Genomic DNA, 144,179 nt, shown 5'->3' with positions numbered 1-144,179 from the left:
ATATATTTTTTATATGTCACTAAGTTTCCCAAATCAATAAACTCAATACATATTATATGTCAGGGAGCAAAAGGACTTCTGTGTCATCATGATAGTGATTCTATTCATACACATTTTTCAATCTCCAGAATTTTTTCAGGGCAAGTTTGACATCCTTGTTACGCAGACTGTAAATCAGAGGATTCAGCATAGGTACAATGCAGGTATAAAACACAGAGGACACTTTTCCTTGATCCATGGAGCTCACAGATGATGGCTGTAGGTATGTAAATGTCGCAGATCCAGAAAAAACAGCAACAGCTGAAATGTGAGAGCTACATGTGCTGAAGGCTTTGGACCTGCCCTCAATGGAGTGGATTTGGAGGATGCTGGAGAGAATGAAGATGTAGGAAGCAAGGATGGTTAAGGAAGGTATCACAATGTTAAATGCACTCAAGACTAGAACCAATAATTTGTTGATGTAAGTGCTAGAACAAGATAGCTCCAAGAGTGGAAAAAGATCACAGAAATAATGGTTAACCATCTTGTTCTTGCAGAAAAAGACTCTCAACATAAAGCCTGTATGGATTGTAGACCCGATGAAGCCCAAAATATAAACTCCCACTGTGAGGCGGAAGCAGATGTGGTAAGACATGATGACATTATAAAGCAAGGGGTTACAGATGGCAACATAGCGGTCAAATGCCATTACAGCCAACATGTAACCCTCTGCAATGATAAAAATGATGAAGAAATAGAGCTGAGTCATGCATTCAGTGTAGGAGATAATATTCTTCTCTGTCACAAAACTCACCAGCATTTTGGGGGTTATGACAGTGGAATGACAGAAGTCGATAAAGGACAAGTTGATGAGGAAGTAATACATTGGGGTGTGCAGGTGAGAACTGAGCCCAATCAGTGTGATCATGCCCAAGTTCCCCACCACCGTGACCACATAGATTCCTAGGAAGAGGAAGAAAAAGAGCAGCTGGAGGTGTGGCTGTTCTGTGAGACCAGCAAGGATGAACTCAGTCACTAAGGAGTGATTTCCAGGGTCCATTATCTTCTCAGTCCGTTCTAAGTCTATAAAAGAAAATCACCATACTTTAGTGTGGGTATGTTCATGCATGTGTATGCACATGTGTATGTGTTATAGGGGAGAGTAATTCTATGGAGATCACTATTTGATCCCTTCTCAGAAGAGATTCACAATCTCTTCTGGGATTTCTCAAGTCTCTCTTGTTTCTCTGGGACAAAAATAAAATGATCCTGGTTGAATCAGAGAAGGAAATATAAACTCTACAAACTTTATAATTCAAGCACTTCATAACTGTATCAGAGGCAACCCCAATTTCTGAATTTTGAAAATCATCAGAATGGGCTTCTGTGGTAGCTCAAGTGAGTCTGCCTGCAATGCATGAGATGTGTGTTCAATTCCTGGGTTGGGATGATCTCCTGGAGAAGGGAATGGCAACCACTCCAGTATTCTGGTCTGTAGAATCCCATGGACTGAGGAGCCTGGAAGCTACAGCTCATGGGATCACAAAGAGTCGGACACAACTGAGTGACTAAGCACTAAGCACACACTTCCATTTCTGAGTACTTTTCTTTCCTTCCATATTCTATATGTGTATATTAACATATGCATGTCAAATGGCATAATATTCATTTCACTCACAGTAAGTGATAGGAGTACATGTCTTCTGTAGTTAATACAGAAGATTCATAAATCTTTGAAAAGTAACTTTATTACTTTTAATTGTATTAGTCTCAGCTGCTTTCCTTACTAGAATCCCACTTCAAAATATCTGAAGCACTGGAAGACTACCACCTGAGGGTTGCTGTTTAATATGGCAGCTTCCTTCTCCCCAGACCATGACTCCAGAGAGCAGAAACATAATTTATTGGCAGACATCATGCTTATATCTCAATAGCTTTTCAAACTCCAGAAGTCATCTTCTCTTGTTCTAATTTAGATAATCTTTTGCATGTGTGTGTGCAAGCTAAGTTGCTTCAATCGTGTCTTTGCAACCCTATGGACCATAGCCCACCAGGCTCCTCTGTCCATGGGATTCTACAGGCAAGAATACTGGAGTGGGTTGTCTGCCTTCCTGCAGGGGATCTTCCCAACCCAGGGATCAAACCCTCTACTCTCTTATGTCTACCTGCATTAGCAAGCTGGTTATTTACCACTAGCAATATCTGGGAAGCCCTAGATAATCTCAGGAACCAGGACAGGTTCCTAAAAGTAGGGCAGGTATTCCATCACTGTGACCAGGGTGGCAGTATAGTCAGATTGATCAATGCAATTTGAACTTCATGGCAATGGTAGAGGTGAGAAAAATATTCATATTCCAAAAATATAAGAAAGGTTTTTAAAGGCAAACAGAAGATTCTATGCTGGTCTTTGTGTGTGTGTGTGTGTGTGTGCAATCATGTATTTTGCGTGTGCTCTGTATAGAATTCAAAGATGGTAGAGATGTAGGTAAGTAGAGTGCATGCAAAATACAATTAAGAATTTTAGTTTAAATGCAATTTTGGGTAATATTGGTCAATTGTGTGATTTTTTTTTTAAGAGACCAATATATGTTTAGTTTACATTTGCAAAGAAGATGAGCAGATTCTAGGAAATGGAAATTTATATTCTTACTTAAAACTGAAACAGTAGTTGGATTACTATGTTCAGTCTGACGTACAATACTTAATGTAACAGAAAAACTAGACAGTTTCAGAAAAATGATCTAGAAATCTGTCATTTTAGAATGTCTGAAAAAAACTGAAGATAGTTTTGGAGTGAAGCAAAAATTCATGTAGCATAGGACAGTTAACTCATGGCCCAAAATATTGCTTTACTTAAGACATATTGGTGTCATTGTATATACCATCAAGAGACTGAAGTAAAACTAACTGCTTGAAATTACAGGTGAAATATTTGGGTTCAGACTGAAATGAGTATTCCAACTCTCAGACATAACTAAGTCTTAGTCAAAGTTTTGCTTTCAGCCTGAATAACTAGTTACTTAGCAGATATATTGTTAATGACATAAGGACTTGATGGCTGGTAGGATTAAATAGTCTATTATATCTCTTCCAATTTCAATGTTTAATGAATTTATAATTATTATAGGTTCTGATACTAAGATAGTAATGGATTAAAACTTCATATCAATTCCATACTTGCCCTATGACCTTGGGTTAATTACATCTACTGTCCAGTTCTCTGAAAAAACAAAAATACTAATATCTCTTTCATGTGAAAATTAAATGGATCTTAGTAAGAAAATATTGTTATTTTACTTTTGATATATTGTTTCTTTCCAATATATCTTTTGTTTAACCAACATTTTCATTCCTGAATGATGGCCAATGTTTTAAATTTTCTTCTCCTTAGCACACCTTCTTCTTGCCTCTTTTACATTAACACATATGGTAATACATATTTGAAGATTTTTACTGAATATTAGCTTCCTAAACTATCAATAATTTCCATAGTGACTAAATAAGTTCACATCAATTTCTTTGTCATTCAAAGATTTATATTGTCTGACAGCTAAAGAAATATTTTCTTATTAATGTTGGAACAGCTATCATAATTTATTTCACAAAAAAGCATAGTAGGCTCTCATTTTTAATTCATCAAATTCCTTTAGCTTTTCTCAGTCTACCCCCTTATCCTGTGAAACCTATTTAATAGTAAAGGCACTGTAATCAAGGTCCTTAAAAAGTGCAAGACACAGTTAATAAGAACATTTTCTATGTGTCCAAGAATACATTTCTTATGTCACATTTAGCATGTACTTTAATCTCTATTAATTTAGTTATTTACTAGTTTTTCTTCTGTACCTGATGAGTAACTCAAAACAGTGCCTTCCATACAGAAAGTACTGATAAATATGATATTTTAATAAAATGATTGAAAATTTTGTGAAAAGTTAACATAGACTCCACAAAAGTGAATGAAGCTCTCAGACGTGCCAGAGTTGAAGTGAGTAAACAAAGTGTGTTGAATTTCTTCAACAGGGGAAAGGTAGGTGGTAAAATATTACTTGTTTGGGAGTTGACTATTCGAGTGAGGACAGGAAGAGATAGAAAAAATAGCTACCTGTATCTGTTAGTGCACAAGGAGGGTGCTAGAGATCTAACATTTAAAAAGTTAGGACTGGGTTTAAGACACTTCCTCCTTAAAAATTCTGAATTGCAATTTTCTCCTATACTTATCTGAAGGCAAAAATGATTCTGATGATGCCAGCGGATAGTTATGAGTACCAACCTTGCAGGACTCTTTGGTGTTGAGGGTCATGCCTAAAAGCGTCTGTGATAATAATTTTGTGTCATTAATCGATCTCTGATGAAGCTGATGGCCCTCTGCAAAAGTTAGTTGATAGATGAGGATTTTATACTCTGGGTATCAGTGCTAAGTGTCTGATGATGAGGAACAAACAATGATTGATTATCTCCCACTAGAATCTTACCCCACAACTGTGGCTCCTGGGAAAACAAATAATTAGAATTTCCCTCTTTCCCTATTGGCTCTCAAGTGTTGAACAGTGTCACATAGCTTTGGTTATTTTTTCTTGTTAGGTTATTTATCGTAAACAAGGAAGTAATAGATCTTGTTAGAGCCCACTAAATTTCATGTCAAACTAATTAAAAGTTCAAAATTTCATGAAATTATAAAGACATACACTAAAGTAATGTCTTAAAGTGGTTTTTCACAAGGGGAAAATAGAAAATTGAGGGAAACAAACTTTATATGTAAGATTTGAAATTTCTGTTTTCATATATAATACTAACTGTATTTATATATGATGCTGCTGCTGCTGCTAAGTCGCTTCAATCGTGTCCGACTCTGTGCGACCCCATAGACGGCAGCCCACGAGGCTCCGCCATCCCTGGGATTCTCCAGGCAAGAACACTGGAGTGGGCTGCCATTTCCTTCTCCAATGCATGAAAGTGAAAAGTGAAAGTGAAGTCACTCAGTCATGTCAGACTGGTAGCAACCCCATGGACTGCAGCCCACCAGTCTCCTCCATCCATGGGATTTTCCAGGCAAGAGTAGTGGAGTGGGGTGCCAATATATGATGATACATTACTAAAACAAAAGTACTTGGATATTTTAACTTGGGACTAACTAAAAGCATCTTATAGCTATTGCCATAACCCTGTGAGAAATTCCTAACAGATCTAAAATCGAAGGATGATGACTAATAATTTTATAATTTCCCCAATAATTGTAAAAGATATGTTGAAGAACAAGATACAGATACATGTGTTCTAAAGACTATTTTAGTTTTATAATATTAAATAGTTTTATTTATTAGAAAATAAAAATTATATTTAATATCTTTATTCAAAAGACTCATGCAAATGTGGTACCTGAATTGACACACTATTCACCATTTTGGAGATATTTTGCTTGAGGGACTAGGTATAAATGATGCTTCCGTGAATATGCTTAAAGTCCAAGTGCTTTTGTACATCTCCTGATCCACCATTTACTGCTGGTAAACTTGGACCAGCAACCTCATTATCTATTTAGCAGAGATATAGCACCTGAAGGGTTTCTCTGATGGCTCAGATGGTAAAGAATCTGCCTGCAATGTGGGAGACCCAGGTTTGATCCCAGGTCAGGAAGATCCCCTGGAGGAGGGCATGGCAATCCACTCCAGTATTCTTGCCTGGAGAATCCCTGTGGACAGAGGATCCTGGAAAGCTACAGGCCATAGGGTTGCAAAGAGTGAGATATGACTAAGCAATTAAGCACAGTATACAGCACCCTGAAAAATAGTAGTAACAATAATAATAATTGTTTAGTTATAGTTGTTACAATATGCTATTAATTAGAAAGTAAGTGGTAATTACACACCTCAAAATACAAACATCAATTATAATGTTTAAAATATTCATCTCTTTTGTTTTTCTTTAAGTAAGAGGCTATAAAAAGTCATCAAATTAAGGGATATAGAATCATATATGCAGTCTCCTATTCTGATAGTATATAGATTATTTTATGATTACATGCCTCAAAGTAAAATTTAAAAAGAATTTCACTTGATTAAAAATAAGAAAAGAAGAAACAGAAAATCTGAAATGTCTACTTAATGGCTAAATAAAGATGAACTTAGGGGGAAAAAAAAGGTGAACTTGAAATGAATTTTACAAATAAACATGAAGGCTAAACTATTCAACTTCTGGAGAAAAGTTACTAAAGAAAATAAAAAATATTGGAGTAGCTTGATAATTCTTAGAACACAGATTAACCATATAACTTTGACAAACTCTGTTTTGTCCAACTTAAAAACTATTCTTTAAAAGACTCTAATTAAAATAAATAAATTTAAATTCAAAAAAAAGAAAAAGACAAAAGAAAATGTTCTAAACTATTAGCAATATAAAGACAGTAAAAAAAGAAAATTCAATCAACATTGCTGGAAGAAAAACAGAATTATATTTTTATTCTCTCTACAGAAAATGATTACACATTGTCCTATGAAGAGATACTTCAAAATTTGTACTTCCTTGTGATTTCTTTTCTTTATGGACATTAAAAATTAATTTTACTTAGTAAAAAAAAGAAAAAATAAAAAAATAAAAGACATCATTAGAAAATTAAAACAAGCCACCATGGAATGTTATTGAAAATGTGTAAACAATATAGATAAGACAATAACATGAAGATTATCAAGCCAATGAAAAATAGAAAAACTGTCTGAACAGATATATTATAGAAGACGATAAAGGAATAGTTAATAAGTTCATAAAAAACAATAAAATAAGTACTCATTAGGATATGAAAGCTAAAGGTAAACCATAGGGACAAACCACCATATGCCTATACTGAATTAGCATTAAATACATAAGTAAATAACAGACAAACAAAAACCTACAATTGCAAAACTTTGAGGCAATATGAACCTTCTAGAGAGGATATAGAGCTACCACTTTGGAAAACTGTACAGCAATTTTAGAAAGTCAGGTATACACTTATGTTATAACCTAGCACCTCTACTCCTTGGTAATTTACCCAAGAGAAATGTACACATATGTATACACTAAAACTTGTACAAAAATGAGCATAGAAGATTTGGTTCTAACAACCCAATGGAAACAGCCCAAATATTTAACTAATGAATAGGTAAATGAATTGTGATATGTACTTGTATGCACAGGGTGGAATACATTTATTAATAAAAGTAGTAAATCACAAATGCGAGCAGAAATATGGACTAATCTTAAAAATGGCAAGTTGTCTAAAATGAGCCAAACATAAAAGAGTACCTACTGTATAATTCCATTTATATGGGAGTCTAGAAATCTAGAAAAGTAGAACTAATAATCTACAGAGTAGAAATGAGGTCATTTCCAGACTGCAGTGGAGTGTGGGAGAATATCTGGTAAAGGCCTTGAGAGAACCTTTTAGAATGATAAAAATATTTCATATCATTACTGAGGTGTTTGTTTCACCAGTGCACAGCATATGCAATTTTCAAAACTTTTGATAGGAGGACTTTATTTTTAGAATGAGTATATACGTTCTTGATGTAATCTTGACAAAACTGTATTTTGATATAGTCTTGATAAAATCTCAATATAGTAAAAATAGAATGAAATGAATTAATAATGTTAATTATAAGACAAAAAAATCTAATAAAAAATCAGCAAGGATAAGGACGATCTCATCAAGATTTATAAATTTGAATAGACTTCCCTGGTGGCTCAGACAGTAAAGTGTCTGCCTACAATGTGGGAGACCCGGTTTCAATCCCTGGGGGGGAAGATGCCCTGGAGAAGGAAATGGCAACCCACTCCAGTATTCTTGCCTGGAAAATCCCATGGACGGGGGAGCCTGGTAGGCTACAGTCCATGGGGTCGAAAAGAGTGAGCAACTTCACACGACTGAGCAACTTCACTTTCACTTTCTATTATTTTAATAGCTTGCAGGAACATTAAATGAAACACATTCTTTTTAAAGGCAGATTTGGGGCTTCCCAGGTGTCACATGAAAAGAGGGCAACATATGATTAGATGGCTGGATGGCATGAATTTGAGCAAATTCTGGGAGATAGTAAAGGACAGGGAAGTCTGTTATACTGCACAAAGAGTCTTCTGACGACTTAGCAACTGAGCAACAACAATGCTGCTAAGTCACTTCAAAGTCATGTCGACTCTGTGCGACCCCATAGATGGCAGCCCACGAGGCTCCCCCGTCCCTGGGATTCTCCAGGCAAGAACACTGGAGTGGGTTGCCATTTCCTTCTCCAACGCGTGAAAGGGAAAAGTGAAAGTGAAGTCGCTCAGTCATGTCCGACTCTTAGCAACCCCATGGACTGCAGCCCACCAGGCTCCTCCACCCATGGATTTTCCAGGCAACAGTACCTGAGTTGCCTGTTGTTCCAGGCAACAGTACCTGAGTTGCCTGTTGTTCCAGGCAACAACAGTAAGGTGGCTCTAATGGTAAAGAATCTACCTGCCAATGCAGGAGACATAAGAGACATGGGTTTGATCCCTGTGTCTGGAATATTCCTGAAGGAAGGCATAGCAACCCATTCCAGTATTCTTGCTTGTAGAATTCCATGAACAGAGAAGCCTGGCAGGCTACAGTTGAAAGGGTGTCAGAGTCCAACATGACAGAAGCAAGTGAGCACGCACCCATGAAGAATCTTTATAACATTATTTGTATGGTGGTTCATAATGTAAACTATAGTACATTTTCAAATGCTTTCATTGATCTTTACATTTAAGAAATAACAACACAATTCTTAAAGGTTTTCTCACAAAATATTTAAAAAAGAGGCAAAATACATGCCATGTAGTGGCATGTTTCAGGGAAAGAAATTTGAAATTTCTTTTTTTTTTTTCTTTTATCTTCTCATTTCTTTTCTTTCCTTACAATCAGCCACTCAATTTGGTTGTTCTCTTGTTCTCTGTACATCCCCTGCCTGACCACACCTACTCCTTACTCACATGACTGACCTTCTGGTGTCCTCGCCCCAGGCCCAAGCTATTAGTTGTTTCTTTTTGCCTAGGAGCAGTGAGAGATGTGTCCCTCTGCTGGTTTCTGTGGTAACTAATGAGGCTATCTGAGGTCAATTCCCCTATAACCTGTAATCTCCCCCACTCCAGCCCTCTCTCCTCAGAGTGAAGACAGTCACCATGCCCTGCCCATCCATTAGCTGCACATGGTGGGGTGTCCCTTCAGGATCTTGCTTCAGAAGTGTAAAATCCATTGAACCATTGATGTCTTTAATACTGACTTTGAGCTCTTTCTTTGATCTTCAAGCTGGGAAAGAACAGGCCTGTAGGCCTGTGGGGTTGCAGCCCAACACCTCCATTCTTCTCTTTCTTCATTTTCAACCTCTTTTCCATCCTTCCTCCTTCTTTCTCTAAGCCATTATTTAGAAAAATTACTTATAAGGCATTTTTACCACTTAATGAGGTCTGTTGTTGTTCAGTCCCTAAGTCAAAGTAAAGTGAAAATCTCTCAGTGAAAGTCCGACTCTTCACAACCCCATGGACTATACACTCCATGAAATTCTCCAGGCCAGAATACTGGAGCAAGTAGCCTTTCCCTTCTCCAGGGGATCTTCCCAATCCAGGGGTCAAACCTAGGTCTCCCGCATTTCAGGCAGATTCTTTACCAGCTGAGCCACCAGGGAAGCCCAAGAATACTGTAGTATGTAGCCTATCCCTTCTCCAGAGGATCTTCCAGACCCAGAATCAAACCAGGGTCTCTTGCACTGTAGGCAAATTGTTTACCACCTGAGTTAACAGAGAAAAACCTGTTCAGTCCCTAAGTGGTGTCCATTTCTTTGTGACCCCATGGACTATAGCATGATAGGCTTCTCTGTCCTACACTATCTCCTGGAGTTTGCTCACTCATGTTCCTTGAGTTAGTAGTATTATGTAACCATTTAATCCTCTGCCACCCCCTTTTCCTCTTACCCTCAATCTTTCCCAGCATCTGGATCTTTTCCAGTGAGTCAGATCTTCACAACAGGAGACCAAAGTATTGGAGCTTCAGCTTCAGCACCAGTCCTTCCAATGAATATTCAGGACTGATTTCTTTTAGGATTGACTGGTTTGATCTCCTTGCTGTCCAAGAGACTCTCAAAAGTCTGCTCCAGCACCACAATTTGAAAGCATCAATTCTTCAGTGCTCAGCCTTCTTGATGGTCCAACTCTCACATTGAAACATGACCACTGGAAAAACTAGTTTGGCTATATGGACCTCTGTCAGCAAAGTGATGTCTTTGCTTTTTAATATGCTGTCTAGGTTGGTCATAGCTTTTCTTCCAAGGAGCAAGCATCTATTAATTTTGTGGCTAAAGTCACTGTGGGATTTTGGTGCCCAAGAAATAAAATCTGTCACTGTTTCCACTTGTTCCCCATCTAATTGCCATGAAGTAATGGCACCAGATGCCAAGATCTTAGTTTTTTGAATGTTGAGTTTAGAAAACATTATACCACTCAATGAAATTTAAACTAGAACATAAAAATTACAAAACCCATCCAATTAAAATAAATAAATTTAAATTTAAAAAAAAGTAAACAAAAAATATTACAAAATCACAGTTATAGACCTTGTGAAATTTTAAACTTCATACTAAGGTGGTCTAATATTTAATGTAATGAAACATAATATGAAAATAAAACAGGAGTAAACTCAGGGAGACATATTTTGGCCACATGAGGCAAATAGCCAACTCATTGGAAAAGACCCTGATGCTGGGAAAGATTGAAGTAAGGAGGAAAAGGGGACGACAGAGGACGAGATGGTCAACAGTCGGATGGCATCGCTGACTCTATGGACATGAGTTTGAACTAACTCCAGGAGTTGGTGAAGGACAGGTGAGCTTGGTGTGCTGCGGTCCTTGGGGTTACAAAGAGTCAGACATGACTGAGTGACTGAACAACAACAGAGACATACAAATTTGAATGGGTCTCCTAATGGATTCATAGCTGGGGAACATTAGCTGCAACATCTTAGAATTTTTATTAATTTAAAATACTCTCCTCTATTACTTATTAGTTCTGACCTGATCTCCAAAGTATTTACCTCTCAGAGTCCAAATAACATATTAACTGGAAAACAAGTTACTAATACCTATTACAAAAGGATAAATTAAGGACAGAGGTTTCTCTATTAAATATATTCTATATAATTAAGAATTGGTATTCCTCAGCAGTCTACATGACTGATATGGATCATGATATTGGCTCTGTTCCTACATGTTTTGCACAGTCTAGAATTTTTTTCAGCGCAAATTTGACATCCCTATTCCGTAGGCTATAGATCAGGGGGTTTAGCATGGGCACAATGATGGTATAAAACACAGAGGACACTTTCCCTTGGTCCATGGAGCTGACTGATGATGGCTGCAGGTACATGAATGCAGTAGATCCATAGAAAATAGCAACAGCTGAGATGTGAGAGCTGCAGGTGCTGAAGGCTTTGGACCTGCCCTCCTTGGAGTGGATTTGGAGGATGCTGGAGAGGATGAAGATGTAGGAAGAAAGAATAACTAAGGCAGGAATCAAAATGTTAAATGCACTTAAGAATATAACCAATAATTCATTGACATAGATGCTGGAACAGGATAGCTCCAAGAGTGGAAAGAGATCACAGAAATAATGGTTAATAATATTGGTGTTGCAGAAAAAGAGTCTCAACATAAATCCTGTATGGACTGTGGATCCAGTGATGCCCAAAATATAAACTCCCACTGTGAGGCAGAAGCAGATGTAATAAGACATGGTGATGTTGTAAAGCAAGGGGTTGCAGATGGCAACATAGCGGTCATATGCCATCACAGCCAGCATGTGACTTTCTGAAATAGCAAAAATGATGAAGAAATAAAGTTGAGTCATGCATTCAGGATAGGAGATAATATTCTTCTCTGTCACGAAGCTCACCAGCATTTTGGGGGTAATGACAGTCGACTGACAGAGATCAATAAAGGACAAGTTGGTGAGGAAATAGTACATGGGGGTGTGCAGGTGAGAACTGAGCCCAGTCAGTGTGATCATGCCCAGGTTCCCCACCATCGTGACCACATAGATTCCTAGGAAGAGGAGGAAAAGGGGCAGCTGGAGTTGTGGCTGTTCTGTGAGTCCAGCGAGGATGAACTCAGTCACTGAGGAATGATTTCCAGGGTCCATTATGTTCTCAATCAGTTCTAAGTTGAAAGAGAAAATGAGATTTTATGCCCATGTGTGCATGTGTGTGAGTGTCTGTGTGTACATGTGAGTGGGTGCTGGGGAGAGTAATTTGGGAAGGTCATTATTGGATGTCTCATCAAAAGAGACTCATGATGCAGAGGTCTTCTAATTCTCTCCTGCTTCTCTGAGACAATGATCCTAGTTGAACCAGAAAAAAAAAAAATCAAACTTCTTCATGAAATTTATAATTAAGATACTTCATAAGATTTTAAGAGAAAATACTGATTGTAGATTGTTAAAATCAGGGTGAACATTACTACTGAGACCTCTGAAGACTTTTTCTTTATTCCCATAATCTTTACATATGTCTTAATGATATTCATGTAAAATGGCATGGTATTTTTATTTCACTCAGAATATGTAAGAATAGTGTGTGCTTTCTCTAATAAATTAACAGGATTCATAAATCTATGAAAAACAATTGTATTAATTTCAGCTATTTTCCTTACTAGAGTCATAACCCAAAATATTTGAAGGAATGGGAAACTATCATTTCACCTGATGTCTACAGCTTTAATGTCCCAACTTCCTTCTCCCTGGATTTTGATCCCAGAGGGCAGATACATAACTGTGTGGCAGACATCATCCTTATACCTCAGCAGCTTTTCCAGACTCAGGAACCTTCCTCCTTTATTCTAATTTTGATAATCTTGGGGGTCAGAATATAATGACCTCAGTATAGGTTATGTATTCCACCACTGTGACCAGGGGATCAGTGTGCAAAGTTTATTGCATGCAATTTGCACTTCAAGGTTGATGGAAGAGGTGATAAAACTATTTATATTCCCCCTAAATATGAGATCCATTTTTGAGGACAAATACTATGTCTCATTTATTTTGGTCTTTTTTATTAATATTATCCTGTATTTTGCAGATGTTCTTTATGGAATTCAAAGATGATAGAGATGTGGATTAGTAGAACACAAACAAAATACAAATAGAAACTTTAATTTAAATTTAGTATTGGTTAACTTTGGGATGTGTTTTTTGTTTAAAGATCAACTCACTTTCAGTTTACATTTGTACAGATAATGATTAGATTCTATAAAATGGAAAATCATAATCTTAGTTAAAACTCAATTGTTGGATTAATCTGTTCAGTTCAAGATGCAATACTTTATGTGAGAGAAAAAAATTGGAAAATTTCAGAACTATGATAAAAATTTTTCCATATTAGAATGGATGAAATAACTGAGGATATTTTTCTAGAAAAATAAAAACTCATATGACACCTGACAGGTATCTCATAGTTCAACATATTGCTTTATTTAAGAGTTATTGGGCTTGTTTTATATGTCATCAATAGAGTGGAGAAAAATAACTGCTTGAAACTGTTGGAGAAATATTTCATTTCACAATAAAACACTCCAACCATCAAAATATTCAGATCTTACAATCAAAATGTTGATTTCATTCTGAATAACTACTTACTTAGCAGGCATTGTTAATAACAAGAAATGCTTGATGCTTGACGTTTAATCTTTAACATCTCAGTTTCACTGTTTCATGGTTTTATAATTTTTATAAGAATCTGCTTGTGATACAGGACACACAGGAGACTTGGGTTTGATCCCTGTGTTGGGAAGATCCCCTAAAGTAGGAAATGACAACCCACTCCAATATTCTTGCCTGGAGAATCCCATGGACAGAGGAGTCTGGCGGGCTATTGTCTATGAAGTCGCAAAGAGTTGGACATGACTTAGTGACTAAACACACACACATAATCCCTGATACTAAGTTAGAATTAGTGCATTGAAACCTCCCTGAACCCCATACTTGCCACATGATCTTGAGAGAATCAGGTGTGCTCTCCAACTCTGAAAAAGCAAAAATCTGTTTTATGTGAAAATTAAGTAAAATGATTCTTACAAGGAGCTTAGCCCTGTCCCTGGCTCTTGTTAAGAAAATGTCAATGTTATTTTATTGTTAATCTATTCAGCTTCTCTCTATAAGATGCTTTATTTGACCAACATTTTTATTCTTTAATCATGGCCAGAGTTTTAAGTTTTCTTTTCTTTAGCACATCTTCTTGTTGCTCCTTTCTGCATTAACACATATGGTAATATAGAGCTTGAAATTTTTTTACTGAATATTAACTTCTTAAATTATGAATATTTTCCATGGTTTTCAAATAAAGTCAAGACAAATTCTTTGCCATTCCAAGATTCACATCATCTGACAAGAAAAGTTTTCTTTTTAATGCTTCAACAGGTATGACATGATTTAATTATTTCACAAAAGAGCATAATAGGCTCTCATTTTTGACTCAACAAATTTCTTTAGCTCTTCTCACTCTATTCCCTTTATCTTATAGAATGTACTTGATTTTAAAGACCCTTTAGTTAAGAACTTTAACCATGGAAGACCCAGTTGATGAGAAAATTTTCTATGTGCCCATGAATATATTTCTTATGTTATATTTAGTGCATAAATAAACCTGTATCAATTATTATGGATTATTTACTGATTTTTCTTCTGCACTACAGTGTTTACTCAATACAATGTTTGGCATGGTGCCTTACATACAGCAAGTATCAATAAGCATGAGTTTTTAATAAAATCATTTGAAAGATGCTCAGCAATACATTAACATAGACTCCCCATAAATGAACAAAATTCTCACACTACCTCCATTGAAGTGAGTAGAGAAGGAAGTATTGGTCATAATTTTATTCAGTCAGGTACAGCTAAGTATCCTTTCTCATAAAGTAGTCCTTGCTCATTTGGTGTTGTTCAGTTGCTCAGTTGTGTCTGATTCTATGCGGCCCCGTGGACTGCAGCAAGCCAGGCTTCCCTGTCCTTCACCATATCCCAGAGCTTGCTCAAACTCATGTCCATTGAGTCAGTGATGCCATCCAACCACCTCTCCTTGCTCATAATGTAGTGTGAATATTACAGTGAGGACAGATAGTGATTAAAAACAAAAAAAAAGCTAGCTGCATTTGTAATTGCACTTGGGGGCAGCCACAGAGGGCTTCCAGGTGGTGCTAGTAGTAAAGAACCTGCCTGCCAATGCAAGTAGATGTAAGAGATGCAGGTTCTATCCCTGGGTTAGGAAGGTCCCCTGGAGAAGGGCATAGACATCCACTGCAGTATTCTTGTCTGGAGAATCACCATGGGCAGAGGAGCCTGGCGGGCTACAGTCCATGAGGTCACAAAGAGCTGGACACAACTGAAGTGACTTAGCACTTAGCGCAGAGCCACAGCAGATGATTTGAAATCATAAAAGTCAGGACTGGGATTCAGACACACACTCCTTGTTCCCCGAAATTTCAGACCTATGTATTTCTCCCCAATTTCTCTGAAGGGAAATAGAAAATCTGATGATGCTGGTGGATAGTTCTGAATACTAACCTTGCAGGGCTGTTAGGTATTGAGGTGTCATAGCCTAATAGCCTCCATGGTAATGATATGTCCTGACCTCTGATGAAAGTAATGGCTCTTAGTAAAGGGTGGTCGATATGAATGGCAATTTTATACTCTGGGTATTGATTCAGAGTCTAATTAGGAAAAATGAGAGTGAACTCCCACTAGGTTCATATCTCACAAGTATCAACTCTTGGGAAAAGAAGCAATTAGAATTTTGCTTTCTCCTCTTTGGCTCTCATGTGTTTAATAGCATCACATAGGTGTGTCAGTGCTCTTGTTGGATTCTGTATTGTAAAGAAGGATGTGACACATTTTGTTAAAGCGTCAGTGAATTTCATGTCAAACTATCAATAAAGTGATTTCCTACTAGGTGAAAAGTAGAAAACTGAGGGAAATAAACTTTAAATGTAAGACATGAACTTTTTTTTTTTTTCATGTATAATACTAATTGTGGTTAGATATTGTGATATACTCAGGAAACAACAACAAAAAAAATATTTGGATTATTTTAGTATCTGTGAGGAACTGGAAGTGTGCCTGAAAATAGAGTGATCAGAAATGCATGGAGAATTAAATACTGGTATTTGGTTTTGAAAGATGTGTAGAATTGAAAGGTGTATAAATCTGAAAAAGAAGAATGGAGTCAAGAAGTTATTTCAGGATGGAAAAGCAGCTTGCCGAGGTTATAGGGATGAATCCAGCAATGTTGAAATCTTACAGAAACTACCTGGAACAACTTAAGAGCTTTGTATCAGCTACTAACAGTTATGAAAATAGTAGTATGTTTTATTTATGCCCTAAACATTTTGTTTTCATCAATTTCATATTGCCATTCTCCTCAGATGAACCGGTAAATTCAAATGTTGACTCTAGATGAAACAACATACAGATGTCTAAGACTAAATGTAAATATTGAAAGAGTGGAGGAGATTGTTAGTTATTCCTAATTTTCATTCTCCCATTTTTCCTCAATAATAAATGCCCTGAATCTTAGTTGGACATGTGGCTATCTAGACACCTTGGTATTTTCTTAACCTCTCTTCCAGCCGAGTTTGATTGCCTGGCCAAATTGCACCAAAGGGAAATAGGAGGAGGTAAAGTCTGTCTCTTCAAGAGGTGGTCTTCAAGTTAGGGGACGTTTCCTCTCCTTCCACATCTTTTCTTCTGATGGCTGAGGGATGAAGATGCAAGATCGATCTGGAGCTACTGTCTGCGACCAAGAGATGGATGGAAACTAGATGTTGTAGCAGATCACAATTTAAAAGAAGTTTATATGCCGCAGTGAGCCACTGAACCAGTCCTGAAGATCTTTAAGGCACCATGGTGCATGTGTGTGTGTGTAGGGGTGTGTGTGATACACACTGAAACCTAATTGCAACTAAGCCTAATTGCAATTAAATTTGAAAATAAAGAAGAATTGTCTAAAACCCACTCCTGTGAAATGCAAACTAAAGATGCTAGAGCATGCTAATTGTACACCAGGAACAGTTTATTTTTTCTTTTTTAAAATTTTTTAAAGAAATTAATATAAGGTTGAATCTGAGTTAATGAGAGCAAATTCTGCATGGGAATATTATCCAAGTCCATCAGAGTGCCTACTTTAGAATGCATTTACCTAGTCATGCTGTTTCCAATTACTAAAACATCTGAAAACATCTCCCTCCAAAATAATGTTTAACAAATCCTAGTATTCATTAAATTTTTTCTCATTTGTAGTAAGTCTCCTTCTACAAGTCCTTGATTTCTATTTTTTGTGTTTTGGAAACTCTGACATCTATTCTAATATTTTAATACCACATCTTCCACTAGTTCTCAGATAGAGATCCATAGAAAATCCCTAAAGTGAAAAGTGAAGTCGCTCAGTCATGTCCGACTCTCAGCGACCCCATGGACTGCAGCCTACCAGGCTCCTCCATCCATAGGATTTTCCAGGCAAGAGTACTGGAGTGGGGTGCCATTGCCTTCTTCGAGAAAATTCCTAAGGAGGCTTTAAATTTTTATCTTTCTTAGTACTTTTAAAATTTGTATATGTGTGTTAGGCCTTCCCTGGTGACTCAGACAGTAAAGAATCTCCTGCAAAGCAGGAAACCCAGGTTCAATCCCTGGGTCAGGAACATCCCCTGGAGAAGGAAATGGCAACCCACTCCAGTATTCTTGCCTGGAGAATTATATGGACAGAAGAGCCTAGTGGGCTACAGTCCATGGGTTCACAAAGAGTTGGACATGACTGAGCAACTAACACACACACATTCACATTTTTACCTTTCGTAACACTTTTTAAGCTTTAAATATGCATAAATGCTTGAAAACACAAAAAATGTCCATATATCAAACCTCAGTGTAAAAAAATTACTAGCTGTTGTTTGATTAATGAGTAGTGTACTAAAAGAAAAACGCACATGGGTGATCTGTTTCAAAGTAGTAACATACAGAACTCACCTTCACCCATGGATACAGTGAATCTACAGCTATATATAAAGTTATTTCTTGTGTGGTGCTTTTTAGGGGAAGGAGAACTAGCTGATTAATTCTTATCCATTGGGGAAACAAGAAAAGGCCACACTGAAGTGGATATGAGAGGCTGAGACACAATCTTGTCATAAACCACAGCTTGCTGCAGCAACCCACAGTCAGCATACCTCAGAGCCTTGAGTTTCTGCTTAAGGAGCTAACAGCTTGAACCCCATCTGGCACCCCAAATGGTAAGACCTGAACCCAAGAGAGAAACCCACAAAACAGTTATCTGTAAAGTCAGCATGGTTTGTGATCATGAGACCCACAATGCTATAATGAATCGAGAGCCAGTTCTTTAAAAAACATCTTTTTTTTTTTTTGACTGCTGAATCTTCATTGTGGCATGCAAGTTCAGCAGTTTTGGTGCACAGGTCTGTCTAGTTGCAACATGTGGGCTTTGTTGCCCCATGGCATGTGGGACTCTTAGTTCCCAGAGGAAAGATTCAACCCATGTCCCCTGCATTGGAAGACAGATCGTGAACCATTGGGCCACCAGGGAAGTCCCTGAGACACAGTTCTTAAAACTTATAAACAGATAGGCTAACCAACCCCAGAGCTCAGCTTAAGGCACATGACTTTTAGAAAAGCACCTGGGCTTCTTGTGAAAGAGTTTCTTTTGCTTATTTTTAAGCATAGGCAAGAGGAATAGGCATCTAAGGAGACACACATTGAGGGCTTATTGAAATACTCTTTGGGATATAGGTAACAGGGCAGCAGGTCTGCACTCTCCCTGTCCCTAACTCCAGCTTCCAAGTATTTCCTGGAAGGGAGATCATACTTTTGTCTGGAACCCTGACTTTTGTGGCTGCTGCTGAGAGAACTGCTCATTGGAAGGACTAATGCTGAAGCTGAAGCTCTAATACTCTGGCCACCTGCTGTGAAGAACCTACTCATTGGAAAAGACCCTGATGCTGGGAAAGATTGAAGGTGGGAGAAGAAGGGGACGATAGAGGATGAGATGGTTGGATGGCATTACCGACTCAATGGACATGAATTTGAGCAAATTCAGGGAGATAATGAAGGACAGGGAAGCCTGGCATGCTGCAGTCCATGGGGTCACAAAGAGTCAGACATGACTTAGCTCTGAACAACAACAATTCACAGGACGCTGCTAGATCATATGGCTGTGATCATCAGCTAGGCTTGTACAGTTGAATCTCAGAGAAAGAGTTCAGAAATGGGAAGTATTTAACCAGGTCTTTAATAAATGATTTTACAATTATAAAAAAATTATTAAGACGTCATAGCCATTGTTTTAATTCTGTCATTGCATCTGTACTTGTTATATCAGATAAGATGGCACACTAGGCAAAGAACATCCATCTGGCAAATAATAAGATGATTTGAAGGAAAGAGACAGAAAACAACTGAGTACTTAGAATATCATGCAAATTGATAGATATAAGATGTTAGATGCTTAGAAGCAGAAATACAATAAAACAGGATAGGAGAAAAGATATTTCAAAGATACAATTGACATTAAGTGGTGATTATTTGTAAGCTATGGGAGGAAAGAGCATGAACCATATGACAGTAATACAGCTTAGCTGGAATGTTGGCTTTCATGAGCATCTGCTTTCATAAATAGCTATTCCACGTCTAAAGATAAGACAATAATGTTAAGGATGTTTTATAAAAATTGTTGCTATGTATTGCTTTATTATATCAAGTATAACAATTAGGTCTCTAACGTGTGCTCAGTTGCTCAGTCATGTCCAGCTCTTTGGGGACCCATGACTGTATCCTGTCAGGCTCCTCTCTCCATGGAATTTTCCAAGCAAGAATATTGGAGTGGGTTACCATTACCTACTCCAGGGGATCTTTCCAACCCAGGGATTGAACCTGCATCTCTTGTGTCTCCTGCATTTAAAGGCAGATTCTTTACCACTAGTGTCACCTGGGAAGCCCCAGGTCTCTGAGACTGTAATGAATCTTTTGCTTTGATGAAGTCAAGTTTGAATGTTTTTTATTATTTTAATGATATCAGAAGAAATAAAGAGGAAAAAGCATGGAAGAGATCTGGAGGAAAGAAACTCAGTCTTATAGGGAACTGAGTTTACTTGATGTGTAGATCAGGTTTGGGACCATGGCATTTACTCAAACTAAATGCCATTCAATTTCATCCTCCTCCTAACAAAAATAATATGATCACTTGCTTATATAATACAGTGAATATCAAATAAAGTTATCCATTTAAATGCTGGACTTTGTGTTTTATCATTCATAAAATTAACTATATAGATTACTATGATTAACTTCAAAATCTTCATCTTCTTCCTGTATGGATTATCATTAAAAATAAAAAACTAAGACTCCTTTATCTTCAGGAGCTTTTTAACTTTATTCATAATCACAGCTTATGATTTTATATATAAATATTGCAATATAGGTTCAAGAAGTGCCCTGGATAAAATCTTGGAAGTGTGTTATATAGGCAAGTATGATTGATTTTTCATAAAAAATAATCATAATACATAACATATCTTAGGAAAACCAAGTAACTGATATGTTATCATTATGTTGTTTCTACTCATCTACACTTTCTACTGTCTGTTTTTTTCAGGGCAAATTTGATATCCCTATTTTGCAGACTATAGATCAGAGGGTTTAGCATGGGAACAATGATGGAATAAAACACAGAGGACACTTTCCCTTGGTCCATGGAGCTCACAGATGAAGGCTGCAGGTACATGAATGCTGCAGATCCATAGAAAACAGCAACAGCTGAGATGTGGGAACTGCAGGTGCTGAAGGCTTTGGTCCTGCCCTCAGTGGAACAAATGTGCAGGATGCTGGAGAGTATGAAGATATATGAGGCAAGAATAGCTAAGGCAGGAGTCAAGATGTTAAATAAACTGAAGAATGTAACCGATAATTCATTGACATAGATGCTGGAACAGGAGAGCTCCAAGAGTGGGAAGAGATCACAGAAATAATGGTTAAACACATGGTTCTTGCAGAAAAGGAGTCTCAACAAAAATCCTGTGTGGATTGTGGATTCAATTATTCTTAAATATAAACTCCCGTTGTAAGGCAGAAGCAGAAGTGATAAGACAATGTGACATTCTAAAGCAAGGGTTTGCAGATGGCACCATAGCAGTCATATGCCATTACAGCCAACACATGACCCTCTGCAAAAGCAAAAATCAGGAAGAAATAGAGCTGAGCCACGCATTCAGGGTAAAAGATGATATTCTTCTCTATCACAAGGTTCCTCAGCATTTTGGGGGTAATGATAGTGGAATGAGAGAGATAAATAAAGACAAGTTGATAAAGAAATAGTACATGGGGGTGTGCAGGTGAGAACTGAGCCCAAAGAATGTGATCTTCCTCAGGTTCCCCACCACTATGACCCTTAGATTCCTAAGAAGAGGAGGAAAAGTCAGCTGGAGTTGTGACTGTTCTGTGAACCCAGCAAGGAGGAAATCAGTCACTTAGGAGTGATTTCCAGGGTCCGTTATCCTCTCCAAGGTTTTAAGTTTAAAATGAGAAAATGAGTGTACATGTGTGAGCAGACATGGTCATGTGAGTGTATGTTATGAGGGGGAGGGACAGATTCTGTTCAGTTCACTTCAGTTCAGTTGCTCAGTCGTGTCCAACTCTTTGTGACCCCATGAACCACAGCACGGCAGGCATCCCTGTCCATCACCAACTCCTGGGTATCACCCAAAATCATATCCATTGAGTCAATGATGCCATCCAACCATCTCATCCTATAGTTTTCCCTTCTCCTCCTGCCCTCAATCTTTCCCAGCATCAGGGTCTTTTCCAACGAGTCAGCTTTTCATATCAGGTGTTCAAAGTATTGGAGTTTCATCTTCAACATCAGAACTTCCAATGAACACGAAGGACTGATCTCTTTTAGGATGGACTGGTTAGATCTCCTTGCAGTCCAAGGGAATCTCAAGAGTCTTCTCCAAAAACACAGTTCAAAAGCATCAACTCTTTAGTGCTCAGCTTTCTTTGTAGTCCAACTCTCACATCCATATATGACTACTGGAAAAACCACAGCCTTGACTAGATGGACCTTTGTGGACAAAGTAATATCTCTGTTTTTTAATAAGCTATCTAGGTTTGCCATAACTTTGCTTCCAAGGAGTAAGCTTCTTTTAATTTCATGGCTGCAGTCACCATCTGCAGTGATTTTGGAGCCCAGAAAAAATAAAGTCAGCCACTGTTTCCATTGTTTCCCCATTTATTTGCCATGAAGTGATGGGACCAGATGCCGTGATCTTAGTTTTCTGAATATTGAGCTTTAAGACCACTTTTTCACTTTCCTCTTTGACTTTCATCAAGAGACTCTTTAGTTCTTCCTCACTTTCTGCCAGAAGGGTGGTGTCATCTGCATATCTGAGGTTATTGATATTTCTCCTGGCAATCTTGATTCCAGCTTGTGCTTCCTCCAGCCCAGCGTTTCTCATGATGTACTCTGCATATAAGATAAATAAGCAGGGTAACAATATACAGCCTTGATGTACTACTTTTCCTATTTGGAACCAGTCTGCTGTTCCATGTCCACTTCTAACTGTTGCTTCCTGACCTGCATATAAGTTTCTCAAGAGGCAGGTCAGGTGGTCTGGTATTCCCATCTCTTTCAGAATTATCCAAGTTTATTGTGATCCACACAGTCAAAGGTTTTGGCATAGTCAATAAAGCAGAAATAGATGTTTTTCTGGAACTCTCTTGCTTTTTGGGTGCTCCAACAGATGTTGGCAATTTGATCTCTGGCTCCTCTGCCTTTTCTAACACCAACTTGAACATCTGGAAGTTCACGGTTCACGTATTGCTGGAGCCTGGCTTGGAGACTTTTGAGCACTACTGTACTAGAGTGTGAGATGAGTGCAATTGTGCAGTAGTTTGAGCATTCTTTGGCATTGCCTTTCTTTGGGATGGAATGAAAACTGACCTTTTCCAGTCCTGTGGCCACTGCTGAGTTTTCCAAATTCGCTGACATACTGAGTGCAGCACTTTCACAGAATCATCTTTTAGGATTTGAAATAGCTCAACTGTAATTCCATCACCTCCATTAGCTTTCTTCGTAGTGATGCTTCCTACGGCCCACTTGACTTCATATTCCAGGATGCCTGGCTCTAGATGAGTGATCACACCATCATGATTATCTGGGTCATGAAGATTTTCTTTATACAGTTCTTCTATGTATTCTTGCCACCTCTTCTTAATATCTTCTGCTTCTGTTAGGTCCATACAACTTCTGTCCTTTATTGAGCCCATCTTTGCATGAAATGTTCCCTTGGTATCTCCAATTTTCTTGAAGAGATCTCTAGTCTTTCCCATTCTATCGTTTTCCTCTATTTCTTTGCATTAATTACTGAGGAAAGCTTTCTCATCTCTTCTTGCTATTCTTTCGAACTCTGCATTCAGATGCTTATATCTTTCCTTTTCTCCTTTGCTTTTCACTTCTCTTCTTTTCACAGCTATTTTACCATCCTCCTCAGGCAGCCACTTTGCCTTTTTGCATTTCTTCTTCTTGGGATGGTCTTGATCCCTGTCTCCTGTACAATGTCACAAACCTCTGTCCATAGTTCATTTGGCACTCTGTCTATCAGATCTAGTCCATTAAATCTATTTCTCACTTCTACTGTATAATCATAAGGGATTTGATTTAGGTCATACTTGGAACGAAAGTTATGAGCAACCTAGACAGCATATTAAAAATCAGATATATTACTTTGCCAACAAAAGTCCATCTAGTCAAGGCTATGGTTTTTCCAGTGGTCATATATGGATGTGAGAGTTGGACTGTGAAGAAAGCTGAGTGCCAAAGAATTGATGCTTTTGAACTGTGGTGTTGGAGAAGACTCCTGAGAGTCCCTTGAACTGCAAGGAGATCCAACCAGTCCATCCTAAAGGCGACCAGTTCTGGGTGTTCATTGGAAGGACTGATCCTAAAGCTGAAACTCCAGTACTTTGGCCACCTCATGCGAAGAGTTGACTCATTGAAAAAGACTCTGATGCTGGGAGGGATTGGGGGCAGGAGGAGAAGGGGACGACAGAGGATGAGATGGTTGAATGGCATCACCGACTTGATGCATATGAGTTTGGGTGAACTCCAGGAGTTGGTGATGGACAGGGAGGCCTGGCATACTGCGATTCATGGGGTCACAAAGAGTTGGACATGACTGAGCAACTGAACTGAACTGAACTGAATGGTCTAGTAGTTTTCTCCACTTTTTTCAATTTAAGTCTGAATTTGGCAATGAGGAGTTCATGATCTGAGCCACAGTCAGCTCCCGGTCTTGTTTTTGCTGACTGTGTGGAGTTTCTCCATCTTGGTTGCAAAGAATATAATCAATCTGATTTCTGTGTTGACCATCTGGTGATGTCCATGTGTAGAGTCTTCTCTTGTGTTGCTGGAAGAGGGTGTTTGGTATGACCAGTGCATGCTTTTGGCAAAACTCTATTAGCCTTTGCCCTGCTTCATTCTGTACTCCAAGGCCAAATTTGCCTGCTACTCCAGGTGTTTCCTGACTTCCTACTTTTGCATTCCAGTCCCCTATAATGAAAAGAACATTTTTTGGGGGTGTTAGTTCTAGAAGGTCTTGTAGGTCTTCATAGAATCGTTCAGCTTCCTCAGCATTACTGGTCGGAACATAGACTTTGGATTACCATGATATTGAGTGGTTTGCCTTGGAAAGGAACAGAAATCATTCTTTTGTTTTTGCTATGCATCCAAGTACTGCATTTCAGACTCTTTTGTTGACTATGATGGCTACTCCATTTCTTCTAAGGGATTCCTGCCCACAGTAGTAGATATAATGGTGGAGATCATTATTTGATCACTCATCAGACAACATACATAAAGCAGAAATCTCTTGAGTCTCTCCTGCTTCTTGGAGACAAATGATGATTCTGGTTGAACCAGAGATGGACATACAAACTTCACAATACTTAGAATTCAAAGACTTCCTCACTTTTTAAGAGAAAACATCCATTTATGCGTTTTTAAAATCAGTCAGAATGAACATTGTTATTTTTATTTCTGAGGACCTTTTCTTTCCTCCCATATTCTAGATGTGTATGTTATTCATAGTCATATAAATTTGCAAAAGATTTAAGTAATAATGGTGTAAACTTTCTATAATTAATTAACAGAAGTTTCACTCCCCATGTGATATTGTGTTAATTACATGTACTCTCCAACACTCTAAAAAACCAAAAACACTAATGTGCATTTCATGTGAAAATTAAGTTAAATGATTCCCACAGGGAGCTTAGTGCAGTCACTGGATCTTTGTAAGAAATATTAATGTTTTTTCCACCTATTGAGTTTGTCTCTGTTATATCTTTCATTTGACCAATATTTTCATTTCTAAATCATGACCAGAATTTAAAATTATTGCTCCTTTCTACATACATTAGCACATATGGTAAAAATGGAAATTTTAATTATTTTATTTGCTATTAGCTTTCTAAATTATTAATATTATTTATCAATTGACAGTATTTTCCATGGTCTCTAAATAAAGTCAAGTCAATTTCTTTGTTATTTACAGATGTATGTCATCTGACAATAAGCTTTTTTTTAATGTCCCAATAGCTGTCACATGATTTAATTATTTCACAAAAAAGCATGGTGCACTGTCATTCTTGACTCATCAGATTCCTTTAGATTTTTTCTCTCTATCCCCTTTATCTTGTGAACTAACAGTCAATAAACTTCAATTAAGGACTTAAAGAATGGAAGCTCCAGTTAATAAGACCATTTTCTATGTGTCCAGAAATGCACTTTTTATCTGGTAAAAATTTTGCCTGCCAATGCCAGAACACGGGTTCAATTTCTGGTTGGGAAGACTCCCAGGAGATGGAAATGCCAACCCACTTCAGTATTCTTGCCTGGGAAATCCCAAGGACAGAAGAGCCTGGCAGGCTACAGTCCATGGAATTACAAAGAGTCGGACACAACTGAGCAACTAGACAACAACCACATGTTACATATAATGCATACCTAAATCTGTATTAATTATTGTTTTTTATGGTTATTCTTCTGTACTAGGTAGTGTTTGGGATCATGCTTCACATACAGAAATTATCAATAAATATGATATTTTAATAAAATTATTGAAAGAAGTTTAGTGAGGAGTTAACATAGACTCCCTGGAGAAGGAAGTGGCAACCCACTCCAGTATTCTTGCCTGGAGAATCCCATGGACAGAGGAGTCTGGCAGGCTACAGTCCATGGGGTCACAAGAGTCAGACATGACCAAGTGACTAAACCACCACCATACCACACAAGTGAACAAGGCTCTCACAATGCCTGAGCTGAAGTGACTAAATAAAGACATGTTGGCCATAATTTTATCCAGTGGAGACAGGTATGATAAGGGAAACTTTATTGCTCAGGGAGTGTGACTATTAGACTGAAGACAGATAGAGACAGAAAAATAACTACCCACATCTGTCAGTGAACCTGGGGGCTGGGGGACAGGGGTTGCTGTTGTAGAAGACCTAAAATTTTTAAATTCAAGACTGGGATAAATCCTCCTCCCCACACTTTCTCTGGTGGCTCAGTTGATAAAGAATCGACCTGCAATGCAGGAGACTCAGTTTCAGTCCCTGGGTGAGGAAGATCCCCTGGATAAGGAAATGGAAACCCACTCCAGTATTCTTGCCTAGGAAATCCCATGGACAGAGGAATCTGGCATGCTGCAGCCCATGGGTCACAAAGAGTTGGACATGACTTAGTGACTAACCACTACCACCACCACCTCCTCCCCAAAACTTCAAAGGTAAGTGTGTCTCCCTCAAACTCTGAAGGTAAAAATTATTCTGATGGTGGTGGTGGGTAGTTCTGAGTACTAACCTTGCAGGATTTCTTGGTGCTGAGGGTCATAGTCTAAAAGTCTCTGTTTTTGTGATTTTGAATCACTGGTCCTGACCTCTGTTGGAGCTGATGATCCTTAGCAAAGATGGTTGATATTAATGGTGATTTTATACTCTAGGTGTTGATGCCAAGAATCTCATGTGGAACAATTAATGATTCTTACTTCCCTTTGGAAACATCCCACAAGTATCAACTATTGGGAAAATAAACAATTAGAATTTCTCTCTTTTCTCCATTGGATCTCAAGTGATTAATATGGTCCCATGGATGTGGTTCATTGCTCTTGTTAGATTATACATTGCAAGCAAGGATGTGATAGATTTTTCACAGCTCCAGTGAATTTCATGTCAAATCAATTGAAAGTTCAACATTTCAGGAAATTACAAAGACATACATTAAAAGAGTTTTCTAATGTGATTTTCCACAATGAGAATAATAGATAATCAGAGAACAATGTTCACATGTGAGCTTTAAAAGCTTCTGTTTTCATTTCCTCTGCTAACTGTATTTAGCTGTCATGATACACCCATAAAAAAATATATTTTTAATATTTTAACTTGTGGACTGAATGAAAGCATCTGTTGGATTAGTGCCATAATCGAGTCCTAACAAATCTATCAAGGAAAAATAATGACCTAATTTCCTCTAATATTATAAGAAGTATGTTGAGAAACAATACAGAGATACATGTGTTATTGAGATTATTTTAATTCTATATAAATTCTGAATTGTATTTGCTAGGAAATAAAAATTGTATTTAATGTTTTTAAATGTTATATCATTTTGAGGAAAAAATACTATGAAATTTGTTAATAAAATTTACTTTTTTCAGCTTTGAGATATAATTGACATATAACATTGTACAAGCTTCAGTTCAGTTCAGTTCAGTTGCTCAGTCACGTCCGACTCTGCAATTCCATGAATAGCAGCATGCCAGGCCTCCCTGTCCATCACCAACTCCCGGAGTTTACTCACTATATACAATTGATTTAATACAGTTTAATATTGCAAATTGGTTTCCACTATGGCTTTAGCTAACACCTCCATCATGTCACACAGTTACCATTTCCTTTTTATGGTAAAAACATTTAAGATTTACTTTCTTAGAAACATATGAAATAGACTTCCCTGGCAGTCCAGTGGTTAAGACTCTGCACTTCCACTTCAGGGGTCTCAGGTTCAATCCCTAGTTAGGGTACTAAGATCCACATGGCATGTGGTAAAAAAAAAAAAAAGAAAGAATTGAATTAAAAAAAAGAAACATCTAATACAATATTATTAACCTCAGTCATTATTCTGTATATTAGATCCCCAGAGCTATTTATCTTACAACTGGAAATGTGTACTCTTTGACTTGCATCTCCTTATGTCCTACTTGACCATCTGGTAGAAACCATTCTACTTTCAGTTTCTATGAGTTCATATTTGTCAGATTCACATATAACTGATACTATACAGTATTTGTCTTTGTTTAACTTATTTCACTTAACCTAATGTCTCTGGGTCATTCCATGTTGTCCAAAATGACAGGATTGATTTCTTTCTCATGGCTCAAAAATATTCCATTGTGTATATATCCCACATGCCTTAGGCTGTTTCTGTATATTGGCTAATCAAATTTTGAAAGGCTTTAAGTTATTGTTGGGTATCAGATTTTAATCTGATTTTTAAGGTTTTTTGTGTTTTTTTTTTGCAAATTGCTACAAAAAAAGAGTAAAATCTAGAATAGAATAATCCATAAACACATAGAAAACTGTTGCTCATCAATAATTACCAGATCTAAGGACAATAAATATGGTACAATGTAACACAAAGCAAGTGTTCTCAACATTCTGATAACTTTGATAGAATATCCACAAGCATTCTTTAATGATAAGGAGTACCATAAAAGACATCATTATATAATATGTATGATGAGCCAGAAATGTGTTTGATAATCGTGTGGAGTGGTCAGAAATGAATGGAGAATTAAAAACTTGCATTTGTTCTTCAAAGGTGTTTATAACTGAAAGGTGTGCAAAACTGGAAAGGGAGAATGGAATCAAGAAGCTATGTCAGGACCAAAAAGCAGCAAGAATGAAGTGACAGGAATAAACCACATTGTTGAGATGTTGCAGAAAATATCCCACTCAGTGGGACAAATAGCTTTCGGGAAAACACTAATAGTTATGAAACATTAATATATTTTACATGTTATGTATATCATTTTAATCACATTTCACATTATTATTATTTTGGATACAGAGCCAAATTCAAATATTAACTCTAGAGAGAACAATACACAGCTGTTTAGGGCTAAATTCAAATACTGAAAAGAGTGGAAGACACTGTTAGTTATTCCCAATTCTCCCTTTCTTCCTCAATAATAAATGCCCTGATTCATAGTTGGGTAGGTAGCTATATAGATACCATGGTTTTTCTTAGCCCCACTTATTGCCACCTTGGACCATATGACTGGGTCGCAAAAAGGGAAATAGGAGGAGGTGATGTCTGTCACTTCCAGGCAGTTGTCTTCAAGTTAGGGGACATTCTCTCTCCTTCCCTATCTTTAGTTCTGATGGCTGAGGGGTAGAGATGAAGGATGAATCTGGAACTACTCTCTGAGACCAAAAAGTGGGTGGAAGCTAGATGTTGTAGCAGAGTCACAATTGAAAAGCAGCTTATGTCCCCAGTAAGCCACTGAACCTGTCCTGATTCACATTCAGACTTACAGACCACGGTATGCGTGTACTTCTGTATGTGTGATGCACAGTCACACCTAATTGTGACTAAAACAGAATATAAGTAATTTTCTGATATCCACTCCTGTGACATATTGAAAATTCTAATTGTATATGAGGAACTGTGTATTTTTTAGAAATTAATATATATTTATATGAGAATTAATGAAAGACAAACTCTGTATGAGATTGTTCCAAGCTGATCATCAGTTCAGTTCAGTCGCTCAGTCGTGTCTGACTCTTTGCGACCCCATGAATCACAGCACGTCAGGCCTCCCTGTCCATCACCAACTCCAGGAGTTCACTCAAGCTCATGTCCATAGAGTCAGTGATGCCATCCAGCAATTTCTTCCTCTGTTGTCCCCTTCTCCTCCTGCCCCCAATCCCTCCCAGCATCAGAGTCTTTTCCAATTCTTTGCATGAGGTGGCCAAAGTATTGAGTTTGAGCTTCAGCATCAGTCCTTCCAAAGAACACCAAGGACTAATCTCCTTTAGAATGGACTGGTTGGATCTCCTTGCAGTCCAAGGGACTCTCAAGAGTTATCCAACACCATAATTAAAAAGCATCAATTCTTCGGCACTCAGCTTTCTTCACATTCCAACTCACACATCCATACATGACCACTGGAAAAATCATAGCCTTGACTAGATGGACCTTTGTTGGCAAAGTAATGTCTCTGTTTTTTAATATGTTATCTAGGTTGGTCATAGCTTTCCTTCCAAGGAGTAATAAGTGAAAGTCGCTCAGTTATGTCTGACTCTTTGAGACCCCATGAACTTTACAGTCCATGGCATTTTCCAGGCCAGAATACTGGAGTGAGTAGCCTTTCCCTTCTCCAAAGGGTCTTCCCAACCCAGGGATTGAACCCAGGTCTCCCACATTGCAGGCGGATTCTTTACCAGCTGAGCTACAAGGGAAGCCCTCCAAGGAGTAAGTGTCTTTTAATTTCATGGCTGCAATCACCATCTGCAGTGATTTTGGAGCCCCCCAAAATAAAGTCTATCACTGCTTCCACTGTTTCCCCATCTACTTCCCATGAAGTGATGGGATCAGATGCCATGATCTTCATTTTCTGAATGTTGAGCTTTAAGCCAACTTTTTCACTATCCTCTTTGACTTTCATCAAGAGGCTCTTTAGCCCCTCTTCACTTTCTGCCATAAGGGTGGTGTCATCTGCATAACTGAGGTTATTTATATTTCTCCTAGCGATCTTGATTCCAGCTTATGCTTCCTCCAGCCCAGCGTTTCTCATAATGTACTCTGCATAGAAGTTAAATGAGCAGGGTGACAATATACAGCCTTGACGTATTCCTTTTCCTGTTTGGAACCAGTCTGTTGTCCCATGTCCAGTTCTAACTGTTGTTTCCTGACCTGCATATAGGTTTCTCAAGAAGCAGGTCAAGTGGTCTAGTATTCCCATCGCTTTCAGAATTTTCCACAATTTATTGTAATCCATACAATCAAAGGCTTTGCCATAGTCAATAAAGCAGAAATAGATGTTTTTCTGGAACTCTCTTGCTTTTCCCACAATCCAGCAGATGTTGGCAATTTGATCTCTGGTTCCTCTCCCTTTTCTAAAACCAGACTGAATATCTGGAAGTTCACAATTTACGTATTGCTGAAGCCTGGCTTGGAGAATTTTGAGTATTACTTTACTAGCATGTGAGATGATTGCAATTGTGTGGTAGTTTGAGCATTCTTTGGCATTGCCTTTCTTTGGGATTGGAATGAAAACTGACCTTTTCGAGTCCTGTGGCTACTGCTGAGTTTTCCAAATTTTGGCGATTAATCAGAAAATATTTTTTCAATTTTAAACTTTGTGAGTGAACTATCTATATGGTTGTAATAATAAAAGAATGTCACTTCTAAATCTAAGATTCTATAATATGAATGGCAAAAAAAATAAGATTTTTTTAGAGACAAGAGAAAATGGGTACAGGATTGTCAGGGAAATGGAGATGGTAGAATTATCTCAGAACAGTGGAGTAAGGAATCCTGCATAAAGATATAAGTCAAAATACACATAATTCTTATCATTCATCTGCTGATGGACATCTAGGTTGCTTCCATGTCCTGGCTATTATAAACAGTGCTGTGATGAACATTGGGGTACACGTCTCTTTCAGTTCTGGTTTCCTCAGTGTGTATTATATATGGAATTTAGAAAAATGGTAATGACAACCCTGTATGTGAGACAGCAAAAGAGACACAAATGTATAGAACAGTCTTTTGGACTCTGTGGGAGAGGTAGGGGGGGATGATTTGGGAGAATGGCATTAAAACATGAATAATATCATATAAGAAATGAGTCGCCAGTGCAGGTTCGATGCAGGATACAGGAAGCTTGGGGCTGGTGCACTGGGATGACCCAGAGGGATGGTATGGGGAGGGAGGTGGGCAGGGGGTTCAGGATGGGGAACACGTGTATACCCGTGGTGGATGCATGTTGATGTATGGCAAAACCAATACAATATTGTAAAGTAAAAAAAAAAAAAAAAAAAAAATAAAATAAAATAAAAAATGCACATAATTCTTCAGGGCTGTTTATTACTGTCAATCTCTTCCACAATAGTGTGGAACATATGTGTGTCCCATGACATAAGAATTATGTCTTATCACCCATCATATGCTTTTGTACCTCCTAATACATTTATGTGTACAAACTAAGAATTAAAGATTGAATTTTATATATTGCAAATGGTTAAACATTGTTTACTTTAAAGACCATATTTTGGAGATATTTGTCTTATTAGTAAATAGCACCAGGGACACAAGATATTGAGAAGGTCAAAGGATACAGATAAAATGGACTTATTCCTTGAATTAAGATAAATAAATCTTGGGATTTCCCTGGCAGTCCAGTGTTTAGGAGTCAGCAGTTTCACTGCAGTAGACCCAGGTTTAGTTCTTCGTTGGGGGAACTAAGATCTTGCAAGTCACACAGTGCAGCCAAAAAATAAAAAATTTAATCTTAAAACAATAATTTTAAAAGATGAATAAGTCTTGACTAAAAGAGTTCCATGTTCCATACATGAAATAATCCACATGAAGGTCTTTGGATATTGTTTAATGTTTAGATCCAATACAGAACTTTATGGACATGTCGACCCTGGCACATCCTCAAACAGCACTGCTCTCCATATCATACCACTATGAGTCCAGTCCTCTCCCTGCCACTTTCATCCCACATAATCAAGTATTAATAGAAGCAATGATCTCATTATTTGTGGACATACATTCCTGGGTCTGGACTGTTTCCTTACCAAACTTTCTCAAGAAATTATAAATTTTTGCCAAGGCAAAATATTCATTTTCGCAGTAAACTTTTTTTTTCAAGGATTTTATTGAAGGCAATTTTGACATCTTTATTCCTCAGGCTGTAGATTAGGGCATTCAGCATGGGCACAATAATGGTGTAAAACACAGAGGACACTTTCCCGTGATCCATGGAGCTGACTGATGATGGCTGCAGGTACATGAATGCTGCAGATCCATAGAAAATAGCAACAGCTGAGATGTGGGAACTGCATGTGCTGAAGGCTTTGGGCCTGCCCTCCTTGGAGTGGATTTGGAGGATGCTGGAGATGATGAAGATGTAGGAGCTGAGGATGGTCAGCATTGGGATGGAGATATTAAATGCACTGAAACACAAAACAACCACCTCATTGATGTAAGTACTGGAACAGGAGAGCTCCAGTAGAGGAAAAAGATCACAGAGGTAATGGTTGATCACATTAGCCTTGCAGAAAAGCACTCTTAGCATGCAGCCTGTGTGAGCTGTGGCACCAGTTAAGCCCATGATATAAACCCCGACTACCATGCAAGAACAGAGCTGATAAGACATGGTGACATTGTAAAGCAAGGGGTTACAGATGGCAACATAGCGATCATATGCCATTACAGCCAACATATGACATTCTGATATAACAAAAACAAGGAAGAAGAAGAGTTGAGTCACACATGCTGGGTAGGAGATAGCATTCCTCTCTGTCACAAAGCTCACCAGCATTTGGGGTAATGACAGTGGACTGACAGAGGTCAATGAAGGACAAGCTGCTGAGGAAATAGTACATGGGGGTGTGCAGGCGAGAACTGAGCCCAGTCAGTGTGATCATGACCAGGTTTCCCACCACCGTGACCACATAGATTCCTAGGAAGAGGAGGAAAAGGGGCAGCTGGAGTCCTGGATGCTCTGTTAGCCCAGCAAGGATGAACTCAGTCACTGAGGAGTTATTTCCTGCTGCCATTTTCCTCTGGGAATTTTATGGAAGAAACGAAGAATTGAAGTGGATATTTATTGTCTTATAACACAATGATGTGTAATATAAAAACCAAGACTTTTCAAGTAGATAGCTCCAGTTCTCTGTCTGTTCCTGATCTACATTAGTGGTCAAAGTGCATCTCAGTAACATATGATGTGTAAATAATGAATATAAGATAGAATGTTCCTTTGTTTGTTCTATACTATCAAAGCAAAGCACTCTCCCATTAGGTATCCATATTGTCCAGTCCCTAGACAGCCAAAGAAATTTTCTGTTAACTTTATTATAAGAACTTTCCATGATTTGCTTTTATTACTCTCAGCTCTTCTACAGAGAAAATATTATGCCTATTTTACATGTTGGATAACTAATATAGTGGTTGGATATTTTCCCACAGTTAGGCATATAATAAGTATGTGATCAAGAATACAAAATAAGGCCTTTCTGTCTCACTTTCCATCTCTTCTTTTAGCTACTCATATCTGCCCTTGTATCTCTATCTCTTTGTCATATCAGAGCAACCATTCACAGTAATTAATGTAAGTAGAAAAATTAATATAAAGTACTGACAGTAGTATATTAATAACTGATCCTCTGCAGTGAATACCTTCACTACAGTCACCTTTTCAAAAAGTCATATGAAGAGCTCAAGAAAGCAACTGGATGGCTAACAATAAGTCTGTCATTCAACTTGAACTCCACATCCAGGAAAGACATGAGTTTCTTAATGAGGAGAATGCAGAAGTGTGAAATACTAAAGCCTAAATTCATTCATCCTAAATCTCTTATGGAATACTCACCGTGTGCTAAGTACTTTGTATGACCTGTTATTATCCTGGGCTCAGGTTCTGGGAAACCAGGGCTACAGCATGTTGATCTTGCATGATCCTGGGGCTATAACAACAGCATGGGTGTGGTCTCAGTGTGTACTCACCTTCAAACTCCCCTTCAAACCAAAGCACTCTCCCATAGGCACAAGAGATAAAAGCAGAAAGAATATTTGCATCTTTCTATCTCTGGGATATGGGTTTGGAAGAAAGCTGATGATTCCACGCACAGCACAGCGTGATGACTTCAAAAGAAAGAGACCCAAGAAGTATCATCAGAGATTATCAGTGTGTCAAAAATGGTTATTATTTATTCAGTGCATACCATGTGCTGTCCAAGGGCTTTATAAATGGTGTTCCAACAACCTTGCTGCTGCTGCTGCTAAGTCGCTTCAGTCATGTCCTACTCTGTGCAACCCCATAGATGGCAGCCCACCAGGCTCCCCCGTCCCTGGGATTCTCCAGGCAAGAACACTGGAGTGGATTGCCATTTCCTTCTCCAATGCATAAAAGTGAAAAGTGAAAGTGAAGCCGCTCAGTCGTGTCTGACTCCTAGCGACCCCATGGACTGCAACCTACCAGGCTCCTCTGTCCATGGGATTCTCCAGGCAAGAGTACTGGAGTGGAGTGCCATTGCCTTCTCCGCCCAACAACCTTATGAGTGTATTATTCCCATTATATAGATGAAAACGCTATTAATAAATTCAGAGACTTAAGTGACTTGTTAGCCATGACTGGTTTTTCAGTATAAATATGGATAATGATTTCCTAATAGTACAGATAAAAACAATTGACATATCCACAAGAAATAAAAGCGGTAATTAAGGACTTGAGCTAACACTGATGTCTTCTGGAAATACTATCTCAAAATCAAAACATGCATAAAACATATGCTACATGCAATGAGCATAAGAGCTGGAAAAATTTATAATTATGATACCAACATTTATTTCCTGCCACCCTCTTGTTATTGACACTTTTCATCCATAGGCATAAATTTCAGTTGTGATTATGAATATTATCATTTCAAAGTAAGGTCCTCTTAGTCTTTAGCTGTCAGGACATTGCAAAATTGTGAATTTTAAAAAAGTTATTTTTGTAGAGTTTAGTGATAACAGCAGGTAAAACTGTTCACCTTTTTAAATACAAATTTACTTTTAAAAAAATTTGAACTTGCACTTTGAGATATTATTTTGAGAATTATTCCATGGTACTATATACTTAATCTTGTACTAAAAATATGCTAATAACTCTGATGATATCATAAAAGAAATCATTATGAAATTTGTAGATGATGTTAATGTAGAGAAGAGTAACAGACACTTTTATAATGATAATGATTCTAGAAGATACTATTAACCTGTGGATCTGATAGCCTTTGATATTATAAAGAATTTAACAGTCTGTAAAAGACTCTGATGCCTGGAGGGATTGGGGGCAGGAGGAGAAGGGGACAACAGAGGATGAGATGGCTGGATGGCATCACTGACTCAATGGATGTGGGTCTGAGTGAACTCTGGGAGTTGGTGATGGACAGGGAGGCCTGGCGTGCTACGATTCACGGGGTCGCGAAGAGTGGACACAACTGAGCGACCGAACTGAACTGAACTGAACTGAAGTACAGTTTGCTGTGGACACTTAGGATAGAGAGATGAATAAGATAGAATCCCTACTCTTCGGAATTTTACAGTCTAGAGAGAGTGGAGGGGGCAGATTAGACAATGTGATAAATGATTGAACAGATCCTCCAGAACATGGTGACTATGGTGCTAACCCAGAGTAGGGGTCAATGAAAGCTTCCAAAAGAAACCTGAATCTGGAAGGATATAAGTAGGAATAAGCCTGGTCTGCAAAAAACATTCAAAATTGGGACGCACTGGCCTAACGAATCTGTGTTCAACACATGTGGATCAAGAGAAAACACATCAAACTCCCAATGATTTCATTAAAAAGAACATAATATCCAAAATTAAGGGAGTGATAATCACACAAGAAAAAAATACATCTGGTGAATTGTGCTTAGTTCTGGTGGCTATAATTTATGATGGAGAATTTCAAATCATAATTATCCAAGGCAACAATATTTGGATCAAAATAATTTCCTCCAAATACCTACACAACTAATAACATGAATTAAAATTAGATTTATTATATGTTACCTCAAAGGACAGAGCTACAGCCTGTAAAATACCTGTTTCAATAGCAAGGCTGTCTAACCATTAAATAGGTCTGAATATAATATGGGCTGAATTATGAAAAAGATAGTTTTCTGACTTCAGAGGTGTTACATTAAGAAGTGAATAACCATTTTTAGATAGCAACCATTTTTAGGAAATCTCTGTAATGGTGTTTGCAGAGGTTGCTGCTGCTGCTGCTAAGTCGCTTCAGTCGTGTATAACTCTGTGTGACCCCATAGATGGCAACCCACCAGGCTCTCCCTTCCCTGAGATTCTCCAGGCAAGAACACTTGAGTGGGTTGCCATTTCCTTCTCCAAGGCATGCAAGTGAAAAGTGAAAGTGATGTCACTCGGTCATGTCCAATTCTTCCCGGCCCCATGGACTGTAGCCTCCCAGGTTCCTCTGTCCATGGGATTTTCCAGGCAAGAACACTGGAGTGGGTTTCCATTTCTTTCTCCTTGCAGAGGTTAGACTCCCTTAATATACTGAGATTAAAAAATTCTGGAACAGATGGACTTCAGATACTCACCCTTTACTTGGAAACCTTAGACTGGGTTGTATGTCTGCTTTAGAGCAAATACTCTCTAAAGAAAATCCTGATGGTGATATTCAAGATAGAAATTCCTATGCTCTCTTTTACTTGGTGTTTAAATTCAGATCTTGATTCAAGTTGTTCATAGAAATACTATGAATCAAGAGTCATGACTCCTTATTGTAGTTTCCTCATAATTCTACCAGAGTCACTTGCCAAAGTGACATGATTTTATCTAAGGTTTCAATATATAAGAGGTATCAATAATATAAAAACCATGTTGGAAGCTATTGGAAACTCCCTCAAGATTTCCTTTAACAAGGAATGAGCTATGGGAGTATAGGAGCGATTAAAATTTTCTTTTCTCATACTTTGTTGATAATATCATTAGCTCTCTTGTGTACAATATTCTCAGTACTGAGACAGTAGACAGTCATTAATTTAAGGGCTAGAAATTAAAGCCTGTGAACATCACTCTAGACAGTCTTTGAAAAAAACTTCCTATATGAATATACCTTCTGAAATATTTGAAGCCATAATTTCAATCTTTTTCTCTTTCTTGAGGTTTGGGGAAATACTTAATTGTATATAATTATTAGTAGTAAATGTCTTGTTAGCACAGTAAGTAATATGTCAGTCTTATTAGTTGTAGCTGCTTTATATAGTTTTCAAATATTTTATTTTTATGTACATAAGTCCATTTTTTATAGCCAGGATTTACTGAGAACTTACTATGCACTACATTTAATATTAATCCTGTTTTACTTGCTAACTCATTCAATTGTCACTATAGCTCAGTGTGGAAGATAATATTAGGTTGAAAAGTGAAGTGTTAGTTGTTCAGTCATGTCCAACTCTTTGCGACCCCATGGACTGTAGCCTGACAGACTCTTCTGACCATGGGATTCTCCAGGTAAGAATACTGGAGTGGGCAGCCATTACCTTCTGCAAGGGATCTTCCTGACCCAGGGATTGAACCTGAGTCTCCTGCATCGCAGGCAGATTCTTTACCATATGAGCCACCAGGGAAACCTTGAATATTAGGTTGAATCAGGCTATAATTTGATATAATTAAACCTAAAAAATGTGAAATACTTAAAAAATAAAGAAGCTGAGGCACTGAAAGATTAGTTAATTTTCCCAAGTTTATCTGGATAGTAACTTGTAGGTGAGTTCATTCATAAAAAAAATTACATTTGATGTATTACATATATTTTAAAGCAGCTGGTAATTTATTCATTCAGCTGACATACAACACACGATAGTAGGTGTTGGGACAAACACTCAAAAATGCAAACTGTATGCTTTTAAATGTGTCTACAATAGATCTTCATGTATATATATAGCAATTATATAGCGCTTGTGCTGTGCTTAGTCACTTAGTCCTGTCCAACTCTTTGCTAACCAATGAACCGTAGCCCACCAGGCTTCTCTGTCCATCGGGATTCTCCATGCAAGAATACTGGACTGTCTTTTCACCTTGCTTATAGTTTCTTTTGTTGTGCAGAAGCTTTTAATTTTAATTAGATCCCATTTATTTTTGCTTCTATTTCCAATATTCTGGGGGGTGGGTCATAGAGGATCCTGCTGTGATTTATGTCGGAGAGTGTTTTGCCTATGTTCTCCTCTAAGAGTTTTATAGTTTCTGGTCTTATGTTTAGATCTTTAATCCATTTTGAGTTTATTTTTGTGTATGGTATTAGAAAGTGTTCTAGTTTCATTCTTTTACAAGTGGTTGACCAGTTTTCCCAGCACCACTTGTTAAAGAGATTGTCTTTTCTCCATTGTATATTCTTGCCTCCTTTGTCAAAGATAAGGTGTCCATAGGTGCGTGGATTTATCTCTGGGCTTTCGATTTTGTTCCATTGATCTATATTTCTGTCTTTGTGCCAGTACCATACTGTCTTGATGACTGTGGCTTTGTGGTAGAGCCTGAAGTCAGGCAGATTGATTCCTCCAGTTCCATTCTTTTTTCTCAAGATTGCTTTGGCTATTTGAGGTTTTTTTGTATTTCCATACAAATTGTGAAATTATTTGTTCTAGCTTTGTAAAAAATACCATTGGTAGCTTGATAGGGATTGCATTGAATCTATAGATTGCTTTGGGTAGTATACTCATTTTCACTATATTGATTCTTCCAATCCATGAACATGGTATATTTCTCCATCTATTAGTGTCCTCTTTGATTTCCCTGTGGTAAATATACACAAGGGAGTATTACTCAGCCATTAAAAAGAATACATTTGAATCAGTTCTAATGAGGTGGGTGAAACTGGAGCTGATTATACAGAGTGAAGTAAGCCAGAAAGAAAAACACCAATACAGTATACTAATGCATATATATGGAATTTAGAAAGATGGTAATGATAACCCTGTATACAAGACAGCAAAAGAGACACAGATGTATAGAACAGTCTTTTGGACTCGGGGCGGTGGTGGGGGGGCAGGGAATGATTTGGGAGAATGGCATTGAAACATGTATAATATCATATAAGAAACGAATCTCCAGTCCAGGTTCAATGCAGGATACAGGATGCTTGGGGCTGGTGCACTGGGATGACCCAGAGGGATGGTATGGGGAAGGAAGTGGGAGGGGGGTTCAGGATTGGGAACATGTGTACACCCATGGCAGATGCATGTTGATGTATAGCAAAACCAATACAATATTGTAAAGTAATTAGCCTCTAATTAAAATAAATAAATTAAAAAAAAAAGAATACTGGAGTGGGTTGCCTTGCTCACCTCTACAGTATCTTCCCAAACCAGGGATCAAACCCAGGTCTCCCACATTGAAGATGGATTCTTTACCATCTGAGCCACAAGGGAAGCTCAAGAATACTGGAGTGGGTAGCTATCTGTTTTACAGAGGACTCCCTGACTAAGGAATCAAACTGGGGTCTCCTACATTGCAGGCATATTCTTCACCAGCTGAGCTAACTGGGAAGCCCATATCACTTACTTTGCGTATCATATGTGAAACGAATCACCAGTCCAGGTTTGATGTATGATACAGGATGCTTGGGACTGGTACACTGGGATGACCCAGAGGGATGGTATGGGGAGGTAGGTGGGAGGGGTGCTCAGGATGGGGAACACGTGTACACCTGTGGTGGATTCATGTTGATGTATGGCAAAACCAATACAATATTGTAAAGTAATTAGCCTCCAATTAAAATAAATAAATTTATATAAAAAACTGAAAAAATAGCATTTTAAGTACTCTTCTGCTTTATCCTCATTTGTTTTATATATACTGGAATTATTCTCATTTTATCAATGGGGAAACTGAATAAAAAGTTTTATGAAGACATTATAAATAACTTGGGGTCAGGATTATAATGGTGAGCAAATTAAATATATAAGGATTGCTGTCGAGTGCTCTTCTGAGCTCCCCAATGTGGTAGCCACTATTCTTGTGAGCCATTCAAAATGTAACTAAAGTACATCAAATTTAAAATCCATTTGTTTTCTGTTATACTGACACATTTTAAGTACTCAATAGTCACATGTAGCCAATGCTTACTGTGTTGGAAAAGGCAAATATTGTACATCAGATTATTCCCAAAAATTCTATTGGATAGTGCTGGTTCAGTAAAAGAGGGAGAAATTGACAAAATGATTTATCAAATGTAAAACCATAAAAACAACAGGAAGATAAGTCCACGGTGCTATGAGTCTGTCATTGACAGCCTCAAGCATCTAAGCATTTGCCTTCATATAAGTGACCACTCAGATGATAGTCTTGGACTGAGAAGATCAGTTCCAAGGGCAAGTTATATTCATCTTGACAGTGAAGTGGGAAAAATGTGGAGGAGTTCTGATACAACATATGAAACTAAAATGTCTTCTTGACTAGATGCAATGGACTGACTGATGGTTTCTGTTTTGTGCTTCTAAGGGATTTTGTTACATTTGTACATTGGGAACTTTCCAGCCTTCCTGCTCTACAGTCTTTGCCACATGGATTCAACATTCCACTTGACCCTTGCACAATGGCAAAGGTTAGGAATACTGACTCACAAGCAGTTGAAAATCCAGGTGTGACTTTACAATCAGTCTTCCATTCTCATAAACCAGCCTCGGGTTGTAGAGTACCTTAGTAAGTGATTCAGTTCAGTTCAGTTCAGTCACTCAGTCATGTCCAACTCTTTGCAACCCCATGGTCTGCAGCATGCCAGGCCTCCCTGCCAATCACCAACTCTTGGAGTTTACTCAAACTCGTGTCCATCGAATCGGTGATGCCATTCAACCATCTCATCCTCTGTCTTCCCATTCTCCTTCTGCCTTCAATCTTTCCCAGCATCAGGGTCTTTTCAAATGAGTCAAGTCTTCACAACAGGTGGCCAAGATATTGGAGTTTCAACTTTAACATCAGTCCTTCCAATGAACACTTAGGACTGATCTCCTTTAGGATGGACTGGTTGGATCTCCTTGCAGTTCAAGGGACCATCAAGAGTCTTCTCCAACACCACAGTTCAAAGGCATCAATTCTTCGGCACTCAGCTTTTTACGGTCCAACTCTCACATCCATTCATGACTACTGGAAAAACCATAGCCTTGACTAGACAGACCTTTGTTGGCAAAGTAATGTCTCTGCTTTTTAATATGCTGTCTAGGTTGTCATAACTTTCCTTCCAAGGAGTAAGCATCTTTTAATTTCATGGCTGCAGTCACCATCTGCAGTGATTTTGGAGCCCCCCCAAAATTAAGCCTTTCACTCTTTCCACTGTTTCCCCATCTATTGGAAGGGAAAACACACACACACACACACATATAAGTGGACATAGGCTGTTTGAACTTGTGTTTTTTAAGAGCCAACTATAAAGGAACATATTTTTCTTGATTTGTATAATAAAATTGCATTTCCAGGGGATGCAAAAATGTCTTAAGCCAATATGTTTAGTCCTTGAATAAATCGAGCTGCTATATCTACACCTCTGTGCTTTTCCTAATTCTACTCTCTTAATCCCTTAACAATTTTGGTTTCAGAGCTAATTCTTATTTCTCTGCTTAACATTTCATTTAATGCTGCTTTCTGAAATGGAAATTTATCCTGACATATTCTCCATTTTGCAACAAATATTCCTCTTCAGTTCAGTTCAGTCAGTTCAGTTGCTCAGTCATATCTGACTCTTTGTGACCCCACGGACTACAGCAGGCCAGGCTTCCCTGTCCATTACCAACTCCCAGAGCTTGCTCAAACTCATGCCCATTGAGTCAGTTATGCATTCCAACCATCTCATCCTCTGTCGTCCCCTTCTCCTCCCACCTTCAATTCTTCCCATCATCGGGGTCTTTTCCAATGAGTCAGTTCTTTGCATCAGGTGGCCGAAGTATTGGAGTTCCAGCTTTAGAATATTCAAGATTGATTCCTTTAGGATTGACTGGTTGGATCTCCTTCCAGTCCAAGGGACTCTCAAGAGTCTTCTCTAACACAGTTCAAAAGCATCAATTCTTTGGCACTCAACTTTCTTTATAGTCCAACTCTCACATCCATACATGACTATTGGAAAAATCATAGCTTTGGCTAGACAGGCCTTTGTTGGCTTTGGTACTTTCTTAAAATCCTGTGTATTTGTGTGTCATTGCAATAAACTTCTTTGGGGCAGGATCAATGTCTTATCTGACTCATAAGCCTGGCTCCTGTCACTATGAAGAATATAGAATTGATACTCAAAAAAGCATGTAATGAATGAATCAATAAAGTCTACCTGTATATGAACTGATAAACATTACTTACCAAAAGCAGTAGAGTTAATATGTAGCTTGTTAATATGTAGTTTAATTATTTAATATTATTTTGTTAATTGACAAATGTAAATTTGTTAATTGATAGATGTAAAATCTATCAATTTGTTAATTGACAAATGTAAATTTTGTTAATTGATAGATGTAAAACAGTATCATAAAGCTGCCACATTGCTAGATTAAAAATGAATAGGTTAACCATCTATGTTTATTAATTTGGTTTGTTCTTGTGTGAACTTTAAGGTATTTCATTATATATTTGACATGATCACGTTTGTGTGGTATTTAGTATTCTACTCAGTTTTACCCTGTCTGTAATCTTTAATTTAACCATGTGAAAAATTTGAAATACACTGATTCATGTCAATGTCTATAGTATTTGATCACGTGGGTGCAATTCTTCTCCCTTCAAATGCTGAATTCCTTTTGTGAATCCAGCACATATGAAATATACACAGAAGTCAGAAACATAGCCACAGAGCCCAAGGAGCTTAGAGGACACAATATAATGTAACCTGTGTAACATTAGGGCATTTATGATCTAAAGTTAGAGAACAAAGGAAGCATAATTTAAGTCGTCTTGTGGGAATCAGGTCAGACTTTTGCAGAGGGATTTTAGCAGGTGAAATAGAAATTAATTGCATTTCAAAGACTTGGAATAGTATCTCCAAAGACACCAAATTTTGACAGCATTTTTTTCGGGGAGGGGGAAAGGGACAAATATCTTGGTAATTTTGGACTGAAGTTGAAAATAGAGACTGGACATTTAGATATAGCTGGGAGAAGACTCTTGAGAGTCCCTTGGACTGCAAGGAGATCCAATCAGTCCATTCTAAAGGAGATCAGTTCTGGGTGTTCTTTGGAAGGAATGATGCTAAAGCTGAAACTCCAGTACTTTGGCCACCTCATGCGAAGAGTTGACTCATTGGAAAAGACTCTGATGCTGGGAGGGATTGGGGGCAAGAGGAGAAGGGGACAACAGAGGATGAGATGTTTGGATGGCATCACTGACTCCATGGACATGAGTTTGAATGAACTCCGGGAGTTGGTGATGGACAGGGAGGCCTGGCATGCTGCCGTTCATGGGGTCGCAAAGAGTCGAACATGACTGAGCGACTGAACTGAACTGAATGCAAATTATTATACATGTATTAAAAATTTTGTTGTATTCTAAAGTTAATGGATAGACACAAAAAAATTTTAAAGCATGAGAGTAATGTTATCAGAGGTAATTCCACATTGTTAAACTTAAATATAAAATGGAGAATGGACTTGAGAATTTTCTGAAAAGCCAAAACTATTTAATCCATGTAAGTAAGTAAAACTAATTCTAGCTTATTTCATGAACTTAAGCGAGACTAAATTTAAGCTATATCTTGTAAATTCCTCTGATAATCATGAAAGAAGGCTTCTAGGTGGTGTGGTAGTAAAGAATCTGCCTGCCAGTACAGGAGATGCAAAAGACTTGGGTTGGATCCCTGGTTTAGGACAATCCCCTGGAGGAGGAAATGGCAACCCACTCCAGTATCCTTGCCTGAAAAATCCATGGGCAGAGGAGCCTGGTGGACTATAGTCCATGGGGTAGCAAAGAGTCAGACATGACTGAGGGACACACAAAACCATGAGAACAGCTTAAGTCATCTTCTTAAAAATGAAATGAGTGCTAATGACTGTTAATGACTGTTTGTGTGCACAGTGAGGCTAAGTCAACTGAAATGTTAGGAGTTCGTAGCAGATAAAGTTTTATTGTAGTATCATGCAAGAAGATAGTTGATTCATGACCTTAAAAGCCCCTAACTCCCCCAAAAGAGCTCAGCAAAGCACTCTTAAAAAGCAGATGGGGGAGATGGGTCACAGGGTATGTGATCAGCTCCTGCACAGTTCTCTGGCTGAAAGTGAAGGAACAGCATGGTGTCACAGAGGTTAATTTAAATCAGTCTTTAGTCTGCAAGAGATCTAGGGCTGTGTGCTCTTGGTAATCAAGTAGTAAACATCTTCCACTTCTAATTTATCTTGATTCATGGACCTAATATTCCAAGTTGCTATGCAATATTGTTCTTTACAGCATGGGACTTTACTTCCATCACCAGTCACATCCACAACTGGGTGGCATTTTTGCTTTGACTCCATCTCTTCATGCGTTCTGGAGAAACATATTATTCTCCAGTAGCATACTGGACACCTACAAACCTCAGAAGTTCATCTTTCAGTGTCCTATCTCTTTGCCTTTTCAAACTGTTCATAGGATTCTCAAGGAAAAAATAGTGAAGTGGTTTGCTATTACCTTCTCCAGTGGACCATGTTTTGTCAAAATTACCCACCATGACCTGTGCATCTTGGGTGGCCCGACGTGGCATAGCTCATAGTTTCATTGAGTTAGAAAAGCTGTGGTCCATGGATCAGTTTGATTAGTTTTCTGTGATTGTGGTTTTCATTCTCTATGCCCTCTGATGGATAAGGATAAGAGGCTTATGGAAGCTTCCTGATGGGAGAAACTGACTGAGGGGGAAACTGGGTCTTATTCTGATGGGTGGGGTCATGCTCAGTTCAGTTTAGTTCAGTCTCTCAGTCGTGTCCAACTCTCTGCGACCCATGAACTGCAGCACGCCAGGCCTCCCTGTCAATCACCAACTCCCGGAGTTCACTCAAACGCATGTCCATGGAGTCGGTGATGCCATCCAGCCATCTCATCCTCTGTTGTCCCTTTCTCCTTCTGCCCCCAATCCCTCCCAGCATCAGAGTCTTTTCCAATGAGTCAACTCTTCGCATGAGGTGGCCAAAGTACTGGAGTTTCAGCTTTAGCATCATTCCTTCTAAAGAACACCCAGGACTGATCTCCTTTAGAATGGACTGATTGGATCTCCTTGCAGTCCAAGGGACTCTCAAGAGTCTTCTCCAACACCACAATTCCAAAGCATCAATTTTTCAGTGCTCAGTTTTCTTCACAGTCCAACTCTCACATCCATACATGACCACTGGGAAAACCATAGCCTTGACTAGATGAACCTTTGTTGGCAAAGTAATGTCTCTGTTTTTGAATATGCTATCTAGGTTGGTCATAACTTTTCTTCCAAGGAGTAAGCAACTTGTAATTTCATGGCTGCAATCACCATGTGCAGTGATTTCAGAGCCCCGCAAAAATAAAGTCTGACACTGTTTCCACTGTTTCCCCATTTATTTGCCATGAAGTGATGGGACCAGATGCCATGATCTTAGTTTTCTGAATGTTGAGCTTTAAGCCAACTTTTTCACTCTCCCCTTTCACTATCATCAAGAGGATATTTAGTTCCTCTTCACTTTCTGTCATAAGGGTGGTGTCATCTGCATATCTGAGGTTATTGAAATTTCTCTCAGCAATCTTGATTCCAGCTTATGCTTCCTCCAGCCCAGCATTTCTCATGATGTACTCTGCCTATAAGCTAAATAAGCAGGGTGACAATATACAGCCTTGACATACTCCTTTTCCTATTTGGAACCAGTCTGTTGTTCCATGTCCAGTTCTAACTGTTGTTTCTTGACCTGCATATAGGTTTCTTAAGAGGCAGGTCAGGTGGTCTGGTATTACCATCTTTTCCCCAATTTCCCACAGTTTATTGTGATCCACACAGTCAAAGGCTTTGGCATAGTCAATAAAGCAGAAGTAGATGTTTTTATGGAACTCCTTTGCTTTTCCCACGATTCAGCAGATGGTGGAAATTTGATCTCTGGTTCCTCTGCCTTTTCTAAAACCAGCTTGAACATCAGGAAGTTCACGGTTCACATATAGCTGAAGCCTGGCTTGGAGAATTTTGAGCATTACTTTACTAGTTTGTGAGATGAGTGCAATTGTGCTGTAGTTTGAGCATTCTTTGGCATTGCCTTTCTTTGGGATTGGAATGAAACTGACCTTTTCCAGTCCTGTGGCCACTGCTGAGTTTTCCAAATTTACTGGCATATCGAGTGCAGCATTTTCACAGCATTATCTTCCAGGATTTGAAATAGCTCAACTGGAATTCCATCACCTCCACTAGCTTTGTTCTTAGTGATGCTTTCTAAGGCCCACTTGACTTCACATTCCAGGATGTCTGGCTCTAGGTCAGTGATCACAACATCGTGATTATCTGGGTCATGAAGATCTTTTTTGTACAGTTCTCTTGTGTATTCTTGCCACCTCTTCTTGATATCTTCTGCTTCTGTTAGGTCCATACCATTTCTGTCCTTTATCGAGCTCATCTTTGCATGAAATGTTCCCTTGCTATCTCCAATTTTCTTGAAGATATCTCTAGTCTTTCCCATTCTGTTGTTTTCCTCTATTTCTTTGCATTGATCACTGAAGAAGACTTTCTTATCTCTCCTTGCCATTCTTTGGAACTCTGCATTCAGATGCTTATATCTTTCCTTTTCTCCTTTGATTTTCACTTCTCCTCTTTTCACAGCTATTTGTAAGGCCTCCCCAGACAGCAATTTTGCTTTTTTGCATTTCTATCCATGGGGGTGGTTTTGATCCCTGTCTCTGGTACAATGTCATGAACCTCGATCCATAGTTCATCAGGCACTCTGTCTATCAGATCTAGTCCCTTAAATCTATTTCTCACTTCCACTGTATAATCATAAGGAATTTTATTTAGGCCATGTCTGAATTATTTAACTTATATGCAGAGTACATCATGAGAAATGCTGGACTGGAAGAAACACAAGCTGGAATCAAGATTGCTGGGAGAAATATCAATAACCTCAGATATGCAGATGACACCACTCTTATGGCAGAAAGTGAAGAGGAACTAAAAAACCTCTTGATGAAAGTGAAAGAGGAGAGTGAAAAAGTTGGCTTAAAGCTCAACATTCAGAAAACTAAGATCATGGCATCTGGGCCCATCACTTCATGGGAAATAAATGGGGAAACAGTGGAAATAGTGTCAGACTTTATTTTTCTGGGCTCCAAAATCACTGCAGATGGTGATGCAGCCATGAATTTAAAAGACGCTTACTCCTTGGAAGGAAAGTTATGACCAACCTAGATAGCATATTCAAAAGAAGAGACATTACTTTGCCAACAAAGGTCCGTCTAGTCACGGCTATGGTTTTTCCTGTGGTCATGTATGGATGTGAGAGTTGGACTGTGAAGGAGGCTGAGCGCCGAAGAATTGATGCTTTTTGAACTGTGGTGTTGGAGAAGACTCTTGAGAGTCCCTTGGACTGCAAGGAGATTCAACCAGTCCATTCTGAAGGAGATCAGCCCTGGGATTTCTTTGGAAGGAATGATGTTAAAGCTGAAACTCCAGTACTTTGGCCACCTCATGCGAAGAGTTGACTCATTGGAAAAGACTCTGATGCTGGGAGGGATTGGGGGCAGGAGGAGAAGGGGACAACAGAGGATGAGATGGCTGGATGGCATCACTGACTCGATGGACATGAGTTTGAGTGAACTCCGGGAGTTGGTGATGGACAGGGAGGCCTGGCGTGCTGAGATTCATGGGGTCGCAAAGAGTCGGACATGACTGAGCAACTGAACTGAACTGAACTGAATGGTCTAGTGGTTTTCCCTACTTTCTTCAGTTTAAGTCTGAATTTGGCAATAAGGAGTTGATGACCTGACCCACAGTCAGCTCCCGGTCTTGTTTTTGCTGACTGTATAGATCTCCTCCATCTTTGGCTGAAAAGAATATAATCAATCTGATTTTGGTGTTGACCATCTGGTGATGTCCATGTATAGAGTCTTCTTTTGTGTTGTTGAAAGAGGGTGTTTGCTATGACCAGTGAGTTCTCTTGACAAAACTCTATTAGCCTTTGCCCTGCTTCATTCTGTATTCCAAGGCCAAATTTGCCTGCTACTCCAGGTGTTACTTGAGTTCCTACTTTTGCATTGCAGTCCCCTATAATGAAAAGGACATCTTCTTTGAGTGCTATAAAAGGTCTTGTAGGTCTTCATAGAACCGTTCAACTTCAGCTTTTTCAGTGTTACTAGTTGGGGCATAGACTTGGATTACTGTGATATTGAATCGTTTGCCTTGGAAACGAACAGAGATCATTCTGTCATTTTTAAAATTGCATCCTAGTACTGCATTTTATACTCTTATGTTTACCATCATGGCTACTCCATTTCTTCTGAGGGATTCCTGACTGCAGTAGTAGATATAATGGCCATTTGAGTTAAATTCACCCATTCCAGTCCATTTTAGTTCTCTGATTCCATTATATCTACTACTGTGGGCAGGAATCCCTTAGAAGAAATGGAGTAGCCATAATGGGGTCATGTTCAGTAAATCTTTAATCCAACTTTCTGTTGATGGGCAGGGCTGTGTTCCATCCCTGTTGTTTAACCTGAGGCCAAACTATGGTGAGGTAATTTAGATAATGTTCCTCCTTCAAAAGGTCCTATGCACTGCTGCATTCAGTGCCCCCAACCCCGAAGCCGACCTCTACTAACTATGCTTCCACCAGAGACTCCTGGACACTCACGAGTAAGTCTGGATCAGTCTCTTGTGGGGTGACTACTTCTTTCTCCTGGGTCCTGGGGCACACAAAGTTTTGTTTGTGTCTTCTAAGATTCTGTTCCCCCAGTCCTGCATAAATCTGGAAGCTCTATGATGGGGTTAATTGTTACCTCCTCCAAGAAGGCTTATGCCATACACAGGTCTGATGCACCCAGAGCCCCTGCCCCTGCAGCAGGCCACTTCAGGCCCATACCTCAGCAGGAGATACTTAAACTCAGTCTCTATGGGGTCCAGGTGTGGACAAGATTTTGTTTGAGCGCTCCAAGCATCCCTGGTGGGTATGGGATTTGATTCTAAATATGATTTCACCCCTCCTACCATCTTGCTGGTGCTTCTCCTTTGCCCTTGGATGTGGGGTATCTTTTTTTTTGGATCCAATATTCTGTCAATAGTTGCTCAGCAGCGAGTTGTAATTTTGGAGTTCTTGCAGGAGAAGATGAGTGCACATCCTACTACTCTGCCATCTTGTTCCCAACAAACAGGTCAAACAGGAGATGGCAAGAGTGAACATCAACATTTTAGGAATCAGTGAAGTAAAATGGCCTGGAGTGGGTGAATTTAACCCAGATGACCATTTTATCCAGTATTGTGGGAAAGAATCCAAAAGAAACAATGGAGTATCCATCATAGTAAACAAAAGAGTCTGAAATACAGTACTTGGATGAAACCTCAAAACAACAGAATGATCTCTGTTTGTTTTCAAGGCAGACAATTCAATATCATAGTAATCCAAGCCTATGCCCCAACCAGTAATGCTAAAGAAGCTGAAGTTGAATGGTTCTATGAAGACCTGTAAGACCTTCTAAAACTAACACCAAAAAAAAAAAACATCCTTTACATTATAGGGGACCGGAATGCAAAAGTAGGACATCAAGACATACCTGGAGTAACAGGTAAATTTGGCCTTGGGGTACAAAATGAAGTAGGGAAAAGTCCAGCAGAGCTTTGCCAAGAGAACACACTGGTCATAGCAAATACCCTCTTGCAACAACACAAGAGAAGACTCTACACATGGACATTACCAGATGGTCAATACTGAAATCAGATTGATTATATTCTATGCAGCCAAAGATGGAGCAGCTCTATACAGTCAGCAAAAATAAGACTGGGAGCTGACTGTGGCTCAGATTATGAACTCCTTATTACTAAATTCAGTCTTAAATAGAAGAAAGTAGGGATAACCATGAGACCATTCAGGTATGGCCTAAATCAAATCTCTTAGCATTATACAGTGAAAGTGACAAATAGGTTCAAGGGATTAAATTTGATACTCAGAGCTCCTGAAGAACTATGGATGGAGGTTCATGGCATTGTACGGGAGGCTGTGATAAAGACCATCCCCAGGAAAAAGAAATGTAAAAAGGAAACATGGTTGTCTAAGGAGGCCTTAAAAATAGCTGAAAAAAGAAGAGAAGAGAAAGGCAAAGGAGAAAAGGAAAAATATACCCATTTGAATGCAGAGTTCCAAAGAATAGCAGGGAGAGCTAATAAAGCCTTCCTCAGTGATCAGTGCAAAGAAATAAAGGAAAGCAATAGAATGGGAAAGACTAGAGATCCCTTCAAGAAAATTAGAGATACCAAGGGAAAATGTCATGCAAAGATGGGCACAATAAAGGATAGAAATGGCATGGATCTAACAGAAGATATTAAGAAGAGGTGGCAAGAATACACAGAACTACACAAAAAAGATAATCATGACCCAGATAACCAAGAGTGTGTGACCACTCACATAGAGCCAGACATCCTGGAATGTAAAGTCAAGTGGGTCTTAGGAAGCATCACTATGAACAAAGCTAGTGGAGGTGAAGGAATTCCAGTTGAGCTATTTCAAATCCTAAAAGATGATGCTATGAAAAGGTTGCATTCAGTTTGTCAGCAAATTTGGAAAACTCAGCAGTAGCCACAGGACTGGAAATGGTCACTTTTCATTACAATCCCAAAGAAACGCAATGTTAAAGAATGCTCAAACTACCACACAATTGCACTCATCTCACATGCTAACAAGGTAGTGCTCAAAATTCTCCAAGCCAGATCTCAACAGTGCATGAACCGTGAACTTCCAGATGTTCAAGCTGGATTTAGAAAAGGCAAGAGGAACCAGAGGTCAAATTGCCAACATCTTCTGGATCATCAAAAAAGCAAGAGAGTTCCAGAAAAACATTTACTTTTGCTGTATTGACTACACCAAAGCCTTTGACTGTGTGGAACACAACAATCTGTGATCCAAAGAAAATTCTTCAAGAGACTGGAATACCAGACAACCTGACCTGCCTCCTGAGAAATCTGTATGCAGTTCAAGAAGTAACAGTTAAAGCTGGACATGGAACAACAGACTGGTTCCAAATTGGGAAAGGAGTACGTCAAGGCTGTGTATTGTCATCCTACTTATTTCACTTATATGAGGAGCACATCATGTGAAATGCCCGGTTGGATGAAGCACAAGCTGGAATCAAGATTGCTGGGAAAATATCAATGATCTCAGATACGCAGATGACAACACCTTTATGGCAGAAAGTGAAGAAGAACTAAAGAGTTTCTTGATGAAACTGAAACAGGGGAGTGAAAAATTTGGCTTAAAACTCAACAATTTGGAAAACTAAGATCATGGCATCAAGTCCCATCCCTTCATGGCAAATAGATGGGAAAACAATGGAAGCAATGAAAAACTTTATTTTGGAGGGATCTAAAATCACTGCAGATGGTGACTGCAGCCATGAAATTAAAAGATTCTTGCTCCTTGGAAGAAAAGCTATGACCAACATAGATAGCATATTAGAAAGCAGAAACATTACTTTACCAACAAAGATCCATCTAGTCAAAGCTTTGGTTTTTCCAGTAGTCATGTATGTGAAAGGTTGTTGTTGAATCACACAAAGACACCAGGATTCTTGGCCCCCGAAGGAGATGAAGTCAATCCGGGGCCAGAGACAAGGCCTGATCGCTCAGAGCTTTTGTGTAATAAAGTTTTATTAAAGTATAAAGGAGATAGAGAAAGCTTCTGAGTAGGCATCAGAAGCGGGCAGAAGAGTACCCCCGCCTCCTCTGCCGCTAGTCTTCAGCTGGATGTTATATAGTCAGTGCTGCTAAGTCGCTTCAGCCGTGTCCGACTCTGTGCGACCCCATAGACGGCAGCCACCAGGCTCCTCCATCCCTGGGATTCTCCAGGCAAGAACACTGGAGTGGGTTGCCATTTCCTTCTCCAATGCATGAAAGTGAAAAGTCAAAGTGAAGCTGCTCAGTCCTGTCTGACTCCTAGCAACCCCATGGACAGCAGCCTACCAGGCTCCTCCATCCGTGGGATTTTCCAGGCAAGAGTACCTTCTAGCAGTCTGTTAATGAAAGAAAGGAATGTCTTAAAATTCAGAATGGCACCAGGCCCCTCGCCCATAAGATGCATTTTGGGATAATCTTGGCACCAAATGGTTTATCCTGGGCCATAAAATGATTAACTTGAATCTTAAAGAAGGGCAGACCACCATACAAATAGTTTCATTTACATAGGTTAGGGGAACAATATCTGAGTATAACATACTGGTTCGTCAAGTAGGTTCCAAGTCAAGAGGCAGAACCGACTTGAAGACAGAGTTTGAGATAAATGTATAGTACATTAGCATAGCTTAAGACAAACATTTCCATAAGAAAAAGGCATTGGTTATCTTTAGGTTTGAGAATAGTTAACTTCAGGCTAAACCAGGTGTCATTATGGCAACACAGTATTTTAAGAGAAACCTCCTTTTAAATTTGTATAGAGATGGAAAAAAATATCACTAGTTTGTTTCCTCCTGCCGCTTAAGAGAGATAAAAATGTCTGACACTTGCAGGCTATTTCCTCTGTTTGGAGACCCCTGGCCTACCTGCCTGTTACCCTCTCATATGGATGTGAGAGTTGGACTATAAAGAAAGCTGAGCTCTGAATAATTGATGCTTTTGAGCTGTGGTGCTGGAGAAGACTCTTGAGAGTCCCTTGGACTGCAAGGAGATCCAACCAGTCCATCCTAAAGGAAATCAGTCCTGAATATTCATTGGAAGGATTGATGATGAAGCTTAAACTCTAATACTTTGGCCAAGTGATGCAAAGAACTGACCTCATTGGAAAAGACCCTGATGCTGGGGAAAATTGAAGGCAGGAGGAGAAGGGGGCAACAGAGGATGATATGGTTGGATGGCATCATCGACTCAATGGACATGAGTTTGAGTAAGCTCCAGGAGTTGGTGATGGACAAGGAAGCCTGGCCTGCTGTAGTCTATGGGGTCACAAAGAGTCGGACACGAACTGAAGTACGACTGAACTGCCTGAACTGAACTAACATCTTCCATTTGGGATGTAGTGGATGTTCACATGTGAAAAGCAACTCAGGAAATCTGCATCAAATACTATTATCTACATAGTCCAAAAAGGAGCTCAGGCAGAGGGTCTGGGATAAGGGCTGTTCCAGGAACATCCCACAGGATCCTGCTCAGACACTTGAGATGTTCATTGTGACCAATCCCCTGCTATACGGCTTTCCAGGTGGCTCAGTGGAAAAGAATTTCCCTGTCAATGCAAGAGACACAGGTTCAATCCCTTGTTTGGCAAAATCCCTTGGAGGAGGAAATGGTAACCCACTCCAGTATTCTTGTGCGGGAAATACCATGGACAGAGGTGTCTGGTGGGCTACAGACCACGGGGTCACATAGAGTCACAAAGAGTCATACACACAGCTGACATGACTAGGACTGCCATTTGGAAACTGAGTGGTAATAACCAATCATTGAAATGATTGCATAGCTTCCTCATTTCTATTTCACCAGCAATCCTATAAATTCATGACCATATCAGTCTTTGCATTTAAAAGTTCCCACCTTGTAAACCATTCTCATATACACAACAAACTCTCATAAGTACAGTTCACCGATTTTGGGGGTTTAATTTTGCTATTTCTTGATTTTTGACAACATAGAGAGGTGAAACTGTTTTTGTTTTTTTTTTTAATACCTATTTTATGAAGCAGTCATTATTTAAAGGAAATGTTTTACCACACTATTGGTAGGGCCTACATGGGGTTTCATTGTTAAGATGGCTCATTATGTTGACCTCGTAAACAAAGGATAAAATCACAGTGATCCTTCAGAGTAACCAAATTGCCCAAATGACATTTTGTTTTCTCCTTGGTGCCTGCTGCTGCTGCTGCTGCATTGCTTGAGTCGTGTCTGACTCTGTGCGACCCCACAGATGGCAGCCCAGCAGGCTCCCCTGTCCCTGGGATTCTCCAGGCAAGAACACTGGAGTGGGTTGCCATTTCCTTCTCCAATGCATGAAAGTGAAAAGTGAAAGTGAAGTCGCTCAGTCATGTCTGACTATTTGCGACCCCATGGACTGCAGCCTACCAGGCTCCTTTGTCTGTGGGATTTTCCAGGCAAGAGTACTGGAGTGGGGTGCCATCGCCTACCTACTCAAAACTAGGAGACCACCAGGTTCTAGGTCTCCAGTTATGTGACCACAGGACTCAACTACAGGCTAAAAATTAACCATCCTTTCAGAGAATTTTTCATTGGTGAAGTATAAGAAAGACTGTCAGAAAGAGAGGACACTGGTTCTCCTTAAGAGCCAGTTACCCTCTCATTTTCCTCTAATAAATTTCCCTGTTCTTTCTGGACTGCCTGGCTTGCTCTCTTGGAAGATCCACCACAACTGGGTGTGTTCCTCTCATGAGCCCACCTCTCAATGTCCACTTCCCTTGGACATTGCTGAGAAACTGAGAGGAGCTCCAGGATGGGACTCTCCACTTGCCTTGCTGGACTGACATCCACACACCGGCCCAGATTTCATCCATTGGCTACAAGGGTGAGTGAAATCCCATCCTCTCAGATCCTCTCTTTCTTGCCTTGTTTCCAACTCCTAGCACTGGGTCGAAGGATCCCCACAGCCCTCAGGCCCTAGGCCTTGTACCTCGGCTGACTTTGAAATAGGGGATGCCTATTTCACAGCAGACTATTTTTACTCTCTGAGAAAGTCCTGAGAATGAGAATGTGTGTTCTCTTAGACCGTTCTCCTCAATTTCTGTCACCCTTGTCTAACTGACCTATTTGTCCCCAATGGGAAATTCTCAGTCCCAGCCCTCAAAATCTACTCCTCTAGGATGCCATCTCTGAAACCTAAAAGCCTTAGGCTTCCAAGGGGACATAAGACCAAAAAGACTTATTTACTCTTCTAACACTATCTGCCTGCAATAAAGACTTGGTAAAAGATCCCAATGGCCAAAAAATGGAACTCTCGATTATGATACCTTATGGGACCTCCATAACTTCTGCCACCACAATGGCAAGTGGTTAGAAATCCCTCATGTCCAAGCTTTCTTCACTCTTCACTCTCGACCCTCTCTCTGGGAATCTTGTTCTACTTCTCAAATACTCTTAGCCCACTCTGGGCCACATCCTTCAAATACAATGTCTCCTGATCCCTGTTCAGAGTTTTCTTCTTCCTTCAACCCTTCCAAACACAGCCCACCCCTTATCACTCCCAATCCCCTTGCAAACTCTCCAGATCCAGTTCCACAACCTCCACCTTATGCCCCCTCCTCCCTCCCTCCTTCTCAAGCCCAGGCCACTGCTCCCAGCCTTTCTCCTCTGCCTGTGTAGGAGGCAAGTTCTGAGACTTCAGCCCCACCCTCTACCCAGAGGGTCCCAAGGCTTTACCCTGACCTCCCTAAATCCACTCACCATACCAGTCCCAAACAACTTTAAAACAGGAAATTTTCACTGCAGGACCCCGCTCCTTTCCCTGCTCCACTCCTCCCTTTATTGGAAGTAGCTGGAGCAGAAGGCATTGTTTGGGTTCAAGTCCCATTCTCCCTCACCGATCTATCTCAAATTGAAAATCATCTTGGCTCCTTCTCCTCAGACCCAGATAATTATCTAAAAGCATTCAAATATCTCACCCAGTCTTATGACTTAACCTGGCATGATATTTATATCATACTTTCCTCCACTCTTCTTCCAGAAGAGAAGAACGATTGTGGCAAGCCTCTCAGGCGCATGCTGATGAGATACACAGAACAGACAACACTAAACCTGTGGAGGCCACAGCTGTCTCCTGAGAAGATCGCAACTGGGATTATCAGATAGGGAGACCTGGATGAGCAGCCTGTAATCATATGGTTGTGTGCCTCATTGTGGACCTTCAAAAGGCCATCAACTCTCTGATAAGCTCCAGGAAATAACTCAAAGACTAGATGAAAACCTGGCATAATTTCTAGCCAGGTTACTTAAGAGGGCCCTATAAAATATACAACATTAGACCCCACTTTTGCAGAGGGCCCTTAGGCAGTCAGTTCAGTTGCTCAGTCATGTCCGACTCTTTGCAACCCCATTGTCTGCAGCACACAAGACCTTCCTGTCCATCACCAACTCCCAGAGTTTACTCAAACTCATGTCCATTGAGTCAGTGATATCATCCAACCATCTCATACTCTGTCATCCCCTTCTCCTCCCACCTTCAATCTTACCCAGCATCAGGGTCTTTTCAAATGAGTCAGTTCTTTGCATCAAGTGTCCAAAGTATTGGAGTTTCAGCTTCAGCATCAGTCCTTCCAATGAATATTCAGGACTGATTTCCTTTAGGATGGACTGGTTGAATCTCCTTGCAGTCCAAGGGACTCTCAAGAGTCTTCTCCAACAAAACAGTTCAAAAGCATCAATTCTTTGGCGCTCAGTTTTCTTTATAATCCAATTCTCACATCCATACATGACTATTGGAAAAACCATAGCTTTGACTAGATGGACCTTTGTTGGCAAAGCAATGTCTCTGCTTTTTAATAGGCTGTCTAGGTTGGTTATAACTTTTCTTTCAAGGAGCAAGCATCTTTTAATTTCATGACTGCAGTCACCTTCTGCAGTGATTTTGGAGCCAAAAAAAGAAAAAATGAAGCTTGTCACTGTTTCCATTGTTTCCCCATCTATTTGCCGTGAAGCAATGGGACCAGATGCCATGATCTTAGTTTTCTGAATGCTGAGTTTTAAGCCAACTTTTTCACTCTCCTCTTTCACTTTCATCAAGAATCTATTTAGTTCTTCTTCACTATCTGCCATAAGGGTAGGGCCATCTGCATATCTGAGGTTATTGATATTTCTCACAGCAGTCTTGATTCCAGCTTGTGCTTCATCTAGCCCAGCAATTCTCATGATGTACTCTGCATATAAGTTAAATAAGCAGAGTGACAATATATACCCTTGACATACTCCTTTCCCTTTTTGGAACCAGTCTGTTGTTGCATGTCCAGTTCTAACTGTTGCTTCCTAACCTGCATACAGATTTCTCAGGAGGCAGGTGAGATGGCCTGGTATTCCCATCTCTTGAAGAATTTTCCACAGTTTGTTGTGATCCACACAGTCAAAGGCTTTGGCATAGTCAATAAAGCAGAAGTAGATATCATTCTGGAACTGTCTTTCTTTTTTGATGATCCAGCGGATGTTGACAATTTGATCTCTGGTTCCTCTGCCTTTTCTAAATCCAGCTTGAACATCTGGAAGTTCATGGTTCACCATTGTCCTTAACAACCATTTTATCTTACAGTTGTCCCCAGATATCTGAAAGAACTAAAAAAGGCAGAAGAAGGCCCTCAAACCCCACAATGAGACCTTTTAAATTTAGCTTTTAAAAATTTCAATAATGGGGAAGAGCTGGCAATGCTAGAGAAGGCCCAATGAGATCAGGCCAAATACCACCTTTTAGCCAGTGCCCTACATGGCGCTGGGCTTCCCTGGTGGCTCAGTTGATAAAGAATCTCCCTGCAGTGTAGGAGAACTGGGTTCGATCCCTGAGTTGGGAAGATTCCTCTGGAGAAGGGCATGACAACTCACTGCGGTATTTTTGCCTGGAGAATCCCAAGGGACAGAGGAGCCTGGTGGGCTCCTGTCCATGAGGTTGCAAAGAGTAAGACACGACTGAGTGACTAAGTACAGCAGAGCATTACATGGCTCCAAGCGTCCATCAACCAACAAAGAAAGGAAGCCACCTGGGCCCTGCTTCAAATGTGGCAAAGAAGGGCACTGGGCCGGCTCATGCCTAAAGCCAAGATCTATGTCCCAGCTGTGCCATAAAGAGACATTGTAAGGTCAACTCCCCAAATCCCCCTCTAGGGATCCAGACATCCCCTCCTGATCCCCAGCAGGAGTCCTCCGATCTAGCTCTGCCCAGACTCCTTAGACTCACTGCTGAAGACTGAAGATGCCCAGAGTCCCAGGACCTGACTCTCATCACCTCTACAGAGCCCAGGGTAAATCTTACAGTGCCAGGTAAGCCAATCTTATTTCTCATTGACTGGTGGCCACTTACTCTGCTATGCTTGCCTGCTCTGGAAAAAAACAAGGTATCACAGGTCTCTGTTTTGGGGATTGACAGTTTAATATCTATGCCAAAAATAACTTAGCCTCTACCTTGCATACTTCAAGATACCCCATTTTCCAATTCTTTTCTCATACTCCCAAAATGCCCCACTTCTGTCCTTGGGAGAGAACATGTCTCAAAACTTAAAGCCTCTATTACTATCCCAAGCCCACCCTCTGATCTAGCCTGGCTACTGCTCCTCAACCCCACCTCCTCTTCCCCTGCCCCATTGCCCTCCTAGTCTGTGAACTCCATAGCTGGGGATACATGTAACCCATCTGTTGCCTCTCACCATGCTCCAATTCATACCCATCTCAAAGAATCCTCTAAGTCCCCCAGTCAACCACAATACCCCATCTCCCAAGAGCATCAACAAGGGTTAAAACCTATCATCACCAAACTCCTATGCCAGGGCCTCTTATGCCCAACTCACTCTCCCCAAAACACCCTTATCCTACCCATCAAAAAGCCAAATGGCCCCTATCAGCTGGTCCAGGACCTGAGAATTATCAATGTGGCTGTTATTCCCATACACCCAGTAATTCCAAATCCCTATACTCTTTTCTCTCTCATTCCCTCTTCCACTACCCATGTCACTGTTCTAGACCTCAATGCCTTCTTTACTATCCTTTTACACCCAAACTCTCAAAACCTCTTTGCCTTTACCTGGTCTGATCCAGACAACCATCACTCCCAACAGTTGACATGGACAGTTCTCCCAAAAGGCTTTTGTGATAACCCTCATTTCTTTGACCAACCTCTAGCATCAGACCTAACCTCTCTTGGCCTTGCTCTGAGTACTGTCCTCCAATATGTGGACGATCTCCTCCTTTGTAGTCATTTGCTTACATACTCTCAACAAAACACTATAGAACTCCTCAATTTTCTAGTTGATCGAGACTATAGAGTACCTCCCACCAAGGTTCAGCTCTCTCTTCCTAGAGTCACCCATCTCAGAGTCCTTTTAACACCAACAAAAAGATATACTACTACCGGTAGAAAGTCCCTTATATCCACCCTACCACTCCCTACATCAAAAACAGAGATCCTGTCCTTCTTGGGGTTAGCTGGATATCTACACCTCTACATTCCTAATTTCACCCTCTAGGCACAACCCCTATATCAAGCCTTCCAAGGAGGTCTTTCAGAACCCCTAGAGCTAAAATCAAATATCTGTTCAGCCTTTAACACCCTTAAGCAAACCATTCTCTCAGCCCCAGCTCTAACACTGCCTAACCTTTCTTGCCCCTTTGTACTCTTCACTACTGAGAGACACAAAATTGCCCTAGGATTTTGGGACAAAATCAGGGTCCCACCTTCACCCTTGTTGCTTATCTATCAAAGCAATTAGATACCACAGTTCAAGGATGGCCAGCCTGCCTACATGCTCTGGCAGCAGCTACATTGCTCACTCAGGAAAGTAAAAAACTACTTTTGGAGCACCCACTGTCATTTTTCACCACATGACTTTAAGGACTTACCTTCTCACAAATCCATGATCCTTCTATCTCCTTCATGCATCCAACTGATTCATGTCATCCCTCTTGAATCTCTTGAGTTCTCCTTTGAACGCTGTCCTATTCTCAACCCTGCCACCCTTATCCCTAATTCTTCTGAGTGCTCCCATCCATACTTGCAAAGAGCATTAGAAGACCTGATGCCCCATTTCTCCCACATTTCCTCAACCCCTTTAAATAACCCTGACTTTACTTGGTATATTGATGGCAGCTCTTCTATGACATCAGAAGGAAAAAAAGTAGCTGGATATGCAATTGTCTCTAACACCAAAATTATTGAATCCCAACGTCTCCCCTCGGGAAACTCTTCCCAAAATGCAGAACTTATTGCACTAACTAGAGCCCTTACTCTCTCAGCCAACAAGAGAGTAAACATATACACTGATTTTAAATATACTTTCCACGTCATACACTCACATGCTGCCATCTGGAAAGAACGAGGGCGCCTACCTACTAAAGGCTTTCCCATAACTAACACCCTGCTTATACTCCAACTTTTAAAAGTAGCTAACATGCCAACTGAAGTAGGCATCATACACTGCTGAGGTCACCAGTTGGCCTCAGACCTCTTTTCATGAGGCAACTAAGCCACAGACAGAGAAACAAAACAGGCCTCACTCCAATCACTAGCTCAACAACATATAGTAATTCCCAACATAAAGCCCCTTTACCTCCCCAAAGAAAAACCATGATTATTACAAGAGGGAGCACAACCACAGGAGACTGGTTAAAAAAACAGAGTTGCTATGTCCTTCCCCAGTCTCAGACCACAGGGATTCATCAGGCCCTACACATAAGCACTAAATCTCTTTATCATCTCTTAACCTCTTTTCACCTATCCTTCTTTCACTCCTACAACAAATCACTCACTCTTGCATTATCCGCTCCTCAGTCCCACCACAAGGAGCCCTAGGGAACAAGCCTGCTCCCTCATGCCCAACACATGAGGCTCCAGGACATATCCCAGGAGAGGACTGGCAAATTGACTTCACTCATGTGCCTCCAAAATGAAAAATAAAACTCATGCTCACTCTAGTAGACACTTTTTCAGGGTGGATTGAGGCTTTTCCTATGAGATCAGAAACTGCCTCAGAGGTGACAGTTTCTCATACAAGAAATCATCCCTCGCTTTGGCCTCCCACTCTCTCTCCAATCTGATAATGAGCCAGCTTTTATCTCCCAAATCATTCAACAAGTAGACCAATCCCTTGACATAACTTGGAAATTACATATTCCTTACAGATCCCAATCCTTGGTAAAAGTAGAAAAGGCAAATTCTATTCTTAAATGTACCTAACCAAAATCTCTCTAGAACTGCAAAGGCCATGGACCAAACTCCTTCCCATGGCTTAGGCTCACATTAGGGCTACTCCACAAGCCCCATCTTTCCACAGTCCTTTTGAGCTCATGTATGGATGCCCTTTGGAGAAGGCAATGGCACCCCACCCCAGTACTCTTGCCTGGCAAATCCCATGGATGGAGGAGCCTGGTGGGCTGCAGTCCATGGGGTAGCTTAGAGTCGGACACGACTGAACGACTTCACTTTCACTTTTCACTTTCATGCATTGGAGAAGGAAATGGCAACCCACTCCAGTGTTCTTGCCTGGAGAATCCCAAGGATGGGGGAGCTTGGTGGGCTGCCGTCTATGGGGTCGCACAGAGTCAGACACAACTGAAGCGACTTAGCAGCAGCATGGATGTCCTTTCTCTTAGGTCAGTTTCCTACTGCCAGTCCCTTGTTGGGAGATTATCCTCCCACCCTTAACCTTATTAGACACTTCATGAGAGAGAGAACATGCAGATTGCTCTCTCCTAAAGCCTCATCAAATGAATTCAGCTGACTTAACAATCATACCTGGGGATCGAGTCCTGCTTAAAATCTTACACCATAATAATGTCCCTTTGAGGTCGTTCTAACCACACTAACAGCTGCTAAATTATCAGGTCATTCCTCTCAGTTTCATATCTCTAGATTAAAGCTGGCCCCAGGAGACTCTCCATCTCTGCCAAGAAACATTCCCCACTCAGACGTTCCTTGCTACACCAGCACTGTTCTGGGACCCACCAGGCTTCGACTGGATCAAATTCCTGAACAGAACAGCCAAAAACAAATATCGATAAGTAAAACAAAAACAGATGTATTGGTTACGAATTGGACTAGGATTACCCCTACTTATCCTATTCACAATAGGAGTTTACTCTTTGTCTCCCCTTGATAGTGGACTATCAGTCAAAAGATTTCCTTCTGTTTTGCCTACTTCTTCATTCAGTTCAGTTCAGTTGCTCAGTTGTGTCCAACTCTTTGTGACCCCAGGGACTTCAGCACACCAGGCTTCCCTTTCCATTACCGACTCCAAGAGCTTGCTCAAACTCATGTGCATTGAGTCGGTGATGCCATCCAACCATCTCATCCTCTGTTGTCCCCCTCTCCTCCCACCTTCAATCTTTCCCAGAATCAGGGTGTTTTCCATCAGATCTTTTCCAGTCAGTTCTTTGAATCAGGTGACCAAAGTATTGGAGTTTCAGCTTCAGCATCGGTCCTTCATAGTTCTTGTTTTTTGGGTCATGGTTCTCTTCTTACTGTGATCAGCCTAGATGAATTCATTATCCACTTTCCTTCACATAATAACACAAGCCCTTACCTTTCCTGGAAACACTACTGTTATTGATCTCCCTTTATTCCTTGACATCATAAACAATCTTTGTCTTCAGGGAGATTTCATAGAGCTCACCACACCAACCCAAATTGATTCCTACACCTGGATTCTTATTTTTATCACTTTCTGCTCTTAAGCATGGGACGTCACATTATGATTTTACTTTTACCCCCTCTTCTTTTACAGTCCAAACTTCACATTAATACCCTCCCTATAACTCACCCTGCCCCAAACCTTGCTACCTATTCAGAACTCTAAATCTGACCCATTGTTTATGCAGTACCTCAAACTCAACCCTGCCAATCATTGCTGGATTTGCTTATCCATCTTCTCACCCAGAGGATGGGCACTCCCCATTTCCACAGGTAAATGGACTCACATAAGCACTTCTCTTTATCATACATATGGAGGAGAATCTCTCTGTATATCATATATGTGCTATTTATATTCAACTGATCAAATTCATAATCCTGACAAGATACTAAACTCCCTTCTTACAGATCTCACTTCTACTCATAAAGAACCAGCTAGAGGAGGACCCACCATCTCTGATGTTCGTCCACAACAACAGGCTCCTTCCTGCTTTTCCAGACAGAATTCTACAAACAATTCTTACCTCCAACTAGGAACTCTACCACCACACCTCTGTAATCACATTTCATACCTCTCCTTCCCTTCAGGATGATCCATCTACCATGTCTCAGGAACTGCAGGACATTCTCTTACTTTCTCAGGGAGCCTCCCTTCTGCTTGTGGCATAAATACTCCTCTTGCAGAGGCTACACTGTGTAGTTCACTGTCATTTTCAGAGGCTATTCACAAGTTCCCAGAAAGGCTCCTATTTGCTATTGATTTCAGCTTTTGTCTTGTTACCCCTGGAATATTTTTCTTATGTGGAATCACTAATAATTTATGTCTTCTCACTAACTGGACAGGAACATGCACCCTGGTATATCTGGCCCCAGATCTTCCTATTGCTCTTAAGATTCAGACACTCCCTGTCTCATTAACTCAAAACCTGCAGGGGTTAATAGTCACCTATTGCTCTGGCTAAGCCATGAGAAAATCACCATGGGAAAAGAATAAAAGCAAAATACAACAATACAGCATACCCCAAATAAAAGTGCATTAGGTTGATTAGTTGGGGTCATCATGCCCTGCTAAACTAAGGAAAAACATAGTGTGGACCTGGGTCAGCTCAAGTTCAGAACGCTGCTTGTGCACACACCAGGATGTTTTCCCAAGGCATATGCAGGTCTGTGACCTCAAGCCAGGTGATATCCTTTGTACAAGAAAATAATAAAGATAGTTTGAAGTAACTAATAAAATGGGAGACATGACTGGGGACAGAGGAGGCTGACTTCACCATAGCACGACAAATACTTTCTGTTTGCCAATACACTAAAAACAGGAATGTGGATCCGAGAACAGGGCTCTTGATCCAAGAGGTCCTGAATCCCCCAGTTCCATCTTTAAAACCTTAGTTGTGTTTCTAGTTTCTTTTTCCCAAATTGTGTGTCAATCACTTTCGATCACTACCTGGTGCTCTGGCCGCAGCAATAATAGAACTAGACAGGCAATTCAATTCATTTCTTTACTAATCGATTTAGGAATAGTTGCTAGGATTGGGACAAGGACCACAGGACTCACAATTTCCTTAAACTACTCTCAAAGACTTTCTAAGGACCTCACTGAGAGCCTAGAAGAAAAAAAAAACTACCAGCCTTATCACTATCCAAAACCAACTAGATTCCCTGGCAGCAGTGGTCTTCCAAGCAGAAGAGAATTCCTCACAGCAGAAAAATTCTCCAAGCCAGGCTTCAGCAATACGTGAACCGTGAACTTCCAGATGTTCAAGCTGGTTTTAGAAAAGGCAGAGGAACCAGAGATCAAATTGCCAACATCTGCTGGATCATCAAAAAAGCAAGAGAGTTCCAGAAAAACATCTATTTCTGCTTTATTGATTATGCCAAAGGCTTTGACTGTGTGGATCACAATAAACTGTGAAAAATTCTGAAAGAGATGGGAATACCAGACCACCTGACCTGCCTCTTGAGAAATTTGTATGCAGGTCACCAAGCAACAGTTAGAACTGGACATGGAACAACAGACTGGTTCCAAATAGGAAAAGGAGTACGTCAAGGCTGTAAATTGTCACCCTGCTTATTTAACTTCTATGCAGAGTACATCATGAGAAACGCTGGACTGGAAGAAACACAAGCTGGAATCAAGATTGCTGGGAGAAATATCAATAACCTCAGATAGGCAGATGACGCCACCCTTATGGCAGAAAGTGAAGAGGAACTAAAAAGCCTCACTAAAAAGTGAAAGAGGAGAGTGAAAAAGTTGGCTTAAAGCTCAACATTCAGAAAACTAAGATCATGGCATCTGGTCCCATCACCTCATGGGAAATAGATGGGGAAACAGTGGAAACAGTGTCAGACTTTATTTTTGGGGGCTCCAAAATCACTGAAGATGGTGACTGCAGCCATGAAATTAAAAGAGGCTTGCCCCTTGAAGGAAAAGCTATGACCAACTTAGCATATTAGAAAGCAGAAACATTACTTTACCAACAAAGCTCCATCTAGTCAAAGCTTTGGTTTTTCCAGTAGACATGCATGGATGTGAGAGTTGGACTATAAAAAAAAGCTGAGCACTGAAGAATTGATGCTTTTGAACTGTGGTGTTGGAGAAAATTCTTGAGAATCCCTTGGACTGGAAGGAGAGCCAACCAGTCAATCCTAAAGGAATCAGTCTTGGATATTCTGAAGCTGAAACTCCAATACTTTGGCCACCTGGTGCAAAAAATGGACTCATTGGAAAAGACTCTGATGCTGGGAGATTGAAGGTGGGAGGAGAAAGGGACGACAGAGGGTGAGATGGTTGGATGCCATCACCGACACAATGGACAGGAGTTTGAGTAGGCTCCGGGAGTTGATGATGGACAGGAAAGCCTGGTATGCTGCAGTCCATGGGGTTGCAAAGAGTTGGACACGACTCAGCAACTGAACTGAACTGAAAGGTAGCAGCAAAAAACTTGACAGACAGGTCCTCTAGAATACCTCAACACATCAGTAATTCATGGGAAAACTGGTTAAGCTATTGGAATTGGATACTCTGGGTCCTACCTTTTCCAGGCCCTCTTCTTCTACTTACCCTTATTGTAACTTATGATCCATGTTTAATGTGTCTTTTTTCAAAATTTCTTCAGCACCCCTTACAAACCTTCACCAACCGAACTATCCACAAGCTACTTCTGACTCACTCAGATTATCAGAAACTTCAACCCCACACAAATCCCCTTGACCCACATTCCAGCCTTTTCTTATCTCACCCCCATGATGCCCCTGTCCCACAGGAAGCAATTATGGAAGATTGACTTTTGGCCTTTATCCTAAATCAAGAAGTTTGGAATGATAGGACCACATGGGGTCTCATTGTTAAGATGGCTCATTATGCTGACCTTGCAAAGAATAAAATCACAGTGATCCTTGAGACTGACCAAACTGCCCAAGTGACATTTTGTTTTCTCACTGGTGTTTACTACTCAAAGCTATGAGACCACCAGACTCCAGACCTCTGCTTACATGACCACAGGTCTCAACTACAGGCTAAAAATTAACAGTCCCTTCAGAGAATTTTTCATTGGTGCGGTATAAGAAAGACCTTGTCAGAAGGGGAGGATGCTGGTTATTCTTAAGGGCCAGTCACTGTCTTGTTTCCCTCTAATAAATTTCCCTTTCCTTGCTGGACTTCCCGGCTTGCTCTCTTTTCCTCTGCACTCGCCTTACACTTAGGTGCATTTTGGAATTCAAAAACAATTTAGCAATCTAAAAGCTAAGTTTTTAAATATTTCCATGCACTGCCTACTACTATTAAAACTATGAGAATTGAAAGTATTTTTTCAAAGGTAAAGTCTAGATCAGCGTTTCTCAGTAGAAAGATAATGCAGGGTCTTTCCTGGTGGTCCAGTTGTTAAGACACCACCCTTCCAGTGTAAAGGGTACAGATGTGAACACTGGCTGGGGAAAAAAGATCCCACATGCCACATAGTCAAAAAATTAAAAAGAGAAAAAAATTTAAAAAAGGAAAGATAATACAGTCACATGAGTGATTAATGTTGTAGAAGCCCATTTTTTTTCTGAAATCAATTTAATACTGTATTTAATTTGGTATATACAAAAACTTACATTTTAACATATGATGATGTAAAAATCCCTATGAATTAATTTGTGCTTTTTTGTACAAATCTTTGAAATTAATAATGTGCTTATATTTACAGTACACCTCAAATCACACTACATTTCAAAAGCTCAGTGACCATACAAGGCTAGTGGCTGTAGTATTGGACAAATGGGTCTAGAATATAATTTTTTTTTTTAAATCAAAGTTGACAGTCAAATAACTGACCCGTTTTAAAGAAGAGCACCATTAACACAAAAGTGGCAGAAAGAGCACTGAGTCACGAGTCAAATACATTTTGCTTCATTGCCAGTGCTAACACAGTGTAACATCTGACCCATCAAAGAGGCTCTCTGAGATCATGTTTTAACCTGAAATTAAAAAAAAAGAAAAAATACTTCTAAGAATTATCATGCAAATTAAATAAGACATTTCGTGCAGTGTCCATTGTGTATAAAAATATTTCCAGTATTAAAATTCTTGTTTTAGAGGCCAGTGATGTCACAGACTAATTCACACATATTTAAGTAAGCAAAGTGAGCACTACACATCTGAGTCTAAGATAGGTCTCCACAGGCTCTTCTCTCAACTCCTGTGGCTTCATGGCCTGCAAACATCAAAACCTCTAGCTTACAGGAAAACCAGGAATTAATTTAGAACCTGTTTGTTTTAATTCCTATACAACATGAACATTGTGACTGTGAAACTCACCTTCCTCCTCTGAAACTAGCTGAGTATATTTTCTTTCCCTGTTCTCATCACTTTAAGAGCAAAGATGTCGATTGTTCCTTTTCTTCTTTAAGCTAAGAAAAAGCACATTTGAATGAATGTGACTTCTGTTCTCAGTTCAAGTATTTTATGCCTAGAAATATAAAAGCAAATGTTCCTCAAGGGATTCTGACATCTGGGGTTTAGTGGGCTGAATATTTGTAAGAATATATCCTATAATATTATTTTTACATGCAGAAACCTGCCTGATATCATCACATTTCCAGAACAATGTAATTATCATAGCCCCATATCAGATATATATTTAGAACACAATGATGAAGAAATGGAATATGTAAAGAAAAGAGTGCAATATTCTCATAGGAATTATTTTAAACTATAGTGGTAGATTTCCAGTCATATTTTTAAATAAGATGTGGATAAAGCTTTAATTAAAAAAAATAGGAATAATTGAAATATTACATAAATTTACCCTACTTCAAAATTATTTAAAGCTACTCTTTTTCCTTTAAAAATTTTTATTGACATATAGTTGATTCACAATGTGTATCAGTTTCAAGTGTAGCAAAGTTACTCAGTAATATATATGTCTGTATATATGTATTCTCTTTTAGATTCTTTTCCTTTATAAACCATTACAAAATATTGAATATCGAATATAATTCCCTGTGTTATATGGTAAGTCCTTGTTGTTTATCTATTTTATATGTAGTAGTGGGTCTCTGTTAATCCCAAACACCTAATCTATCCCTCCCTCCCTTTTCAAATCTTTGGTAACCTTAAGTTTGTTTTCTATCTCTATTTCTATTTTGTAAATAAATTCATTTGTATTGTTTTTTTAGATTTCATATTAACTGATATCATTTTTGTCTTTCTCTATCTGACTTATTTCACTTAGTGTAATAATCTCTAGGATCATCCATGTTGCTGCAAATGGCATTTTTTCACTCTTTTTTAATGGCTGAGCAATATTCCATTGAATATGTTATATATATATCACATCTTCTTGATATATCCATCTGAAAATGGACATTTAAGTTGCTTCCATGTCTTTTTGTCATTGTTATTTAGTCACTAAATTGTGTCCAACTCTTTTGTGATCCCTTGGACTGTAGCCCACCAAGCTCCTCTGTGCATGGGATTTCCCAGGCTAGAATTCTGGAGCAGGTTGTTGTTTCTTCCTCCAGGGGATCTTCCTGACCCAGGGATCAAACCCATATCAAACCCATGTCTACTGCTTGGTTCTTGAACTCTTTACCACTGAACTATATCTTGGCTATTGTTAATAATATTGTTATGAACATGGCGTGCATGTATCTTTTCAAATTAGTTTTTGTCTTTTCTGAATATATGTCCAGGAATGGAAAAAATTTTGTCATATAACTTTAAGTGACAAATGATGGAATCTTTTAAATTTATTTATTAAATATTTTAGGGAGTTCTGTCCGGAGAAGGCAATGGCACCCCACTCCAGTACTCTTGCCTGGAAAATCCCATGGATGGAGGAGCCTGATAGGCTGCAATCCATGGGGTCGCTAAGAGTCGGGCATGACTGAGCAACTTCACTTTCACTTTTCACTTTCACGAATTGGAGAAGGAAATGGCAACCCACTCCAGTGTTCTTGCCTGGAGAATCCCAGAGATGGGGGAGCCTGGTGGCTGCCGTCTATGGGGTCGCACAGAGTCGGACACGGCTTAGCAGCAGCAGCAGCAGGGAGTTCTCTCACATTTCAGTGACTAGGACTTGGTGCTTTTACTGCTATGGCTTTGGGTTTCAATCCCCAGTTGAGGAACAAAGATCCCACAAGTCACAGAACATGGGCAAAACAAGTATTGAGGATGTCTACTACAGATGAGCACACTGAAAGATGATGCAGCATCAATTCTTTCACAACCTTGCAGTCTAGTGAGGAGAGGACTGGCCAACACATGCCTCATCCTGACCAACTGCTGAATGAGTGAAGCACTGTATCCAGTGCTCGTTGGCTTAGAACCATCACTCCTAATATATCAAGCCCATCCCTGAGAGGAGCAGCAAGTAATTATAAAAAGCAGTAGGAACTGGTTGAGTTTCAGAGATGAGACAGACCACTACTGTCTATAGCAATAACAGCAGTCCTTAGGGAAGGGTAGATTTTAAACTGTCTTCAGAAAATTCACTTAGGTTGAAGCATACATGGGGATATTCAGATGTAAGATAAGCTAATCACCACCAGATACCTAATTCAATCAGAATATTTTGTTTTTCTCCAACTTAGAGACTCATGCCCTGAAAAAGAGGTAAGATATGCTAATTTATACAAGAAGATTTTCATTTCCTGAAAGAAAAATCACAAAGTAAGATTGGGTTTTCCCCCCTCAGATTTTTGAGGTGTAACTGACGAATAAATATTGTGTATACTTAAAATGTAAGCTTCCCAGGTGGCCCTAGTTTCAAAGTATCCACTTGCCAATGCAGGAAATGCAAGAGTCAAGAGTTCAGTCTACAGGTTAGGAAGATCACCTGGAGAAGGAAATGGCAACGCACTACAGTATTTTTGCCTGGAGAATTCTATGGACAGAGGAGCCTGTTGGGCTATGGTCCATGGGACCTCAGAGAGTTGGACATGACTGGGCAATTGAGTACACACACACACACACACACACACACATACTTAAAGTGTACAACTGATGATCTGATGTATTGTGAGATGATTATCACAACAAGCTAACACATCACCACTTTATATACTGACTATTTTTTAAAGCTTTCAATTATAAGATAAAGTCCTGGAATCTAATGTACAGCATGTGAATCTAGTTCATAATACTATTTTGTATACTTGAATTTTGCTCAGAGATCATCTCTCAATGAAAGGAAACGAGTCCTCAAAGGTATGATTTATGGTATTAGAAGAGTAGATATTTGACACAGGATTCTCACTTATCCTTAAAATAAAGTATTACAGATAAGCATCTGTTCTCCTTATATGTGTTCTAGCAAAATTATTGCATAAGGTCTATTGGAGCCAATATTTTATTTTTTATTTTATGTATTAAAAAAAAATTGGAGTTAAGTATTTTAAACACAAAACTTCAGGTATACCCAATACCTATACAAGCTCTCTACCAGCCCATGAATCACACATATCGTGAATAATGTTTAGTTAAATAAATCTCATTTCAGACTATTATGATTCTGTGTGTGTGAGTGTGTGTGTGTGTGACTGTCTCACCACACAAGTAGTTTGTTTGGAACTAAAATTTATTTGCAATTTGCTACAAAATCATCTACCAGATTGCAAAAAACACTAAATGTAATTCAAAGGCAAGGGCAAATATTTGAACTATCTCATATGCATTTTGTAATGAGGATAAGTCAAAATTAAAGGAGCTAAAGCAATGTCTTCACAGTTACACCAGGTATCCCTCCCAATGTGGAAGGAGATAATCTAGGTGACTTGCTTTCTGTGCTAACTCATGTTTGTTGAATTAAAGTGAGCTGAGTCCCTATACATAATTGTTAACATGTTTTCTGACTTAGAAAAATTATTTCAAATGTATCAAATCCTTCTCTGTGGGGCACAGCAAACCATTGATCTTATTCTCATACAGATAATTACATAATTTATTTTCCACCACTGGCATGGTGTAGTCATCCAAAAAAATACTAAAGGGTATATGTACCTCTAGGAGATATTTTTCTTTAATCCTTAGACAGAAAATAATATAGGATTTGGATTATTAGGATTATGTGAAATAACATGTGAAAATTAACTCAGCTGCTGCTTTGGGGATACCAATATAGAAGATTTTATTGACTTTATACCTGTCACTCTCCTTTGCTTCCTTGGGGAAAGCTTCTGGAATGGAATAAATCTTAGAGATCAAGAAGTTACACAGAGAGACAAGCATTAAAAATAAACACAGAGAATGATTTGGCTGCCATCTCTCTTCTTCCTCTTTTCCTTTATCCAAAAGCTATGATTTAAGTGCTGTCTCAAGGTACAGGAAAGGAGAATGTTTAAAGTCATGTGAGCTACTAAAAAGCCTGGACACTAGAGAGGTAGTTTTGTCTTTTCATCTTGTTTTTTAATTTTTTAGCTCTTTTTAATCTATGACCTTCTGAAGCTTTCTGTTGGGGCATTCAGGTTTGGAAAGAACTGCTGCTCCCTTCAAACCCTGCTCTCACTGTCCTAAGTACAAGCCACCAGGGAGAGTGCCCACTCCACCACCACCCACAGTGCCTGGGAGCCCCCATGGGCACCCTGGGTTTGCTGCTGCTCCACCAGACATGGCTGCTTTAGTCTGAAGGGAGCCTTGGTTGGTGGAGTGAAGACACATTCTCACACATGGTCTGCATGACTGTTGTGCTTTGCTGGGTGTTTATCCAACAATTGGAGAAGACAGTGGCACCCCACTCCAGTACTTTTGCCTGGAAAATCCCATGGATGGAGGAGCCTGGTAGGCTGCAGTCCATGGGGTCACTAAGAGTCGGACACAACTGAGAGACTTCACTTTCACTTTTCACTTTCATACATTGGAGAAGAAAATGGCAACCCACTCCAGTGTTCTTGCCTGGAGAATCCCAGGGACGGGGGAGCCTGATAGGCTATAGACCACGGGGTCGCAAAGAGTCGGACACAACTGAGTGACTTTTTACTTTACTTTCCTTTACTTTATCCAACAAATGGTAATGTGTGGCAACATCTTGTAGAGATTTCTACCAAAATCAAATACGGGTTTTTAGATACTTCAAATACTGTAAAAATGCAAAAGGAAATGGTTCAGAGTCCATTCTCAGTGAGAGCTTCATACTGTCCTCAGGTTTCTACCTGTCAGAGGGAAATAGAGCTAAAGTGGCTCCCTCTAACCCCAGGTTGTCTGATTATGCAAGTCTGGGGTTGGAAAATGAATTTTTTTTTATTTCAGTAGCATTCCAGGGAGGTACGTAATCAAGAAATCCTGGACTAGAATGTAGCGAAATGCCACTGCCCAGTTCTGCACATGACTCTGTCCTGAAGGTGAAAGTCCACACCTCAGAAAGACATCTGATGAAGAAGGGGATGGGGAAGCCAAATAACGTGAAAAGTATCTGAGTGGAAGAACACACATAGACCATAGACGTGCTTTATAGAGACTCCCCCCCATAAACACTGCAATCATCACCTTCGCTAACTTTCAACAGGCAGAAGGGGATCTTCTGCCCATGTATGTGTGCCCCAAAGTTCGGGCTGGCCCTCTGTGCCTTTCTCTTCAAGATGTCAGGAAGAGCTGTTTCAGCTCCAGGGATCATGATAAAGTGTTGCCTAGAATACATATCCCATAGGCAGGAATCAGACCATCCAGGTCTTAGATAGTGAGGAGTATTAGCCTACAGTCTCTCACTCCCAAGCTGAAGGGTATTCCAAGTAGAGTAGAGGGAGGTAGCTATCACACTTTCATTTAGAAATAAAGGAAAACAAATATCCAGGAGAGAGACTCAGAAACAACACAGTCCCAGACTTGTCCATGATACCGCAATCCAGGGGATGGAGTCTTAGTGGGTATTCTCGTCTTGAAACTGGATCACAGAGGCACCTAATCAAGTGCATAAGTGACACAGACACTGCTTTAGATGAATAATTATTCCATTTTTCTTTTTGGTCTCCAGAGTTCCTGGTGTTTAGTAAAAGATTCTGCTTTTTGAGGGGAAGAGGGAGAGGAGCTGGGCTCCAGGGAGGTGGGGGTGAGGGATGCAGAGAAGAGAGGCCCAGGTGGTCTGGGCACTGATCTTCCTGCTCTGCTGAGAACCTGCATTCATTCCTGCCCTCAGGTGTGTGAGAGGAGCTGGTTCCTTTCTTTCTTTCTTAAAAATAATCCATTTACTTTATTTATGGCTGTGCTGGGTCTTCCTTGCTGCATGCAGGCTTCCTCTAGTTGCGGCAAGTGGGGGCTACTCTTCCTTGCAGCGGACGAGCATCTCATTGAAATGGCTTCTCTTGTTTCAGAGCAAGCGCTCCGGGTACACGGGCTTCAGTGGTTGTGCTGCACTGGCTCAGTAGTTGCAGCTCACAGGCTCTCCAGGGCAGCCTCAGTAGTTGTGGCTCACAGGCTTAGTTGCTCCTCAGCATGTGGGATCTTCCCAGATCAGGGATCAAACCCATGTCCCCTGCATCAGCAGGTGGATTCTTAATCACTGTGCCACCAGGTAAGTCTCAGGAAAAGTTTTAATTGTCCCAGATGGGACTATGTTCAATTATTTACTAGTTAATCTTGAAATCATGAATGCTACAATATTATAATTTCACTGGAATGTAAAGATACTCTTTACATTCCAGTGGGAAACATGTATATGTGTGAACACAGTCCCAAATAGATTTAAATGGTGAGTCAAAATTAACATTAAGATCTGTCTAATGTGAAAATATATGAGACATAAGCCAAGAGTGAACCCTAGCATAAACCATGGACTATGGATGATAATAATATGTAATTGTAGGTTTATAAATGTAACAAATGTACTACTTTGGTGGGAATGTTGAGAACAGGGAAGGCTGTCCCTGTGTGGGATATACAGGGAGTATATGAAAACATCTCTGAATCTTCTGCTCAGTTTTTTTCTTCTGCTCAATTTTTCTGGAAAAACATAACTGCTCTTTAAAATATTATTTTTAAACTTGTTTAGTAGGAAAAAGTATGTGAGATATAGCAAACTCTGTGCACAGATAAACATGGGTCACCTTAAATCCTGGCATATTAAAGAAGTTTTAACTGTTTTTAGAAATTTGAGAGATTAAAAAATTAATTGGAAAGAGAAATAATGAGGTAAAATTTAAAGTAGTAAAATCTATTTAAAATAATATTTTCATATGATAAATATGTAAAGGGATCTTGAAAATATCAACGAATTGATAACCTTCTATAAACCAGATTAAGAAAACAAAGAGGGAGAATAAGTAAATCCAGGAGGAGAAATTACTCCTCATCTTTTAGTGACACCAACAAATATTTAAGGATGAATTTCTCTGGGTTTGTTTCAGAATAACTCAGGGATGAGCATTGAAGCAGGGTAAAGGGTACACAGGAACTATCCCATCAGTCTCTACTTTTTCAAAATCGCATACTTCCCTTTTGAAACTAAAATTCTGATTTTCTTTTTCCAGTTATTGTTATTTCTTTAATCTAGATGACTATTTAAAAAAAAAAATGTAAAAGCCAACAATCTCCCTTCTACTTTCACTTCTCCCATTGTTCTGCAGAGAATGCCATGCCCAAAACCACCAGTGACATTCTAATCATCAAATCAAGTGACATATGTTCAGCTTCCACCTAATTAGATTTCTCTGCATTAGGAATCTAATGTCTCCTCAAAACTCAAGCTTCTTTAATTATTCAGCAGCATTTGTATTCTTGTAGCTGGCGCTTGTGGTAAAGAACCTGCCTGCCAATGCAGGAGACATAGAGACAGGAGCTCGACCCAGGGTGGGGAAGATCCCCTGGAGGAGAACATGGCAACCTACTCCAGTATTCTTGCCTGGAGAATCCTATGGACAGAGGAGCCTGGCGGGCTACATTCCACAGGACCACAAAGAGTCGGACACAACTAAAGCGACTTAGCACGCATGTACACACACATAGCCTTGCTCTGACCTCTCCTTCTTTTCTCCTTTTCATAAATGATGATGTTAATCAGAATTTCCTTCGCTGCCTCTTGTCACCTTCTGTGTGATATTGTCTCATGGTGATATGCACATTCATGTTTCAACTGCCTTTCCTAGGTTGATAACCCTTAACTTACAATTAAGTTTCAAGAGTAATTCTATCATATGCCCTGTTCATCTCACCATAAGTTTAAGGAGTACTTTAAACTTAAACAAAACCAGTACTTACTAAATTATTTCTCATAAGCATGCTTGTGCTTGCTCCCATGGTTTACATCTTATTTAATGGCATCTTGACTCCTGTTTTCCCTAACTACGTATATGATTTCTTCTCTGACCTGTATCTCACTAATCCCTCACCTATCGTCAAAACACCCCAAATTATGAGTGGGCATTCTCTTTTGTGATGTTAGCTAGCTGACATAGTGATCCAAATACCTTGTGCATTTCATTGATCCCTATCTAATGTTCATCAATCTAATGTCTTCCATCATACACGTCTAACTTCTTTCAGGACTGCTAGTTGCTCCTATATCTGATAGTGTTCTCTATGTGTGACATCATACCTCCTTCTGTATCTGGATCCTCTTTCAAGGCCTCTAGGACCTAGGTGCTTCCATAGCAGCAGGTCTCAGGGTCAAGGGTCAGGCCAAGATGATTCCATAGCAGTTGGGAGCCATGACGACAGACTAGCCTAAGTGGAGGAGTGGGGAACAGTGGGATTTATCATTTGTTTCGTAAGTTACTTCAGCTTCTGCCACTGCCAACGTGTTAGGAATCACTAAAAGCTAGAATTTTGCCCTCTTTCTTGTGACTAATCATATCTAAGAAGAAGCACGTGAGATATTGGTGATGGTCTCTGCTTAAAATCTCCAATCTCAATGGTGCACATACTAGTCAGAAAGGTCGAGGCCACGAACATGTTCTTCTCCTCCTGGATCTTAGTCTTCTTGGCAGTAGGAATCATCATAGAAGAATGGGCTGAACTGAAGTTGGGACCCCAAAAACCTACAATAACCCACAGTCCGTGGATATGTTGTACTCCCCTGTGGCCATCAGGTCAGTGCTATTATATGGAAAGAGATGGGTAGAGAATGAGGGTTCATCCTTCCTTGACTTCTGTTCATCTCAGCATTATCCTCTAGTGCAACTGCCTGTGGTTGCAGTGTGCCTACTTCCATAATCAACAGTCAAGGCCTACCCCAAAAGCTCAGTTGCTGCTGCTGCTAAGTCGCTTCAGTCGTGTCCGATTCTGTGCGACCCCATAGACAGTAGCCCACCAGGCTCCGCTGTCCGTGGGATTCTCCAGGCAAGAACACTGGAGTGGGTTGCCATTTCCTTCTCCAATGCATGAAAGTGAAAAGTGAAAAGTGAAAGTGAAGTTGCTCAGTCGTGTCCGACTCTTTGCGACCCCATGGACTGCAGCCTACCAGGCTCCTCTGTCCATGGGATTTTCCAGGCAAGGGTACTGGAGTGGGGTGCCATTGCCTTCTCCGCAAAGCTCAGTATTAGCATGTTTTGGAGAAAGGCTTAGAAGCTCACAGACTTAACTGATGGATCTCTGAGAAGCCCTGACAGTAGCAACAGGGTATCTAGCACATCTAGAATGTGAGGATATAAAAGAAAGGTGACTGGCAGCAAAGAAAACATGTTACATTGCCACTAGAAGAAGACAAGAATGTTTAGCAAGAAATACATTTTGAAAAAATAGAAGAGAAAGAAGTTTACAAGATACAAAGATAGAGAAGTTTCTTTTGGTTCCGTCTCCCATTTAGCTTAAGACCCCTACCTCTTTCTTGCCCCATCTTTGCTCTTTATTATTTAATCAAATGTTTCACCTCATTCTTGTTTACCTAGAGATTTGTGTGCCCCAGGTAGAAATGAGCCAGAAGAAACATCTGTCCTCCTCTCAATACAGCTTCTTCTTTTCAACAGATGGCCTGGAAGTGATCAGGAACATTCTGATTGTGGTGCTCAGCCTTTCCTTCATGCATAACTTGCTCCTGGGTTTTGAATTCACCTATATGATTCCTCAAACCAAATATACTCTCATTATGACTGCCTGCCTTGCTTTCCTCACAGGTAACTCCCTGTCTTCTTTCACAAGTAATTTCCTGTTTTCCCTAACATAGGATTGGAGGCATACTTGTCTTCCCTAACATAGGATTGGAGGCATACTTGGTTTGTAGGTCCAGGCTGTGGTCTCTGACTAACTCAGCCCTCCCAGTTCTTTGGCTTAGATACGCAGCTGCCAAATATTATCCACCACTCAAGTGGCATTGACCTTTGGACAAGATGCAGTTGTGCATGTTAGGGGTTGGGAAGTCAAGCATATCTTGGATTAAGACTTAAGTACGGGAGCCAGGGTCCATCAGAAGGGACTTTTCTTTCCCCTTTTGTCTGGACATCAGGCATCCTTCTGCTCGGTGCACTCCTACTGTATCACCACATGCTACGTCAAGGAGAATCCGTGTACTACTCAAGTTACAAGATCAGCTGGATCATTTTCACTGCGTACTTAAATGTTTTATTCTTATTCATCTCTGGTGAGTGTCTTCAGGGCCCTTGATGAGAGCTAAGAACCAATCCATCTCTGATAGGTGCAAGAGTGAGAGGATGGGAAAAAAGATAGACGGAAAGTTACCAACCTTTGCATTTTAAACGGCTAGTGGGGGAGTTAGACTCGCTCTGAGGATGGTTCCTGAAAGGATGTGGGCTGAGTGAGATGTTCGATACGCTTGCCTGCAAGGGAACCCTTCCTTTCCACCTTTTCTTTCATACCTGCCCCATTCAGAGTGGAGATAACAGCTAACTTCAAGACTAAAGAGAGTAACTGATAGGGAATGTTCATTCATGTGGAGGCAGTGACCCTGGGGGCATAGTGTCCTGCCAGGACAGCCTGAGGTCACAGAGAAACAGTGTCTGATGCACAGTGACCACCTACAAACACCAGAGACTCTTATAAGAAGCCTTTAAAATTTCCCTTGGAATTAAACTCCCTAACTCAGAAGCACATCTGTCCTCTGTCAGAAAGAATTCTCAATTGTGTTGAGCACTGCCTGTGTGTGTGCTCAGTCACTCAGTCGTGTCTGACTCTTCCATGACCCCATGACTGCCAGGTTCCTCTGGCCATGAGATTTCTAGGCAAGAATACTGTAGTGGGTTGCCATTTCCTCCTCCATGGGATCTTCCCAACCGAGGGACTGAACACAAGTCTACTGCATCTCCTGCATTGCAGGTAGATTCTTTACCTGCTGAGCCGTCAGGGAAGCCCCAATCTTGTGCATGTGTGCTCAGTCGAGTCCGGCTCTTAGTGACCCCATGGACTGTAGTTGGGCTGTGTTTAAGCTATTCTGCACACACTTCTAAACTCTCCTGCTAAAGCATCCCCCTCCTGAACGGCTTGGGGCAGTTCAAAAGGAACCATTAGGCTTTAGATCTGGGCCTCGTGGCCCATAGGGAGGGAAGTGTTTCTGTGACTTTTCTATTGTTCCTTCATCACCCTCCCTGGCTTCTCTTTTTCCCAGGATTCCTCTCTCTCTTACAGTACAAGCAGCCCATTGATGGTTCTGGCAGCCTGATCCCCAGATCTGCCAGAAAAAGTCAAGTTATGGAGCAACATGGGGTTTCTATCAAAGTTGTTTCGTTACCAGCAGGTACTGCAATGCCTCGTAGTATTGTTCGATTACACTCTGCCCACATGAAAGAAGATTCTCCAGAAAGACTGAACATCCAAGCACGTCGTGTAACCTGGGCTCTGTGATTTGACAGTTTATTTTTCAGTATATGTTCATCTTGATGGCAAAAGCTTGTGCATATGTGGTGTGTGTAGGTCCAGCTGTATGGTCTAGTTTGGCATTATATAAATGACTAAAACTGGGTTGGGGTCTATAAGAAGATCCAGAAGCCTCAATTTTTTTTTTTTTTTACCCTGACCAGCTTTTATTTGTTCTCACCATTTAATAACATGTTATTAATATAATAAATATCATCATATAACTGATACTTGCTATATTATTAACTCTATCACAATAATTTAGAGTAATGTGCACTACCTTTAGTCTCATTGACTTTATTGTAAAATATTTCAACCCTTCAGAAAAAATACAAAACAACATGATAAACACCTGTATATACATCACCCAACTTTCACATTATAGGTATAACTGATATTCCCCTAGTTCTTTTTCTAATCTCAATTCCCTCATTTGTTTCACTGCAAAACACGTTTAATGATGCATTGTTGATAATTTTACATTCATGTCATTTTTCTTACAACTTTATGCATCTGTAAATTTGTAGAGAGTAGCTATCCCAGGGTTCAAAGATCATTAAATGTCATACTGTATGGATTATTTTTAACAACTCACTTTTTTCACTCAACTCTATGGTTTTGTGATTTATTGATAAATTTTGTTCTACTTCATTCATTCAAACTACTGCTAAGTTTTTCCCTTTAGAGGTACAATGTGAAATACTCATTTTCCAGTTGATGAAAAGCTAGCAGTTTTCTTTTGTTGTTGTTTTGTCACAAAGTTGTATGTGGCTCTTTTGTGACCCCATGGACTGTAGCCCACCAGTCTCCTCTGGCCATGGGATTTCCCAGGTTGCCATTCCCTTTTCTAAGGGATCTTCTTGACCCAGGGATCAAACCTATGTTTCCTGCATTGGCAGGCAAATTCTTTACCACTGAGCCACCAGGGCAGCCCTGTTTTCTTTATTCTGTTACAAATAGTGCTGCTATGAATATTCTTATACACAGTTCCCTCTGCCCATGAGCTAGAGTTTCTCTTGGGTATTTAGGACTAGACCAGCTGTATCAGAGAATGTTTTCAATATGATAATTACCTGTGTTACTGTTTGTTCAGTTGCTAAGTTGTGTCCTACTCTTTGGGACCCCATAGACTGCAGTATACCAGTATCCCTGTACTTCACTATCTCCCAGAGTTTGCTTGAACTTATGTCCATTGAGTCAGTGATGCTATCTAACTATCTCATCCTCTGCCGCCCCCTTATCCTTTTGCCTTAAATCTTTCCCAGAATCATGGTGTTTTCCAATGAGTTGGTTCTTCGCGTCAGGTAGCCAAAGTATTGAGCTTCAGCTTCAGCATCCGTTCTTCCAACGAATTTTCAGGGTTGAATTCCTTTAAAATTGACTGGTTTGATCTCCTTGCAGTCCAGGGGACTCTCAAGAGTCCTCTACAGCACCACAGCTTGAAAGCATCATTTCTTCCATGCTCAGTCTTATTTGTAACAAATACTAAAGTGTTTCTTTTTATATGTGTACTTTTCTTAAACCGTAAGCTCCTAGAAGGCATAGGATTGTCCCCTAATAATTCCTCAGTACCTGAAATAACACCTATCAGAAACCCACAAAAGGGTAGGGCCATGCTACTGAAACAGCTAGGCATATCTTAATGATGCTTTTCCTGCACCACACTCAGGTCTACAAAGAAAAACACTGACTTAAAGCTATATAAGCTTTTGTCTGTGGGGTAACAATTCTATTGTAATATTTAAAATTGGTCCCAAGAAACATAGGAAAAAGGGTTTCTCATTCTCATTCCAATAAAGTGTTTATTAAGCAAATATTTATTCAATACCTACTGCATATACCAGGTGTTACTCTAAGTTGCTACAAAAATAACACTGAACAAAATAGACAAAATCTCTGCCTTTATGGAACTTAGATTCAAATGCAAGTGACCATATGAATGCATGTGTTGTGGGAAAACAAACTAAATAAATAAGTGGCTCATATTTCATAGAGGAGTAGGTGCTGTGTATTCAGGAAAGGTCACCTGCTTTTCTATTTGAGGATCTGCCCCATTTGGCAACAAACCAAAATGTATGCAAAATGGATTACTTCCAAAACATCATTGTTATAGTGAACTCAGCTTAAATGCAGTGTAGGTAATTTCTCTTTACTACAAATCATGATCTCTGGGGAAGACACAATGAAAACCTAAGACTTCTAAGTTTTAATCAGGTCCCTAGGATTTCCCAATTCAATAACCTCTGAGTCATATTAGCAGGTGGCTCCCTGGGCACCAGCAGATGTTACTTCCACCCCATAGTCTGGAGAGGACACTCTGGCAGAGCCACCATCAGAAATTATGACCTGTAACTCATGGCACCTCAGAGCCTGGCGTACCGAGGTCTGTGCTCTGGCTCTCTCAGTCCAAAATGCACTCACAACAAAAACAATAGCAAAGAAGAAGAATCTCTGTTCCGGACTGTTCATCTCTAAAATTCATCATAACCACTTGCTTTTCTTTAAGAATAAGGAAGCAGAGGTAGCAAGTCCCAACATTGAAGTCTCAGTGCTGAAGGGTGAGTGTTGAATTTTATCTGTCCTGTTACTCATCTTCCAAACCTCATCTATAGAAGCCAAGGACTCTGAAATGATGTGCCTTCTCTCTGCTGAGCTTACCACTGATCATTGGGTGGGCCTGGTAAATGGTCAGGGCAGAAGTAGAGCAGAGATGCTGTTGTCATGAGATTCGGGGTCACTGAATCTTAACCCTGTAGAACTTGCCCGTTAGTGTTTTTGATACACATCTTTAAAAATTCCCTCAGCGTTTATACAGAAGAGAAAACAAAGGCACAGACGGGTGGGTTGGGGTTCCTTCTCACATTCTGGGTCTCTCTCATTAGAGTGGGGTTGGGTGGAGAGAGTGGGGTACTCATTTTAACATTACACTCTGTCCTGTTCCCACAGTTATGTCCTAGGGAAGAATGGCCCCAGGGAACGAATCTTCAGTGACTGAGTTTATCCTGCTGGGTTTAACACAGCAGCCCGAATTCCAGCTGCCTCTCTTTTTCATTTTCTTAGCAGTTTATGTGGTCACTGTGGTGGGGAACGTTGGCTTGATTATTCTTATCGGTCTGAACCCTCCCCTGCACACTCCCATGTACTACTTTCTCTTCAACCTTTCCTTCATTGATCTCTGCCACTCCTTTGTCATTACCCCTAAAATGCTGATGAGTTTTGTAAGCCAGAACATCCCCTCTTATGCAGAGTGCATGACTCCTGTCTGCTTCTTCTCCTTCTTTGTTATTGATGAGTGCTGTGTTTTGACATCAATGGCCTATGACCGATACATGGCCATCTGTAAGCCCCTGCTCTACAAGGTCTCCATGCCCCGTCAAGTCTGCCTCTTGCTGACGGTGAGTGTATATGCAATGGGGCTTGTGGGTGTCATGGCCCACACTGGGTCCATGCTGCAACATTCCTCCTCTCCTCCAGCTCTCCTGCACAAGCACCTCCATCAATGAGCTGGTGGTTTTCATTGTGGTGGGTGTCAATATCATAGTTCCCAGGGTCACCATCTGTTTCTTATACCATGATCCTCTCCAACATCCTCCACATCCATTCTGCAGAGTGCAGGTCCAAAGCCTTCAGTACCTGAAGCTCCCACATAATCATGATTTCTCTTTTCTTTGGATCAGCAGCATTCATGTATCTCAAAACTTTTCCTTCTGGGTCTCTGGATGAAGATATAGTGTCCACAGTTTTTTACACCATTGTGGAGCCAATGGTGAATCCTTTCATCTACAGTTTGAGGAACAAAGATGTCCAAGTTGCACCAAATAAAGACTTTGAGGAAAATGGTGTTCTAAGTGGAATTTGTTACTATTTGTTAGTACTATTTGTTACTAATAATTAGTAGTATTTGTTATCAATAATTAGTACTATTTGTTACTACTAATTATTACAAATATCACTCTTTCCCTTCCCTGTGACAGCCAAGGTGGTTCTTTCTCAGATCTTCACTGTGAGAAACTGCTGGGGTGTTTTGGAGGTAAAATCCAAGAAAGTGTGGCAGTCCCCTAAAACTGTGGCTCCTATGGTGTGCTGCAAGTCTTTGGGGTTGCAAAGAGTCAGGTATGACTTAGTGACTGAATAACAATGAATCTTAATACATATTTAATACAAACATGCTATTTCCAACTCTAATCTAGCACCACAGAATTCATTATAGACTTTCCTTTTTGTGTATTTGTAAATTCTTTCTTTGATGGTGTCACTTACTTATTTGACTGTACATTATAAGGAGAAAGAGTTTAAAAAAAAAAACCTGTATATAAGCACTGTACTCCAGAAGGTAAATGTGTTTCTCACACTGGTATTGACTTTCAATTCTGAAGCTATCACATGTGTACTGAGATTGAATGAATGATAATAAATTTAGATAATAGAAATTTTGTTATAACCAAATGCCTTTTCCTGACGAATTTGCTTATGACTGGTAATGATGCTGTACACTCTCACTAAGTGTAGTGGTAGGGCATTCCTTGCTTTCCCTTTGTATCTGACCAATTATTAAAAATCTACTAAAAATCTGGATGTCTCAGTCTTTATTCTTAGAGTGGGAAGAATGAGAGCCTTGACTTAGGTTGGTTTAAAGAGGATTCAAAGAAGAATCAGCTTTAACTGTGATTTTTATTCCCTGCCCCTGAAATATTTTCCATAAATAAAACAGATTTACTTTTGTATAAATACAAGAATAGAGTAATATTTAAATTACTACTAAAGATGGAATAAACTTAAATTGTAAACAATGGAATGCTACTTAACAGTAAAGGAAATGGCTATTGACACATGTAACAAATGTGATGAACATTAAAGGCATCATGACTATTGAAAAAAGCCAGTCTCAGAGATTCCATATTATTTGATTTCATTTATTATCCTTCAAATGACTTGACTATGGAGGTGGAGATGAAAGAGATAGAGATGGAGAAAACAGATGAATGTGGAAGGGGATGGGTGTGACTATAAAAGAGTAGTATAAGAATTTCTAAAGGTAGTGAAACAATTCTGTATCCAGTCATGGTGTTGCTACATGAATATATACAAAGGATCAAATTGCACAGATCTACACACATGTACACACACACAATGCAAACACTCGGTGCCTATAAGGCTGCTAAAATCTCACTGTCTGTAGTCTTGAAGTCTTGTTACCATTACTAAACCAGTGTCAATTTCCTGGTTTTACTGTTACACAGTAATTGTGAAAGATGTCATCATGATAGGAAGCTAGATGGAGTTCAAGGGACTCTATGCATTATTTTAGCAATTCCATGTGAATCTATACTTATTTCAAAATAAATGTTAGTTGAAATCTCGTAAGCACAAGTACAAATTAATACATATCTAGGAATTATAGTCAGATACGCCTGAGTGACTGAACTGAACTGAACTGAACTGAGGAATTCTAAAGTCTTATTTTCTTGAAATAGAAGTCTAAGAACAGTGATTTTCTTATGTGCTCTATGCTTAGTCACTCAGTCATGTCCAACTCTTTGCAACCTCATGGACTGCCAGGCTGCTCTGTCCACGGGGATTCATCAAGCAAGAATACTGGAGTGGGTTGCCATGCCCTCCTCCAGGGGATCTTCCCAACTCAGGGACTGAACCCAGATCTCTTGCATTGCAGATGTATTTCTTACTGTCTGAGCCACCAAGGAAGTCCAAGAATACTGGAGGGGGTAGCCTATCCCTTCTCCAGAGGATCTTTCCAACCTAGGAATTGAACCAGGGTCTCCTTCATTGCAGGCAGATTCTTTACCAGCTGAGCTACCAGGGAAGCCCCTGATTTTCTTATAGACTTAATTTATTAAAAGCAAAGACATATTGAGTCAGAGCAGCCCAAAGAAAATTTTAATGGAATATTGGATTAGAATTATACCTAATAGCATTTTACTGAAACAATAATGTCTAAAAGCAATAAAATATCCTTTCTCTATATGTCTATAAAATGTTCACAAATATTTAAAGATACTCAAACTATTTTATAAAGCAAAATAAATAACCTTTATTGAAGTGTTTATAAATTTTTACAAAAATTAATGTTATCTGGAATGACAGTTAATGAAATTCTCAGTGACATTAATTATTTTCATTTTTATGAAGAACAGAAAGGATCTTTTTCTATGCCTCAGGGATGTACATTCCCTGAAGGAAATGATTAGGATGTGAAAACAGACACCAATTTCTTGCCTGCAGAGCTTATCATGTTGGAAAAGTCTTAAGGGAGACTTATGCCTGGATTTCTAATCAGGTATAAAAAAATTCCAAGCCTTAAGCAAATGCCATGTGCTCTATAATATGGTGGTGTACCTGCCAAGTCTATGGTTTCCTTTTACAGTCTCCTAATAGATTTATAGGTACAACTTTAACCTGAACCTTAGACTAACTCCTGTAATTCAGACTGTCATATCAGTGCTCCGACTCTTTTGCCAACACAGGGAGAAGATTCTGTGACTGCATCTGTTCAGTGTTGATATCTCCAAAGCCAGCTCTTCCAGAAGAGTGGAGGTGAAACACATATGAAGCTCCCTCAGCACTGAGTTCCCTCAATGGAAGGAATGTGAGTTAACCAGGTTTCTTTTTCCCTCATCGCTAAAAAATGAGGAAAAACATTTCTATTGAATAACAAGAAACTCCAAGGTCTGGATCTCTGACTTGACTGCTTGTATTCTGAGCATATCCTCTGTGTTGGCCTTGTCCCCGTTCTGGTAGTAGGGGAACTATAGCAGTTCCAAGTGACAAATCCAGAGCATAGCAATATCAGAGGAAGAAAATATCTGTTTTTCTCCTAAAATTCTTTTGTTGAAATACATGTATTATACAACTTTACATGTCATTATAAGAATACAGCTTGGTATGTTTTTACTAATTTAACAGCTAATTTAATTAGCACCCAAATGAATTTATTTCTCTTTCATGCCATCCTACAAAACATGGTAAAGTATATCCACCTTGTTTTATTCATCTTCTGTTCTTCTAGGATGGAATATAGCAGAAGAATGTGTAGAAGCAATGGAGTATATGGTTAAGTATAAAGTTTAGGCCACCAAGGCTCTCCTCCAGACCTGTTACCAATTACTGATTTCATGGAATCTTGTAGCAGAATGTCTGTAAATCCTATATGTCAGGAAGCTTTTAACAGGAGGCTTCCTGTGTGCTGTTTTGGATCTGTCAGAAATTCTCTGTTCCTTATCAATTCCTGAATATTCAGGAATTAAGAAGAGAGGCAAGCCTCTCCTGGGACTGAGGAATCCAGGCATTTCCTCCATTAGTTTTTCTATACAGTGATAAGTACCTCTTCCTGCGTGTGAACCATACAGTAAAAGTCATCGTTTACAACTCTCTCTCTCTTTAATATGGATCGCCTGTGTTTTGTAAGTCTGGAATTTTAACCTTTATCTTTGCTGAAAATAACTACAGTATATATGCCTACACCATGTTGATTAAAACACCTTTGCTCCATCAGAGCTCTGGTCCCCGTGTCTTTCTTTCTTTCTCTCTCTCTCTCAGGCTATTTCTTTAGAGTGCAGAGGCCCTCTGAGTTCACTTTCCTGCCCGGGCTTCTAAGACCCTCTCGAGAAGGTGCTCTGTGCCTTCACCCCATGGAGAGGGTGCCTGAGGCCTCCGTGAACAGAGCAAGCCCCGTGCCAGGGGCTTTATTGGTTTTCTGCATAAACCCAAGGAATATCAGCCTCTTTCTCTCCTTTACTTTCTTATTGTCAACTCCGGACCACCAGGTTCCAGTCCATTAAAGGACCTCAACACCTATAGATTGTTAACAACTTCCTTCCAGGAAGCAAAATATCGATGTGACCTCTGCTCTATATGAGTTCTCTCTTTCTTGAAGGTCATCATAGGGAAACTGAGATATGTAGTAGAGTGATGGAAACTTGAGTAGAAATGAAAAAGTGACTGGTCAGATGAGTTGGTTGCAGTGATGGGGATACATTCCTACTACTGAAACTCATCAACAGGTAGGTTTGTTCCTCAGCTATCCCATCCCTCTATCTTTTAGTAAAGTTAGAGCTATGATTTGTCCCATACAACTCATGAAAACAAAAGACATGGGAGGGGACATGGGTAAACCTATGGCTGATTCATGTTGATGTTTGGTAGATACCAATGCCATACTGTAAAGCAATTATCCTTCAATTAAAAATAAATTTAATAAAAAGACAGTGATTTAAATGTTGAAATGTGTGTGCCTTCAGACACTATGAAGCAGAGGAGGACTTACATGATTTCTGCCAGTCTGAGACTCTTTCTCATAAATAAAGCTCATATAAAAGTTAGTTTGTAAGGACGGAGCTGTGTTCCCTACTAATGAAATTTTCTTCTGTTCTCACAGGTTTCCAAAGTTAAGAATAGAAAGCTGGCTGTAAAGGACTCCTTCAGTTCAGTTCAGTTCAGTCACTCAGTCATGTCCAACTCTGTGACCCCATGAATCACAGCATGCCAGGCCTCCCTGTCCAACACCAACTCCCGGAGTTCACTCAGACTCACATCCATCGACATTGACTGAATTTATTCTTGCTGGATTAACAGACTGTCCAGAGCTCCAGCAACCCCTCTTTCACCTGTTTCTAGTGATCTTTGTTGTCACCATGGTGGGCAACCTGGGCTTGATCATTCTTATTGGTCTAAATTCTCACCTCCACACCCCCATGTACTATTTCCTCTTCAACCTGTCCTTCATTGATCTCTGTTACTCTTCCGTTTTCACCCCCAGGATGCTGATGAACTTTGTATTCAGTGAGAATACCACCTTGTATGTAGGGTGCATGACTCAGCTGTTTTTCTTTTTCTTTTTTGTCATCTCTGAGTGCTATATGCTGACCTCAGTGGCCTATGATCACTATGTGACCATCTGTAACCCCTTGTTGTATAAGGTCTCCATGTCCCATCAGGTCTGTTTGGTGCTCTCTTTGGCTGCATATGTGATGGGGTTTGCTGGAGCATCTGCCCACACAGGGTGCATGCTTAGACTAACCTTCTGCAATGTGAATGTCATCAACCATTACTTGTGTGACATCCTCCCACTCCTCCAACTCTCTTGTACCAGCATCTATGTCAGTGAGGTGGTAGTTCTCATTGTCATGAGTATTGACATCACAGTACCCAGTTTCACCATCCTGGTTTCTTAAGTCTTCATATATTACTGTACAATATATTCTTGTATATATATGCTTCTCTGTTTTGTCTAGTGGTTTGTATGTCTTAGTCCCATGAATGTAATTTTCCCCTCCCTTCTTCCCTCTCAGCTAGTGCCTCCCCTGACAGTTCCCAAGTAAACACCAGGTAACCAGGGAGCCCCTGATGTAGCCCACAAAAGCCAACCTTCAGGGAGGGGTCCAGAGAAACTTGCAGAGGGATGGAGTAGGGATCTGAAGGAGCCGATGGGGAAGATCCAGCAGGGTTTGCTTACTAGTAAACAACTTTGGAAACTGGGGACTTTCCCAAATGCTTCTGTTATGTCTGAAATATCTAATAATACATATGCATTTATTATTTTAGTGTTGAAGGTTTTTCTTTTCTTTTTTGGTGGTTGTGGGGGGATAATGGATTTTCCCTTTGATTTGCTTTTGTCTGTTAAAATGACTTCATAAAGTTCTTTTAAAAGTAATGTGTAAAAAGCAGCAAGATTATTTTCAATAGTAAAAAACTGAAAACATTTCTTCTAAGATCAGGAACAAGAGAAGACAATTACAATTAGTAGCCACTTTCACCACTATTATTCAACAAAGTTTTGGAAGTCCTAAACACAGCAATCAGAGAAGAAAAAGAAATAAAATGGATCTACATTGGAAAAGGAGTAAAACTCTCACTCTTTGCAAATGCTATACTGTACATAAGAAACCCTAAAGATACCATCAGAAAATTACTAGAGCTAATCAATGAATTTAGTAAAGTCACAGGATACAAAATCAACACACAGGAATCCCTTGCATCTATACACTTATAACAAAAAATCAGAAAGAAAAATTAAGGGAAAATCCCACTCACCATTGCAACAAAAAGAATAAAATAGCTAGGAATAAACCTACCTAAGGAGACAAAAGACCTGTATGCAGAAAACTATAAGATATTGATGAAAGATGACACAAAGCAGATGAAGAGATATATCATGTTCTTGGATTGGAAGAATCAATATTGTGAAAATTAATGTACTACCTAAATCAGTCTATAGAGTCAATGAAGTCTGTCAAATTACCAATGATATTTTTCACAGAACCAGAGCAAAAAATTTCACAATTTTATGGAAACACAAAAGACCTCAAACAGCCAAAGCAATCTCGAGAAAGAAAAGTAGAACTGGAGGAATCAACCTTCCTCCCTTCATAACATACTACAAAGTCACAGTGATCAAGACAGTATTGTACTGGCACAAAACCAGAAATATAGATCAATGGATCAAGATAGAAAACCCAGAGATAAACTGACACACCTATGGGCATCTTATGTTTGACAAAAGAGACAAGAATATATTCTACAATGGAGGAAAGACAGTTTCTTCAATAACTGGTACTGGGAAAACTGGACAGCTACATGTAAAAATGAAATGAGAACACTTCCTAGCACCATACACAAAAATAAAATCAAATTAAAGACCTAAATTTAAGGTCAGAAACTATAAAACTAGGAAAACGCAGGCAGAACACTTTGACATAAATTCACAGCAAGATCTTCTTTGACCCACCTCCTAGAGTAATGGAAAAAAACAAAAAATTTTTAATGGGATTTAATTAAGCCTAAAAGCTTTTGAACAGCAAAGAAAATGATAAACAAAATTAAAAGACAACCCTCAGAATGAGAAATAATATTGCAAATGAGACAGCTGACAAAAGATTACTCTTCAAAATGCACAAGCAGTTCATGCATCTCACTGTCAGAAAAATAGACAACCCAACCAAAAAATGTGCAGGGGACCTAAGCAGACATTCTTCCAAAGAAGACATACAGATGGCCAATAAACACATGAAAAAAATACTCAACATAGCTCATTATTAGAGATATGCACATCAAAACTACAGTGAGGTATCACCTCACACCAATCAGAACGGCCATAATCAAAATCTACAAACAATAATTGCTGGAGAGGATGTGGAGAAAAGGAAAACCTCTTGCACAGTTGGTGGCAACATAAATTGATATAGCCACTATGGAGAACAGTACGGAGATTTCTTTAAAAACTGGGGGGAAAAACCCTTGTGGATGCATGCATGCTAAGTCACTTCAGTTGTGTCTGACTCTCTGTGACCCTATGAACTGTGGCCCATCAGGTCCCTCTGTCCATGGGATTCGCCAGGCAAGAACACTGGAATGGGTTGCTATGTCCTCCTCCAGGGTATCTCACAGACTCAGGGATTTAACCTACATCTATGTTTCCTACATTGGCAGGCAGACAGGTTCTTTACCACTGACTCAGCAATCCAACTACTGGGAATACACCCTGAGAAAACCATAATTGAAAAAGACATGGGGGCTGTCCTAAGATAGCAGAGGAATAGGACGGGGAGACCATTTTCTCCCCCATGAATTCATCAAAAGATCATTTGAATGTTGAACAACTTCCACAAAACAACTTTTGAATGCTGGCAAAGGACACCAGGCACCCAAAAAGGCAGCCCATTCTCTTCGAAAGGAGGTAGGACAAAATATAAAAGACAAAAAGAGAGACAAAAGAGTTAGGGACAGAGACCCGTCCCGGGGAGGGAGTTATGAAGGAGGAGAAGTTTCCAAACACCAGGAAACCCTCTCACCAGTGGGTCTGTGGGGAGTTTTGGAATCTCAGAGGGCAACATAACCGGGAGGGAAGAAAAACAAACAAACACAAAGCCTACAGAATATATCCCTTAACCACAACTCCCAGAGGAGAAATAGTCCAGACCCTCCTGTCTGCCACCAGCGAGCGGGGTAGGTGTGGGGTGCATACTTAGGGTAAGCACCAGGCCTGAATGCCCTGAGGACAATATGAAGGAGCTAACTGTTAGATAGCAATCCAAACTGCTGGATAGCCAGAGAGAAAAAAGAGAGAGAGAGAGAAAGAGAGAACTTTCCCGCAAAAAAGCTCTAACCTAAGGCACAGCCTGGCTGGCTCACAGAACAAAGGATTGAGCAAATACCAAAGGAAAGCTAGCTGGCTGCGGCCTGGCCCATCCCCCTGCCAGATGTAGTAGAGAGGCAGGTGGGTGACAGCCAGAGACAGAAGGCGAGAGAAAATCTCGGGCCCAGAGACGGCATCCTCCACCAAACTGTGAGCAGGCTCCCAGTTGCTAACCACATCTTCCTGGGATCCTGGACGGTTGCCATCTGCAAGGAGGGTCGCAGCCTGAGATCACCGCCCCAGAGGAGACACATGGCACAGCTGAGATGGCGCTCTTGTGGTGCACCCAGGAAACTGGGCAGCTGGGACTGGGGAGGTGATGAGATGCACACACCTAGGGTAGTGCGCCTGCCAAGCACCTGGTCGCCTGAGCTCCTGGACCTGGGAAGGGCACAAAACGCAGGCCCAACCAGTCTGTGCCTTTGTGGAGTACGCAAGAACCTGAACTTGAGCAGCTTAGACCTGGGACGTGCATGCAAACCAGGGCCCACTTCGGACAGTTCCCCTTCAGAGCAACCTGGAGCCTGAGCAGTGTAGACCAGGAAAACACAGGTGCCATGAGCTGGGGCAAACCCAGTGTGGTCCCTACACTGTGAGCACTCCCCACACACGCCAGTGATATTTGTTTGCAGTGTTCCTCCCTCCCCACAGCACAACTGGACAAGTGAGCCTAAATAAATGACCACCTTTGCCCCCTTGTATCAGGGCAGAAATTAGGCACTAAAGAGACTTGCAAACAGAGGAAGACAAAATAAACAAAGAAGAGGGAGCCGCTCTGGAAGTGACAAGTGCAACGGATTAAAACACTGTAGTTAGCATTGACTAAGCACTGGAAGGGACCTATAGACCTTGAGAAGAAGTATAAGCTAGAACAAGGAACTATCTGAAACTGAACTGACCTCGCACTGCCCTCTACAGCTCCAGAGAAATTCCTAGATATATTTTTATTATTATCATTTTTTAAATTTTTTATTTTTAAGTTCTTTATTACTCCTTTAATTTTCATTGTTATAACCTACTATTACTATGATAGGGGACTGGAATGCAAAATTGGAAGTCAAGAAACACCTGGAGTAACAGGCAAATTTGGCCTTGGAATACGGAAAGAAGCCGGGCAAAGACTAATAGAGTTTTGCCAAGAAAACGCACTGGTCATAGCAAACACCCTCTTCCAACAACACAAGAGAAGACTCTACACATGGACATCACCAGATGGTCAACACTGAAATCAGATTGATTATATTCTTTGCAACCAAATATGGAGAAGCTCTATACAGTCAACAAAAACAAGACCAGGAGCTGACTGTGGCTCAGATCATGAACTTATTACCAAATTCAGACTTAAATTGAAGAAAGTAGGAAAAACCACTAGACCATTCAGGTATGACCTAAATAAAATCCCTTATGATTATACAGTGGAAGGGAGAAATAGATTTAAGGGCCTAGATCTGATAGATAGAGTGCCTGATGAACTATGGAATGAGGTTCGTGGCATTGTATAGGAGACAGGGATCAAGACCATCCTCATGGAAAAGAAATGCAAAACAGCAAAATGGCTGTCTGGGGAGGCCTTACAAATAGCTGTGAAAAGAAGAGAAGTGAAAAGCAAAGGAGAAAAGAAAAGATATAAGCATCTGAATGCAGAGTTCCAAAGAAGAGCAAGAAGAGATAAGATCACTTTATCAGCGATCAATGTAAAGAAATAGAGGAAAACAAGAGAATGGGAAAGACTAGAGATATCTTCAAGAAAGTTAGAGATACCAAGGGGACATTTCATGCCAAGATGGGCTGGATAAAGGACAGAAATGGTATGGACCTAACAGAAGCAGAAGATATTAAGAAGAGGTGGCAAGAATACACAGAAGAACTGTACAAAAAAGATCTTCACGACCCAAATAATCACGATGGTGTGATCACTGACCTACAGCCAGACATCCTGGAATGTGAAGTCAAATGGGCCTTAGAAAGCATCAGTATGAACAAAGCTAGTGGAGGTGATGGAATTCCAGGTGAGCTATTTCAAATCCTGAAAGACGATGCTGTGAAAATGCTGCACTGTATATGCCAGCAAATTTGGAAAACTCAGCAGTGGCCACAGGACTGGAAAAGGTCAGTTTTCATTCCAATCCCAAAGAAAGGCAATGCCAAAGAATGCTGAGACTACCGCACAATTGCACTCATCTCACATGCTAGTAAAGTAATGCTCAAAATTCTCCAAGCCAGGTTTCAGCAATACGTGAACTGTGAACTTCCTGATGTTCAAGCTGGTTCTAGAAAAGGCAGAAACCAGAGATCAAATTGCCAACATCCACTGGATCATGGAAAAAGCAAGAGAGTTCCAGAAAAACATCTATTTCTTCTTTATTGACTATGCCAAAGCCTTTGACTGTGTGGATCACGATAAACTGTGGAAAATTCTGAAAGAGATGGGAATACCAGACCACCTGATCTGCCTCTTGAGATATCTGTATGCAGGTCAAGAAGCAACAGTTAGAACTGGACATGGAACAACAGACTGGTTCCAAATAGGAAAAGGAGTACGTCAAGGCTGTGTATTGTCACCCTGCTTATTTAACTTCTATGCAGACTACATCATGAGAAACGCTGGACTGGAAGAAGCACAAGCTGGAATCAAGACTTCCGGGAGAAATATCAATAACTTCAGATATGCAGATGACACCACCCTTATGGCAGAAAGTGAAGAGGAACTCAAAAGCCTCTTGATGAAAGTGAAAGTGGAGAGTGAAAAAGTTAGCTTAAAGCTCAACATTCAGAAAGCAAAGATCATGGCATCTGGGCCCATCACTTCATGGGAAATAGATGGGGAAACAGTGGGAACAGTGTCAGACTTTATTTTGGGGGGCTCCAAAATCACTGCAGATGGTGACTGCAGCCATGAAATTAAAAGACGCTTACTCCTTGGAAGGAAAGTTATGACCAACCTAGATAGCATATTCAAAAGCAGAGACATTACTGTCAACAAAGGTCCGTCTAGTGAAGGCTATGGTTTTTCCTGTGGTCATGTATGGATGTGAGAGTTGGACTGTGAAGAAGGCTGAGCACCGAAGAATTGATACTTTTGAACTGTGGTGTTGGAGAAGACTCTTGAGAGTCCCTTGGACTGCAAGGAGATCCAACCAGTCCATTCTGAAGGAGATCAGCCCTGGGATTTCTTTGGAAGGAATGATGCTAAAGCTGAAACTCCAATACTTTGGCCACCTCATGCGAAGAGTTGACTCACTGGAAAAGACTCTGATGCTGGGAGGGATTGGGGGCAGGAGGAGAAGGGGATGACAGAGGATGAGATGGGTGGATGGCATCACTGACCCGATGGACTGAGTCTGGGTTAACTCCGGGAGTTGGTGATGGACAGGGAGGCCTGGCATGCTGTGATTCATGGGGTCACAGAGTCGGACAGGACTGAGCGACTGAACTGAACTGACCTGAACAGTTACCTTGCAAAAAAAGACCCTATTTTAAAAGCAAATTTCACATATATATTTTTTATAATTTTTGTGATCGATTTTGTTTTGTATTTTTAATATTGTATTTTTGAGAATTTAACCTCTAGATTTTTAATTTTTGCTTTTTGGTATGTATTATCAATTTTGTACCTTTAAGAATCTAATCTTCAATACCCATTTTTACTTAGGGGTGTGATTATTGGTTTGATCGCTCTCTCCCCTTTTGACTCTCGCTTTTCTCCCCCCTAATAGAGATAGGTTACCTCTATCTCCTCCCTCCTCCTTCTTTTCTCTACTTAACTCTGTGACTCTCTCTGGGTGTTCCAGGCTGTGGATAACAATTAGGGTACTGATTACTAATTAGATTGTTCTCTCCCCTTTTGACTGCCCTTATTCTCCTCCTGGTCACCTGTATCTCCCTTCTCCCTCTTCTCCTCTCTATGTTACACCGTGAACCTCTCTGGGTGTTCAAGACTGTGGAGAGCACATAGGAAATTGATTACTGGCTAGATTTCTCTCTCCCCTTTTGATTTCCCCTGTTCTCTTCCTGGTCACCTCCATCTTCCTCCTCCCTCTTCTCTTCTGTATGTAACTCTGTGAACCTCAATGGGTATCAGTCACTGTGGAGAATCTTTTCACCATTAACCTAGATGTTTTATCATCAGTGCTGTATGGATGGAGAAGTCTTGAGGTTACTTTAAGAATAAGACTGAAAGCCAGAGTCAGGATGCTTAAATTCAAACTTGAGAACACCAGATAACTCCTTACTCCAGGGAACATTAATCAACAAGAGCTCATCCAAAAGCCTCCATACCTACACTTAAACCAAGCTCCACCCAAGAGCCAACAAGTTCCAGAGCAAGATATACCACACTAATTCTCCAGCAACCCAGGAACATAGCCCTGCAGGAACAGAGCATTAAAATACAGGCTGCTGAAAGTCACACCAAACCCATAGACACCTCAAAACTCATTACTGGACATTTCATTTCACTCCAGAGAGAAGAGATCCAGCTCCACCTACCAGAACACTGATGCAAGCTTCCCTAACCAGGAAACCTTGACAAGCCACTAGTCCAACCCCACCCACAGGGAGCAACCTCCACAATAAAGAGGAATCACAAATTTCCAGCATACAGAGAGGCCACCCCAAACATAGCAATCTAAACAAAATGAAAAGGCAGAGAAATATTCAGCATGTAAAGGAACATGATAAATGCCCACCAAACTAAACAAAAGAGGAGGAGATAGGTAGTCTACCTGAAAAATAATTCAGAATAATGATAGTAAAGATGATCCAAAATCTTGAAAACAAAATGGGGTTACAGGTAAAAAGACTAGAGACAGGGATTGAGAAGATGCAAAAAATGTTTAACCAGGACCTAGAAGGAAAAAAAAAAAAGTCAATCAATAATGATTAATGCAATAACTGAGATCAAAAGCATTCTGGAGGAAATCAACAGTAGAATAGCTGAGGCAGAAGATAGGATAAGTGAGGTGGAAGACAGAAATAGAAATGGTGGAAATAAATGAAGCAGAGAAGAAAAAAGAAAAAGGAATTAAAAGAAATGAGGACAACCTCAGAGACCTCTGGGACAATGTTAAATGCCCCAACATTCGAATCATAGGAGTCCCAGAAGAAGAAGACAGAAAGAAAGGCCATGAGAAAATAGTTAAGGAGATAATAGTTGAAAACTTCCCTAAAATGGGGAAGGAAATGGCCACCCAAGTCCAAGAAACCCCAAGGGTCCCAAACAGGATAAACCCAAGGCGAAACACCCCAAGACACATATTAATCAAATTAACGAAGATCAAACACAAGGAGAAAATATTAACAGCAGCAAGGGAAAACCAACAAATAACACACAAGGGGATCCTCATAAGGATAACTGCTGATCTTTCAATAGAAACTCTTTAGGCCAGAAGGGAATGGCAGGACATACTTAAAGTGATGAAAGAGAAAAACCTACAACCCAGATTATTATATCCAGCAAAGATCTCATTCAAATATGAAGGAGAAATCAAAAGCTTTACAGACAAACAAAAGCTGAGGGAATTCAGCACCACAAAACCAGCTCTTCAACAGATGCTAAAGGATCTTCTCTAAGCAAGAAACACAGAAAAGGCTTATAAACTCAAATCCAGAACAACAAAGTAAATGGCAATGGGAGCATACTTATCAATAATTACCCTAAATGTAAATGGGTTGAATGCCCCAACCAAAAGACAAAGACTGGCTGAATGGATACAAAGAAGACTCCAATATATGCTGTCTACAAGAGGCCCACCTCAAAACAGGGGACACATACAGACTGAAAGTGAAGGGCTGGAAAAAGATATTCCACACCAATAGAGACCAAAAGAAAGGAGGCGGGGCAATGCTCATATCAGATAAAATAGACTTTGAAATTAAGGCAATTAAAGAGACAAAGAAGGACACTACATAATGATCAAGGGATCAATAAAAGAAGAAGATATAACAATTATAAATATATATGCAACCAACGTAGGAGCACCACAATATGTAAAGCTAATGCTGACAAGTATGAAAGGAGAAATTAACAGTAACACAATTATAGTGGAAGACTTTAATACCCCATTCACACCTATTGATAGATCAACTAAACAGAAAATTATCAAGGAAACACAAACTTTAAATGATACAATGGACCAGTTAGACCTAATTGATATCTATAGGTCATTTCACCCCAAAAGAATGAATTTCACCTATTTTTCAAGTGCACAAGGAACATTCTCCAGTATAGATGACACCCTGGGCCATAAATCTAGCCTTGGTAAATTTAAAAAAAGAAAAAAATGAATACATTTCAAGCATCATTTCTGATCACAATGCAGTAAGATTAGATGTCAACTATAGGGAAAAAAAAAAAACTATTAAAAATACAAACATATAGACTCTAAACAACACACTTCTGAATAACAAACAAATGACAGAAGAAATCAAAAAAGAAATTAAAATATCCATAGAAATAAATGAAAATGAAAACAAGACAACCCAAACCTATAGGATTCAATAAAAGCAGGGCTAAGGGGAAGGGTTAGCAATACAAGCTTACTTCAAGAAATGAGAAAAATAAATAATCTAACTTTACACCTAGTCTGATTTTGGTGTTGACCATCTGGTGATGTCCATGTATAGAGTCTTCTCTTGTGTTCTTGGAAGAGTGTATTTGCTATGACCAGTGCATTCTATTGGCAAAACTCTATTAGCTTTTGCCCTGCTTCATTCCATATTCCAAGGCAAAATTTGCCTGTTACCCCAAGTGTTTCTTGACTTCATACTTTTGCATTCCAGTCCCCTATAATGAAAAGGACATCTTTTTTTGGGTATTAGCTCTAAAAGATCTTGTAGGTCTTCATAGAAACATTCAACTTTAGCTTCTTCAGTGTTACTGGTTGGGACATAGGCTTGGATTACTGTGATACTGAATGGTTTGCCTTGGAAATGAACAGAGATAATTCTGTCGTTTTTGACATTGCATCCAAGTACTGCATTTTGGACTCTTTTGTTGAACATGATGGCTACTCCATTTCTTCTAAGGGATTCCTGCCCACAGTAGTAGATATAAGGGTCATCTGAGTTAAATTTCCCCATTCCAGATCATTTTAGTTCACTAATTGCTAAAATGTTGATGTTCACTCTTGCCATCTCCTGTTTGACCACTTCCAATTTGCCTTGATTCGTGGACCTAACATTCCAGGTTCCTATGCAATATTGCTCTTTACAGCATCGGACCTTGCTTCTATCACCAGTCACATCCACAACTGGGTATTGTTTTTGCTTTGGCTCCATTCTTTCATTCTTTCTGGAATTATTTCTCCACTGACGTCCAGTAGCATATTGGGCACGTACCGACCTGGGGAGTTCCTCTTTCAGTACCTTCTCATTTTGCCTTTTCACACTGTTCATGGGGTTCTCAAGGCAAGAATACTGAAGTGGTTTGCCATTCCCTTCTCCAGGGGACCATATTCTGTTAGACCTGTCCACCATGACCCACCAATCTTGTGTGGCCCAACATGGTATGGTTTAGTTTCATTAATTTAGACAAAGCTGTGGTCCATGTGATCAGATTGACTAGTTTTCTGTGATTATGACTTCAGTGTGTCTGCCCTATGATAACCTCTTGCAACACCTACTGTCATACTTGGGATTCTTTTACCTTGGACGTGGGGTATCTCTTCATGGCTGCTCCAGCAAAAGTGCTGCACTGATTATGCCAGCAAATTTGGAAAACTCAGCAATGGCCACAAGACTAGAAAAGGTCAGTTTGCATTCCAATCCCAAAGAAAGGCAATGCCAAAGAATGCTCAAACTACCACACAATTGCACTCATCTCACATGTTAGTAAAGTAATGCTCAAAATTCCCTAAGCCAGGCTTCAGCAATACGTGAACTGTGAACTTCCTGATGTTCAAGCTGGTTTTAGAAAAGGCAAAAGAACCAGAGATCAAATTGCCAACAACCACTGGACCATGGAAAAAGCAAGAGAGTTCCAGAAAAACATCTATTTCTTCTTTATTGACTATGCCAAAGCCTTTGACTGTGTGGATAACAAGAAACTGTGGAAAATTCTGAAAGAGATGGGAATACCAGACCACCTGACCTGCCTCTTGAGATATCCGTATGCAGGTCAGGAAGCAACAGTTAGAACTGGACATGGAACAACAGACTGGTTCCAAATAGGAAAAGGAGTACGTCAAGGCTGTATATTGTCACCCTGCTTATTTAACTTATATGCAGAGTACACCATGAGAAACGCTGGGCTGGAGGAAGCCCAAGCTGGAATCAAGACTGCCGGGAGAAATATCAATAACCTCAGATATGCAGAGGACACCACCCTTATAGCAGAAAGTGAAGAGGAGCTAAAGAGCCTCTTGATGAAAGTGAAAGAGGAGTGTGAAAAAGTTGGTTTAAACTCAGCATTCAGAAAACGAAGATCATGGCATCTGGTCTCATCACTTCATGGCTAATAGATGGGGAAACAGTGGAAACAGTGTCAGAATTTATTTTTCTGGGCTCCAAAATCACTGCAGATGGTGACTGCAGCCATGAAATTAAAAGACGCTTACCCCTTTTAAGGAAAGTTATGACCAACCTAGATAGCATATTAAAAAGTGAAGACATGACTTTGCCAACAAAGGTCCATCTAGTCAAGGCTATGGGTTTTCCAGTGGTCATTTATGGATGTGAGAGTTGGTCTGTGAAGAAAGCTGACCACTGAAGAATTGATGCTTTTGAACTGTGATATTGGGGAAGACTCTTGACAGTCCCTTGGCCTGCAAGGAGATCCAACCAGTCCATTCTAAAGGAGATCAGTCCTGGGTGTTCTTTGGAAGGACTGATGCTAAAGCTGAAACTCGAATACTTTGGCCACTTCATGCGAAGAGTTGACTCATTGGAAAAGACTCTGATGCTGGGAGGGATTGGGGGCAGGAGGAGAAGGGAACGACAGAAGATGAGATGGCTGGATGGCATCACTGACTTGATGGACATGAGTTTGAGTGATCTCTGGGAGTTGATGATGGACAGGGAGGCCTGGTGTGTTGTGATTCATGGGGTCACAAAGAGTCGGACATGACTGAGTGACTGAACTGAACTGAACATCTAAAGCAGCTAGAAAAAGAAGAAACAAAGAACCCCAGGGTTAGTAGAAGGGAAAAAAAATCGTAAAAATTAGGGCAGAAATAAATGAAAAAAGAAACAAAGACTATAGGAAAAAATCAACAAAACTAAAAGCTGGTTCTTTGAGGAGATAAATAAAACAGACAAACCCTTAGCCAGACTCATCAAGAAAAAGGGGGGAAGAATCAAATCAACAAAATTGGAAGTGAAAATGGAGAAATCACAACAGACATCACAGAAATACAAAGGATCATAAGAGACTACTATCAGAAACTATATGCCAATAAAATGGACAACTTGGAAGAAACGGATGCATTCTTAGAAAAGTATAACCTTCCAAAACCGAGCCAGGAAGAAATAAAAAATCTTAACCGACCCATCACAAGCCCAGAAACTGAAAGTGTAATCAAAAATCCAACAAAGAGAAGCCCAGGACCAGATGGCTTCACAGGTGAATTCTACCAAAGATTTAGACAAGAGCTAACATCTATCCTAGTCAAACTCTTCCAGAAAATTGAAGAGGAAGGTAAACTTCCAAACTCATTCTATGAGGCCACCATCACCCTAATACCAAAACCAGACAAAATACCACAAAAAAGAAAACTACAGACCAATATCACTGATGAACATAGATGCAAAATCCTCAACAAAATTCTAGCAAACAGAATCCAACAACATATTAAGAAGATCATGATCAAGTGGACTTTATCCCAGGGATGCAAGATTTCTTCAATATTTGCAAATCAATCAAAGTGATACACCACATTAACAAATTGAAAGATAAAAACCATATGATTATCTCAATAGATGCCGAGAAAGCCTTTGACAAAATTCAACATCCATTTACGATAAAAACCCTCCAGAAAGCAGGCATAGAAGGAACATACCTCAACATAATAAAAGCCATATATGATAAACCCACAGCAAACATTTTCCTCAATGGTGAAAAACTGAAAGCATTTCCCCTAAAGTCAGGAAAAAGACAAGGGTGCCCACTCTCACCACTACTATTCAGCATAGTTTTGGAAGTTTTAGCCTCAGCAATCAGAGAAGAAAAAGAAATAAAATGAATCCAGATTGGAAAAGAAGTAAAACTCTCATTGTTTGCAGATGACATGATCGTCTACATAGAAAACCCTAAAGACACCACCTGAAAATTAGTAGAGCTAATCAATGAAAATAGTAAATTTGTAGGATATAAAATTAACACACAGAAATCCCTTGCATTCCTATATACTAAGAAAAAGCAGAGTGAGAAATTTAGGAAGCAATTCCATTCACCATTGCGATGAAAATAATAAAATACTTATGAATAAATCTACCTAAAGAAACAAAAGAGCTATATATAGAAAACTATAAAACACTGATGAAAGAAATCAAAGATGACACAAATAGATGGAGAAATATACCATGTCATTGGATCAGAAGAATCAATTTAGTGAAAATGAGTATACTACCCAAAGCAATCCCTATCACGCTACCAATGGTATTTTTCAGAGAACTAGAATATATAATTTCACAATTTGTATGGAAATACAAAAAATCTTGAATAGCCAAAGCAATCTTGAGAAAGAAGAATGGAACCAGAGGAATCAACCTACCTGACTTCAGATTCTACTACAAAGCTACAGTCAGTAAGACAGTATGGTACTGGCACAAAGACAGAGATATAGATCAGTGGAACAAAATAGAAAACCCAGAGGTAAATCCACGCACCTATAGACATGTTATCTTTGTTTGACAAAGGAGCCAAAAATATACAATGGGAAAAAAAAAAAGAAAAAAAACAATCTTTTTAACAAGTGTTGCTGGGAAAACTGGTCAACCACCTGTAAAAGAATAAAACTAGAACACTTTCTAACACCATACACAAAAATCAATGCAAAATGGATTAAAGATCTAAAGGTAAGATGAGACACTGTAAAACTCCTAGAGGAAACCTTAGGCAAAACCCTCTCTGACATAAATTACAGCAGGATCCTCTATGACCCACCTCTCAGAGTAATGGAAATAAAAGCAAAAATAAACGGGACCAAATTAAACTCAAAAGCTTTTGCACAATGAAGGAAACTCTAAGCAAGATGAAAAGATAGCCTTTCAGAATGGGAGAAAATAATAGCAAATGAAGAATCTGACAAAGAGTTAATCTCAAAAATATACAAGAAGTTCACACAGTTCAATTCCCAAAAAATAAACAACCCAATCAAAAAATGTACCAAAGAACTAAATAGACATTTCCCCAAAGACATACAAATGGCTAACAAACACATGAAAAGATGCTTAACATCACTCATTATCAGAGAAATGCAAATCAAAACCACAATGAGGTACCATCTCATGCCAGTAAGAATGGCTGCTATCAAAAAGTCTACCAAAAATAAATGCTGGAAAGGGTGCAGAGAAAAGGGAACCCTCTAGCACTGCTGGTGGGAATGCAAACTAGTACAGCCACTATGGAGAACAGTATGGAGATTCCTTAAAAAACTAGAAATAGAACTGCCATATGACTCAGCAACCCCACTGCTAGGCATATACACCAAGGAAACCAGAATTGAAAGAGACACATGAACCCCAATGTTCATCACAGCACTGTTTACAATAGCTAGGACATGGAAGCAACCTAGATGTCCATCGGCAGATGAATGGATAAGCTGTGATACATATACAAAATGGAATATAACTCTGCTATTAAAAAGATAGGACTTTAAAAAAATAAGAAGCATATATAGATATAAGGAGAAAGTCCCTGTGCATGTGCTTGGAATGATACATGCTCGAAAAGACCAGAAAAAATTTTAAATTTTCACCTGAGCCTTATCCTCTACACAGAGATTTCCTAAAACAATCTAAACTACATCCACTTCATTAGAACTGATTCAAAATTGAGAAGGGAGTTCTAGATGACAGGTTGGCAGGATGCTAAGCTCACCCCGCCTCAAGAACACATCACATTACAACTACATATAGAGAAACTCTTGCTAAAATCCATCTGGGCAAGAATCGACCAGCTGTTCTACAATGAAGTTTATAAAGAATAATCCATATGGAGTCTTCCAGGAAGGGGAAAAAAGTGATATGTTTGGGACCTATACTTCTCACCTGGGGCAAAGAAGAAGAAAGGGATATCACAGGCTGGGGAATCCTCCTGGAGGAGCAAGGATTTGGGGTCACAGTTTAGGCACACCAGCCCGAGGGTTTAACAACAGGAAATAAACCCCCTTTCTGGCTTGAAAACCAGTGGAGAGTTACCTGAATGCTGCAAGTAACTGACACCCTGCTCTTGAAGAGCATGTGCCAGACCTGCTCACTCCCAGTCACAGCATGGAGGCAGCAGATTGAAAACTGCGGGATTCCATCCAGCTGGCAAGGATCACCTCAGCATCCTCTCTACCCAGCCCTAACTGAGCTCCTGCCCCAACTGCTCATGCTCCTGTGGTTATTGCCCACTAAAGGGGAGGATACTATTGCTAACAAAAGTGTGCACACTTGGAGGGCTGGGAGGTGACTTGGACACTGAGGCTGCAACTGAGCCACTGTCAACTCATATGTTTCTGCAGGCACTCCAGGAGGAGTGAAGTTGGGTCCAGGGAAGAGAATACTATCACCAGAGTGCACATCGTTTTCCATATTGGGAGAGGGCAGGTTCAGTTCTGTGTTGTGGCACTAACCCCTCCACCATGACTCAGTCAATAATCAAGGCAGGCACATTGGGGAAAAAGTGGGGGAAAAGTCACTAACAAGTCACTACCCAAGGTGAGGACACTGGGGGAAATGTGGCCAAAAGTCACTAACAAGTCACTAACCACACTGGGGAAAAAAGTTGCTAACCAAGGCATGCACAATGAGGAAAAACCAGCTTAGAAATATAGACCCAATCTCTCAGGCCTTGGTCCTGTCCCAAATACTGATTACCATCAAATGCAGGAGAAACCCAGTTTCTCAAGGTTCCTGTACCACCTCCTTAGGCTACAGCTCTGGACCTCATAGGAGAGTGACAGCCATTGAGAACTGGAGAAGCTTTTTCTCACCCCTGGCTCTGGCTCTTTTCCCACCAACTCCATCCATCCCACCAATGCAGTGGCTGCCATCACACTCCAGGAGAAGACAAAGTCCATGCTCACTTCAGAGCCAGTTCTCCCAGCAAAGCCATTGGACATTCGCAGACTGCATAGGGACATTCCCACACAAGAACCCACCTTCAAGCATGGGATAGGTAATTGTTTTACCTAATGTCATGGAGACAGCGAAAATTAAGCAAAGTGAGATGCTAGAAGAATTTGTTTTAAACAGAAGAACAAGAAAACCTCAATAAAAACTGTAACAGAAAGGAGATTAAAAAAAAAAAAGAAAGGAGATAAATAATTTACCTGATAGAGTTCAAAGCAATAGTAAGGAGAATTCTAACTAAAGTGGGGAAATGAATAGATGAGCACCATGAAAGTTTTAACAAGTAACAATAAAATATATTTAAAAATCGTAACTGAAGTATATAATAACTGAAATGAAAAATACACTGGAGAATTAGCAGCAGATTAGTGATAAAGAGTAACGCCTAAGTGGATATGAAAGAGAGAATAATGGAAATTGCCCAGTTAAAATAGCAAAAAAATGCAAATAAAATTTTAAAATATGAATAGTTTAAGGGAGCTCTGTGACAACATCAAGTTTACTAATACTTGTATTCTAGTGGATGCAGCAGCAGAAAAGAGCAAGAAACTGGTGAAAAAAAAAAAGTAATGAAATTATGGCTAAATACTTAATGAACTTGAAGAGGAAAACCAACATGTAGGTTTGGGAAGTAGAGAGTCTCAAATAAGATGAACCCAAAGAGAACCAAACCAATCCATATCATATTTAAAATGGCAAAATTTAAGATCACAGTAGAATATTAAGGTAGCAATAGAAAAATAAGGAATTTCGTATGAGAGAATCTATTATAACATAAACCAATTATAAGCTGATTATTCTGAAGAAACTTTGCAGGGCAAAGGAAGTAGCATAATATATTTGAAGTGCTGAAAGTAAAAAAAAACTACAACCTTAATATACTCTTTGAAGGCAAGCTATCATTCAAAATTGAAGAAGAAATAAAGAGCATCTCCAAGAAGTAAAACCAAGAAGCGTTCATCAGTCCTAAACCAACCATATAAGAAATGTTAAAATGTCTTCTTTATTGAAAAAGAAAAGACTAAAAGAATATTAAGAAATATAGGAAAAGAAAATTTCACTGGTAAAGGCAAATATATGGTAAGGGCTATTGATCAACCACTTAAATAAGCTAGTGGAATGGTTAAAAATAAAAATTGTGAGATCATGTCAAGATATCAAAGCAACCTAAGTGCCCATGAAAAACTGAGTGGATAAAAAAGATGTGGTATATGTACACGATGGAATACTGTACTGTGATTATTCACTCAGTCATGACTGACTCTTTGTGACCCATGGACTATAGCCTGCCAAGCTCCTCTCTCCATGGGGATTCTCATGGCAAGAATACCAGAGTGGATTGCCATGCCCTCCTTCAGGAGATCTTCCCAACCCAGGGATCAAACCAAGGTCTCCCACATTGCAGGTGGATTCTGTACCATCTGAGCCACCAGGGAAGCCCAAGAATACTGGAATGGGTAGACTATCCCTTCTCCAGTTAATCTTCCCAACCCAGAAATCGAACCAGGGTCTGCTTCATTACAGGCAGATTCTTTACCAGCTGAACTACAGAGAAATGTAAATCGAAATAATAGTGAGATTATTACCTCACACCTGTTAGAATGGCTATCATGAATAATAACACAAACAAAAATTGGCAAGGATGTGGAAAAAAGGAAACCTTAATACAATTCTGGGAATACAAACGAGTGCAACCACTATGGAAAAAGTTACAGAGGTTCTTCAAAAAACTAAAAATAAAACTTCTGTATGATCCAACAATTGGTATATATCTGAAGGAATCAAAAACAATAATATGAAAAAATACATGAAACCAGTGTTCATAGCAGTATTATTTTAATAGCATAGATGTGGCAGCCACCTAAGTGTCCATCAAAAGATGAATTTATACATACATACACATACACATTTAATGGCTGAGTAATATAGATATTCAGTCAGTTCAGTTCAGTTCACTCAGTCGTGTCCGACTATGTGACCCCATGAACCGCAGGATGCCAGGCCTCCCTGTCCATCACCAACTCCAGAGTCCACCCAAACCCATGTCCATTGAGTCGGTGATGCCATCCAGCCATCTCATCCTCTGTCGTCCCCTTCTCCTCCAGCTCTTCGCATCGGGTGGCCAAAGTATTGGAGTTTCAGCTTCAACATCAGGCCTTCCAATAAACATGCAGGACTGATCTCCTTTAGAATGGACTGGTTGGATCTCCTTGCAGTCCAAGGCACTCTCAAGAGTCTTCTCCAACACCACAGTTCAAAAGCATCAATTCTTCTCCACTCAGATTTCTTTATTGTCCAACTCTCACATCCATACACGACCACTGGAAAAACCATAGCCTTAACTAGATGGACCTTTGTTGGCTAAGTAATGTCTCTGCTTTTTAATATGTTGTCTAGGTTTGTCATAACTTTCCTTCCAAGGAGAAAGCGTCTCTTAATATCATGGTTGCAATCACCATCTGCAGTGATTTTGGAACCCAGAAAAATACAGTCTGACACTGTTTCCACTGCTTCCCCATCTATTAGCCATGAAGTAATGGGACCAGATGCCATGATCTTCATTTTCTGAATGTTGAGCTTTAAACCAACTTTTTCACTCTCCTCTTTCACTTTCATCAAGAGGCTTTTCAGTTCCTCTTCACTTTCTGCCATAATGGTGGTGTCATCTGCATATCTGAGGTTACTGATATTTCTCCTGGCAATCTTGATTCCATCTTGGGCTTCCTCCAGCCCAGTATTTCTCATGATGTACTCTACATATAAGTTAAATAAGTAGGGTGACAATATACAGCCTTGACGTACTCCTTTTCCTATTTGGAACCAGTCTGTTGTTACATGTCCAGTTTTAATTGTTGCTTCCTGACCTGCATACAGAGTTCTCAGGAGGCAGGTCAGATGGTCTGGTGTGCCCATCTCTTTCAGAATTTTCCACAGTTTATTGTTATCCACACAGTCAAAGGCTTTGGCATAGTCAATAAAGCAGAAGTAGATGTTTTTCTGGAACTTTTTCGATGATCCAGCAGATGTTGGCAATTTGATCTCTGGTTCCTCTGCCATTTATAAAACCAGCTTGAACATCTGGAAGTTCGTGGTTCACGTATTGCTGAAGCCTGGCTTGGGGAATTTTGAGCTTTACTAGCGTGTGAGATGAGTGCAACTGGGCAGTAGTGTGAGCATTCTTTGGCATTGCCTTTCTTTGGGATTGGAATAAAAACTGACCTTTCCAGCCCTGTGGCCACTGCTGTTTTCCAAATTTGCTGGCATATTGAGTGCAGCATTTTCACAGCATCATCTTTCAGGATTTGGAATAGCTCAACTGGAAGTCCATCACCTCCACTAGCTTTGTGTGTAGTGATTCTTCTTAAGGCACACTTGACTTCACATTCTAGGATTTCTGGCTCTAGGTGTGTGATCACACCATCGTGACTATCTGGGTCATGAAGATCTTTGTCGTACTGTTCTTCTGTCTATTCTTGCCACCTCTCCTTAATATCTTCTGCTTCTGTTAGGTCCATACGATTTCTATCCTTAATTGAGCCCATCTTTGCATGAAATGTTCCCTTGGTATCTCTAATTTTCTTGCAGTGATCTCTAGTCTTTCCTATTCTATTGTTTTCCTCTATATCTTTGCATTGATCGCTGAGGTGGGCTTTCTTATCTCTCCTTACTATTCTTTGGAACTCTGCATTCAAATGGGTGTATCTTTCCTTTTCCTCTTTGCTTTTTGCTTCCTTTCTTTTCACAGCTATTTGTAAGGCCTCCTCAGACAGCCATTTTGCTTTTTTGCATTTCTTTTTCTTGGAATGGTCTTGGTTCCTGTCTCTTGTACAATGTCATGAACTTCCATCCATAGTTCATCAGGCACTCTATCAGATCTAGTCCCTTAAATCTATTTCTCACTTCCACTGTATAGTCATAAGGGATTTGATTTAGGTCATATCTGAATGATCTAGTGGTTTTCTCCACTTTCTTCCATTTCAGTCTGAATTTGGCAATAAGGAGTTCATGATATGAGCCACCGTCAGCTCCTGGTCTTGTTTCTGCTGACTGTATAGAGCTTCTCCATCTTTGGCTGCAAAGAATATAATCAATCTGATTTCGGTGTTGACCGTCTGGTGATGTCCATGTGTAGAGTCTTCTCTTGTGTTGTTGGAAGAGGGTGTTTGCTATGACCAGTGCGTTCTCTTGGCAGAACTCTATTAAATAGCCTTTGTCCTGCTTCATTCCGTACTCCAAGGCCAAATTTGCCTGTTACTCCAGGTGTTTCTTGACTTCCTACTTTTGCATTCCAGTCCCCTATAATTAAAAGGACATCTTTGGGTGTTAACATATATATTAGTCATGAAAAAATGAAATTCTGCTGTTTGCAATTATGTAGTTGACCACAGAGAATAGTATGTTCAGTGAAATAATGCAAAGATCAGTGCTATATGTTATGTTATATGTGAAATATTTAAAAAATGAAAGAGAAGTGAATATTACAGAATAGAAACATTTTTACAGATGTAGAGACCAAACTAGTAGTTACCAGTGGGGAAAGGGAAGGGGTGAAGGGAAATATAGGAGTAGGGGATTAAAAGATACAGAACAGTATGCATAAAATATATAAACAACAAAGGCATATTATATAGATGGAGAATATAGTCAATATTTTCATAAAAATTTAAATGAAGTATAATCTATAAAGTGAAAAGTGAAAGTGAAGTCGCTCAGCTGTGTCCGACTCTTAGCGACCCCATGGACTGGAGAAGGAAATGGCAACCCACTCCAGTGTTCTTGCCTGGAGAATCCCAGGGACAGGGGATCCTGGTGGGCTGCCGTCTATGGGGTCACACAGAGTTGGACACGACTGAAGCGGCTTAGCAGCAGCAGCAACATAATCTATAAAAATATTGAATCACTATGTTTTACACCTGAAACTAACATGATATTGTAAATCAACTATACTTGAAGAGAAAGCTCTTTCTTTGACTTCTGCTAACTTGATTGTAATGTGCCTTGTGATGGATTTCTTTTGGATCATCTTATTTGGGATATTATGTTTTAGTTTCTGGATGTCCAGTTGTTTGCATAGACGAGGATTTTTTCAGCCAGATTTTATTTGATAAACCTTTTAGATCATCACTTACGTTTTCTCCTGTGGTGATCCATGGAATGCCTATGTAGCTCATGTGATACTAACACTTCCTATAAATCTTAGACTTTTGACACAACTTTTCATTCTTTTTTCTTTTTGCTCCACTTACTAAATTATTTCAGATGTCCTTTTCCCAAACTCTATAATTATTTCTTACATTTGTTTAGTCTGCTATTTTGACCTTCTTGTGAATTTTTCAGTTCAATTATTGCGTTTTGGCTTCATGATTTCTGTTTGGTACTCTTCAACGAATATAATTGCCACTTTTTTCACATACTGTTCTTCAACTACCTTGAGCATCTTTATGATAGTTAAAGAAATTCTCAGTCAGGTAAATCATGTATCTCCATTTCATGTATCTCCAATTCAGGGCCAATTTTAGGATCACTTTCTTGGAAAGATACTTTTTTTGTTTTTTAATGTAATCTCACTTTTCTTCATTTTTCCTTGTCTTTCTGCACTCATGTCTGCATATAGACAAAATAGCAAACTATTTTAATTTTCATGACCTGGCCTTGTAAAGGAGCTGACCCTCTCAATAAACTTGGCTAGAAAAAGCAGACCTCTCAATCTTGTGATAGTATAACCACTTTGTTTTTAGCAGCTCCAGGCCTCTGGAGAATGTCAGGATCCTGTAGACCCTTAACACAGGAGATTAGTCAGTTCCTCAGGCAGCTCCCAGATCAGTTGGGTCATTGGTTGAATAGTGTACCTTTTCCTTTACCAAGGAGAAACTGTAGGAAAAATATTTTCTACTATTAGCTATGTTAAGTTAATGTGGGGTAGGTGGCTATAGTGAATTTTAGCCCAAATTGGTGTCTCTCTTCTCTCTCACCTCAGGCAGATAAACTATGCCATATCCTATATCCCTTCAGCTTTCTCACACAGTCTATACAGAGACAAGTCTTCTGAATGGCCCTTAGAAAAATTGGGGCTTTGGATGTATTGTGCATCTTTCTCTCCCCAGGGAGAACCTGGGAACTGGGGAATTTTGTCCCAGTCACATAGTTCTGGATCACCATACATATATGGCAAGATGTACCTTGCATTTTCTTAACAGTTTCAACATGATTGGTATCATGCTGGAACTGTGTGCAGCATCCTTTTGACTAAGTTTTGGATTTCTTGTAGAGGGAATCTGTACATAATTTGTTTTGAGTCAGTGTGTTCATGCAGGGAAGGAGATTCTAGGGCTTGCTCTTTTGCCATCTTGCTGATGGGAAATGGTCATTAATTTTGGCTGTTCCTTGGGGGATGAGCAATCCCTATAGCAAAGGAAAAGCTTGAATAAAATATTGAGTCTATAAGGAATTAAAGACAGATTGTATATACAACCCCCTTAGTTCCCTATTACACATAGAAACTGTTCCCTGGGGAATAGGAACAAGCTGCTGCCGTATCTATATGTGAGTACGTTATATCATTACACTCATATTAAATCCTCTGTGACTTCCTATGTGGCCAAAGTGATAATAATAACAACCATTTATTTTTTTCTGATGCTGGATAGGAAGGAAATCATAATCAAAATTATGATCTCTAATTCTGAAAGAATTCTAGGGCATATAAAAAATTAATTACAGATGGTGGTTTCTTAAAATCAATTAACCAAATCCTCAGAAACTGAAATTGCTCTTCCAGGACTACGGGGTAAAAACAAGAAGAAAGACCTGGGGCATTCTGCCTTTAAGAGAGTGAGTTTCTGAATTCCATTTATATTCATGTTTTCCTTGTTCAAGAGGGAGACTGAGAACCTAAGATATGACAGTCCATTTCTTATTTGTGCAGTCCTGAGATTCAGTGAATCTTGCAGAGAAATCTGTTTGAGGGGAGAGCAGGGAATGTTCAGAATCATTTACAGACACAAGAGATGCAGTTTCTTAGTAAGTTTCTTCTCCATGGGTGGAACACTATTTCTTCTACTTTTATAAATTTTGCTCTGTGGTATATGGAAGGACTGAGGATGAAGCTGAAACTCTAATACTATGGCCATCTGATGTGAAGAACTGACTCACTGAAAAAGATCCTGATGCCGGGAAAGATTGAAGGTGGAGATGGTGACGACAGAGGATGAGATGGTTGGATGGCATCACCGACTTGATGGACATGAGTTTCAGTAGGTTCTGGGAGTTGGTGATGGACAGGGAGGCTTGGTGTGCTGCAGTCCATGGGGTCACAAAGAATCAGACATGAGTGAGCAACTGAACTGATATGGAGTAACTTAAGCTGTCCTAGACTTTAGTTCCTCTAGCCTTGTTTATTTGTTTTTCAAATAAACTGGAAGCAATATTCTTGGATCCTACCCTGTATAGTCTTATGTGCACTAGAGGCAAAAACCAGGCTTTGGAGATTACTACCAAAAGAAGAGGAGAGGAGAGGTGAGGAGAGAGTCCAAGTGAATGAAATAATGGTGAGATGAGAGAAGGGAAACTCCTCGTTCACACTTGTTTTCCTCTGTTGTTCAGTTGCCCAGTCATTTCCGACTCTCTGCAACCCTATGGACTGTAGCCTGCCAGACTCCTCTGTCCATAGGATTCTCCAGGCAAGAATACTGGAGTGGGTTACCATTTCCTTCTCCAGGGGATCTTCCTGACCCACGGATCAAACCTGCCTCTGCTGTGTCTCCTGCATTGCAGATCGATTCTTTACCCCTGAGCCACCATTATTCTTTTGGATAAAAGGCTAAATTTTGATGCTTTACAAAGCATCAAACACTTTGTAAAATGCTTGCTTTACAAACACTTTGGTTTGTAAAGCGTTTATACAGGAAATTTATGTCACTGATTTCCATGGTAATGGTAAGTAAATTCTGTGGGTCCAGTTTGGGCTAGTCACAGTCATTCCCAGTGCATACATCACTTTATGTGAGGAGATGTGGGAAATACTCTTTTTCCTCTATGTAACGCTTCTCCCCTGTTTTCACAGATCCCCTTAGAGAAGAATGGCTCCAGGGAATGACTCTTTCACAACTCAGTTCATTTTAGTGGGATTAACAGACCAATCAGTTCTTCAGCTCCCCCTGTTTTTCCTGTTTCTAGTAATGTATATGGTCACTGTGATGGGAAATTTGAGCTTGATCATCCTAATTGGGCTGAGTTCACATCTGCACACCCCTATGTACTTTTTCCTCTTTAATTTGTCCTTCATAGATCTCTGTTATTCTGTTTTCACACTTAAAATGCTGATTAACATCATATCAAAGAAGAAGATTATCTCCTACATGGGGTGCATGACTCAACTTTACTTCTTCACTTTTTTTGGTATTTCTGAATGCTATGTGCTGACATCAATGGCCTATGACCGCTATGTGGCCATCTGTAACCCACTCTTGTATAAAATTGCCATGTCCCCTAAAGTGTGTTCCAGCTTTATGCTTGGTTCCTACTTGATGGCATTTTTGGATGCCATGATTCTTATTGGAGGCATGCTGAGACTGAACTTCTGTGATGCAAACACCATCAACCATTATTTGTGTGATACCTACCCTCTGCTCCAGCTCTCCTGCACAAGTACCTACATCCTTGAGCTGGAAGTTATCATTGTGTCAGGCATCAACATCATTCTGCCCAGTCTCACCATCTTTGTCTCTTATGGCCTCATCCTCTCCAACATCCTTCACATCAGCTCCACAGAGGGCAGGTCTAAAGCCTTCAGGACCTGCAGTTCCCACATCATTGCTGTTTCTCTGTTCTTTGGATCAAGTGCATTTGTGTATCTCAAACCATCTTCTATGCCCATGAATAAGGGAAAAGTCTTATCTGTCTTTTACACCAATGTGGTTCCCATGATGAATCCCTTAATTTACAGCTTAAGGAACAAAGATGTTAAACTTGCTCTGAGAAAAGTCCTGAGGATGGTGAAGTTTTGATCAGAAACATTATCTGTCTGTGCATATAGTTTTAGGAGAAGGAGATTCTGTGTGTTCATTTAAATAGTTATAGTTAGAATTTATTTCTCTCTTTTTTAAATAACAAAATTTAAGTAATATTTGAGCCTTCCCCTAATAATTTATCTCTGGTTTTTCTGTCTGTTGCTTCTTTTTCCCTAATCATTTGCATGGTATCTCCTGCAGTTTTCCTTCTTACTAGTAATTTTAAATTAAAAATGTAGTATCTCTTATTTTTATTGTCATTTCATATTTTCAGTTTTTACTGAAAAGGAAAATGGTCCCCAAGTGATCAAATTTGAGACACCTCTGATATAATGACAGACCAGTGATGAAAATCAGCTAGATAAGACTAAAGTAACATTGTTTCACTGGGGTTGTGCTTATTTGCCACTTCCTGTTAGAAACATGCATCAGATATTCTGTTTCTACTCCCATTTTTCCATTCTCTGACCTGGAAGACTATGTCTCCTTTAAATGTTAGAGATTGAAGTTTCCATAAAGGCTTTATCTGTAATTTATTTTGTATCTGGTAAATATTTTATATCAAACTTCTTTGGCTGGAGTTTTCCCTTTACCTTTCCACAATGAACTCAGCAGATCATCTAAATATATTTATTTCATTGATAATAAAATGAAGCTCCAAATGGTTAATTATTAAATGTCACAGATTCATAAAGAAAAAAATCTAGACTAAACAGATAGCCTTCTAATTTCAAGTCTGCTACTTCTGTAGTCTACTTACATCTACTTCATTCTATTCTATTCGTTTCAGTTATGATCATTAATGAGAAAATATTTTTAATTTGAAGCTTAACTGTTGTTTATTCCAGGGGATGTATGAATTTCTCTCATGGTACATGGTGCTTTTTTGTTGTTTGTTTGCTTGTTTAGGCAAAGAGTTTCATGGGTTTCTTTGGGTGGGAAAGGAAGGTCTTTTGGACTAGTATATTGGTGAGATGGGGCTTCCCAGGGGGCACTATGATAAAGAAACTACCTGCCAATGCAGGAAACGTAAGAGATGTGGGTTTGATCTCTAGATCTGGAAGATCCCCTGGAGGAGGGCAAGGCAACCCACTCCAGTATTCTTACCTGGAGAATCCCATGGGCAGAGGAGCCTGGAACGCTACAGTCCGTAGGGTTGCAAAGAGTCAGACACGACTAGATAACTTAGCACACACACTGGTGAAAAGATTGACTCACATTGGAAGGGTTTTTGTATGTGTCTAAAACTAAGAAAATGAATTTCAGGTGTTTGAAAGTGATTTATTATTATTATTATTAAAAGAACAGGACGTGGTAAAGAAAGGAGTCCAGAATCACATCATGAAGACAGATCTCTACAAGACACATAACCAGAAAATAAGAGGTCGCTGTGTGGGAAGTGGTCATAAGGCTTAGGAAACAAATTTTATTCTGAAATTGTATTCTTCTGTACAGGAATGTATATGTATCTCACAGTATACAAATCTTTGACAAAGTTATAGTGTACATGACTGTACAGTAGTAGGGCATTGGGAAATGATGGTGAAAAAGAGTCACATTTGGAACCAGGGAGAAAGAGGGCAGCTACAGGTGATAACATAGTTAAGAGCATTTGAAATTCAAGTTAGGAAGAAGGAATTTAGAGAGTACATTGAAGGACTTGAAAGCTCCTACCTATGACCCTGTTCTCCTTCTATAATGCCCTAGAAATATTATTGAGCTCACAGTGTTTCTCTATATAGGCTATCAGCTTAAGTTATTTTATTTTTGACAGGTTTTTTTTTTTTTTTTTTTTTTTTTTGTGGAGCTTCATATGCTACTTCCATACAGATTTCAAATTACTCAACCTCAAAGTGCAACTGGCAGTATAATGACATCTTGAAAGAAATACTTGGTGGATACACATATTTTTGCACTGTGTATACTGAAAAAGATGTTGCATTCTTATTTTTAAGGCAAAAATGCAACCTATAAAAGCCTCAGTATGATGTGTCAAGGGTTAATGTAAATATTTTCCATGGATGTCAGGCATGCACATGTCCAGGAGAGGCTTCGACAAAACTTATGGAACCGAATGTCAGATAGTAGGACCTTTCCCCTCCAATATCTAGTGTCTGTGCTCTGATTACTGATTTTTGCTTCTGAACCAGATGTGCAGACACAGTGGGGGCAACCACTGTTGGTGTGTCTCCCCACCATTGCTATAATCCCCTTCTGATCCAGCTGAGGTGACTTCCAGGGAGTTTAAAAGCTTGTACTGTTTTCCCTTCCCATCCTGTTTTTCTTTTTGGAGCCAGACATTAAAGACTAGGACTTTTGTAAAGTAAGAAGCATATACAGAGATAATGGGAAGGTCTCCTTGTATGTACCTGGAATGATATAGGCTCAAAAAGACCAGAAAGGAATTTAAATTTTTCACCTAAACCTGATCCTCTGCACAGAGATAGCCTAAAGCAATCTAAATTATAAAAATGAGACAGGAGTTCTAGATGACAGGTTGGCAGGATGCTAAGCTCACCCTTCCTCAGGAACACATCACATTACAACTACATATGGAGAAACTCCTGCTGAAATCCATGTGGGCAAGAGCAGAACAGCTGTTCTACAATGAAGGTTATAAAGAATAATCCATATGGAGTCTTCCAGGAAGGGGAAAACAGCGATATGGTTGGGACCTATACTTCTCACCTGGGACAGAGAAGAGGAAAAAGGATATCACAGGCTGGGGAATCCTCCTGGAGAAGCAAGGATTTGGGGCCACAGTTTACGCACACCAGCCCTAGGGTTTAACAACAGGAAATAAACCCCCTTTCTGGCTTGAAAACCAGTGGAGAGTTACCTGAATGCTGCACGTAACTGACACCCTGCTCTTGAAGAACATGTGCCAGATCTGCTCACTCCCAGTCACAGCATGGTGGCAGCAGATTGAAAACTGCCTGGAACTCCATCCAGCTGGCAAGGACCACCCCAGCATTCCCTCTTCCCCAGCCCTAACTGAGCTCCTGCCCCAGTCTCTCATGCTCCTGTGGTCACTCACCACTAAAGGGGAGGATGGATTCCATTGCTAACAAAAGTGTGCACACTTGGAGGGATGGGAGGTGACTTGGACACTGAGGCTGCAACTGAGCCACTGTCAACTCATATGTCTCTGTAGGCACTCGAGGAGGAGTGACGTTAGATCCAGGGAAGAGAACACTATCACCAGTGTGCACATTCCTATCCATATTGGGAGAGAGCAGGGTCAGCTCTGTGCTGTAGCACCAACCCCTCACCATTGCCCAGCCACTAACTGAGGAAAGGTTGTTGATGCTTAGTTATTAAATCATGTCCAACTCTTTTGTGACCCCATGGACTGTAACCCACAAGGCCCCTCTGTTCATGGGATTACCCAGTCAAGGATACTGAAATTGGTTGCCATTTCCTGCTCCAGAGGACCTTCCTGGCCCAGGAGTCAAACCTGGGTCTCCTACCCCTGGTAGATTTTTTTTTTTACCACTGAGCCAACAAGGAAGCCTTTTGCACACTAGGGAAAAAGTGAAACCAGCACAGAGCCGAGAACCCAACACAGCCCTAAGCTCACAGGCCTAGAATAATTCAGAAACTGCCATCACATACAGGAGAAATCCACTTTCTCAACACTCTTGTTTCAGCTCCTCAGGCCACACAGCTACCCCTGATAAGGTGATGAAAGCCACTGAGAACTGGGAAGCCCTTGCTCACACCTGGCTCTGGCTCTGGTCCCACCAACTCCAGCCCTACATCCCACCAATGCAGTGGCTGCCATCACACCCCAGGGAAAGATATGGTCCATGCTCACTTCAGATCCAGTTCTCCCACCAAAGCCGTTGAACATACACAGACTTCATAGGGACACTCCTATACAAGAAACCACTTTCAAGGACTGGAATATGTAACTGCTTTACCTAAGAGAGACAGAAAAACTTAAGAAAAATAAGAAGTTGTAAGAATTTGTTTCAGATGAAAGAACAAGAGCAACTAAAACCTTGATTAAAACCCTAATGAAAAGTAGATGGAGAACAGTGTGGAGATTCCTTAAAAAACTGGAAATAGAACTGCCTTATGATCCAGCAATCCCACTGCTGGGCATACACACTGAGGAAACCAGAAGGGAAAGAGACACGTGTACCCCAGTGTTCATTGCAGCACTGTTTATAATAGCCAGGACATGGAAGCAACCTAGATGTCCATCAGCAGATGAATGGATAAGAAAGCAGTGGTACATATACACAATGGAGTATTACTCAGCCATTAAAAAGAATACATTTGAATCAGTTCTAATGCAGCGGATGAAACTGGAGCCTATTATACAGAGTGAAGTAAGCCAGAAGGAAAAACATAAATACAGTATACTAACGCATATATATGGAATTTAGAAAGATGGTAACAATAACCCGGTGTACGAGACAGCAAAAGAGACACTGATGTATAGAACAGTCTTATGGACTCTGTGGGAGAGGGAGAGGGTGGGAAGATTTGGGGGAATGGCATTGAAACATGTAAAATATCATGTAAGAAATGAGTTGCCAGTCCAGGTTCAATGCACGATACTGGATGCTTGGGGCTAGTGCACTGGGACGACCCAGAGGGATGGTATGGGGAGGGAGGAGGGAGGAGGGTTCAAGATGGGGAACACATGTATACCTGTGGTGGATTCATTTTGATATTTGGCAAAACTAATACAATTATTTAAAGTTTAAAAATAAAAAAATTAGGAAAAAAAAAAAAAAAGTAGATAACTAATTTACCTGATAAAGAATTCAAAGCAATAGTAGTAAGAATGCTAATAAAACCAGGCGAAATAATAGATGAACAGCATGAGTATTTTAACAAGGAACTAGGAAAAAAAAAAAAAAGACAGTTATAGCTCAAGTATACAATAACTGTGTGAAAAATACACTAGAGGGAATTAGAGGCATTTTAGTGTAAAGATGAATGCTTAAGTGATATGGGTGATAGAATAATGGAAACCACACAATGAGAATAGAAAAAAAGAACAACAGATTTTAAAAAATATTCCAGGTTCAGTGCACGGTACTGGATGCTTGGGGCTGGTGCACTAGGACGACCCAGAGGGAAGGTAGGGGAGGGAGGAGGGAGGAGGGTTCAGGATGGGGAACACGGGTATACCTGTGGCGGATTCATTTCGATATTTGGCAAAACTAATACAATATTGTAAAGTTTAAAAATAAAATAAAATTTAAAAAAAAGAAAAAAAACAAAAAAACAAAAGCAGAGACATCACTTTGCCAACAAAGGTCCGTCTAGTCAAGGCTATAGTTTTTCCTGTGGTCATGTATGGATGTAAGAGTTGGACTGTGAAGAAGGCTGAGCGCCGAAGAATTGATGCTTTTGAATTGTGGTGTTGGAGAAGACTCTTGAGAGTCCCTTGGACTGCAAGGAGATCCAGCCAGTCCATTCTGAAGGAGATCAGCCCTGGGATTTCTTTGGAAGGAATGATGCTAAAGCTGAAACTCCAATACTTTGGCCACCTCATGCGAAGAGTTGACTCATTGGAAAAGACTCTGATGCTGGGAAGGATTGGGGGCATGAGGAGAAGGGGACAACAGAGGATGAGATGGCTGGATGGCATCACTGACTCGGACTGAGTCTGGGTGAATTCTGGGAGTTGGTAATGGACAGGGAGGCCTGGCGTGCTGCGATTCATGGGGTCACAAAGAGTCAGACACGACTGAGAGACTGAACTGAACTGAACTGAAAATGGTAAATGTTGGGGCATGTATATTTTACCACAGTTAAAAAAAGTTACTTCCAAACCATCTAGAGATTCAAGATGTGTTACAAAGTTTCATGTGATTTCTAATAAATTGAGAAATAATATGGGTCAAAGCAAGGTTTGAAGCAACAGGAATATTATCTATTAATTTCTAAAATATTTGTCAAAGATAAAATTAAAATACATGTTAAAAAAAAATATGAGTAGTTTAATGGACCTCTGTGACAACATCAAGCTTATTAGCATTTGTGTTGTAGTGGAACCAGCAGAAAGAAAGAGAAAATGTAAAAGATGTATTTAATGAAATTTTGGCTAAACACTTGAAGGAAGCAGCTATCCAGGTTTGGGAATTATGGAGAGTCTCAAACAAGATGAACCCAAAGCAAAATACACTGCAGCATATCATAGTTAAAATGGCAAAAGATTAAGATCAAAATAGAATTTTAAAGGCAGCAATAGGAAAACAAAGAATCTCATTGGAGGAAACCCACATAAGTCTATTATAAGCTGATTTTTCTGAAGGACTTCTGCAGGAGTAACACAAATATATTTAAACTGCTAACGCGGTGGGGGGGGGGGGTGGAGGGGAAAACCCTGCAGCCTAGGATACTCTTCTAAGCAAGTCTATCATTCAGAATTGAAGTAAAAATAAAGAGCATCTCCAACAAGCAAAAACTAAAAGGGTTCACCAATACAAAAGCAACTATAGAGGAAATGTTAAAAAGTCTTCTTTGTTGAAAAAAGACCACAAGAAGAATAAGAAATTAGAGGAAGGGAAAATTCTATTGGTAAAGGCAAGTATATAGTAAAGGCTGTGGACCAACCACTTTAAGCTAATATAGTGGTTAAAAATGAAAATTGTAGAATCAGGCCAAGATATGAAAGCAACCTAAATGTCCATCAAGGGCCAAACGGATAAAATGTGATAAAACACACAATGGAATACTGCTCGGCTGTTAAAAAGAATGAAGCTTTGCCATTAGCAATAAATGAATGGACTTGGAGAATATTATACTAAATGAAATAAGTCACTGAGAAAGACAAACACTAAATGATACCATTTATATCTGAAATCTAAAAGATACAACAAACTAGTAAATATAAAAATGAATCAGACTCACAGATATAGCAAACAAACTAATGATTACCAAAGAGGAATTAGAAGATGGGCGGGCAATAAAAGAGTAGGGAACTAAGAGATATAACTACTGTGTACAAAGTAAACAAGCTATAAGGATATACTGTACACACTGGGACTATAACCAATATTGTGTAATAAATATAAAAGAAATATAACCTTTGAAATTTGAATAACTGTTGTACACCTGAAACATATGATATTGTAGATATAAATCTCTATAAAAAGGTGAAAATTATAAATTCAGCCATGCTGCTGCTGCTGCTAAGTCGCTTCAGTTGTGTACGACTCTGTGCGACCCCATTGACGGTGGCCCACCAGGCTCCCCCATCCCTGGGATTCTCCAGGCAAGAACACTGGAGTGGGTTGCCATTTCCTTCTCCAATGCATGAAAGGAAAAAGTGAAAGTGAAGTCGCTCTGTCATGTCCAACTCTTCAGGACCCCATGGTCTGAAGCCTACCAGGCTCCCCCGTCCCTGGGATTTTCCAGGCAAGAGTACTGGAGTGGGGTGCCATTGCCTTCTCCAAAATTCAGCCATAACTCCAACAAATGGAATAGACATGAAAAATGTAAAATACAACATCTAAAACACAAAATGTGGGAGAAGCAAGTACAACTGTAAATATACTAGAATTTGTTTGAACTTAAATTATTAGCAGTTTAAAATGAGTGGCTATAGGTATAGGTCAACATATATGAAACTTGTGGTAACCATAATAAACAACCTGCAGTAGATATTATAAAAACTAGAGAGAAAGGAGCACAAACACAAAACTACAGAAATCATCAAACTACAGTGGAAGAGACCAATAGAAAAAGACAGAGAAGACATTCAGAAATATCCAGAAAACAAGTAGCAAAAGATAGTAAGTAATACATATTTACATGTCAGTAGACTAAATGTTCCAATAAGAAGACATAGGGTGGCTAAATGGATTAAAAACAAAACAAAACAAACCAACAGACAAACAGAGTACCATCTAACATATGCTGCCTACAAGAGATTCATTTCGGATCTAAAGAGACACACAGAATAAAATGAGGGATAGCAAAACCAATACAATATGGTAAAGTAATTAACCTCCAATTAAAATAAATAAACTTAAATTAAAAAAAAAAAGATATTCAAGTCAAGAGGAAAAAAAGAAAGAGGGGGATTCTATACCCATATAAGACAAAGTAGTCATTACAACAAAGTCAGTGAAAGACAAAGGAAAGGACAAATGAAAGACAAAGGAAGGACAACGAAAGACAAAGACAAGGAAGGACATTAAAAGGATCAATGCAGAAGAGAATATAACATTCAGAAACATATATGGACCTAGTATGCTTATGTGCTAAGTTGTTTCAGTCGTGTCCGATTTTTGTGACCTGGTGGACTGTAGCCAGCCAGGCTCCTCTGTCCATGGGATTCTCCAGGCAAGAATTCTGGTTTGGGTAGCCATTCCCTTCTACAGGGGATCTTCTCGATCCAGGAATTGAACCCAGGTCTCCTGCATTGTGGGTAGATTCTTCACCTTCTGAACCACCAGGGAAGCCCTTGGAAAAAGGTACAGAGGTTCATCACAAAGCTAAAAATAAAACTGCCTATGATCCAACAATCAGTATATATCTGAAGAAAATGAAAACAGTACCATGAAAAATTATATGTGACCAGAGTTCACGGCAGCATTATTGTCAATAGCAAAGATGTGGAAGCCACCTAAGTGTGAATCAACATATAAATTATGTATATATGGACTTCCCTGGTGGCTCAGATGGTAAAGCGTCTGTCTACAATGCGGGAGACCTGGGTTCGATCCCTTGTTGGGAAGATCTGCTGGAGAAGGAAATGGCAATCCATTCCAGTACTATTGCCTGGAAAATCCCATGGACAGAGAAGCCTGGTAGGCTACAGTCCATGGGGTCCCAAAGAGTCGGACACAACTGAGCAACTGACTGATATGTGTGTGTGTGTGTGTGTGTGTGTGTGTGTGTATACATACATCATACACATATACATTTAAAGGCTTAATAATCAGTTAAATTCAGTTGCTGAGTCATGTCTGACTATTTGTAACCCCATGGAATGCACCATGCCTGGCCTCCCTGTCCATCAACAACTCCAGGAGTTTACTCAAACTCAGCTCCATTGAATCGGTGATGCCATCCAACCATCTCATCTTCTGTTGTCCCCTTCTCCCCCTGACTTCAATCTTTCCCAGCATCAGGGTCTTTACAAATGAGTCAGCTCTTCACATCAGGTGGCCAAAGTACTAGAGTTTCAGCTTCAATATCAGTGGGCTTGAGAGTCCTTTGGACTGCAAGGAGATCCAACCAGTCAATTTTGAAGAAAATCTGTTCTGAATATTCATTAGAAGGACTGATGCTGAAGCTGAAACTCCAATACTTTGGCCACCTGATGCAAAGAACCAGCTCATTGGAAAAGACCCTGATACTGGGATAGATTTAGGGCAGGAGGAGAAGGGGATGACAGGTTGGATGGCATCATCGACTCAATGGACATGAGTTTGAACAAACTCTGGGAGATAGTGAAGAATAGGGAAGCCTGGAGTGCTGCAGTCCTTGGGATCTCAAAGAGTTGTACAAGACTGAGAAACTGAACAACAACCAAAAAAAGAAGAGGAAGTGGGAAGAATTAAGACATTGAGACTAACATATAAACACTACTATGTATAATATAGATAACTAATGAGAACCTCCTGTATAGCACAAGAATCTCTACTCAATGGTCTGTAGTGACTTACATGGGAAGGAAATTAAAAAAAAAAAAAAAGTGGTTATATGTATACATATGACTGATTCAATCTGCTATACAGCAAGAAACTAACACAACATTGTAAAGCAATTACATTGTAATAAAAGTTAACTAAAAAAATGAAACCTATTAGGCACCATCTACGTGCTAGACTAGCAATATCCAATTTAAATATAATTCAAGTCCCACATATGATTTCAAACTTTCTGCTAGCTGAATTAAAAAGGTAAAAGAGAAAGATGTGACATTAATTATAATAATGTTTCCTGTAACTCATTAGATCCAAAATATTATCACTTCAACATGCAGCCAATATAAAAATCAAGATACTTTTACCTTTTATTGTACTAAGCCTTCAAAATGTTCTCAGAACAGCACAGATCAATGTGATACTACTCTTTTTAATTAAAAACACTTGATCTCTATTTAGATTTATAACATTTACAATTTAAGAGATAGATTCCCAACTTAAGTTGTGTCAAACATGTGCTGGGCTATCTCTAGTTCTGGCGAGTGGGGGTTGCTCTCAAGTTGCGGCTCATGAGCTTGGTATTTGTCGCACTTGGGCTCTAGAGCGTGGGCTTCAGTTGTTGTGGCCAAAGGGCTCAGTAGTTGTGGCGAATGGAATTAGTTGTCCCAGGACATGTGGCATCTTCCCTTATCAGGAATTGTACCCATGTCCCCTGCATTGGCAGGTAGATTCTTTACTACTGGACTACCAGGGAAGTTCCATGGCCGTACACTTTGTGTCATTTAAAAATAAAATATCTTATTTAGTTAAATAGTAACTTTTTCATATTTTTACAGTTTTATTGAGATAAATTGACTGTATATGTTTAGTGAACGTGAAAGTGACTCAGTCATGTCTGACTCTTTGTGGACCCATGGATTATATGGTCCATGGAATTCTCCAGGCCAGAATGCTAAGGTGGATAGTCTTTCCCTTCTCCAGGGGATCTTCCCAACCCAGAGATCAATCCCAGATCTTCTGCATTCAGGGGGATTCTTTGCCAGGTGAGCCACCAGGGAAGCCCAAGAATACTGGAGTGGGTAACTTATCGCTGCTCCAGTGGATCTTGCTGACCCAGGAATTGAACTGGGGTCTCCTGCATTGCAGGTAGGGATTCTTTACCAAGTGAGCTATCAGGGAAGCCCAGTTTTAGGGAATGTGGTTCAAGATGGTGACATAGGAGGATCCTGGATTCACCTCCTCTCATGAATGCAGTGAATCTACAGCTACGTATGAAGCAGTCACCTCTGAAAAAGATCTGAAAACTAGCTGAGCACCTTCTTCACCTTGTAAGGTGAGGAAAAGTCACACTGAGGTGGATAGAACAGGCTGAGATACAGTCTCACTACAAACTCAACCTCTGATGCATAAACCAAAAATGGCGAAGGTACTCACAAACCTGATTTTTTTTTTTTGCACTATTCTAGTTCTGATATAGAAGAAAATTGTTATTTAGAACTGTTAAAATTATAAAAAACCTTTATCCTGAAGACCCAGTATTCCTTTTCTCCTTTAATAAGATTTATTTTCTAGACTGTGTAGAGAATTTATGGATTAGGAAATCTCAGAGGGAACATTTTTCCTATAAATGAGTTATTGACAGGCCAGTTAATTGGGATTCCCTAGTACCTCATCTGGTAATGAATCCACCTGGAATTCAGGAGACCCCAGTTCAATTCCTGGGTCAAAAAGCCCCTCTGGAGGAGGGATAAGCAACCCACTCTGTATTCTTGGGCTTCCCTTGTGGTGCAGATGGTAAAGAATCCATCTGCAATGAGGGAAACGTGGGTTTGATCCCTGGGCAGGGAAGATCCCCATGGAGGAGTATATGGCAACCCACTTCAGTATCCTTGCCTGGAGAATCCCCAAGGTCAGAGGAACCTGGTAGGTCACAGTCCATGGGGCCACAAAGAGTTGGACAAGACTGAGTGACTAAGTATAGCACCAGCAATGATTTTCTAGGACTCATTTCTGAATCATATTTTCCAGAATTGCTCTTATGCCAAGCTTAAATATGTCTGGCTTCATGCATAAACTGGGTGAAAGACTCTTAACAAGTTTCTGAATTTCTTACATATTTGCTACATAAATTGTTTTTGCATCAGTTGTTTTTGTAGGAAAAAAGAGATTAGGGCTTCCTCTTCATTTCTGTAATCTAAATGAACAGAAAATGGGAGTTTTGGCTCTTCTTTGGGGAATGGAAAATCCCTAAGTGAAGGGAAAACTTGAGTAAACTATGGATTCTCTAAGGGACTAAGGACAGATTAAGCTACAGACTGCAAATGCAATCCCCCCAGGTCCCTATTATACATAGACTGTTTCCCTGGGGAAGAGACTGAGCAAACTTCTGCCACATTTATAAGTGAGTGCATTATAGCATTATACTCACATTAAATCATCTGTGACTTACCAAGTGGCAAAAATAATAATAAATAAAAATGTTTATTTTTTTCTGCTGCTTGAGTGGACTGAAAGTCATAAACAGAAATTATGATTTATATTTCTAAAAGATTTTGAAGTCAAATCAGAAAATACATGTGGGCTGAATTCTATTAGAATCAAAGGAACCAAGGCTTTAGAACCTGAAATTGCCTACTAAGACCAGAGGGTAAAACCAATGATAAGAAAGCCCTGGGGTTTTCTGGAGAAAGGAAGGTGAGTTTCTGAATTTCATTTATTCATGTTCTTCTTGTTTGAAATGGAAGTCCAAGGATCTAAGATATGATTATTTCCCAATTTTGCCTCCTGAGACTCACATAAATCTTAGAAAAATATCTATTTAAGACATGGACCAGTGAATGCTCAGAGACATGGGGCCTAAAAGGATGCATTAGATCAGTCAGTAAGTCCCCTCTCCATGGATGGAAGTCTCACTCATCTACAATTACAGTTTTTACTCTGTGATGTGGGGAGGAGAGTTAACCTCTTGTAGACTCTGGCCTACAATGGCAGCCCACTCAAGTACTCTTGCCTGGAAAATCCCATGGATGGAGGAGCCTGGTAGGCTGCAGTCCATGGGGTTGCTAAGAGTCGGACATGACTGAGTGACTTCACTTTGACTTTTCACTTTCATGCATTGGAGAAGGAAATGGCAACCCACTCCAGTGTTCTTGCCTGGAGAATGCCAGGGACGGGGGAGACTGGTGGGCTGCCGTCTATGGGGTCGCACAGAATCAAACACGACTGAAGTGACTTAGCAGCAGACTCTGGCCATTTAGTTTTAGTTAAGAAGCAATTTTCTTTGTTCTCACCCCACCAGTCTAATCGGCTTTAAAGAGCAGCACTTAATCACTAGAGTCTTTGTTTATAGTCTTACTGGTGAGGGGAGACTCCAAGTGAAAGGAGAAATGTTGAGATATGGGAAGAATGAGTCGATCCTGGTCCAAATCTCTCCTTTATCCACTGTTTGTTTTTTCCCCAAGCAGTCAAGTCTGCACAGGGCAGTGGTTTCTTTCTTCTGTAGGCTAAGTTTTGATACTCTTTCCTATTTAGTTTATAAAGACCCAAAAAAGCAAAATTCCCTGTCACCCCATTTCATGAAAATGGTTAACACAGTTCCATGAGAGAGTAGGTAAGACAATTCCATAAATCCAGGCTGGGTTACTGTCAGATATCCCCGGCCGAAACACCACACTTGTGAGAGGAGATACTGTGTGAAAATTGAGTCATTGTTCTCTATGTAACCTTTTTCTTCTGTGCTCACAGATCACCTTAGAGAAGAATGGCTCCTGGAAATGGCTCTTTTGTGACCAAATTCATTCTGTTGGGATTAACCAACCAGCCAGATCTCCAACTCCCTCTATTCTTCCTGTTCCTAGGAATGTACATGGTCACTGTGCTGGGAAATTTGGGATTGATAACACTAATTGCACTGAATTCACACCTACACACCCCCATGTACTTTTTCCTTTTTAACTTGTCCTTCATAGACCTCTGTTATTCTTCTGTATTTACACCCAAAATGCTGATTAACTTCATATCAAAAAAGAATATTATTTTTTACGTGGGGTGCATGACCCAGCTCTACTTTTTCAGTTTTTTTATCATTTCTGAAATCTATGTGCTAACATCAATGGCCTATGACCGCTATGTGGCCATCTGTAAGCCACTCTTGTATAATGTTGTTGTGTCCCCTAAAGTGTGTTCCAGCCTTATGCTTGGTTCCTACTTGATGGCACTTTCTGGTGCCATGGCTCACACTGGATGCATGCTGAGACTGACCTTCTGTGATGCAAACACCATCAACCATTATTTCTGTGACATCCTCCCTCTGCTCCAGCTTTCCTGCACAAGTACCTACGTCAGTGAGCTGGAAATGTTCATCGTGGTAGGTATCAATATCATTGTGCCCAGTCTCACCATCTTTGTCTCTTGTGGTCTCATCCTCACCAACATCCTCCACATCAGCTCCACAGAGGGCAGGTCCAAAGCCTTCAGCACCTGCAGTTCGCACATCATTGCTGTTTCTCTCTTCTTTGGATCAGGGGCATTCATGTATCTCAAACCACCTTCTGCTGTGTCTATGGATGAGGGGAAAATCTCTTCTGTCTTTTACACCAATATGATTCCTATGATGAACCCATTAATCTACAGCTTGAGGAACAAAGATGTTAAACTTGCTCTGAGAAAAACCCTGAGTATGAGACAGTTTTAATTAGAACCGTCTGTATGCATGCGTTACAGGACAGTGATATTGAGTGTTTAATTTTAATGACAATCTTCTTATCATATTTTTATTATCTTTTTACCTAGTATCTTAAATAAATTTGAGTCCTATTTATATAATTTATTTCCATTTTTATATATATATATATTTTTTTACTGTTTTCAAGATACATGTCATCTCTTTTTCTTGCATAGTAATAACATTAAATAGTGAATGTATTATCTCTTTTCATTATAATTTTGAAATTATTTTTCCACTGGGAAAAGATGAGTGGTCTCCAAATAGTGAATTACATAGCACTAGACTGAAAACATATCACTAGGGTTGTTTTTATCTATCAACTTGCAATAAGAAGGATAAATGAGGATAAATGCTCTGTTTCTACTCTTATCTTCCCATATTTGACTTGGCAATAATATATCTTCTTTAAATACCAGAGACTGGCGGTTCTAAGAGTATCAAGGACAATCCATTTCCCGTCCATAAGCTTTTGGCGAAGAGTTTTATTTTTCACCTTTGCAAGTAAAATTGACATATAGCCAATCAACAAAATACATGTCTTGCATGGGTGGGAAAGTGAATCCAATACTGGATAATCATTTACTTTAAGTCACACAGCTTTAGAAAGAAAAATTATAGACTAAATTCTGATCATTCTGACTTCAAATGTATTATTCTTTAGTATGTTCTATACACTCTTCATTATGTTATTCTATTTCAATGAACATGAAATATAAGAAAACATTCCTGATTTAAAGTTGACTCTTCTCTGTCTCAGAATGACATATGAATTTTTCTTAAACTGGGTAATCCTTTCTTTTCTTTTTAGCAAAACAGCTTGATTGTCTTTTGCTGTTGTTGTTATCAGAAAGAGAAAGTTTTAGGGGATCATATAGAGATGGTTTGCTCAAAAAGGGAAATTAATATTTCTGCAAAATTAAAAACCTGAATTTGGAATGCTTTTAAGTGTTTGTACTTCAGAGAACAGGGCATGAACATTAAGGATGCTCAGATCAGATCAGATCAGTCACTCAGTCGTCTCCGACTCTCTGCGACCCCATGAATCGCAGCACGCCAGGCCTCCCTGTCCATCACCAACTCCCGGAGTTAACCCAGACTCAACGTCCATCGAGTCAGTGATGCCATCCAGCCATCTCATCCTCTGTCGTCCCCTTCTCTTCTTGTCCCCAATCCCTCCCAGCATCAGAGTCTTTTCCAATGAGTCAACTCTTTGCATGAGGTGGCCAAAGTACTGGAGTTTCAGCTTTAGCATCATTCCTTCCAAAGAAATCCCAGGGCCGATCTCCTTCAGAATGGACTGGTTGGATCTCCTTGCAGTCCAAGGGACTCTCAAGAGTCTTCTCCAACACCACAGTTCAAAAGCATCAATTATTCGGTGCTCAGCTTTCTTCAAGTTCAACTCTCACATCCATACATGACCACAGGAAAAACCATAGCCTTGACTAGATGGACCTTTGTTGGCAAAGTAATGTCTCTGCTTTTGAATATGCTATCTAGGTTGGTCATAACTTTCCTTCCAAGGAGTAAGCGTCTTTTAATTTCATGGCTGCAGTCACCATCTGTAGTGATTTTGGAGCCCAGAAAAATAAAATCTGACACTGTTTCCACTGTTTCCCCACCTACTTCCCATGAAGTGATGGGACCGGATGCCATGATCTTCATTTTCTGAATGTTGAGCTTTAAGCCAACTTTTTCACTCTCCTCTTTCACTTTCATCAAGAGGCTTTTTAGTTTCTCTTCACTTTCTGCCATAAGAGTGGTGTCATCTGAATATCTGAGGTTATTGATATTTCTCCCAGCAATCTTGATTCCAGCTTGTGTTTCTTCCAGTCCAGGGTTTCTCATGATGTACTCTGCATATAAGTTAAATAAGCAGGGTGACAATATACAGCCTTGATGTACTCCTTTACCTATTTGGAACCAGTCTGTTGTTCCATGTCCAGTTCTAACTGTTGCTTCCTGACCTGCATACAAATTTCTCAAGAGGTAGTTCAGGTGGCCTGGTATTCCCATCTCTTGAAGAATTTTCCACAGTTTACTGTGATCCACACAGTCAAAGGCTTTGGCATAGTCAATAAAGAAGAAATAGATGTTTTTCTAGAACTCTCTTGCGTTTTCCATGATCAGGTGGATGTTGGCAATTTGATCTCTGGTTCCTCTGCCTTTTCTAAAACTAGCTTGAACATCCGGAGGTTCACGGTTCACATATTGCTGAAGCCTGGCTTGGAGAATTTTGAGCATTACTTTATTAGCGTGTGAGATGAGTGCAATTGTGCGGTAGTTTGAGCATTCTTTGGCATTGCCTTTCTTTGGGATTGGAATGCAAACTGACCTTTTCCAGTCCTGTGGCCACTGCTGAGTTTTCCAAATTTGCTGGCATATTGAATGCAGCACTTTCACAGCATGATCTTTCAGGATTTGGAATAGCTCAACTGGAATTCCATCACCTCCACTAGCTTTGTTCATAGTGATGTTTTCTAAGGCCCACTTGACTTCACATTCCAGGATGTCTGGCTCTTGGTCAGTGATAACACCATCGTGATTATCTGGGTCATGAAGATCTTTTTGTACAGTTCTTCCGTGTATTCTTGCCATCTCTTCTTAATATCTTCTGCTTTTGTTAGGTCCATACCATTTCTGTCCTTTATTGAGCCCATCTTTGCATGAAATGTTCCTTTGGTATCTCTGATTTTCTTGAAGAGATCCCTAGTCTTTCCCATTCTGTTGTTTTCCTCTATTTCTTTGCATTGATTGCTGAGGAAGGCTTTCTTATCTCTTCTTGCTATTCTTTGGAACTCTGCATTCAGATGTTTATATCTTTCCTTTTCTCCTTTGCTTTTTGCTTCTATTATTTTTCAGCTATTTGTAAGGCCTCCCCAGACAGCCATTTTGCTGTTTTGCATTTCTTTTCCAGGGGGATGGTCTTGATCCCTGTCTCCTGTACAATGTCATGAACCTCATTCCATAGTTCATCAGGCACTCTATCTATCAGATCTAGGCCCTTAAATCTATTTCTCACTTCCACTGTATAATCATAAGGGATTAGATTTAGGTCATACCTGAATGGTCTAGTGGTTTTCCCTAGTGTCTTCAATTTAAGTCTGAATTTGGCAATAAGGAGTTCATGGTCTGAGCCACAGTCAGCTCCTGGTCTTGTTTTTGTTGACTGTATAGAGCTTCTCCATCTTTGGCTGCAGAGAATATAATCAATCTGATTTCGGTGTTGACCATCCGGTGATGTCCATGTATAGAGTCTTCTCTTGTGTTGTTGGAAGAGGGTGTTTGTTATGACCAGTGCATTTTCTTGGCAAAACTCTATTAGTCTTTGCCCTGCTTCATTCCATATTCCAAGGCCAATTTTGCCTGTTACTCCAGGTGTTTCTTGACTTCCTACTTTTGCATTCCAGTCCCCTATAATGAAAAGGACATCTTTTTTGTGTGTTCGTTCTAAAAGGTCTTGTAGGTCTTCATAGAATCGTTTAACTTCAGCTTCTTCAGCGTTACTGGTTGGGGCCTAGACTTGGATTACTGTGATATTGAATGGTTTGCCTTGAAACGAACAGAGATCATTCTGTTGTTTTTGAGATTGCATCGAAGTACTGCATTTCAGACTCTTTTGTTGACCATGATGGCCACTCCATTTCTTCTGAGGGATTCCTGCCCGGAGTAGTAGATATAATGGTCATCTGAGTTAAATTCACCCATCCAGTCCATTTCAGTTCGCTGATTCCTAGAATGTCGACATTCACTCTTGCCATCTCTTGTTTTACCACTTCCAATTTGCCTTGATTGATGGACCTGACATTCCAGGTTCCTATGCAATATTGCTCTTTACAGCATCGGACCTTGCTTATATCACCAGTCACATACACAGCTGGGTATTGTTTTTGCTCTGGCTCCATCCCTTCATTCTTTCTGGAGTTATTTCTCCACTGATCTCCAGTAGCATATTGGGTACCTACTGACCTGGGGAGTTTCTCTTTCAGTATCCTATCATTTTGCCTTTTCATACTGTTCATGGGGTTTTCAAGGCAAGGATACTGAAGTGGTTTGCCATTCCCTTCTCCAGTAGACCACATTCTGTCAGATCTCTCCACTATGACCCGCCCATCTTGGGTTGCCCCACGGGCATGGCTTAGTCTCATTGAGTTAGACAAGGCTGTGGTCCTAGTGTTATTATGTCAGGACTCAAAGAGCATATGGTCAATAAATAAGATGTCCCAGTGTGGGACACAGTCGTGAGATTTAGGGACCTGGGTTTCCCTTGTGGTAAAGTATCTTCCTTCAGTGTGGAAGACCTGGGTTTGATCCATGGGTTGAGAAGATCCCCTGGAGAAGGGAACCCACTCCACTATTCTGGCCTGGAGAATTCCATGCACTGTATAGTCCATGGGATTACAAAGAATCCTACAAGGCATCAGTTACAGGAGATAAATCATGAGGAGTAATTGCATCAAGAAAAGAAAAAGTAATTTGCACAGAAAAGTTTTTGATAATGAAAACCTTTATCTATGGACTCACTCCTTGTGCAAGACCCTAGATACTATTGAAATCACAGGATTTCTCTAGAAAAGATGAAAGCTTAAGTTATTTATGATTTAAAATGTTAAAGCAACAGGACTAGATGACTTTTGAACAAGTAGATTATTTCTGGTTTTGCTGGATTCTGTGTGCTACGTTCATATGGAGTTTTAGGTACAGAAACATCAAATTGCAGCTGGGAGAATAATGACAATGTGAAAGAAATATTTGGAGAATAAAGCGAGTTATGACAAGAATGTTGGATTATTTTTTGAAAGCAAAAGTGTGCTACTTTAAAAATCCTCAATATGCTGTATCAGTGACCCTGTAATCATTTTCTAAGATATTTTGAAAAATATTAACTACTAAACACTCTTCTTAAACTCCAGTCAGTATTTATGTATTTTGAAATTTGGCAAAGCTGACTTTTTACTTTTTTTTTTTTTTTTTTTTTTTTTTTTTGAGATGATCAGCATAACTAAATGTTTTTTGAGATGTTCAGCATAACTAAATCTTTGGCTAATATTTCTAGATGACCACTCTTTTTTCATCTCCTGACTGCAATACGGACATGACTGATTTTTCCTTAACAAGATCTATTTACCTAAAATTGTTGATCTTGGTCAGAGTTTTGTTTGTTTAAACTAGTATTTCTCTCTATAAACGTGTTTTTCAAATGGAAGCAAATGCATCTAAACAAGTGAACTTGACTGGGCCATTTGGAAACCTACAGAATACTGATGCATGTACTCTATTATGTATTTTATAACAATTTGAGGATCCCCAAGAGTAAATTAAGCCTGATCACTAATCTTTCATTTATTAAAATGAAATCTGTTCATTAATATAAAAGAACAGTTCTTTATAATGAGTAATGTATATCTTTGGTTAATCTGAAAAAAAATATAAATAACTTAAAATACAATGTTTCATAATTACGGGTAGTAACCTTGTAAAGGAGGCAACCTTGCTGATTGTTTGGCAACTTAATCATGTTTTAGTTAGCAATCTAACTGTGCATCTCTCTACTTGGACTTCTTTTAAGTGGAGGGGGAATCAAGCCAGAGGATTTTTTTTTCTCCATTTTATTTTTTAACTTTACAATATTGTATTGGTTTTGAAATATATCAACATGAATCTGCCACAGGTATACATGTGCTCCCCATCCTGAACCCTTCTCCCTCCTCCCTCCCTGTACCATCCCTCCGGGTCGTCCCAGTGCACCAGCCCCAAGCATCCAGTATCGTGCATCGAACCTGGACTGGTGACTCATTTCGTATATGATATTATACATGTTATATGTTCAGTTCATTCTCTTTGACTGAACTGACTCTTTGTGACCCAATGGACTACAGCACACCAGGCTTCGCTGTCCTTCACCAACTCCCAGAACTCGCTGAAACTCATGTCCATCAATTCAGTGATGCCATCAAACCATCAGATCCTCTGTCATCCTTCTCCTCCTGCCTTCAGTCTTTCCCAGCATCAGCATATTTTCTAATGACTCAGTTCTTCTCATTAGGTGGCCAAAGTATCAGCGCCTAAGCTTCAGCATCAGCCATCCCAATGAATATTCAGGACTGAGTTCTTTTAGGATTGACCGGTTTGATCTCCTTATAGTTCTTCCTTTCCTGAGTTATGTCATTGGCACTGACAGGTTTTGAAGGAAGTTATGGTTCTGCTGAAGGTGTTCCATCTTAGAGTCAACCTCATAAGCCCTGGATTTCTCCTGTGCCCATGAACCAGGACAGAGCTTTTCTAAGTTCATGTGAAATTGGATTATTTTTCAAGTTGCTGCATCACTAATATACATTTTCTTACCTAATTTAGCTAGACTAATGATTTCAAATATTATACAATATATTGGGAAGATTCTAAATAAGAGCTAGAGAACAAAGAAGATGTTTCAAAGAAGTCTACATTTAAAATTTCACATGGATGATTTTAATTTTCATTCATCAGAAATTCAATTGCTAACAATTTCTTCCATCTCTCCCTTTTAAGGGTTGCCCCACTAAAAACAAATAAGAAAATTACATAATTGTGGTAGCCGCACAAGTCATTATTTTGTTTGTGGAGGCCCTCTTTTTTTGGAGCATTTTGAAAGCATATTTTTGAGCATTTGATGCTTTTCTGTCAATAAGAGAGAGAAAACTCTATTATCATAGAATGATATTCTTCTCCCTCAAGATAAACTCATGTAGGTTTGTTTTATACACAAAAACATATGTATTTCTAAAATGTGTTTTAGACATTTCTAAAATGTGTCCAAGACAATTGAGTGGTCTTTGAAAAGTAAACATTCTCCTTTCTTTTTTATGTTTTTTGAGAAGGTTAAATTTTTGTAGCATATTTAAAGTGTGCAAGATACTTCAGTCAATCAGAACGGTACTTTCATGGCTTCTCATCAAAGTTAACTCTGATTCACTTTCTTCTTTAGTTTTAACCAAGCCTTAATCATAGTTCTAAGAAATATGTCTTTACTACATAGCTTCAATTTTCAAGTGGGTAATGGAGAACCACTGAAAGTTCTTGAACCAGGGAGGGACAGAGCTGTGCTTTCAGACCTTATTCTAGCAGCATTCAGTTCAGTTCAGTTCAGTTCAGTTGCTCAGTCGTGTCCAACTCTTTGTGACCACATGAACTGCAGCATGCCAGGCCTCCCTGTCCATCACCAACTCCCGGAGTTCACTCAAATCCACATCCATCGAGTCGGTGATGCCATCCAGCCATCTCATCCTCTGTCGTCCCCTTCTCCTCCTGACCCCAATCCCTCCCAGTATCAGAGTCTTTTCCAATGAATCAACTCTTTGCATGAGGTGGCAAAGTATTGGAGTTTCAGCTTTAGCATCAGTCCTTCCAAAGAACACCCAGGACTGATCTCCTTTAGAATGGACTGGTTGGATCTCCTTGCAGCATTGTTCATGAACAAACGAGTGAATATATGAGAAAATGCTAAAATAAGAGTTATGTGCCTCTATAGTTCAACATTACACTAGTTCAGTTTAATCATAAAGCCAGAAGTTGTGTGGTGGCTGGGGACAGGTAGGTGCAGGTCTTTGTGGTTGTAAACATTGTGGTTAAGCATAAGAGAAGCTTTGAATGTATTCTGAAAGCTCTTAGATAAAAATAAGATGAGTTTCAGAAGTATTGATTGAGTTCTTTCTGTGTACTCAGCTTTGTTCTTAGTTTCAGGATCCAAATAGTTAACAGGGTAGAATAAATGTTTGACTTAATAAAATATACAGTTTATAGAAAAGCATGAATTAAAAGGGGAAAGTTTGATGAATATTATAAAAAAGAATCTACTTAAATTTATGAAAACATGAGTAGTAACAGCTGATGTTTATTGACACTCATGCCAATACTGGCCCAACCATTTTACTTATTTTTTTATTCACTTGATTAACACAGCAGGTCAATGAAAGAGATGCTATTTTGACATTCCTTACTTCACGTAGGTGAACCTAGAGATTCAATAACTTGTCCAAAGTGTTATAGTATGTATAAGTGGAAGAAGGAAGGTAGGATTCAGAGGACTCTCTCTAATTCCATAACCCCTACTCTGTTCTATCATGAGAAAAATTGTTAATTTCAGTCACTGAAATGTTAAAGGAAATTAGCCAGTAGAAGAGTCAGGTAGAAATTTCAGGAAGATGTGAAAAGTATAAACTATAGAAGGGACATATTATATAACAAATTATTTCAGAGACATCTCAGATAGAGAACAACTGAAATGAGTCACTGCAACATTTGATGAATTCAGATAAAGAAATAAAGAAACCTGTAAGTAGGTCTCTTGTGGAAATACGCCCATTTAGTAAATGTGAATAAAGAGGGAATGAGACAATGTAACAGCTTCCCCTTCAGAGGTGTAGATAATGAGGAGATGTGAATTCACTTTGGATCTAACTGAGGGATGTACAGTCCCTAGAATAAAGCAAAAATGAGTAAAAGAGTGAGTCTGTAAGGAAATAAAGACAGATCATGAACCAGGATCCAAAATTTCCTTATTCCATATTAAACATATAATCTACATTCTGGGGAAGAGACCAGGCAAGCTTCTAACCTGTTTTTCACCAAGTGCATTACATCCTTAAACTCACATTAAATCTTCTGGGTCTAATCAAGTAGCAAGTATTATAATAAAAGGACTATCTTCTGTTGCTTGAGAACACTGAAAATACCAGAAATTATAGAAGTTCACGAAGATTTCCAGGGCATATGTGAATTAATGTCTACTTTCTCTCCCCTAAAATCAAAGGGATCAAGCCTGGAAAACATGAAATGACATTTGCAGAACCAACATGGTAAATACACAGGGTAAGGAGAAAGTCCTGAAGTTTTAAGATCAAAGTTGGGTGAGTTTCTGAATTTAATTTATAATACTTTTTCCTCATTTTGTGATCAAAGTCCAGGGACCTATCATATGTCCATTCTTTCTCATTTTGTGAAGCTGAGACTCAAGTAAAACTACTGGAAGCATTTGTTGGAGAGGAATCAGCGAATATTAGAGGGGCTCAAAGACATATCAGTCAGGAAGTTCCTCTAAGTAGGTGGATCTCTCATTCTTCTTCCTTTATGACTTTTACTCTGTGATAAGGTTGGTAACTTGATTCTCATAGACTTGGGTCCCCTCATCTTGAAGCAGTGTTCTTAGTTCCTGCCACATAAGGTCTAACCTGCATGAGAAGACACCACCAGATTGCTAGGGTCACTGCCTCCAGTTGGACTGGTGAGGGAAGAGTTGACATGAATGAAGGTTGGGATAGTGTCAGGCATTCACAGTGTGTATACTCTTTCATAGGAGGAGAAACCGTGGAAAAGCTGAGTTGTTCTCTAATGGAACCCTTTCGCCTGTGTCCACAGACTCCTTTAGAGAAGAATGGCTCTTGGAAATAGGTCTTTCCTGACTCAGTTCATTTTGATGGGAATAACAGACCAACCAGATCTCCAGCTCCCCATTTTCTTTCTGTTCTAGGAATGTACATGGTCACTGTGATGGGGAACCTGGGCTTGATAATCTTAATTCAACTGGATTCACATCTACATACTTTTCCCTCTTTAACTTTTCCTTCATAGATCTCTGTTATTCTTCTGTGTTTGCACCAAAAATGCTAAGTAACTTCACTTCGAAGAAGATCATTTCTTATATGGGGCTCATGACTCAGCTCTACTTTTTCTGTTTTCTTGTCATTTCTGAAATCTATGTGCTGACATCAATGGCCGATGACCTCTGTGTGGCCATCCGTAAGCCACTTTTGTATAACATTATGTCCCCTAAAGTGTGTTCCAGCCTTGTGCTTGGTTCCTACTGGATGGCATTTTCTGGGCCATGGCTCACACTGGATACACACAGAGACTGAACTTCTGTGATGCAAACACTATTAACCATTATTTCTGTGACATCCACCCTCTGCTTCAGCTCTCCTGTACAAGTACTCAGTCGATAAGTTGGTTGTTTTCACTGTGGTGGACATCAACATCACTGTGCCCAGTCTCACCATCTTTATCTTTATGGTCTTATTTTTTCCAGCATCTTCCACATCAGCTCCACAGAGGGCAGGTCCAAAGCCATCAGCACCTGCAGTTCCCACATCATTGCTGTTTCTCTCTTCTTTGGATCATGTGCATTTATATATCTTAAACCATCTTCTGCTGCATTTCTGGATGAGCAAAACTTCTCTTATCTCTTTGACACCAATGTGATTGCTATGATGAACCCCTTAATCTACAGCTTGAGACACAAAGATGTGAAAACTTCTCTCAGAAAAACTATATAGTTTTGATTAGAAATCACACCTCTTTTTGCAAATAATCACAGAATAGAGATATTCTCTTTTTAATTTTAATGATTTTTATTAGCAGTATTATTATCCTATTTTGTACCATATTGAAAGAAATTTTTGACATATCAATTTATTTATACTTAGCAAATAGGAGACTTCTCTTCTTGTTTACCATTTTCATAATTTCCTTCCAAACATGTTCCCACTTATTAGTACTATTTAGAAGAACATTTATTATCTTATTAATCATTCATTATAATCATTTTATTTATTTATTATAATACATTTTCTGCATTAATCTGAACTTAGCTTTCCCTGTGAAAATAGAAGACTGGCCAACAAATCATCAAGTCAGGGAACATTCAGTTCAGTTCAGTTCAGTCACTCAGTCATGTCCAACTCCTTGAAACCCATGGACTGCAGCATGCCAGGCCTCCCTGTCCATCACCAACTCCCGGAATTTACTCAAACTCATGTCCATCAAGTTGGTGATGCCCTCCAACCATCTCATCCTCTGTCATCCCCTTGTCCTCCCACCTTCAATCTTTCCCAGCATCAAGGTCTTTTCAAATGAGTCAGTTCTTTGCCTCAGGTAGCCAAAGTATTGGAATTTCAGCTTCAGCATCAGTCCTTCCAATGAATATTCAGGACTGATTTCCTTTAGGATGGATTGGTAGACTCTCCTTGCTATAGAAGGGACTCTCAAGAGTCTTCTCCAACACCACAGTTCAAAAGCATCAATTCTTTAGGACTCAGCTTTCTTTATAGTCCAACTCTTACATCCATATGACTTCTGGAAAAACCATAGCTTTGACAAGATGGACCATTAGTGTGACATAATGTCACTGGGGATGTCTTATCTGCCAATTGACTTTAGAAGCATGAATCTGAGAATGTTTCCTCTTCCCATCTTTTCAGGCTTCATTAAGCAAGATTATATCACATTTAATTTCTGAGGTGGAAGACTTCATAGTGACTATTAAGTATAACCCACTTTGTATCTGTAAGCACTGTGCATGCCTCCTTTGACAAACGATTTTTTTGCCTGCATGTATGGATTGTCAAAATATATTCGTTATATGTTTGATACATAGAGTGGTTAATGATTTATTTATCAGTTCAGTTCAGTTCAGTTCAGTTCAGTCACTCAGTCGTATCCGACTCTTTGTAACCCATGAATCGCAGCACGCCAGGCCTCCCTGTCCATCACCAACTCCCGGAGTTCACTCAGACTCACATCCATCGAGTCAGTGATGCCATCCAGCCATCTCATCCTCTGTTGTCCCTTCTCCTCCTGCCCCCAATCCCTCCCAGCATCAGAGTCTTTTCCAATGAGTCAACTCTTTGCATGAGGTGGCCAAAGTACTGGAGTTTCAGCTTTAGCATCATTCCTTCCAAAGAACACCCAAAACTGATCTCCTTTAGAATGGACTGGTTGGATCTCCTTGCAGTCCAAGGGACTCTCAAGAGTCTACTCCAACACCACAATTCAAAAGCATCAATAATTTGGTGCTCAGCTTTCTTCACAGTCCAACTCTCACATCCATACATGACCACTGGAAAACCCATAGCCTTGACTAGATGGACCTTTGTTGGCAAAGTAATGTCTCTGCTTTTTAATATGCTATCTAGGTTGGTCATAACTTTCCTTCAAAGGGGTAAGCATCTTTTAATTTCATGGCTGCAGTCACTATCTGCAGTGATTTTGGAGACCAAAAAAACAAAGTCTGACACTGTTTCCACTGTTTCCCCATCTATTTCCCGTGAAGTGATGGGACCAGATGCCATGATCTTAGTTTTCTGAATGTTGTGACAAGGGAAGTTACTTAATTCTCATAGACTATCTTCTTGGATTAGAAATACAATTCTTGGTTCTGACCACATGAAGTCTAATGTGTATTAGAAACCAGTGCCAGGTTACTAGGGTCACTGAGAGAGGAAATGTTGAGATGAGAGTAGAACAATAGTGTCCTAATCCAACCTTCTTCTCCCTTGGCTTTTCCAAAGGAGAAGATAGCAAACATACCTGCTACTATACGCAAAGCAGGTATGTTTGCCTATGGTAGCACAGGCCTTCCCTCTGTAGGCTCTCTGTGATTTCCTTTAGGATGAACTGGTTGGGTTTCCTTGCAGTCCAAGGGACTCTCAAGAGTCTTCTTTAACACCACAGTTTAAAAGCACCAATTCTTCGGCACTCAGCTTTCTTTATAGTCCAACTCTCACATCCATACATGACTACTGGACAAACCATAGCTTTGATTAGATGGACCTTTGTTGTTAAAGTAATGCCTTTGCTTTTTAATATGCTATCTAGGTTGGTCATAGCTTTTCTCCCAAGAGCAAGTGTCTTTTACTTTCATGGCTGCAGTCACAATCTGCAGTGATTTTGGAGCCCCAAAAAATAAAGTCTGCCACTGTTTCCACTGTTTTCCCATCTATTTCCCGTGAAGTGATGGGACCAGATGCCATGATCTTAGTTTTCTGAATGTTGAGTTTTAAACCAACTTTTTCACTCTCCTCTTTCACTTTCATCAAGAGACTCTTTAGTTCTTCTTCACTGTCTTCCACAAAGGTGGTGTCATCTGCATATTTAAGGTGATTGATATTTCTCCTGGCAATCTCAATTCCAGCTTATGCTTCATCCAGCCATGCATTTTGCATGGTGTACACTGCATATAAGTTAAATAAGCAGGGTGACAATATACAGCCTAGACATACTCATTTCCCAATATGGAACACGTCTGTTGTTCCATGTCCAGTTCTAACTGTTGTTTCTTGACCTGCTTGCAGATTTCTAAGGAGGCAGGTTAGGTGGACTGGTATTCCCATCTCTTTAAGGATTTTCCACAGTTTGTTGTGGTCCACACAAAGTCTTTGGCATAGTCAAAAAAGCAAAAGTAGATTTTTTTTGTGGAACTCTCTTGCTTTTTAGATGACCCAGTAGATGTTGGCAATTTGATCTCTGGTTCCTCTTCCTTTTCTAAATCGAACTTGAACATCTGGAAGTTCTTCACAGAGTTCTGCTATTCTTCTGTGTTTACCACCAAAATGCTGATTAACTTTATATCAGAGAAAAATATTATTTCTTATATGGGATGCATGACACAGCTCTACTTTTTCAGTTTTTTCACCATTTCTGAAATATATGCTGACATCAATGGCCATCTGTATGGGCATACACATACAGATGTATGTGGCCATCTGTAAACCACTTTTGTATCATGTTGTTACATCCTCTAAAGTGTGTTACAACCTTATGCTTGGTTCCTACTTGATGACATTTCCTGGTGCCATTGGTCACGCTGGATGCATGCTGAGACTGACCTTCTGTCATGCAAAAACCATCAACCATTATTTCTGTGATATCCTTCCTCTGCTCAAGCTCTCTTGCACAAGTATCCACATCAGTGATCTGGTAGTTTTCATTGTGGTGGGCACCAACATCATTGTGCCCAGTCTCACCAACTTTGTCTCTTATGGTCTCATCCTCACCAACATCTTCCGTATCAGCTCCATGGAAGGCAGGTCCAAAGCTTTCAGTACTTTCTGTCCCCACATCATTGTTGTTTCTCTCTTCTTTGCATCATGTACACTTATGTATCTCAAACCTTCATCTGCTGGGTATATGGATGAAAGAAAAGTCTCTTCTCTTTTTTTTTTTTTTTTTTTTAATTTAATTTAATTTTTAAACTTTCATAATTTTATTTTATTTTTAAGTTTTACATAATTGTATTAGTTTTGCCAAATATCAAAATGAATCCATCACAGGTATACATGTGCTCCCCAACCTGAACCCTCCTCCCTCCTCCCTCCCCATACCATCCCTCTGGGTCGTCCCAGTGCACTAGCCCCAAGCATCCAGTATCATGCATTGAACCTGGACTGGCATCTCGTTTCATACATGATATTTTACATGTTTCAGTGCCATTCTCCCAAATCTTCCCACCCTCTCCCTCTCCCACAGAGTCCATAAGACTGTTCTATGGTTGCCAGGATGAACCCTTTAATCTACAGCTTGAGAAATAAAAATGTGAAAGTGGCTCTGAGAAAAACTCTGAGTAGGACAGAATTTTGAATAGATAATTTCTCTGTGCAGCTTATCACAGGGCATAAATTTCTGTGTTTAATCATAGTAATTTTGTTGGAATCTTTTTGATTCTTTTTTTTTTAGATGGTCAGAAGTCTTTATTACTGCATTGTTTGTAAGAGTAAAAACTTAGAAACATCCATATGTAAGATTGTAATGTAATGTTCAAACAAACAAACATTAAATAAGAGTATGCAGCTGTTAAAATTTTATAACAATCTCTACATATGGTGGAAGAAAATCTGAGTCATCTTTCTATTTATTTCCACATTGTATTGAGCCAGACTTCTCTCTGACCCAATCATTTGCAGACTTTCTCACCATCTCCCATTTGTTAATACTATTTAGAAAAATGTGTTACCTCTTGTTTTTTTCTGTTTGAACATTTTTACCCTCTGGAAATATAAAACTGCTCTATCTATAGTTGATGAAATCAGGGAACATTAGGGTGAAATAGCATCATTGGCAATGTCTCATCTGACACTTTCCATTGGAAGTATGAATCAGACAAAATTTTCTCTTCCTATCTTTCAGTCTTTCTTGAGCAATAATGTATCTCCTTAAATGCCTGAGATGGAAGATTCCATGATGTTGATTAAGTATAAACAACTTGACTTCTCTAAACATTACGCATATGATTATGGAAAAAAGTTTGTTAGTTTGAACATCCAGTCCTGCACATAACACATTGTTAAAATATATTACCAGAATGAGAGAGCTAAGTTGAGAGTGTTACTTTGCTTCTACTTTATGTCATTGTTTTTGTTTCCGTAAACATGGAAAGGAGAAGTAAACATGAAAGTTGACTTCGTCTTTGGGTGGTATATGACTTTTTCTCAGGATGGGTATCAGAAAAGTTTACAGCAGTATTGGAAAAGTTTTTTTGGATATGTCTCCTCAGCCTAAGAAATAAAGGCAAAATTAAACAAAAGGCACTGCATTAAACTGATAAGACATTGTGCAGCTCAAGAAACATAGCAAAATGAAAAATCAGTCTATTGAATGGGAGAAGAGATTTGAAAACAATATGTCTGATAACAGGCTAGTGTCCAAAATATACAAATAACCTGCATTACTCAGCATCTAGAAATCAAAGAACCCAATTAAAAAATGGGCAGAGGTGTATTTTTTCAAAGACATATGGATGACTACCAGACTCATGAAACAATGCTCAGCTTCACTAATCTTCAGGAAAGTCAAATCCAAGGAGATACCTCACTACTGTCAGAATGGCAAACAAAAAGACAACAAGCAATATTTGTTGCTGACAATGTGGAGAAAAGGGAACACCCATGTACCATTGGCAGCATGTAAACACAATGGAAAACAGTGTGAAGTTTCCTCAAATGTTAAAAATAGAACTACTCTACTGTCCAGCCACTCTACTCCTGAGTATTTACCTAAAGGAAATAAAATCATTACTTCAAAATATATACATACTCTGAAGTTAACTCCATCATTATTTATAATGGCCAAGGTATGCTTGCCTAAA

The 144,179-nt window shown here is 39.7% G+C and overlaps 5 protein-coding genes and 3 pseudogenes across 5 annotated transcripts; 4 read left to right on the top strand and 4 right to left on the bottom strand.

The window, feature by feature from the left end:
* Positions 1–100: 100 nt before the first annotated feature.
* On the bottom strand, positions 101–1,045 carry LOC102274003 (putative olfactory receptor 8G3). The gene has a single exon (XM_005895428.2). The coding sequence runs from the start codon at positions 1,037–1,039 to the stop codon at positions 101–103; it is 939 nt and encodes a 312-aa protein (XP_005895490.2). The 5' UTR covers positions 1,040–1,045.
* Positions 1,046–11,184: 10,139 nt separating this feature from the next.
* Positions 11,185–12,144, bottom strand: LOC102273709 (putative olfactory receptor 8G3). The gene has a single exon (XM_005895427.2). The coding sequence runs from the start codon at positions 12,136–12,138 to the stop codon at positions 11,185–11,187; it is 954 nt and encodes a 317-aa protein (XP_005895489.2). The 5' UTR covers positions 12,139–12,144.
* Positions 12,145–20,611: 8,467 nt separating this feature from the next.
* Positions 20,612–26,932, bottom strand: LOC102273413 (putative olfactory receptor 8G3; annotated as a pseudogene).
* A 6,019-nt stretch (positions 26,933–32,951) lies between these two features.
* On the bottom strand, positions 32,952–33,891 carry LOC102273131 (olfactory receptor 8G1-like; annotated as a pseudogene).
* Positions 33,892–76,616: 42,725 nt separating this feature from the next.
* TMEM225 (transmembrane protein 225) lies at positions 76,617–79,498 on the top strand. The gene is made up of 4 exons (XM_005902666.2): positions 76,617–76,794; positions 77,671–77,817; positions 78,147–78,281; positions 79,263–79,498. The coding sequence occupies exons 1-4, from the start codon at positions 76,617–76,619 to the stop codon at positions 79,496–79,498; spliced, it is 696 nt and encodes a 231-aa protein (XP_005902728.1).
* A 2,960-nt stretch (positions 79,499–82,458) lies between these two features.
* LOC102281084 (olfactory receptor 8B3-like) lies at positions 82,459–83,405 on the top strand (annotated as a pseudogene).
* A 29,606-nt stretch (positions 83,406–113,011) lies between these two features.
* Positions 113,012–113,938, top strand: LOC102281647 (olfactory receptor 8B3). Its single transcript, XM_005902676.2, has one exon. The coding sequence runs from the start codon at positions 113,012–113,014 to the stop codon at positions 113,936–113,938; it is 927 nt and encodes a 308-aa protein (XP_005902738.2).
* Positions 113,939–127,324: 13,386 nt separating this feature from the next.
* Positions 127,325–128,257, top strand: LOC102281925 (olfactory receptor 8B3). Its single transcript, XM_005902677.2, has one exon. The coding sequence runs from the start codon at positions 127,325–127,327 to the stop codon at positions 128,255–128,257; it is 933 nt and encodes a 310-aa protein (XP_005902739.2).
* The last annotated feature ends 15,922 nt before the right edge of the window (positions 128,258–144,179 follow it).

Source organism: Bos mutus, chromosome 29 (assembly GCF_027580195.1).
Source record: "Bos mutus isolate GX-2022 chromosome 29, NWIPB_WYAK_1.1, whole genome shotgun sequence".
NCBI classification, from domain to species: Eukaryota; Metazoa; Chordata; class Mammalia; order Artiodactyla; family Bovidae; genus Bos; species Bos mutus.
The sequence above is the reverse complement of the archived record's forward strand: the minus strand, read 5'-3'. Positions and strand labels throughout refer to the sequence as shown.

Excerpts from the sequence above, each read along its gene's own strand:
- LOC102274003 (XM_005895428.2), bottom strand. The coding sequence starts at position 1,039 with ATGGACCCTGGAAATCACTCCTTAGTGACTGAGTTCATCCTTGCTGGT.
- LOC102273709 (XM_005895427.2), bottom strand. The coding sequence starts at position 12,138 with ATGGACCCTGGAAATCATTCCTCAGTGACTGAGTTCATCCTCGCTGGA.
- TMEM225 (XM_005902666.2), top strand. The coding sequence starts at position 76,617 with ATGGTGCACATACTAGTCAGAAAGGTCGAGGCCACGAACATGTTCTTC. Across the intron at positions 76,795-77,670 it reads TACTCCCCTGTGGCCATCAG|ATGGCCTGGAAGTGATCAGG; the intron begins GTCAGTGCTATT and ends TCTTTTCAACAG. Across the intron at positions 77,818-78,146 it reads CTGCCTTGCTTTCCTCACAG|GCATCCTTCTGCTCGGTGCA; the intron begins GTAACTCCCTGT and ends TCTGGACATCAG.
- LOC102281647 (XM_005902676.2), top strand. The coding sequence starts at position 113,012 with ATGGCTCCAGGGAATGACTCTTTCACAACTCAGTTCATTTTAGTGGGA.
- LOC102281925 (XM_005902677.2), top strand. The coding sequence starts at position 127,325 with ATGGCTCCTGGAAATGGCTCTTTTGTGACCAAATTCATTCTGTTGGGA.